This window comes from Bufo gargarizans, chromosome 2 (assembly GCF_014858855.1).
Source record: "Bufo gargarizans isolate SCDJY-AF-19 chromosome 2, ASM1485885v1, whole genome shotgun sequence".
NCBI classification, from domain to species: domain Eukaryota; kingdom Metazoa; phylum Chordata; class Amphibia; order Anura; family Bufonidae; genus Bufo; species Bufo gargarizans.
The window spans coordinates 260,836,002-260,957,897 of NC_058081.1; the positions used below are offsets into that span (position 1 = coordinate 260,836,002).

At 45.6% G+C, this 121,896-nt stretch overlaps 1 protein-coding gene across 2 annotated transcripts; it reads right to left on the minus strand.

The window, feature by feature from the left end:
* Nucleotides 1–50,644: 50,644 nt before the first annotated feature.
* On the minus strand, nt 50,645–121,515 carry TUBGCP6 (tubulin gamma complex associated protein 6). Of its 2 annotated transcripts, none has more exons than XM_044280250.1 (27): nt 121,445–121,515; nt 117,410–117,477; nt 114,777–115,599; nt 114,102–114,265; nt 112,911–113,121; nt 111,970–112,143; nt 110,779–110,900; nt 109,887–109,962; nt 109,187–109,296; nt 105,552–105,643; nt 105,327–105,466; nt 105,059–105,208; nt 99,955–100,036; nt 99,782–99,870; nt 93,347–93,462; nt 75,248–75,386; nt 75,047–75,154; nt 73,758–74,949; nt 71,804–71,859; nt 70,558–70,756; nt 63,605–63,773; nt 63,384–63,525; nt 60,677–60,871; nt 54,540–54,672; nt 51,750–51,963; nt 51,004–51,203; nt 50,645–50,802 (listed from the first exon to the last, which is right to left on the minus strand). In XM_044280250.1, exons 3-27 carry the CDS (start codon nt 115,521–115,523, stop codon nt 50,711–50,713), a joined length of 5,112 nt encoding a protein of 1,703 aa, XP_044136185.1. In that variant the 5' UTR covers nt 115,524–115,599; nt 117,410–117,477; nt 121,445–121,515; the 3' UTR covers nt 50,645–50,710. The 2 variants fall into 2 exon arrangements, with proteins under 2 accessions (XP_044136185.1, XP_044136184.1); XM_044280249.1 differs by having other exon boundaries at nt 117,406–117,477.
* Between the last annotated feature and the right edge of the window lie 381 nt (nt 121,516–121,896).

Sequence of the window (121,896 nt, forward strand, 5' to 3'; positions counted from 1 at the left end):
GGATGAGTGGAAGACAGCATTCCGCTCACGGTTTGGGCACTACGAGTACCTTGTCATGCCCTTCGGGCTCTGTAACGCCCCTGCCACATTTCAGTGCTTCATCAATGACGTCTTCCGTGACCTGTTGGATACCCATGTTGTGGTATATCTGGACGATATCCTTGTCTTCTCCAGATCACTGCCACAACACGAACGGCATGTCAAATTGGTGCTCCAGCGTCTGCGGACCCACAGTCTCTATGGCAAGCTTGAAAAAAGCACCTTCGAAGTCTCGTCCATTGAGTTCCTGGGCTACATCCTATCCCCAGGTCGAGTGGAGATGGACCCCAGGAAGATCCAGGCCGTCCAGAATTGGCCTGTCCCCCGCAATCGGCGGATGGTGCAGCAGTTCATTGGTTTTGCCAATTTTTATCGCCGATTCATTCGGAACTTTTCAGCGATCTGCGCTCCAATCACTGCTCTGACCAGGAGCAACACCCTGTTTGAATGGACCCCGAAGGTCCAACAGGCATTCCAGCACCTTAAGAGGCTGTTCACACAGGCACCTATACTGGTACAACCGGACGCCTCTTGCCCGTTTTTTCTGGAGACCGACGCCTCCGAGGGGGCTATCGGGGCTGTTCTCTCCCAGGTCCAAGGGGAGAAGCAGCTTCTCCATCCCGTTGCCTTTTATTCCCGCAAACTCACCGGGGCCGAACGCAACTATGATGTGGGTGAGAAGGAGCTGCTCGCCATCAAGGATGCCCTGGAGGAATGGAGACATTTGCTGGAAGGAGCCGAAAACCCTGTGGTGGTGTACACCGACCATCGCAACCTCGAAAATCTCCGCAGTGCCAAGCGACTGCGTCCTCGACAAGCCAGGTGGGCTCTCTTTTTCTCACGTTTTCGCCTTCAGATTACCTATCGACTGGGATCCAAGAACGGCAAGGCTGATGCCTTGTCCCGTATGTGCTCCTCCGAGGCCGATCCTGCACCTCCGGAACCGATCCTGCCAGCCGCATACTTTCTAGCCACCCAACACTCCTTGATCGAGAGGATCCGACGGGCCAGCACGCCAGCTCCAGAGGAGGCAGCCCATCTGCCAATGAAGCAGGGGATTCGTTACCACCAACAGTGGATCTATGTCCCAGTCTCCCAGCGACTGCCTGTACTACAGCATCACCATGACCACCCCACAGCAGGCCACCGAGGTAGGCGCAACACCACGGAATGCATCCTACGTCAGTTTTGGTGGCCCTCTTTGGCAGCCGACGTACGCTCCTTCATAGAGTCTTGTTCCGTGTGTGCACTCTACAAACGTCCCACCTCAAAACCCGTTGGGTTATTACAGCCTCTGCCAGTGCCAACCCTTCCATGGCGCAACATAGCCATGGATTTCATTGTGGACTTACCGCCTTCACAAGCCTGTACCACCATCATGGTGGTGGTGGACAGATGTACCAAGATGTCCCACTTCATTCCGACCTCCGGTCTCCAGACGGCCCAACAAACCTCAGAGTTGTTCCTCCAACACGTGTTCCGGTTGCATGGGCTCCCTGATTCCATCGCCTCAGACCGGGGCTCGCAATTCACCTCCCGCTTTTGGACCCAGTTTTGCCGTAGCCTTCATATCACTCGCTTCTGCCTATCACCCCCAGTCCAATGGGCAGACCGAAAGGACCAACCAAACCCTCAAACAGTTCCTTCGCTGTTGCACATCCCATCTACAAGACGACTGGGTGAGCCATCTCCCCTTCGCGGAATTTTCCTTCAACAATCAGCTTCATTCCTCCACCGGGCTCTCACCATTCTATGCCAACTATGGCTATCATCCCGCAACTCTCCCGAATCTCCCCCTTGATGTCCCGGTGCCTGAAGTGGCTCAACGGCTCTGGCTCCTACGAGAACTGAGGCGGACCCTAACGCAACAACTCCAGGCCGCTCAGCAGCGGCACAAGATACAGGCAGACCGTAGACGCACAGAATTTCCCAGGTACAAAGACGGGGACAAGGTGTGGCTTTCCACACAGCACCTCAAGCTGTCCTGTCCCTCCCGAAAACTGGGACCCCGTTACCTTGGTCCCTTCGAGATCGTGAGTATGGTCAACAACGTTGCAGCCAAGCTCCAGTTGCCTACTTCCCTGGGAATCCACCCGGTATTCCACGTGTCCTTGTTGAAACCACACCGTGCCAACCCGTTCCCGGACCGGGCACCTGCTCCACCACCTCCCATCCAGGTGAATAACGATGATGAGTATGAAGTCCAGGAGATCCTGGACTCCCGCCGCCAGCATGGGGTCCTGGAGTATCTCATCCACTGGAAGGGGTACGGTCCCGAGGAGCGTTCCTGGGAGCCCTTGGGGAATGTCCATGCGGCCGCCAAGGTGCGGGCGTTCCATCGGGCTCACCCCGAGAGGCCTTCCCAGGGTCGCGTCCGGAGGCCGCTCCTTGGTGGGGGGCTCTGTCAGGAAGCAGGGGGTGTTACCCCTACTCTGGGACCACGGGCACGGCGCAGGGCACGGGTTCCCCTTCAGCTCGGTAGAACACCTGGTGCCCGAGGTGCGGGTGCGCGGCGTGTGCGCAGTACACAGGCTGCTCGCACATTTCCGGGTGCATAGCGTTCCTGCATTATCCGGCTGTCAGGTGTGAGCCTTGCTGAGGGAGATTCCCAGTACACACCTTCCTCGCCTGCCATTGGTTCCTGGGGAGGGTGGTTCCTACCTTCCCTGGCTATAAAGACCTGGCCTGAGCTCTGGCTCATTGCTGAGTTATTCCACCTTATGGTGAACACCTAGCCTCCCTGCAGATCCTCCTATTACCTGTTGTTTCTTTGTATCCTTCCCGGCTACTGACCCCTGGACTGTCTTCTGCCTTGAACCTTCGCTGCCTGCCTCGACCCGGATTGGACATTGACTACCCCTCTTGAATTATCCCTAAACTTGTACCGCGTTCTGGGCTGTCAGCTGCTTACTGCCAGTGGGTTCCTTATCCCACTACTGGCTCCCTGGGAGGTTTGACACCAATTCACTAAATCTTCCCCCTTCCTGGTTAGGTCAGTGAGAGGTTTAGCAATAACCAAAAAATGTTTGATACATTTTCGATAATTAGAGAAGCCCAAAAAGCATTGCATTGCTTTAAGATAGGAGGGCCTCACCCATTCCTGAATAGCCTGTACCATCCCTGGATCCATCTTAAAGGACTGGAGTGTGAGAATATATCCTTAAAACCAAATTTCCTGCACACCAAAAACATTTTTCACCTTTCACGAATAGTTGATTCTTACGAAGAACCTCCAATACCTGTCTAGTGTGGTTAATGTGAGAATCCCAGTCAGGTGAATAAATCAGAATATCGTCCAAATAAACAATCATAAATTTACCAATAAATTGTCTGAAAATATCATTAACAAAATTCTGGAAAACTGCTGGAGCGTTACTTAGACCAAACGGCATGACCAAATACTCAAAATGACCCTCAGGAGTGTTAAAGGCAGTTTTCCACTCATCCCCGTCCATAATTCGAATAAGATTGTATGCTCCCCTGAGATCAAGCTTATATTGATTAAATAGGTCTGGAATCAACGGCAGACCTATACAAGGTCTCAAACCACCATCTTTTTCTCAACAAGGAAAAATCCTGCACCCATAGGTAACACCGAGGGTCTAATATGACCTTTTTGTAATCTTTCCTTCAAATAATACCTCATAGACATTCGTTCAGGACTGGACAAGTTATAAATACGACCCTTAGAGTATTTGGATCCTGGAACAAGATCGATGGTGCAATCGAATGGTCTATGAGGAGGAAAGCATTCAGCCTTGGACATAGAAAAAAACATCTGCAAAGTCACTAATGTATTAGGGAAGAGTTTTAGACTTTGCAGTGATTCCAGTCTGAATAACAGGTAAACAATACGAGTTACATTTAAGTCCCCATTTCTCTACTTCACCAGTTAATAACTGGATTATGAATCTGGAGCCAAGGCATGCCCAAAACTATCTCAACAGGTACATATCAAGAACGAACAGATCTCCGTATGGCAAACCCCCCACAGTCAAGGTTACTTCCGGAGTACAAAATTCTACAGTACCGCCCACTAAAGGAGTAGAGTCAATAGCAACAATGTGGATAGGGTTAGGAAGAGATAATATGGGTACCATGATGGAAATTGCTAAATCATGATCAATGAAATTAGAGGAGGATCCTGAATCAATAAACGCCTCCCCAGAACCCTTACAGGACACCAAAGAAACAATCACCGGCACTAATATTTTCTTTTTTGCCACCTCTGGGAGTACCTTATCCTTCAGGACATCTGGCCTTGAAGATCGTCTGGAGGGAGAAATCTTAGGGCATTGTCATACCCAGTGTTCGGATTCTCCGCAGTAAAAGCAGGCACCCCTTTGGAGTCTTTGACCCCTTCTGGTCATTCCGAGTTGCATGGGTTCTTCTGGAGGATTCTCCAACCTGGCTCTCAAGGGTAATGAGTCCGGGTTGACCACCACCTGTGGAAATGTCAGTAGTTCCCGTTGTCTTCCCCCCAATATGTCGATCCAGTCTAACAGCCAACGTCATCATCTGTTCTAAGGTGTCAGGGGAAGGATAACTGACCAACATGTCTTTTAAATTTTCACTGACACTTCAGCCCTGGATCGTTCCAGACAGAAGAAACACACCACTTCTGGAATTGGGTACAGTATTCCTCCACCGGTCTGTCCCCCTGTCTAAGAAATTTTAACTGAGATTCTGCCACAGTCGATTTATCGGTTTTGTCATACAATACACCCAAAGCTTCAAAAAACGTTTCAACAGAGCCGAGGCAAGGAGAGTCCATGCGGAGGGCGTAAGCCCATTCTAGTGGGTCCCCCTGCAGCAAAGATATAATAATGCCTACTCTTTGCTGCTCGGAGCCTGAAGAATAAGGGCGTAAACGAAAATAAAGCTTACAGCTCTCCTTAACCCCTTAAGGACCAAGCCATTTTTTGCAAATCTGACCAGTGTCACTTTATGTGGTCATAACTTTAAAACTCTTTTACTTATACAGGCCATTCTGAGATTGTTTTTTTTGTCACATAATGTACTTCCTGACACTGGTAAAATGGAGTCAAAAAAATTCATTTTTATTTATAAAAAAATACCAAATTTACCAAAAAGTTTCAATTTCTCTACTTCTATAATACATAGTAATACCTACAAAAATAGTTATTACTTTACATTCCCCATATGTCTACTTCATATTTGGATCATTTTGGGAATGATATATTTTTTGCGGATGTTACAAGGCTTAGAAGTAAATCTTGAAATTTCTCAGAAATTTTCAAAAAACAACTTTTTAAGGACCAGTATAGGTTTGAAGTCACTTTGTGAGGCTAACATGATAGAAACCACCCAAAAATTACCCCATTCTAGAAACTACACCCCTCAAGGTATTCAAACCTGATTTTAAAAATGTCATTAACCCTTAAGGTGTTCCACAAGAATTAATGGAAAATAGAGATACAATTTCAAAATTTCACTTTTTTGGCAGATTTTCCATTTTATTATTTTTTTTCCAGTTAAAAAGCAAGGGTTAACAGCCAAACAAAACTCATTATTTATGGCCCTGATTTTGTAGTTTACAGAAACACCCCATATGTGGTCGTAAACTGCTGTACTGGCACACGGCAGGGCGCAGAAGGAAAGGAATGCCATACGGTTTTTGGAAGGCAGATTTTGCTAGACTGGTTTTTTGGACACCATGTCCCATTTGAAGCCCCCCTGATGCACCCCTAGAGTAGAAACTCCATAAAAGTCACCCTATCTAAGAAACTACACCCCTCAAGGTATTCAAAACAGATTTTACAAACGTCGTTAACCCTTTAGGTGTTCCACAAGAGTTATTGGCAAATAGAGATGAAATTTCTGAATTTCAATTTTTGGGCAAATTTTCCATTTTAATTCATTTTTACGGTTTTTGGAAGGCAGATTTTGCTAGACTGTTTTTTTTTTTACACCATGTCCCATTTGAAGCCCCCCTGATGCACCCCCACAGTAGAAACTCCAAAAAAGTGACCCCATTTTAGAAACTACGGGATAAGGTGGAAGTTTTGTTGGTACTAGTTTATGGTACATATGATTTTTGGTTGCTCTATATTACACTTTTTGTGAGGCAAGGTAACAAGAAATAGCTTTTTTGGCACCTTTTTTTTGTTATTTACAACATTCATCTGACAGGTTAGATCATGTGGTATTATAGAGAAGGTTGTCACGGACGAGGCGCGATAATTTTTTTATTTATGTAAGTTTTACACAATGATTTCATTTTTGAAACAAAAAAATCATGTTTTAGTGTCTCCATAGTCTGAGAGCCATAGTTTTTTCAGTTTTTGGGCGATTATCTAAGGTAGGGATGAGATGACGGTTTGATTGGCACTATTTTGGTCTTTTTGATCGCTTGCTATTACACTTTTTTTTTTTACTTGAAACTTAATTTTTTTTGTAAAACATTAATTTTATTAACTTTTTTTTTCACTTTATTTTTTGGCCCACTATGGGACTTCAACATTACAGGGTCTGATCCTTGTTTTAATACAGCACAATACATCTGTATTGTGCTGTATTGAACTGTTAGTGTCTTACACTGTAAGACACTAACAGTTGCCTAGGAGACCCAGCCTGGGGGCTGGGCCTCTTAGGCTTCTGTAGTTAACAGGCCCCAAGCCTCGGAATGGCTTGGGGCTGCCATGACAACGATCGAGTCCCCGCCACAGCACAGCGGGGACCCGATCGATCAGGTGAGGGAGCGCAAACCTCCCATATGCCGCGTTCAGCGCTGACCACGGAATATGAGGGGTTAATCAACCGGCATCTGCGTTATCGCCGATGCTGGTGGATGCAGCAGGGATCCGGCGGTCAGTAACCGCCGGAACTCTGCTGATGACCGGGGGGGCCGCAAGCGGGGGGAGGAACGACTCCAGGTCGAGATAGCTCATCCTCGAGCGCTAAGTGCCGGCGTTTGAGAACGAGCTATCTCTTCCTGGGTCCTTAAGGTGTTAAACGCCCAAAAATATTTTGGCTCTGTTCTCCCACCTTTGTCGCCTCCCTCCAAGTCCTGATTGACAGGGCCAGGCAGCGCTCACATCTGTCTGTCAGCCCTGTGCTCTGGTGAAATCTCACGCCGTTCAGTATTCAGCGCAGGTGCGGTGAGGAAGTTGGCAGCCTGCGAGCATCTTTCCCTCACCGTGCCTGCGCCAAATGCTGAACGGTGCGAGATTTCACCAGAGCACAGGGCTGACAGACAGAAGCGAGTGCTGCCTGGCCCTGTAAATCAGCACTTGGAGGGAGGCGAAAAAGGTGGGAGACCAACGTCTCTAGGAGCAGGAAAAACGCCCCCCCCCCCCCTGCTCCCAGAGGCTAATTATCATATTATAAAAGTTAGATTTCTGGCGGAACAGGGGCATAGATAAAAGTAGGAATAGGCTAGTTAGGTTTAGCTGACATTAGCACATCGCTAATCTGGTAACAAACCCTTTAAAGGTAATAATACAATACGGGAGAAAACAACAAAGTGACAGGCAGGCACAGAGGAGTAAAAAATACAACAAGGTAAATACGAGCTGAAGTCAGTAGCCAGGAGGTCACATAAATACAGAAGGAGGACGCAAGGTCGAGGTCACAAACAAAGCCTAGGTTAGAAGCCAGGAGGTAACGTCAATACCAGGGAGGATTCAAAGTCAAGGTCAGAAAGAAAAGCCGATGTCAAAACACACAAGGTCACAATACAGAGTACGCTAGTGAAGGAAGGAAGACCAATCACGGGCAACCTGTGGCATCAGGCTGCCTGTTTAAATAGCCCTGGCTGGTGAGTCACATGACGTGGCCAGTGTCACGTGACTCACAATACACAGCCCAACACAGCCGTGCACCAATAATTATCGGGTAGCGATTTCAGTTTTCTCGCCGCAGACATGATTTCTTCTTTGATATGGTAGAAGTGGATACGGGCGAGGACGTCTCTTGGCTTGTTTTCTGGGATGGTTTTGGGTTTTGGAAGTCTGCAGTGCTCTGTCCACAGTGAGGTCGAGAGGTGAGGCTTCTGGTAGCAGGGATTGTATCACTTTTTGTAGATATTTAGAGAGTTCTCCTGGGGGCACTGTCTCAGGGATCCCCCTAAATTTGACATTGTTTCGCCTAGAGCGATCTTCTAGGTCTGCGAGTTTCGCTTTAATTGGTAAATCTGGAATGAAAACTGGATGAAGGCCTGTATTAGCATAAAAAAGACTATGAGAAGTTGAGCTATGCTCAGAGTTATTGTATGCAAACTCAGCCGTGGGGAGATAGTCTATCTGATCATCTTGCAGATAAGTTATAAAGCATCAAAGGTATTGTTCAAGAGTTTGATTAGTTCTTTCAGTTTGTCCATTAGATTTAGGATGAAAGGCAGATGACAAATTTACTCCTATCCCCAAGGCAGAGCAAAAGCTTTTCCAGAATTTAGAAGTGAATTGTAAACCTCGATCCGATACCACGTTGTCAGGGATCCCATGTAATCAAAATACTTCCCGAACCATAAGTTCAGCAGTTTGTTTTGCAGTGGGTATTCCATTAGTGGGAATAAAATGGGCCATCTTCGTAAGACAGTCTACTACAACCAGGATGGTGTTCATTCCCTTAGAAGAATGGTCAATCGATCATAAAATCCATTGAGACTGAGCCCCAAGGGCGAGAAGGAACAGGAAGTGGCTGTAACAAACCTAAAGGAGAAGAGCGTGGAGTCTTATTGTGAGCACAAATCAAGCATGAAGAAACATATCTTTTGACATCCTTCTTATAACTTGGCTATCAAAAAGAATGGGATAGAAGTTCTTGATTCTTCAGCCAGCTTAGAGACAAGGATTAGTTTTAGAACATCAAGTCAAGCTGTTTCTGGTACATATAATTGATGATCTAGTTGAATCCAGTAACCATCTTTGAAGCAGAGATTAACATTCTTTGTAGGAGGACTAAGGAAGGAATCACTCTCATATCCATTCTTAATTAAACTCAAGAGCTCCATAGAATGAGTTGCCCCTATGAAGTTCTTTTCAGATAAAATTTTGGTTAAATTCTGGCTAGATAGAGCATCTGCTTTACCGTTTTTTGATCCAGGTCGGTAGGTAATGATAAAATTAAACCGAGAAAATAATAAACTCCACCTTGCTTGTCTGGAAGATAGTCTTTTGGCACTACGGATGAATTCGAGATTTTTATGATCAGTCAGCACAGTTATAGGATTGGTAGCTCCCTCCAAGAGATGCTTCCACTCAGAAAATGCACTTTTTTTTAAAATAATTGTCTTTTTATTAAATCTTTCTTTTGAAGTGAAAAACAGCAATGAATAATGACATCTCTGTGTAAGAGTCAACATGGCAAACACATATACCTTAAGCAAGAAAAATAAGATATTGGGCCACTACACAAAAGTGGTCTCCAAAGAAATAAACATATGGAATCTTAATAAAATACAAAGATTTTCATCCGGGGTGCTCCCTGATTCCCCTCCTTAATACTACCCAGCTATTCTCTAGCTATGCCCTACAATTTCTCCCCCCCCCCCTTTTGTGTGTCGTCCTGTCTCCCCACATTTTTGTCTAGATGGTCTGGAATTATTGGCCCTTACATCATTTGCTTGAGGCCTTGTTGAGCCCTTCAGGGCCTATGTCTCCGCCGTCTTCTGTAAGCTGATTGTTTGCTTGCTTATACTAATACAGTTACTTCCGCAAGCCTTGTCTTTGATGCGGTTTTGCTGTTTACAGTTGCATGTCGTAATGTAACCTTGTGTGCGGTTTGTATACTGCAATGTGTGATGTTCTTTTATGAGTACAAATGATAATTATATCAATAAAATCTTATTGAACCATAAAATACAAAGATTTTCATGTAGGTTTACAATGTAGGGCAATAGTTAAGTAGACATGTTAATATCTATTAGATGACTAATATCAATCTATTGAACATATTGCCAACAATCATAATCGTATCAACCAAGGAAATAAGACAGGACACGGGGGTAAAGGAGAGAAAAGGATGCTCCGAAGAAGCAACGGTATGGTATTAAGTAAGTGTATCAGTATAGTTGTCCCAGCGCCTCCAAACTTTGTCAAACCGTTCAACTTGATTGATCATGAGGACCATTAGGTATTCCATTCTTCTAACATCCAAGAAAATGGTTATAAGGTCAGAGGGAGTAGGCCTGTCTTGTCATTTCCAAAAACTGGCTACAAGACTTCTAGCCGCTGTCAATATATGCAGTACAAGTAATAGGGTGTGTTTCTCCAGGGGAGTAGGAGGCATATTCAACAAATATAGAAAGTGTTCAAGGGGAACTCAATATCAATTTATTGTAAAAGGATCCCTTGTGCCTTCTTCCAAAATGGATATATCAGGGGACATTACCAGATGTGGAACAATGATCCCAGCTCCATTTCACATCTCTAACATCTATCTGATAATTTAGGATCAAAATGCTTTAACAGTTGAGGGGTATGATACCAGAACATTAGAATTTTATAAGAATTTTCTCTAAATGTGGCACAAGAAGAACTGCCCTACCCCATATTAGTTTACATTCACCTGGAGAAATATTACGCCTCATAAGCGTTTCCCATTTAGACATATATGAGTGTCTGATTGGTGTGGAAGGATCTGGAGAAAAAAGTATAATGTATATCTCAGAGATAAGTCCCTTGGTAGAGTCTGAAAGTTTACACAACTTTTCAAACGTCACCTGAGTAGTATTGAATAAACTACTAAACAAGTGTTGTATTTGTACATGTTGGTATCTGGAGGTCTCTGGTAAGTGATATGTGGATGTGAGAGTGTCAAAAGGTATAATCTTCAAAGTCCTGTAATCCACTATATCTGCAAAGCAGAATATCCTATTGGAAAACCAAGGTTTAAAAATGGAAACCTCCATACCTGCCGGAAACAGTGGGTTAAATAGGAAGGATACCATAGATGAGTTCTCAGACGCTAGAGAAAATCTCTGCCTACAAGATCTCCAAACATTATACGTGAGGGACATAGGTCCCAATAGCTTTGGTATCTGGGCAGTTGGTATCTGAGACCATATTAAAGCATTAGGATGTATCGGAGCAATCCATAATTTTTCTGATTCCATCCATCTGGAATATGCAAAGAGGTTCGACCAGGCAGGGATAGTACAACAGACCACCTTGCGATTTAAGGGCTGTAAGGGTGCTACATGAAATCCTGTGCCTCTTTCCATCCCATAAGAATCTAAGGATTGAAGATTGAAGGGCCCTCAGTTCCTTTCCTGGTATGGGGACTGGAAGGGTCTCTAGCATATATAATAGCTTGGGCATTATGGACATTTTTATTACTGGTATTCGGCCAAATAGAGAGAGGGGTAGAGGCTTCCATTTAGTCATAAGGGTTCTTAGCTGTTGAAAAAGGGGAGGAAAGTTATATGCATATAGTGATGTATAAGTTTGGGTTAAATGCACCCTGATAATTTATCATAGTCTTCTAGTAACTTAAATAAATTCGGAAGGGTGACATGGAGGTCTGTCAAAGTAAGAAGAACATCATCTGCAAAGAGAGACAGCTTGAAATCTACATGATTGACTTTTACTCCATGAATATCAGGGTGCGATCTGACAGCAGCAGATAGAGGCTCAATACATAGTACGAAAAGTAGAGGGGAGAGTGGGCACCCTGCCTAGTGCCATAAAAAATATGTATCTTACCAGATTGGGCATGGGTCATTTTGATAATAGCTGTGGGTTGAGTGTATAATACATGAAGTGCAGTAACAAAGGGACCCCCAATACCAAAGCCCTGCAAGGTGGAGAACATGAAAGGCCAGCTTAAGTGGTTGAACGCTTTTTCCGCGTCGAGGCTCAGTAATAAAGCCTGTTGACCGGTTTTATTAACAAAGTCAATTAAGTCTATAGCTCTCCTTGTGTTATTGCCTCCCTGCCGATTCAACACTGTGGCGAAACCAACCTCGCCACTGTGTTTTGGAGGGGGCTGTTTGCCAGCCTCCTGCCCCAGGATTACGGCCCTTTGAGATACTTTTGCTAACTTTTAAACCCCTGAACCTATTCAAGTGAACTTTGGATAGGTTTGTCCCCAAGTTATACTGTTTAAATTGATGTAAGTTATATGTATGGACAATGTAACCTCACAAAGTTGTAACAATTTATAATAAGTGTAACTTGTCAGCTTGGGAGGAATATGCTGGGTGTGGTTCTATTGTCCCATTGTCCCATTGTGTGTTTAAATGGTGATGTCTGTCCTGTTGTCTCCACATGTGTATTGGCGATCTCCCCTTTGTCCTGAGAGATAATTGGATTGCCCTCGGTCATCTCCGGGACAGAGAGGAGGAAACCATGATGCATTGTGGGGATGTGTTGTATCTGTTCTGTGTCGCAGTCTCCCTTCTGGTCCTCTAGGGGGCGTGAACGATTGGTTGCTGTACTTGCATTGTGTGTTGTAAGATATTGATTGGTTGGATTTCAAAACCCTGTGGGCAGTACTATGTTTGTTTTTTATGAATAAAAGAGGCTGTATCTGAAGTACAGTCAGACCACTGCTTGACCCTGAACACGGAGCCTTGTCTCGTCATTGGGGGGATTCCTTGTATGCTGTTGGAGACTGATTGCCAGGAGTGTAAGCTGACTGTATGCTTTTCCTGTTCGTCTGCTGGCAGCTATTCGCGAGGTTCCAGTTTGGAGTGCTATTTTGTATCTAGTTCGGGAGTTTGGTGTTCTGCAGTAGCTGTGCCTGTCTCTCAGAAAGGGGCCTAAACGGATTTTAACCCCTTGCCTGCTGAAACGGTCTGTTACAAACACAAATCCTACTTTGTCTTTATGGATTAATTGGGGGAGCCACAAAGAAAATCGGTTAGCAATGATTTTTGTAAAGATTTTTAAATCCGAGTTAAGGAGAGCTATGGGACGATAATTGGAACACTCCATATGATCCCTACCAGGCTTCCCCGAGGTCCTTCTCCCTTCATGCCTATGCGCTTGGTTCCTTACTATCTACATGATAGCTATAGAGATGATCTCAACTTGTGGCCCAGCTTCGGCAATGCAGCTGTGGGTGATGTATTGAAGGGCAATGTAATACCGAAGTTGCAATGTTTAGAGGAATCTTATAATATGAGTAAGTGGTCACACTTGCATTATCTACACTTCAGTACAGTATGTAAGGAATATTTGGTCAAAGCACAAAAAGATTACATTCCCTCTTGGTACGACACCATTTTACAATCCCCCAGCCCCAGACGTAAACTACTTTCCTTTTTCTATAATAAGTTACTCGAAACTAAGATGGTGGCGAAGCCTTCCTTTATCAGACAATGGGAGGCTGATCTTGAAGTAAGCTTCACTGAATCGGAGGTAGATAGGATTCTTAGCCATTCACATGGCTTTTCTCGTTGCATAACGACGCAGGAAAATGCTTTTAAACTGGTTACTAGGTGGTACCGAACCCCAGACTTGCTGAGTAAAATGTTTCCTTTGGTATCGGAGGCCTGTTGGAGGTGCCATGCATCTAGGGGCACAGTTCTGCATGTGTGGTGGTCGTGTCCTGGGATTCGCCCATTTTGGAATGATGTGGCTAATGAGATTAAGGAACTATGCCCAGCTGGCAAGGCTCTAACGCCCAGAGCTGTCCTCTTGAACTTACCAGAATTGCATTGCCCCCTCAGCAAGCACTCCTTACTCTCCCACCTAATAGCTGCAGCTAAACTGCTCATCCCTCTTAATTGGCTTTCTGAACAGGCCCCTACTGCGCAGATGTGGAGAAATAAGGTGCAGGAGATTTGCAGGTTTGAAGAGCTGTCCAGTTGGGAATCCTTGTCTCATGACAAATATTTAATTATTTGGGCATCGTGGCTTCAGAAGACACAGAGGCCATCCTTAAATCCTTAAACCCTGGTCTTTGAATCGACTTACCTGATTTCTACTGCCTGCTCAGCCCACTATCTTCTTAGTTGCTCTGTTCTGATGCCTGTACAACTCACTCATTCTACTGTTGTAGTATATTAATCTTTCATGCCCATCTCGATGTACATGGACAATACTTGTAACAGTTATTTGTCTTTATGCACTGCTTTAATCTGCCCCTTAGATACATATATACATATGTCTATTGCTCTTATGATCCAGGGGCATGTTGCCCTGTTTTCTGTTTACTATTTATCACTGTCTCTGTTACCACAATAAACAGAAATTTGAAAGAAAGAAAATATATGCAGCATTGATTAAGGAACCCCCAAAAATGACGTTGATCTCCATTAAACTTTGATGGTAATGGCAACTGAAAAAGTAGCGCTATATGCAGACGATTTGCTCATGTTTTTAGATGACTGGGAAAAATCCCTGCCAGCTGCCATGGAAATTATAGACGGTTTTGGGCACATATCGGGTCTGAGGATTAATTGGTCGAAGTCGACCCTAATGCCGCTAACTGATAGTGTGGCGGTAGACCGTATGTCAGCGGCTGGGCTGCAGATAGTGTCGGGGTTCAAGTATCTGGGTATTCAGATATCCAGGGATAATAGGGATTTTATGGATCTGAATGTAACACCGTTGTTGGGTAAGTTCAGGAAGAAAGTGCAGGCGTGGTCAAAATTGCCTTTATCTATGGTTGGTAGAACAAACTTGCTTAAAATGATTCTTATGCCCCAGCTCCTGTATGTGCTGCACAACGCCCCTGTGTGGATTCCGATGGGTGTGTTCTATACTATCAATGCTATTTTTAGAGACTTAATCTGGAAAAAAGGGTTTCCTCGGATTAAATTAAGTACCTTATGCAGGTCCAAGACCCAGGGAGGACTGAGTGTCCCTGACCCCTTAGCCTACTTTCTGGCGGCCCAAATGCAGCACATGAGGGGCTGGGGGGAGGAAGGAATGGTGAATAGGGTAGGTACGCTAGCGAAGCACTTGCTTAGCGTAAGGTGTCTTTTACCAGCACTAGAAGATGGTAGTTTTAAAGAGACTGGGAAGAAATACGGAGTATTAGACTTAATGCATAGGGTGTGGTGGAAAACAAGAAAAATGGCAGGAATTGTAGGATATACGAAGTTCACTCCAATCTGGCCGAATATCATGTATGCTGAACTCAATAAGGTTTCGAGTGTTAGGACATGGAGGAGATTTGGTTTGGACAGGCTGTGCCAATTATTCAGAGGCACATCCCTCAAGGATTTCTCCGCATTACAGCAGGAGTTCAATCTGCCCAAATCTCTCTTTTATGTGTTTTTACAAGTGAGACATGCCATACAAGTGCAGGAGCGACGGGAGAAATTGTTACCTGCCCAGAAACATCCGATTATAGACCTCACGGCCGCTGGTGGCGGCTCTGGGGGAGTGATATCGCTGCATTACCTTAGCTTAATGGAGGCCTTACATAAAAAGAATCCGTTGCCACTGTTCCAGAAATGGGAAAAAGATATACCAGGACTGAAGGAAGATCAATGGGAGAAGGTGCTCGCGGATTTCCCTGACGTGGCGGTGAGTGAGGCTCATAGAGTTTCGCAGCTACTGCTGCTTCACCGGGTGTACAGGACACCAAAACTGCTATGTAGAATTGGATATCGAATAGATGATACATGTCCAAGATGTGGGGCTTCGTCGGCTGACTTAATACATTTAATGTGGAACTGTCCGCGTTTACGGAGATATTGGAGGGAGGTGGTTGATCTTATTGAGAAGATCTATAAGATTACGATGGAATGCTCTCCTATTCGGTGTATTTTGGGATTTGTTGGAGGGGTGTCGGCATCCAGGGAGGTTAAACTGGCAATCCAGCGCATTCTGTACCAGGCTAGGAAGAGGATAGCGTTCCATTGGATTGCTCATGACCCACCGGAGCTAAGTGAGTTAATAACAACGACGCATACCCTGGTACAACTTGAGAGCTACGTTTATCAAAAGAGGGGTAATAATAAAAAGTTTCATAAAATCTGGTGTATGTGGATTGAACACTTTCATATTATTGTCTAGCATGAAGGATTGGGAATGGTAAAGGGAGTGGACATCGTAGGCATCAATTACAGAAAATGGATGGGATGTATTTTGTAAAGCAATTGGTGTGCGCTGCGGTACATGTGATTTGCTTGTGGTTTAAGTGTGTATTGGATGGCTTCCTGCTAAAGTGCTGTGGACTTTTTCTGAACATGGACTGCACCTGGACCTGGGGGTTGGGAGGGGGGAGGGGGGGGGAGTTTGGAGGGGGGGGGACAGGGGGGGTTGTGTGTGTTAATACTTTTGTTTACATGAAAAAATGAAAAAAGGAGATTGTGATCTTCAATAAAAAGATTTGATTAAAAAAAAAAAACTTTGATGGTAATGGCATGCGTGTATCCCCGGCTGAGCCACGCACATCCAAAAGTTGTCTTTGCAATTCAATTATTTCTCTTTGTTGATTTTGTACTAAGCCTTGTTAACTGTGAACATTTTTCTTGATAGGTGATACCAAATTCCTGCAGTTCAGAAACTTGTTTCCTCAAGGTTGTCATAGCGGACTCCATATTGTGCCCAGATTATTCTGTAAGAGTGATGTCACAATTGCTCACCTTGAAATGAGGAATCGTCTAGGCCTGGAAGGTAGGTAAGGAGTCCAATGGCTGAGACAATCTGGATCCCCGGAGTAGTGGAGGCAAGCAGTGTTGAATAACAGTCCGTGTTGGCAACAGGTAAACACAGCAGCGTGGTCAGGTAATAATCCAAATTCAGTACACAAGTAAACACAGCAGATTAGGATAAGGCAGAAGCATGGTCAGGTAACAATCCAAATTCGGTACACGAGTAAACACAGCAGATTAGGATAAGGCACAGGAGCTAGATAGAGGCAGGAAGCACAATAATCTGGCAAGGAGGAAGTGACAAGGTCTGGTTTATATAGGAAGTTCCAAGGTGTGACTGATTAGACTAAACGAGCAGAGATTGTCCAAGACCAGGAAACTATTCACTGGGTACAGGAGCGGAGCTGTCCTGAGTAGTTGGTGGTAGCTTAGTGAACAAGGCTACTGCCTGGGATACAGAGGTTTCCTGGTCCGATTACTGACACAAGCTCAAAGACTGCAGTTTATTGATAACCTACTATGTGGGACAGTATCAAAAGCCTTACTAAAGTCTAGATAAGCGATGTCTACTACACGTCCACCATCTATTATTTTAGTCACCCAATAAAAAAAAATCAATAAGATTAGTTTGACATGATCTCCCTGAAGTAAACCCATGCTGTTTTTCATCTTTCAGTCCTTGGGATGTTAGATGTTCCACAATCCTCTCCTTAAGTATGGTTTCCATTAATTTCCCCACTATTGATGTCAGGCTTACTGGCTTATAGTTGCCCGATTCCTCCCTACTACCTTTCTTGTGAATGGGCACAACATTTGCTAATTTCCAATCTTCTGGGACGACTCCTGTTACTAGTGATTGGTTAAATAAATCTGTTAATGGTTTTGCTAGTTCGCCGCTGAGCTCTTTTAATAGCTTTGGGTGTATCCCCTCACGCCCCTGTGAGTTATTTGTATTAATTTTAGACAGCTGACTTAGAACCTCTTCCTCTGTAAAGCAACATGCATCAAAAGATTCATTATCCTTTTCCTTCATTTTCCTTTGTAAAAACTGAACAGAAGTATTCATTGAGGCAGTCAGCTAGTTCTTTATCTTCTTCCATATACCTTCCTTCTTTTGTTTTTAATTTGGTAATTCCTTGTTTTAATCCTTTCAGGACCTTGCCATTTTTTACCTTAAGGACCAGGCTATTTTTTGCAAATCTGACGTGTCACTTTATGTGGTAATAACTTTATAACGCTTTTACTTACCCAGGCCATTCTGAGATGTTTTCTCGTCACATATTGTACTTCATGTCAGTGGTAAAATTGAATCCAATGTTTTATTTATTTATAAAGAAAATGCCAAATTTACCAAAAATGTGGAAAAATTAGCACATTTCCAAATTGAAAATTTCTCTACTTTTATAATAGTTAGTAATACCTCCAAAAATAGTTATTACTTTACATTCCCCATATGTCTACTTCATGTTTGGATCATTTTGTGAATACTATTTTATTTTTTGGGGACGTTAGAAGGCTTAGAAGTTTAAAAGCAAATCTTGAAATTTTTCTGAAAATTTCCAAAACCCACTTTTTTAAGGACCAGTTCAGGTCTGAAGTCACTTTGTGAGGCTTACATAATAGAAACGCCATACGGTTTTTGGAATGCATATTTTGCTGGACTTGTTTTTTGACACCATGTCCCATTTAAAGCCCCCCTGATGCACCGCTAGAGTGGAAACTCCAAAAAAGTGACCCAATTTTAGAAATGACACCCTCCAAGGTATACAAAACTGATTTTACAAACTTTGTAACCCTTTAGGTGTTCCACAAGAATTAATGAAAAATAGAGATGACATTTCAAAATTTCACTTTTTTGGCAGATTTTCCATTTTAATAATTTTTTTCCAGTTACAAAGCAAGGGTTAACAGCCAAAACAAACTCCATATTTATGGCTCTGATTCTGTAGTTTACAGAAACACCCCATATGTGGTCGCAAACCACTGTACGGGCACACAGCAGGGCGCAGAAGGAAAGGAACGCCATACAGTTTTTGGAAGGCAGATTTCGCTGGACTGGTTTTTTGACACCATGTCCCATTTGAAGCCTCCCTGATGCACCCCCTAGAGTAGAAACTCCAAAGAAGTGATCCCATTTTGGAAACTAGGGGATAAGGTGGCAGTTTTGTTGGTACTATATTAGGGTACATATGACTTTTGGTTGCTCTATATTACACTTTTTGTGAGGCACGGTAACAAGAAATAGCTGTTTTGGCACCGTTTTTTTATTTTTTTATTTATAACATTCATCTGACAGGTTAGATCATGTGGTACTTTTATAGAGCATGTTGTTAGAGACATGATAATACCAAATATGACTACTTTTCTGGGTTGCTTGTTTCAGTTTTACATAACAAAGCATTCCTTACATACTGTACTGAAAGCCGTAGTTTTATTTTATTTTTTGGGTGACTGTCTTTTGTAGGGGCTCATTTCTTTTCGGGATAAGATGACGGTTTGATTGGTACTATTATAGGGTGCATATGACTTTTTGATCGCTTGCTATTTTTGTGATGTAAGGTGACAAAAAATAGCTTTTTTTACACCGCTTTTTTTTACAGTATTCACCTGAGGGGTTAAGTCATGTGATATTTTTATATAGCAGGTTATTACAGACGCGGCAATACCTAATATGTCAACTTTTTATTTATTTATGTAAGTTGAAGGCTACATGCACACGACCGTGCTGTTTTTTGTGGTCCGCAAACCGCGGATCCGCAAAAAACGGAAGCCGCCCGTGTGCCCGGAACGGGCGGCCCATTGTAGACATGCCTATTCTTGTCTGCAAAACGGACAAGAATAGGACGTGCTATATATTTTTTGCGGGGCCACAGAACGGTGCAATGGATGCGGACAGCACACGGAGTGCTGTCCGCATCTTTTGCGGCCCCATTGAAGTGAATGGGTCCGCATCCGAGCCGCAAAAACGACGGCTCGGATGCGGACCCAAACAACGGCCGTGTGCATGAGGCATTACACAATGATTTTATTTTTGAAACAAAAAAATCATGTTTTAGTGTCTCCATAGTCTGAGAGCTATAGTTTTTTCAGTTTTTGGGCGATTGTCTTAGGTAGGATATGATTTTTGCTGGATAAGATGATGTTGATTGGTACTATTTTGGGGTGCGTATGACTTTTTGATCGCTTGCTATTACACTTTTTGTGGTGTAAGGTGACAAAAAAATGGCTTTTTTTACACAGTTTTTTTTATAGTATTCACTTTAGGGGTTAGGTCATATGATATTTTTATAGAGCAGGTTATTACAGATGCAGCGATACCTAATGTCTACTTTTTTAAAATTTATGTACGTTTTACACAATAATATCAATTTTGAAAAAATAAATAAATAATGTTTTGTGTCTCCATATTCTGAGAGCCATAGTTTTTTCAGTTTTTGGGCGATTGTCTTAGATAGGGTATGATTTTTGCGGGATGAGATGACGGTTTGATTGGCACTATTTTGGGGTGCATATGACTTTTTGATCGTTTGCATTTTTTATGGTGGTCACCTGAGGGGTTAGGTCATGTGGTTTTTTTACAGAGCAAGTTGTTATGGACGCGGCAATACCTAATATGTATACTTTTCTTTATTTACTTTTATTTCACACAATAACAGCATTTTTTAAACCAAAAAAAAACATGTTTTAGTGTCTCCATATTCTGAGCCATAGTTTATTTTTTATTTTTGGACGATTGTCTTAGGTAGGGGCTCATTTTTTGCGGGATAAGGTGACGGTTAGAATGGTACTATTTTGGGGGGTATTTGCCTTTTTGATTGCTTAGTGTTGCACTTTTAGTGATGTAAGGTGACCAAAAAATTGGTTGATTTTTTTTAACACAGTTTTTTTTTTTTTTTTTTTTTTTACGTTGTTTAACTGAGGGGTTAGGTCATGTGTACTTTTATTTTTTTTCCTGTTTTTTACAAAAAATGTTCCCTATATTTTGGCAAAAGAATATTTTTATTTATTTTTTACTTGAGACTTTTGATTTCACTTTTTTTTTGTCCCACTCTGGGACTTCAACTTTTGGGGGTCTGATCCCCTTTACAATGCATGACAATACTTCTGTATTGTCATGCATTGGCTGTAAGTGTATTACACAGTGTTCGCTGGTGAACACTGCGAACTGACCATCACTGTATAGCTTAGCCTGCTCTCCCTCATTCACTGGAAGCCATTTGGCACCAGGAGAAGTATAGTATGGACTCTCAGTGCATTCTTTGGTGTCCATATGGCACCAGGAGAGGTGTTGAGTGGGCTCGGCATGCATGTTGGTACCTGCATTCCTTGGCTATAATGGAGGCCATTTTGGCACCATAGATGACAGAAATTAAAGCAGGCCCAGCATGCATGTGGGACCTACACTCCCTGAATTGTATGGTAGCCGTTATGGCACATAAAGGGTAGTATTTAGTGTTAGGACCCGTCTTACAGAGATCGCCCTGACGTGCGGCAGAGGGGCTCAAATAATTTTGTATAAAATGTATTTGCCAAGCATCTCTAATATTTAAGTATAGCATTAGCAATTATTATGCATTTTTGTACTTTATTTGGTTTGCAGAGAGCTGTTGCATTGCATGTTTTGTTTTACAGTGATGTTTTCAGCCATAGCAACGTGCCCCTGTGCTTAGGAATGTGCTGACTGACCCCCTTTTTTCTTTGCAGTTTGTACTGGAGGTGTGGCTGCCTCCCTAGCTGTGCACTCCTGACCAGCTCGTATGCCCCATAGGCTGATTTTAATTAGTGTGAGTATATAGCTTAGCCTGCTCTCCCTCATTCACTGGAAGCCATTTGGCACCAGGAGAGCAGTGGCGTCTCTAGCTTTTACATTTTGGGGGGGCACACTGGGGGCCAGGACAAAAGTAGGGGGGGCAGCTATAACAACGATACATTTACACAAGTATGGTTAGAAATGCTGCGATACTTTACCCAATATCTAATGGAACCCCTGCCGATCCTGAGAATGTAGACATGCATAGGGAATGGATGGAGTGGTGGACACGCAGGTGCAGTCCGCACCATTCACTCCAGGCACAATTATATCCCATTCTCAGGATTGGTGGGGGCCCCAGTGGTCAGACCCCCATCTACTGCTTTAGCTTATAGAGCAGTGGTCTCCAAACTGTGGAGCTCCAGATATTGCAAAACTACAATTCCCAGCATGCCTAGACAGCCAACGGGAATTGTAGTTCACTGAGGGCAGAGATACAGCTGAATACAGGAAAGTGCCCGCAGCTGCTGGCCAAGTGCATAAGTACCTAAAGCTCCTAGCATTAAGTAATGCTGAGAGCATCAGATCATTATGATCTGCTGATGGCACTGTTATGAGGGTGGGGAGATCTGTAGGTGACACTTATGGGGGAAAATGGGGATCTGTGGATGGCACTGTTATAGGGGGGATCTCTGGATGACACTTATGGGGGGGATCTGTAGATGACACTGTTATGGGGGGATCTGTAGATGACACTGTTATGGGGGGGATCTGTGAATGGCACTGTTAGGGGGGGGATCTGTAGATGACACTTATGGGGGATCTATGGATGGCACGGTTATTGGGGATCTGTGGATGACACTGTTATGGAGGGGGATCTGTGGATGACACTGTTATGAAGGGGGATCTGTGGATGACACTGTAATGGAGGGGGATCTGTGGATGACACTGTAATGGAGGGGGATCTGTGGATGACACTGTTATGGGGGGGTATCTGTGGATGACAATGCTATGGGGTGTCTGTGGATGACAATTATGGGGGGGATCTGTGGATGACACTTATGGGGGAGCAATCTGTGGATGACACTGTTATGGGGGAGCAGTCTGTGGATGACACTGTTATGGGGGAGCAATCTGTGGATGACACTGTTATGGGGGAGCAATCTGTGGATGACACTGTTATGGGGGAGCAATCTGTGGATGACACTGTTATGGGGGGATCTATGGATGACACTGTAATGGGGGGGATCTGTGGATGACAATGCTATAGGGGGGTCTGTGGATGACAATTATGGGGGGATCTGTGGATTACACTTATGGGGGAGCAATCTGTTATGGGGGAGATCTGGATGACACTGTTATGGGGGGATCTGTAGATGACACTGTTATGGGGGGGATCTGTGAATGGCACTGTTAGGGGGAGGGATCTGTAGATGACACTTATGGGGGATCTATGGATGGCACGGTTATTGGGGATCTGTGGATGACACTGTTATGGAGGGGGATCTGTGGATGACACTGTTATGAAGGGGGATCTGTGGATGACACTGTAATGGAGGGGGATCTGTGGATGACACTGTAATGGAGGGGGATCTGTGGATGACACTGTAATGGAGGGGGATCTGTGGATGACACTGTTATGGGGGGGTATCTGTGGATGACAATGCTATGGGGTGTCTGTGGATGACAATTATGGGGGGGATCTGTGGATGACACTTATGGGGGAGCAATCTGTGGATGACATTGTTATGGGGGAGCAGTCTGTGGATGACACTGTCATGGGGGAGCAATCTGTGGATGACACTGTTATGGGGGAGCAATCTGTGGATGACACTGTTATGGGGGAGCAATCTGTGGATGACACTGTTATGGGGGAGATCTGTGGATGACACTGTTATGGGGGGATCTATGGATGACACTGTAATGGGGGGGATCTGTGGATGACAATGCTATGGGGGGGTCTGTGGATGACAATTATGGGGGATCTGTGGATGACACTTATGGGGGAGCAATCTGTGGATGACACTGTTATGGGGAGCAATCTGTGGATGACACTGTTATGGGGGAGCAATCTGTGGATGACACTGTTATGGGGGAGCAATCTGTGGATGACACTGTTATGGGGGAGATCTGTGGATGACACTGTTATGGGGGAGATCTGTGGATGACACTGTTATGGGGGGGATCTGTGGATGACACTGTTATGGGGGGATCTGTGGATGACACTTATGGGGGATCTACGGATGGCACGGTTATTGGGGATCTGTGGATGACACTGTTATGGAGGGGGATCTGTGGATGACACTGTTATGGAGGGGGATCTGTGGATGGCACTGTTATGGAGGGGGATCTGTGGATGGCACTCTTATGGAGGGGGATCTGTGGATGGCACTGTTATGGAGGGATCTGTGGATGACACTGTAATCGAGGGGGATCTGTGGATGACACTGTTATGGGGGGATCTGTGGATGACAATGCTATGGGGGGGGTCTGTGGATGACAATTATGGGGGGATCTGTGGATGACACTTATTGGGGGGATCTGTGGATAACACTGTTATGGGGGAGGGATCTGTTGATGACACTGTTATGGGGGAGCGATCTGTGGATGACACTTATGGGGGAGCAATCTGTGGATGACACTGTTATGGGGGAGCAATCTGTGGATGACACTGTTATGGGGGAGCAATCTGTGGCTGACACTGTTATGGGGGAGCAATCTGTGGATGACACTGTTATGGGGGAGCAATCTGTGGATGACAATGTTATGGAGGAGATCTGTGGATGACACTGTTATGGGGTGGGATCTATGGATGACACTGTTATGGGGGGATCTGTGGATGACAATGCTATGGGGGGTCTGTGGATGACAATTATGGGGGGATCTGTGGATGACACTTATTGGGGGGATCTGTGGATAACACTGTTATGGGGGAGGGATCTGTTGATGACACTGTTATGGGGGAGTGATCTGTGGATGACACTTATGGGGGAGCAATCTGTGGATGACACTGTTATGGGGGAGCAATCTGTGGATGACACTGTTATGGGGGAGCAATCTGTGGATGACATTGTTATGGGGGAGCAATCTGTGGATGACACTGTTATGGGGGAGCAATCTGTGGATGACACTGTTATGGAGGAGATCTGTGGATGACACTGTTATGGGGGGGATCTGTGGATGACACTGTTATGGGGGGGATCTGTAGATGACACTGTTATGGGGGGATCTGTGGATGACACTGTTATGGTGGGGGGAAGGATCTGTGCCACTCTGTAGATGACACTGTTATAGGGGGGGGGGGGTCCCAGGATGACACTGCTATGGGGGATCTGTGGATGACCCATACCGTATATATCATCTTATGCTATATGTGTCACCCACAGATCCACCCCATGACAGTGTCATCCTGGGATCCCCCTATAACAGTGTCATCTACAGAGTGGCACAGATCCTTCCCCCCACCATAACAGTGTCATCCACAGATTCCCCCCCCCCCCACCACCATAACAGTGTCATCCACAGAACCCCCCCCACCACCACCATAACAGTGTCATCCACAAACCCCCCCACCATAGCAGTGTCATCCACAGATCCCCCCCCACCATAACAGTGTCATCCACAGATCCCCCCACCACCATAACAGTGTCATCCACAGATTCCCCCCCCCGCCCCCACCATAACAGTGTCACCCACAGACCACAGATCCTACTCCCCGTCGCTCACATTTGACATTTGAACATTTCTAAACAGTAAACACTGTAATCCATATCCTGCAGACGGTAACTTTAACTTTTAAATCAGGAAGGAAGATTCTCTAGATAGTACCTTACTCTCTCAGCTAGCTTCGGTAGGGCCAGGCTTAGGGTACATACAGCCTACAGGCAGTGCGTGGGCTGCGCTCACAGTGACGTCACATGCCTGCGCCGCCTAGTGGGAGGAGCAGGCGTGCCGCCCGTACTGCCTGTAGTTGATTTATTACCATACCGGGAGAGAGAGGATACGGAATCGAAGTTTAGAAGAAATGTACAGTACACACCTGTGATGAGCGGTTCAGTCCGGCCCTGCCTGCAGCACACCAAAATGAATGGGGGCACATTTTAGTTGGGGGGGCACATGGGGGGGCACAGTGTGATGTAGAGGGGGGCTCACAGCAGCACGGGGACCTGATAGCAGCTCCGATACCCGTGAGGACATCGCATGTGCCGCGGTCAGCTCTGGCCGCGGCACATCAAGGGTTAAAGCGCCGGCATCGGTGATTTCACCAATGGCGGCGTATGCAGCAGGGGTCCGGCTATCAGTGACTGCCGGACCCCTGCCACGGATCGAGCGGGCGCATCTCCTGCACTCGCCCGATCAGGTGCGCTTGTCATTAAGTCACAGACATCTGCGGTCCTCTACAGGTTAATTTCCTTTTTTCATTTATGTATTTGAAGAATGTCTTATCACCTTTTTTCACTGGCTGAGCTAATTTCTCTTCTGCCTGTGCTTTAGGAGCTCTTATAATTTGCTTGGCCTCTCTCTGCCTAATCTAATAAATTTCCCTGTCATTCTTGTTTTTTTTTTTTTTTATAATTACTAAATGCTATCTTTTTGTTTTTAATGATTTTTGCCACTTCTGCCACAGTAGTCTCTTCCTTTTTTTTTGTTCTTGCTGACAAGCCTAATGCAATTATCTGTTGCCTTCAATAGTGCCACTTTTAAGTAGTCCCATTTATCCTGGACTCCATTGAAACTGTTCCAGTCTGATAGGGACTCGTATACCACTAATCAAATTTTAGAAAAGTCAGTTTTTCTAAAATCTAAAACTTGTTTTTGTGTGGTGTGACTGAGTCACTGTACTTCTAGTAAATCACACTGACTGGTGATCAAGCTTTCCCCTACAGTAATATCAGATACCAAATTCACATTTGTGAATACTAAATCTAAAATGGCCTCCTTCCGGGTTGGCTCCTCAACTACTTGCTGTAGAGATAATACCAGTAGGGAATTTAGAATATCTGTACTCCTGGCAGAACTAGCTATTTTGGTTTTCCAATTTACATCAGGAAGATTAAAGTCTCCCATAATGATTATTTTCCCTTTAAATGTCATTTTAGCTATTTCCTCAACTAGTAGATCATCTAATTCTTTGACTTGGCAAGGTGGTCTATAGATCGCACCTACACGAGTTACCTTATGATTATCAAGCTGCAACGTAACCCAAACTGACTCTAAATTGGTCTCGCTAACTTGTATTAGATTAGATTTTATGCTATCTTTCACATACAGGGCCACCCTTCCCCCTTTTTTGCCTTCTCTGTCTTTCCTATATAGAGAGAACCATGGTATTGTTATATCCCAGTCATTACTTTCATTGAACCATGTCTCAGTAACAGCCACTAAATCTATATTCTCAGATGCCATTATAGACTCAAGTTCATTGATCTTATTCCCTAAACTGCGAGCATTTGTAGACAAGACTCTGAACTTGTCATTTATTAACCTATGTGCTACTGACATCTTGTGGCATTGTTCCGGGGGGCAGTCGGACTGCTGTATTATCACTCTTTTTCCTCCCTTTTCTGGTTGAAATGCTCCTTAGCAAATACTGTTCACTAAGGACATTGGTTCCCTTGAGAGAAAGATGCAAACCATCTTTCTTGTACAGTTATTTTTCATTCCAACTAGAGCTAACATGAGACACAAAGCCAAACTCTTGGTTCAGACACCATTCACCAAGCCATACATTGAATTAGTCAATGCACATCTGCCTGTCATGCTGAAGGTGATGCACAGGCAAAACTGCAGAGAATGAAACAGTCGATGCAACATCCCATATATCATTACCAAGTGTGTGCAAAGGCTTCATTCACCTTTGAAACCTCATCGCAAGCCAGATGATTTGTCCCAAATGGGTCTTTTGTGTATGTAGAAAATGTTTCAGATCTTTGAGTTAAGCTCATACAAAATGGGAGCAAAACCAAAAGTGTTGCGTTTATATTTTTGTAATTAAAGGAGCTTTGTTGCACTCCGTATAGGTCTTGCTGTGTAAAGGGTTCCCACCCCAGCATACAATTAATTTAAAGATCACAGCAGTTGAGCTTCAGTTGAAATGCTTTTATTTGTGCATCAGATAGACATGTGGCAGTTTCGTGTGTGCATTTATATTTTTGTTCAGTGTATTTCATTTAATTTTTGTGTGTGTTGTTAAAAGATATCGACAGTATCCCCCATAACAGTGACTTCTACAGCACCCTGCCCCTTTAACAGTGAACTCCACAGTCCCCCACCCCTTAACACTGACCCCCCCCCCCCCCCCACACAGTGCCCTGCCACTTTAAAATGGGACCTCCACAGCAGCCCATCCCATTAACTTTGACTTTCACAGCAGCCCGCCCCTTTAACAATGAGTTTCACAGAACCCCACTCCCTTGACAGTGACCTCCTCAGGGGCTTCTCTATTTCTGGACCAGCAAGCCTAAAATGCCTTGCACAACCCTCCTGACATGTTTTCCGACTATGTGGCTTCATCAGGGGATGGCGGGTTGTAGCACAAGGACGTCAAATCCTCCCTCTCAAATAACCTTGTATCACACTCCTCCCTGGAGTCGCACCAATGAAAGAGCGCTAATATGACCGGCAGTACGCTGGAAACAATCTGCCGCTGGTGCATTTTGTGTCATGGATGACGCGTCTGTAACCTAGGTGACACATCCAATAATATTCCCCCAATCACAACTTTGGAAATAACGGTTATGTTTTAACACATGCATCTGTTTTGACCTTGAGTTTTTTTGTATAAAATTAGTTAGGTCAGTAAAATGCACTTGAAGGGATTGTCACAATATTATCTCCATATATACTGATAACATAGGTCACATGGCTAAGAGAAAAACCTGTGTACAATAAATGACATTAAAATCTGCAGCTTTAAAGCATGAGTATTTTATTAATAACATAAAGCATACGATGTAATATCAGTAATAATAACTCTTGCCAGGTCAGTCTTCTTCCTCTTCCATCATGGCATACAGTTCTATAGCCTTTTTCACAGGGAGTTTTTCATATTTTGTGTACATATTTCTCAGGCGACGTATGCCCAGATAGATGCCTGGACAAATTAAAATGATTAGGACTCCCAGTCCTATAAGTAACCATTTGGTCAGGGAAGATACAGCTTCTTCAATTTTTTTCCTATGGATGATCTTGATTGAATGGTCTTTTCCTCAGCGTGGTCTTTGTTTGGTGGGTGGTAAGATATATCCTCTTGTATTTCTGTAGGGGACGCAGTGCTTCTTCCCATCAGTCTTCCACGCAGTGTGTTCTTCCTTGGCTTGACTAGGACTCTAAATTGGTGTTTATTTAGAGGAACTGTGTCATAGTAGTCCAAGTAGTCATCATCATATTCAATATTCTGTTCCTTTGGTAGTGGCCTCGCTTCTAGAGGACCCTCAAGGAGCAGGCAACAAAGAAATATAAAGCAGCGAATAAACATATTTGTAATCCTCGGCTGTAATAACTTCTGTGCTTGAAGGCAGCTGAGATCGGTAGCTGGACACTTACTCGTGAAGAGGCAGCGAACAACTGAAAGGATTACAGTGTACATCACTTACCTAATGCTAGCTGCTTATGACATCACTTGATTGTGACATCACTTCATTATAATATTTCTATGACCTCACCTCATTATAATATTTCCATGATGATTATAGCGCACCTTCACTTACCTAATTCTTGCCGTGATATCACTTGTTTCTAACATTCCAATGGCCCTATGAATGTGACCTTTGAGGAACTTGGTCTGAAGGAAATATAAGCTAATTGTTAGTTTCATAGTTTGTCAGACAAATGGTCTAAGGGCGACCAATAAAGACCAGAATTTTTGAAGAAGCATTACTAATATAACCACTGCCACCAACGGAAAACTCTGAAGTTGCCCCTCCCCTCCCAAATAAAGTGTCTTGTCTGACCCCAATTTACTATTTTGGGAATTTGTACATTTTCACTGTACCTCCGTGTCCCTTCTATTTCACCAAGTGAAAGCAATAGCAGAGTTTAGTGAGTGCTGCCTGCCTCAGCACAGTGGTAGGTCACTTCTCATGACTGATGTGGTCTATTAAGATGGTGGGTGGTATGGGTGGCCATAGGCCCCCCCTAGGACAATTTTATTTAAGAGACTGACTGAGCCTTAAATTGTTATATTAATGTATATTTAATTATGTAGAATCTGGAATCCCTTTAGTACATAGCAGATGGATGTCTCTTTACATGTTGTTCAGTATCTTAGTATGATAAATATTCAGATATGGAAAAAGTTTAACCTAGTCAAAAGTCTGCTAAATCTTAAAGGGGTTCTCTGGGAATTAAGAAAATTAAACTACGTAAATATTACTTTATTATAAATATATTTCCAAATACTATTCCTTAGTTATAAATTATAATGACTTGTTTTGTCACACAGCAGCACAAGTTACTTCACAACACTGAGCTAAAGAGCTGCCTCATCCTCCTCTCTGCTCTGCTTGTCAGAGATTATGATCCTGAATACAGCTGAGAAGAACTTTATCTGTAATTACTTTATAGTAATGGAGTTCATGAGGAGACATGAAGTACAGGGAGGAACGACAAGACGGACTGTGGTAATGTGGGGCTCAGAAGCACTTCCCTGGGATTTTGGGTCTGTCTGCACTGCAAAACATAGGACATCCTATCTTTTGCTGTATCTAGTGGATCGCGGACTCATTCAAGTCAGAGGGTCCGCATCCGCAAACCGAGTGCATACGGCTGGTGCTCATGCACTGCGTATGCTATTTACGGTCCGCAGCACGGGAATGGAGCACCTACGTTTATCTGAATGGAGGGGATGAATAAGGGATGGATGATTGTTACTGAGCAGAATACCTCTTTTATTACTTGTGAAGAAGTTAAACACAATTGTTGAGCTTTGAACACAAGTGAAGATTGACTAGAAGTAGTAATAATGCAGAGTGCCACTTAGGGTGGGTTAACATCACGTTTTATGCCTCTGCTTGACATATACGCTACAAAAAAAAATACAAAAACGCAGCACACCCCGTTGCTGTATCCTGCACAGTCCACTTTTTTTTTACAATGGAACTCTATGGTGAATGGATGCCACTGTATGGCATCAGTCTGAGGCATTCGTTTAACATATACGTTTTTTGTATACATTAAGCGGATGGGAAAAACATGATGTGAACCCAGCCTTAGTTTGAACAGCATAGAATACTTGTAGATTGACACTTGAACAAGAGACATTTCGGTCCCTCTAAACTTTTATCCCAGTGTCACTGTGAAATTACATTAAAAACCAAATATTAGTATCCAAGTGGGAATAAGTAAATATTAATCCCTTCAGGACCCTGTCATTTTTCACCTTAAGGACCAGGCCATGTTTAGCAAATCTGACATTTGTCACTTTATGTGGCAATAAATAAAACACTTTTACTTATCCAGGCCATTCTGAGATTGTTTTCTCATCACATATTGTACTTCATGACAGTGGTAAAATTGAGTCAAAAAATTTCATTTTTATTTATAAAAAAAATGCAAAAATTTACCCAAAATTTGGGAAAATTAGCAAATTTCCTAAATTTCTATTTCTCTACTTTTATAATAGATAGTTATAACTCCAAAAATAGTTATTACTTTACATTCCCCATATGTCTACTTCATGTTTGGATCATTTTGAATATGACATTTTATTTTTTTGGGACATTAGAAGGCTTAGAAGTTTAAAAGCAAATCCTACAATTTTTAAGAACATTTCCAAACCCCAATTTGGCGAGGACCAGTTCAGTTATGAAGTCACTTTCTGGGGCTTACATATTAAAACCATCCATAAATCACCCCATTTTAGAAACTACACCCCTCAAGGTATTCAAAACTGATTTTACAAACTTGGTTAATCCTTTAGGTGCCCCACGAGAATTAAATGAAAATGGGAATGAAAATTCAAACTTTCGCATTTTTTTTGCAGATTTTAAATTTTAATCTATTTTTTCTACAACACATCAATGGTTAACAGCCAAACAAAACTCAAAATCTATTATCCCGAATCAGGAGTTTACAGAAACACCCCTTGCGTGCTCAAAAACTGATGTATGGGCGCACAGCATGCTTCAGAGTGGAAGGAGCACCATATGGCTTTTGGAGAGCAGATTTAGCTGGAATGGTAATTGGGAGCTATGTCGCATGTGAAGACACCCTGAGGTGGCCCTACAACCCCAAAAAGTGACACCATTCCGAAAACTACATCAGTCAAGGAATATTTCAAAGTGTGTAGTGAGCACTTTGACCCATCAGGCGTTTCACAGAATTAGGAAACGATTGGCTGTGAAAATTAAAAATTACAATTTTTTCCCCCCAAAAAAGTTGCTTTACACCAACATTTTTCACTTTCACATATTTTTGACATATGTGCTCAACAAATGATGTATGGGTGTATGGTAGGGCTCTAGAGTCAAACAGCTAAATATAGATTTTGCTGACCTGAATTGGCAGACATGTATTTTAGGTGCCATGTCGCATTAAATAAATTCCTGAGGTCCCCAGAAATTAAAAACCCTAATAAGTGACCCCATTTCGGAAAGAGTACTCCTGTACAAATATTTTAAGTGGTAGAAAGAGTACTTTTCAGCAAACAGGTGTCTCACAGAAGACAGAAATACTAGAAAAAGGATTTCAAAGCACACATTTGTAAAAATGAAAAATTACTAGTAGACCGCAATTTTTCACTTTCAAATGGGTTAAAGGAGAAAATGCACCCCAGTATATATTTCCCATTTTCTCCCCTTTTTGCAAACACCCTATATGTGCTTGTAGCCTGCTGTATTGGCGCACAGCAGGTCTCTAGAGGCAAAGTGCAAAAACAGTTTTATGCAGGTCTGAATAAATAGACATGGATTTTAGCTGCCATGTCACATTAAATAAATTTCCTGAGGTCCCCAGAAATGAAAACTCCCAAGCAGTGACCCTATTTCAGAAAGAGCACCCCCGTACGAACATTTTAAGTGGTGGAAAGGGCACTTTTCAGCAACCAGGTGTCTAACAGAAGACAGAAACACTTAGAAAGCATTTCAAAGCACATATTTGTGAAAAAAAAAAAAATTACTAGCAGACCCCAATTTTTTTTCCACAAGGGGTTAAAGGAGAAAATGCACCCCAGGTTGTTTTCCCCATTTTCTCCCCATTCAGGAAACACCCCATATGTGCTTGTAGCATGCTATATGTGCTCACAGCCGGCAAATGGCAAAATATGAATTTTGCTGACAGGCCTGAATTGGCAAACATGGATTTTAGCTGCCATGTCACGTTAAATACATTTCCTGAGGTCCCCAGAAAGGAAAAACCCCAAGAAGTGACCCCATTTAAGAAAGAGCACCCCCGTACGAACATTTTAAGTGGTGGAAAGGGTACTTTTCAGCAAACAGGTGTCTCACAGAAGGCAGAAATACTAGAGAAAGGATTTCAAAGCACACATTTGTTAAAATGAAAAATTACTAGCAGACCCCAATTTTTTATTTTCACAAGGGGTTAAAGGAGAAAATGCACCCCAGTATGTGTTCCCCATTTTCTCCCTATTCAGGAAAAAACCCATATGTGCTTGTAACTTTCTGTATGGGCGCATAGCAGTGCTCTAGAGGCAAACTACAAAAATATGGATTTTGTAGGCCTGAAAAAACAGACATAAATTTTAGGTGCCATGTCGCATTTAAAAAATTCCTGAGGTCCCCAGAAATTACAAACCCCAAGAAGTGACCCCATTTTGGAAAGTGGACCCCCGTACGAACATTTTAAGGGGTGGAAATGGCACTTTTGACCTAACAGGTGTTTCATAGAAATTAATATGTAGTGGTTGGTGAAAAGTGGATATGTAAGCTATGTGGACTAAATCAGAGGTATAGGGTTGTAAAATTACAGGGTACATTAAGAATGAAATTAATACTCCATGGATGTGTGGTAGATTCTAAAACACCCCTGCATGCACAGGACAGGTTTTTCTGGGCAGGTTTCGCAGTGGTAAATGGTGTCTTTCCCTATCCCCCTTTTGGAACACACCTTGCATCTTTTTTGGGTCTTTCCCTTCCTTGTTGTCTGGGGGACTTGACCTGGAAAATGTTGCCCTGGTACAACACGGGCACCATGACTTCCTGAAGTACTGGGACCCTCCCCGGCCTGGCTTTGAAAAATTAGGGCCTTGATAACCAACACTTGGAACTGGAGGAAAGTTCCAGTGTGGCCTGCAGATTGAAATAGCACGTACACATTGCACATTACCACCAGTACAATGTGTACGGCCAGCTTTTTGTACCACACTTTTGTTTTTCGTGTGGTACTGTATGGCTTCAGAACTTGATCTGAAAGATCAACCCCTCCCATGTGCTTTTTGTAGTCCAGGATGCAAACTGGTTTGGGGACAGTGGTAGTGGTACCTCGCACATGAGCAGGGGAGCTGGTATTTGTGTGAACGGTGGTCAGTAAAAGGACATCCCTCTTGTCCTTGTACTTAACCACCAGCATGTTCTCATGGAGGAGAGCCCTGCTTTCACCCATTCTCAGTGGTTGCCCTACCAGGGATCTAGGGAGGCCTCTCTCATCTTTGCGCACTGTGCCGCAAGCCACAGTACTTCTGGCAGTTAGGGACATGAATAGGGGTATGCTGGTATAATATTTATCCACATAGAGGTGGTAACCCTTATCCAGCCGTGGGTGAAGCAAGTCCCACACAATCTTTCCACTAACTCCTAGGATGGGGGGGCATTCTGGGGGTTTTATGCGGGAATCTTTCCCTTCATAAACGTGGAACTTGTGGGTGTACCCGGAGCTACTCTCACAAAGTTTGTAAATTTTTAGGTCATACCTTGCCGTTTGCTAGGCAGATACTTGCAGGAATCTAACCCTCCCTTTGAAAAGTAACAGGGACTCATCTACACATACATTTTTTTATCAGGGGTGTACACCTCAGCAAACTTGGTGTTAAAGTAATCAAGGACGGGCCTAACCTTGAACAGACGGTCAAATGTCGGGTCATTTTGGGGTGGGCACTGTATATTGTCGTTATAGTGTAGGAATTTCCGAATTGACTCAGAACGCTTCCGGGTCATGGTGTTACTGTAAATTGGAGTCTAGTAGAAAATGTCTGAACTCCAATATTGTCTGACGTTTGGCTTCTTTACTACGCCCATATGCAGCACGAGTCCCCCAAATGTCATTATCTCTGCTGCACTTTCTGGGGGTCCAACCTAGGGGTCTAGCATATGGCGAGGTAGGGTTCTGAGCTATAAATTGTTGGGCATACAAATTGGTTTGGGCCACCATTAAATTTACTAAATCTTCAGAGAAGAAAATTTTGAAAAAAAATCTTGTTTTGTGAAGCCCGCACTGTCTATCTGGATTCCGGAGTTGCCCACAAAATCCAGAATTTTAGGCTGATAATCGTCAGGGGGTGGGATCCATATGGGGTCACTCTGGGGGGGCTGTCTCCGCTGCTACCCCGGGGCACCTTCTAGTGGAAGATGGTGATGATGATGATGAGGGGGTAGAGGAGTAGAGGAAAGTAGCATCCTCTTCTCCCTCACTGGCCGTTTCAGTATCAGAGGCAAGATACGCGTATGCCTCTTCAGCTAAGTAAACTCCTTGGGACGGACGGGTCATTTTTATTTTATTGGGGTGTTTTGTGTGAAATGTGAAAAAAAACTTTATTTAGTATGGGGTGTGTATGTAGTGTTTTCACACGTGAAGGGGCTTCTTATAAATTTGAAATAGAGAGAAAAGAGTAGAAAAAAAAAATTGCTGGATGCACGCACAAACCTACACTAACACTACCTAACTAAAATAAATTGATTTCTATATATATGTATATGAAGATTTATATATAGATAAAACTAACTACACAAAAAAAAAAAAATTGTGTACAGTAAACTGAGCAGACCGGTCAGAAAAATTGATGTTTCTGATCAGCACTCAGCAGGTGCAAGATGCACGCATGCAGACAGATATTGTGCGTGTGCAAAAACCTACACTAACACTACATAACTAAAATTGATTTCTATATATATGTATATGGAGATTTATTTATATATATATATATATATATATATATATATAGCTATAACTAGCTATATATATATATATATACAGTACAGACCAAAAGTTTGGACACACCTTCTCATTCAAAGAGTTTTCTTTATTTTCATGACTATGAAAATTGTAGATTCACACTGAAGGCATCAAAACTATGAATTAACACATGTGGAATTATATACGTAACAAAAAAGTGTCAAACAACTGAAAATATGTCATATTCTAGGTTCTTCAAAGTAGCCACCTTTTGCTTTGATTACTGCTTTGCACACTCTTGGCATTATCTTGATGAGCTTCAAGAGGTAGCCACCTGAAATGGTTTTCACTTCACAGGTGTGCCCTGTCAGGTTTAATAAGTGGTATTTCTTGCCTTATAAATGGGGTTGGGACCATCAGTTGCGTTGTGGAGAAGTCAGGTGGATACACAGCTGATAGTCCTACTGAATAGACTGTTCGAATTTGTATTATGGCAAAAAAAAGCAGCTAAGTAAAGAAAAACGAGTGGCCATCATTACTTTAAGAAATGAAGGTCAGTCAGTCCGAAAAATTGGGAAAACTTTGAAAGTGTCCCCAAGTGCAGTCACAAAAACCATCAAGTGCTACAAAGAAACTGGCTCACATGTAGACCGCCCCAGGAAAGGAAGACCAAGAGTCACCTCTGCTGCGGAGAATACGTTCATCCGAGTCACCAGTCTCAGAAATCGCAGGTTAACAGCAGCTCAGATTAGAGACCAGGTCAAATCCACACAGAGTTCTAGCAGCAGACACATCTCTAGAATGACTGTTAAGAGGAGACTGTGTGTATCAGGCCTTCATGGTAGACTATCTGCTAGGAAACCACTGCTAAGGACGGGCAACAAGCAGAAGAGACTTGTTTGAGCTAAAGAACACAAGGAATGGACATTAGACTAGTGGAAATCCGTGCTTTGGTCTGATGAGTCCAAATTTGAGATCTTTGGTTCCAACCACCGTGTTCTTGTGCAACGCAGAAAAGGTGAACGGATGGACTCTACATGCCTGGTTCCCACCGTGAAGCATGGAGGAGGAGGTGTGATGGTGTGGGGGTGCTTTGCTGGTGACACTGTTGTTTTTTTTTTCAAAATTGAAGGCATACTGAACCAGAATGGCTACCACAGCATCTTGCAGCGGCATGCTTTTCCATCCGGTTTGCGTTTAGTTGGACCATCATTTATTTTTCAACAGGACAATGACCCCAAACACACCTCCAGGCTGTGTAAGGGCTATTTGACCATGAAGGAGAGTGATGGGGTGCTGCGCCAGATGACCTGGCCTCCACAGTCACCGGACCTGAACCCAATCGAGATGGTTTGGGGTGAGCTGGACCGCAGAGTGAAGGCAAAAGGGCCAACAAGTGCTAAGCATCTCTGGGAACTCTTTCAAGACTGTTGGAAGACCATTTCAGGTGACTACCTCTTGAAGCTCATCAAGAGAATGCCAAGAGTGTGCAAAGCAGTAATCAAAGCAAAAGGTGGCTACTTTGAAGAACCTAGAATATGACATATTTTCAGTTGTTTCACAATTTTTTTGTTATGTATATAATTCCACATGTGTTAATTCATAGTTTTGATGCCTTCAGTGTGAATCTACAATTGTCATAGTCATGAAAATAAAGAAAACTCTTTGAATGAGAAGGTGTGTCCAAACTTTTGGTCTGTACTGTATACATAGATATATATATAGATATAACTACCGTATTTTTCGCCGTATAAGACGCACTTTTTCTTCCCCCAAAATGGGGGGGAAATGCCCCTGCGTCTTATACGGCGAATGCAGTCAGTTTTACATCGCTGGCAGCGATGTAAAGCGAGTGGGGACTCGGGGAGGGACTGGGAGGAGGAGCTGGGGCCGGCAATAGCGGCGGGGCGGTGCAGTCACTGTACTAAAGGCCCGCCCCGCCGCTCCGGTGTACTAATAAAATATGTCATATTCAATTAATGGTTATTAAATATGCCCCTTTATGCCTAATAGTACCTTAAATCCTAAGCGCATCCGTACAATGCAGGCCGGGGGCGGGCGGCAGCGTAACTCCCTGATGTCACGTGCCTGCGCCGCCTACTTTATGAATGAAGCAGGCGGCGCAGGCAAGTGACGTCAGTGAGTGACGCGCCGCGCCGGCTGTCCGGCCTGCCGGCATTGTACTGAAGCGCTTAGGATTTAAGGTACTATTAGGAATAAAGAGGCATATTTAATAACTATTAATTGAATAAGACATATTATATTAGTATACTGGAGCGGCGGGGGATCTGTGGATGGCACAGTTATGGGCTGGGAGGGTCTGTGGATGACACATGTATAACAGTGCCATCCACAGATCCCCCCCCTGTAACAGTGCCAGCCACAGATCCCCCCCATAACAGTGTCTGTCATCCACAGTTCCCCCATAACAGTGTCCGTCATCCACAGTTCCCCCCATAACAGTGTCCGTCATCCACAGTTCCCCCCATAACAGTGTCCGTCATCCACAGATCCCCCCATAACAGTGTCCGTCATCCACAGATCCCCCCATAACAGTGTCAGTCATCCACAGATCCCCCCATAACAGTGTCCGTCATCTACAGATCCCCCCATAACAGTGTCCGTCATCCACAGATCCCCCCATAACAGTGTCCGTCATCCACAGATCCCCCCATAACAGTGTCCGTCATCCACAGATCCCCAGTAATAGTGCCATCCACAGACCACCTAGTTCCAAACCCACAGCACACCTTTTGGTTAAAAATATTTTTTTTCTTATTTTCCTCCCCAAAAACCTAGGTGCGTCTTATACGCCGGTGCGTCTTATACGGCGAAAAATACGGTAACTACTTGAAAAAAATAAAGCACAGTAAACTGAGCAGACCGATCAGAAAAATGGATGTTTCTGATCAGCGCTCTGCAGGTGCAGGACACACACACGCACACAGATATTATGTGCGTGCAAAAATCGACACTAACACTACCTAACTAAAATTGATTTCTATCTAACATTAAAAGTACTTTTTACATCAAAGAAATAAGACAAACTGAGTACAAAAGCGACCAGTAAAAAAAGTTACTTATTGGTGCCCAGGGCTGCAGAACGCACGCAAGCTGACACTGCAGTATATAAATTTACTGCAGATACAAAAAAAGAACACTAGCTAAAAATGTACATATATATATATATATATATATATATATATGTTAAAGAAAAATCCAACGGGAGCACCATCCAGAGAGAGGGTGCAATGTCCAGCAATGGGTTACGGCAATACCCAATATTACAAAAAGGAGAAAAAGTAGGACTGCACTCCAGAATTATAGTGAAAACAATAAAAACTTTTATTCACCCATTTTGTGGCAAACTTGCAAGTTTTTATTGTTTTCACTATAATTCAGGAGTGCAGTCCTACTTTTTCTCCTTTTTATATATATATATATATATATATATAAATAATTCTAAGTATTACTTCTTTAAAAAAAAAAAGGGGACAGATGAAAAAAAAAAAAAAAACGCGCCAAAAAAAGAGCCCAGGTGCTGAGCAGTGAAGAACGGACTGATCAGTACTTAGTGTTCACAGCTCGCACACAGAAAAAGTGGCGCAGAGCAGGGGGAAAAAAATGATAAAAGTGACAAAAAAAAATTCAACATTTATTCGCCGCAGGCAAAATCGGATGGGGGGAGGGGGAGGTGGGTGAGGAGGGAGAGGGGGGATAAGGACAAGCATTAGGGCTTTGGAAGGGGGTGGATTAGGGATCTGGAACTTATGCTGCGGAAAAAAGAAAATCACTGCAGCTGATGTTCCAGATGTTCATCTTCATCTTCTTCTATACAGGAGCAGTAAAGGCAGTGAAAGCTGTGGTAGAACCACAAATCCCAGCAGATCGAGCACAGAGAAGCACAAAACCTCTCAGCATGCAGTCACCAGTTAGAATGGCTGCATGCAGGGAGGTTCTGCTCTTTCCTGTGCAGCTATAGTGTTGCCATTGGCTGGAGCGTTGTTCCAGCCAATCGCAGCACTGACAGGGGACTCCAAACACTGGTGTCCCCTGCCTCACCTCGAAGGTGACCGGTGCTGACCAGTTCAGCACCGGCCACCTCCCCCTGACCCACCCCGACCCGCCCCGCAGCTTACATGTGCTTTTGGCACTGCGATGTGACATCTTTACCGATCAGCCAATCGCAGCGCACAGAGCTGCAGGGGGGCCGAAATATCCAATGCTGCCCTTACCTGGCATGGTTGCCGGTTGGTAAGAGCAGCCATCGTGCTCCGTTCCCCCCACGATTTTCACCCAGAACCTGGCGGACCTCGGTCCGTACATGTATGGAGCTGGACCTTAAGTCACGTCCGGTTGCACCGTACATGTACAGCGCGGGTCCTCTACGGGTTAAATAAGTAAAAATTAAATAAATCTGGAAAAAAAAAAGGTCAGTTGTAATCAATAATATAGAATGCAACCGAGGTAATGTTGTAATTGTATAAATAATAAGGTGGTAGTAAGGCTTCTTTCACACTAGTGTTAGGATTGTCCGGCGGGCTGTTTCGACAGGGGAACAGCCTGCCGGATCCGTACTAACAGTTGCTACGTGGGCTGCTGGAAACGTGCGGCAGTTTTTGTCCGACCGCCTCTCAGCATGTTTGCCGTGCTGCGGCTGCATCTCCTTCCCGTCCCCATTATAGTGATGGTAGCCAGAGCGGACTTACAGCAGCATATGCGTGCAAACGTTAGTATGGATCTGGCAGGCTGTTCCAACAATCCTGAGGCTAGTGTGAAGGAAGCCTAATAAGAGAAAGTAGCAACATAGACCACACGATGGAAGTAGAGGGCAACAAATGAGAAATCCAGTAACCAAAATAAAGCTACCAAGAGTCCTTTAGAGGGATTTATACCTGTATAGGACTAAAAAACACGCCAGAATATGTGCTGCTTTTTTTTTTGTTCAATTATGGCTTTTGTGGCTTTTTTTCCTACTGTTTTTTTAACACTGTGTAGATTGCCATTAGGGTTTTCTTCATGGCGTTTTTCCACTATAGAGAAGATGCGGCAAAACGCCTGAAAAAGCACCTAGATCTACAGCATACTGTGTTTTGTTAAAAGAAGCAAGAATGCCAAAAAATGACAACTGCTGAACAAAAACACCATGAGCAAAAAAGTATTTCGTTTTTTATGTCCAGTGCTTTATGGGAGAAAAAACACTCCAAAAACTGTTACAATAACTGAAGAATAATTACACAGAATGTAAGTGCAGGGAATTCTTTACTGTATCTGACTTGTGCACCACGTTGAGGTAGAGGGCTGGCCCGTGTTTGGACTTACCCATGTTCAGGATCAATGGAGATTAGTCAGACTGTATTGCTTATTAGCATCATTATAAAATGCATAGACTCACTCACCATATCAAGGTGGCCTCTTTTGATTGGGTCCCTACTCTAATTTGGTGAAACACTACATGGCGACCAACATAACGCAGCACCTGCAGCTTGCAAAAGATTTGCATGAATTTCCATGTGGATTTCTTTGCATTTTGCATGCAAACTGATTTTCTAACAGCAATTTTTGGTGCTGATTTCATTCGGTTTTGCTGCAGATCTCACCCTTCATTAGAAAAGGGTGAAATCAGCAGCTAAAACAGAAAAGTAATTGGCACACTGTTTTTATTTAGAAACATAGAAACATAGAATGTGTCGGCAGATAAGAACCATTTGGCCCATCTAGTCTGCCCAATATATCTAAATACTATGGATAGTCCCTGGCCCTATCTTATATGAAGGATAGCCTTATGCCTATCCCATGCATGCTTAAACTCCTCCACTGTATTTGCAGCTACCACTTCTGCAGGAAGGCTATTCCATGCATCCACTACTCTCTCAGTAAAGTAATACTTCCTGATATTACTTTTAAACCTTTGCCCCTCTAATTTAAAACTATGTCCTCTTGTAGCAGTTTTTCTTCTTTGAAATATTCTCTTCTCTTTTACCTAGTTGATTCCCTTTATGTATTTAAAAGTTTCTATCATATCCCCTCTGTCTCGTCTTTCTTCCAAACTATACATGTTAAGGTCCTTTAATCTTTCCTGGTAAGTTTTATCCTGCAATCCATGTACCATGTAGCCCTTCTCTGAACTCTCTCCAAAGTATCAATATCCTTCTGGAGATATGGTCTCCAGTACTGCGCACAATACTCCAAGTGAGGTCTCACTAGTGATCTGTACAGCGGCATGAGCACCTCCCTCTTTCTACTGCTTATACCTCTCCCTATACACCCAAGCATTCTGCTAGCATTTCCTGCTGCTCTATGACATTGTCTGCCTACCTTTAAAGGGAACCTGTCACCAGGATTTTGGGTATAGAGCTGAGGACATGGGTTGCTAGATGGCCACTAGCACATCCGCAATATCCAGTCCTCATAGCGCTGTGTGCTTTTATTGTGTATATAAACCGATTTGATACATATGCAAATTAACATAAAAGAGTCATATCTTACTTGTGTGAGCACAGAAGAGTCATATTTTCAAGCTCTGACTCATCTCAGGTTAATTTGCATATGTATCAAATCGGTTTTTATACACAATAAAAGCACACAGCGCTATGAGGACTGGATATTGCGGATGTGCTAGTGGCCATCTAGCAACCCATGTCCTCAGCTCTATACCCAAAATCCAGGTGACAGGTTCCCTTTAAGTCTTCTGAAATAATGACCCCTAAACCCCTTTCCTCAGATACTGAGGTTAGGACTGTATCACTGATTGTATATTCTGCTCTTGGGTTTTTGCGCCCCAGGTACATTATCTTGCACCTATCAACATAAAATTTTAGTTGCCAGATTTTTGACCATTCCTCTAGTTTTCCTAAATCCTTTTCCATTTGGTGTATCCCTCTAGGAACATCAACCCTGTTACAAATCTAAATTCTCACAGCAGGTCTATTTCCGCATGGAAATATTTGCAAAGTGTATCTGCTGTAAGAAGGTACAAGGAATCATCGTGGATGATAGGTACGTGTCACCGAGGTTCCTGGCCTTGGGGAGTAAGAGCCGTTTTTTATGTGTCAGCAGCAGTTGCTGTTTGACACCTTAATACTTAGTATGGCTGTATAGCTGATCTGGGATGGCTCTTACTAGGAGTAGTCAAAGTGCTGGGTGGGTGACTTCTCCACATGTTCCAGGCCAGGATTTGCCAGGCCTAAAAAACAGCCAGCACTGCCAGGTGAGGAGGATTACCTCAGTCTGACAGTGAAGCTTAGGAGGTATGTGTGCTGGGATCTGAGGCTTGTGCTGTGCTGGAGGGCTGAGACCCTTCTGTAAGGGAAACGGGGCCCCTAAAAGCCTGCTATGGACTGCTGGAGGCAGAACTGCCAACAAGGTGATTTTTGCTATGTGGACTTTCCATTATGTGTGAACTAACACCAAGACTGCAAAGTGACATTTTGTTTTTGCTTTATGTGTGAATAAACACAGAAGTTTGATTTAAGAACTGGTAATTTGCCTCTGTACTGCTTCCACACACCCTGTCTACAAGAGCGAATCCCCACACTGCTCAATGTACTATATTTTTTAATCTCATACACTGAGCTGGTACTGGCACACATAAGGGGCATTTTTTGTATTGGCACACATTATTAGGGGACATTTCTGTACTTGAACTTTTTTTTTTTTTTGTACTTGCACACTGAAGGGGCATTTTTGTATTGGCACTTATTATGAGGGGGCATTTTTTCTACTGGCACATATTATAAGTAGAGGTGAGTGAATCGAAATTAAAGAAGCTGAATTCAATCAGAATTTCGGGAAAAATTGATTCACACCGAAGCCCAATTGCCTCACGCTTAGTGGTAACGAATCACATTGTTTCCTAAAATGGCTGCTGCACATGTTAGGACATAGAGCAAAGAACTCTGGGAATGAGGGAACAACTACAATGCCATGCATGCAGCCAATCAGCAGCCAGCCAGTCCTGTGATGTCACAACCCTATAAATAGCCTCAGCCATTTTGGATTCAGCCATTTTGGATTCAGCCATTTTCCAGTGTACTTAGTGCAGGGAGAGATGTCAGCAGGCGTTAGGGACAGTGTTAGGAAATACATTTTTGTGCAGAAAAATCGATTTAGAAGTTCATGGAAAGATTATTCAAGGAGTAGGGAAAGGATAGGGAGGTATAATCCACACATAAAATGAGGACAGGGTGCAATAGGAGAGTGTACATAGGACCGATTCTATTACACCTTGCTGCACTAATTGGGTTTTCAAATTGCAGTTATGCTGCTGCTTTTAGGTTGTTTGCACTATATGATACATCTACATATATATATTTTACATTTTTGGGGGGTGTATTAATAGGAAAAAAAGAGGAAAAAAATATGTCAGAATTGCCGTTCAGCGGTGAAGTTACATTGTACTACAGCCATTTACAGGGTGTATTAATATGAAAGATACGTACGTCCTATTATCCGTTCTGTGTGAATTTTGATTGTTATATTTTTTTGAGGGGGTATATTAATAGTAAAAAGAATACGTCTTAATTGCCGTTCTTTGGTGAAGTTACATTGTACTACAGCCATTTACGGGGCGTATTAATAGTTAAGATATGTATGTCCTATTAGCCGTTCTGCGTTGATTTTACATTGTTTTACTTTTTTTGGGAGGGTGTATTAATAGGAAAAAAAAATAAGTAAACATATATATGTCATAATTTCCGTTCAGTGGTAAAGTTACATTGTACTACAGCCATTTACGGGGTGCATTAAAAGGAAATATATGTTCGTCCTATTAGCTGTTCTGCGGTGAATTGTGATTGTTATATTTTTTTTTAGGGGCTATTAGGAAAAAAAGATATGTCTTAATTGCCATTCTGCGGTGAAGTGACATTGTACTACAGCCATTTATGAGGTGTATTAAGAATATACGCATGTCCTATGAGCCGTTCTGCGGTGAAGTTACATTGTACTACAGCCATTAACGTGGTGTATTTACAGGAAATATACGTACGTCCTATTAGCCATTCTGCAGTGAATTGTGATTGTGATATTTTTTTTGGGGGGGTGTATTCATAGGAAAAAGAATGCGTCTTAATTGCCGTTCTGCGGTGAAGTTACATTCTAGCCTCCTTTTTTGGGGTGTATTATTTTATTTTTTATTTGATTCTTTTATTATACAATATGTCAGACAGACAGATAACAGGCCCTTCAACAGGAACAGTCAGTGGCCAAAATGTTTCTGTCACAGGCAGAAGTAGGGGGGGGGGGTGGCAGCAGGAGTTGCAGTGAGAGGCCTAAGCTCCCAGTGTCATCTAGTGGTCGTGTCTTGACCAGCAGCCCAGCGGTGCTTGAATGGTTCACTCGGTCTTCGACTTTGTCGCAAGTGACATCAGACACCCCCAGCCAAGAGTCGGTGGGTTCCTCTGACACGACGCTTACTTGGCATGGCCCGGGAGCAGGCACTGTGCCCCCACCTGTCCTGAACCTGCCTCTGTCCTTTTCTGTTACCTCAGCGCCAGAAGTATTATATGCCATAAGCTCGGCTCCACTTTTCAGCAAGGATGAGCTACTAGAGATCTGGAGGAGACATCCGCCGCTTCCTCCGGTAGGCGGGCAAGTAGTGATGATGAGAGTCGCGTGGGTACAAGTGTTGCGAGAGCGGTCAGTCTCCTGGCCCTGAGACCGCTGAGGGGGACATCAGTGCTGTGCAGACAGTAGCGGATGATGATGATGCTGCAGCTGATCGCACTTGGTAGCCTTGTGACGAAGGGGCTTCATCATCATCATCAGAAGAGGGTGGCAGCTTGCACGTGAGGCAGCGGCTGAGCCAGCAGGGTGGCAGCAGTGTGGAGCCAAACGTGCCCGGGGTAGACCACCAGCTTCGCAGGAGCCTTCCTTCCCGGAAAGTAGCGGTGCAGGGGTTCACGGAGGCAGCGGTAGCAGGCAGTCAGCATGTAGTGTTTTTGTTAAGCCGCCGGAGGTGAACATGACCATTTGCCGAATTTGTGGACAGAAGGTGAAGCGTGGCCAGTGTGCCAATGTTGGCACCACAGCCCTGCATCAACACATGCAGCAGTGGCCTGGGAGAACCGAGGCTCGAATGTGGTGGTCCAGCCTGCCGCAGCAACCGCTGCATCACCCAGTGGTACGCACCCAATTTCATGCAGTCAAGGCTCCACCACCACAACCGACGGTGCAGAAGCTGAACGTGCTCCTGGCCAAGTTGCTGAAGTCCCGCCCTTTCCAAGTGGTGGACTCTGCAGCTTTCAGAGAACTGATGGCTTGTGCCGAGCCAAGGTGGAGAGTACCAATCTGTAATTTCTTTGCAAAAAAGGCAGTACCAGCCCTGCACACATAGTCTGATCTGCAACTACAGGAAACGTTTGGTTGCAGTTATTGCTGCCAAAGGAGGTTCAACCAGTTATTAAATCCAAGGGTTCACATACTTTTTCCACCTACACTGTGAATGTTTACATGATGTGTCCAATAAAAACATGGTAACATTTAATTCTTTGTGTGTTATTAGTTTAAGCAGACTGTGATTGTCTATTGTTGTGACTTAGATGAAGATCAGATCACATTTTATGACCAATTTGTTCAGAAATCCATATCATTCCAAAGGGTTCACATACTTTTTCTTGCAACTGTATGTTTTGATGTTCAACCCTGTTGGGCATATAGCCTAGAAATTGCCCTGCTACTGTGTGGAGGCATTAAGGGGGAGCACCACTATGATGATGGACTAAGGAGGCATAACTACTGTGTGAGGGTAGTAAGAAGGCATAACTACTGAGTGGGTGGTTTTTTTTGGAAAGTGTGGACGGTCTTAACTAGTAGTGGGAGGAAGTGTTGCAGGGAAGTTGTTTGGGCGGAGTGGGGTTGGGGGGTTTCAAAAATTTGCTGTGGGGCCAGCCTCTTCTAGTTACGCCCCCGAGAGAACATCTGAATTATGTGCAGAAGGAGGTGGGCCAGGCTCTCTAAATGTAATCATCGTCATGCTTGGCCCGGGGCAAATGTCTGTGATCAGCCATAAGACCAATAACAGACATTTAACCCCTCAGATGCCATGGTCAAAAGTACAGGCCTGCAGGTGGCAGCACTGTATTGATATATAGTAAATTGTGTGTTCTATGATGGCTATATACCAATCACAGAATGGAATTTGCAGTCTAATGATTGCTGGTTATATTCACCTAGGGTGACTTAAAAAAAAATAAAAAAAAATAGAAAAAAAAGTGAATAAAAGAAAAATGAATAAATAAAAGTTCAAATCACCCCCTTTCCCCAAAAATTAAAATAAAAATAAATAATTGAAAAATCATAGGCATTGCCATGTTCAAAAATCCATATTATTAGAATATAACAATATTGATGACATATGGCAAATAGAAAAAAAATCTAAATGGTCAATTTGATAATTTTGTCACTTTACCTACCCAAATTTTTTTTAGCAAACGTTATCACTGAATTATACAAATCACACGCAGTCCTCAAACAGCTCTGTACACAACTCCCAAAAAGTTATAGGGGTCCAAATATGGCGATGGAAAGAAATAAAAAAAACTTACACTAATATGGTATCGGTGTAATCGTACTGATCCGAAGAATAAAAGTAACAGGTCATTTTTACAGCATAGACAACACCATAAAAACAAAAACGTGGCAGAATTGCATTTTGTTTTCTAATTCCCCATTTGGAAAAAAAAATTCCTGCTCCCACTACATCATATGCAATATTAAATGGGGCCATTAGAAAGTTACTACTTGTCGTGCAAAAAAAAAAGCCCTCATATGGCTATGTGAATGGAAAAAATAGCTATGGCTCTGAGAAGGCGGGGAGTAAAAAAACTAAAATGCACAAATGGAAAATCTGAGAGTTTTTTTTATTGTACCTATATTATTCACCACTCGTATTCTAGCAATATCATTCGTTATGTCATAATTCAGTTGCCTCTATACATTTTGAACATTTTCATTTTGGGAACCTGGTCAAGTGATCTCAAGGCTGACTGCTTGCTCAATGTGTAAACAGGAACTCTGTCTCCCTCTAGTGCAGTGCTTCTCAATTACTATAAATAGTATCATTTGTCTATAAAATTGTTATAATTAATAAGTACACCTCTGCATAACACTGTATCCTTATTAACGTATAAGAGAATAAAAAAAGAAAGAAATGTGGATCAATTTACAACAAAAATATTTTTAACCAAAAGGTGTGCTTTTGGTGGGTTTGGAACTAATGGTGGTCTGTGGGTGGCACTATTACTGGGGATCTGTGGATGACGGACACTGTTATGGGGGGATCTGTGGATGACGGACACTGTTATGGGGGGGATCTGTGGATGACGGACACTGTTATGAGGGGGATCTGTGGATGACGGACACTGTTATGAGGGGGATCTGTGGATGACGGACACTGTTATGAGGGGGATCTGTGGATGACGGACACTGTTATGGGGGGGATCTGTGGATGACGGACACTGTTATGGGGGGGATCTGTGGATGACGGACACTGTTATCGGGGGATCTGTGGATGACGGACACTGTTATGGGGGGATCTGTGGATGACGGACACTGTTATGGGGGGATCTGTGGATGACGGACACTGTTATGGGGGGATCTGTGGATGACGAACACTGTTACAGGGGGGATCTGTGGATGACGAACACTGTTACAGGGGGGATCTGTGGATGACGGACACTGTTATGGGGGGATCTGTGGATGACGGACACTGTTATGGGGGGGATCTGTGGATGACGGACACTGTTATGGGGGGATCTGTGGATGACGGACACTGTTATGGGGGGATCTGTGGATGACGGACACTGTTATGGGGGGATCTGTGGATGACAGACACTGTTACGGGGGGATCTGTGGATGACGAACACTGTTACAGGGGGGATCTGTGGATGGCACTGTTACAGGGGGGAACTGTGGATGGCACTGTTACAGGGGGGATCTGTGGGTGGCACTGTTACAGGGGGATCTGTGGATGGCACTGTTACAGGGGGATCTGTGGGTGGCACTATTATGGGGTGGGGGATCTGTGGAGACCCCCCCACCCCATAACAGTGCCATCCACAGACCCCCCCACCCCATAACAGTGGCATCCACAGCCCCCCCCCCCTTAACTGTGCCATCCACGGATCAGCCTAAACCCCGCCGCCACCCCCCCCAGTATTCAAATATAAAATGTCTTATTCAATTAAAATGTATTAGATATGCCCCTTCACTCCTAATAGTACCTTACATCCTATTCCTAGGTTCTGTACAATTGCGGCAGGCCCGGCGGGCGGGCGGCCGGCGCGTCACTCACTGACGTCACTTGCCTGCACCGCCTGCTTCATTCATAAAGTAGGCGGCGCAGGCACGTGACACCAGGGAGTTACGCTGCCGCCCGCCCGACATTACAGAACCTAGGAATAGGATGTAAGGTACTAGGAATTTAGGAGTGAGGGGGCATATCTAATACATTTTAATTGAATAAGATATTTTATATTGCTATACCGGAGCAGCGGGGCGGGGCTATAGTACACTGACTGCACCGCCCCGCCGCTATTCCCGGCCCCCAGCTCCTCCTCCCAGTCCCTCAGCGCCTGCGCCGGCCTCTGATCAGAGGAAGGGAGATAAGCGCTTCCACGATGGAAGTGCTCATCTCCCTGCCGCATATTACATTGCGCGCCCCCCTTTATGGAGCCTGGCGCCCCCCTGGGGGGCACGCCCCACTATTTGAGAAACACTGCTCTAGTGGCTGACTTCATGTGAACTACAGGATGACATCATCACTAATCAAATTCCTCCTGGCAGCTCTCAGACCCCTCCTTGTTCCTCTGTATATGTCTTTATTCTGTTGAAGATAAAATATCTCCCTTATCTAAAAGACCAGAAGTGCAGATATATAGTAGGTGGCCCCAGTAAGGCAGGGAGTGAAAAAACAACTTACGGGGCTGACAGGGTTAAAGTTGTTGAATCTATTTGTATTAAGAACCTATCTTGTTTAGTGAAAATGGAAAAAATAAAATTTGAGAGGCGGAGCAGCAAACATACATTTATTACCCATTCTGTGGATAGGAGATAAATGTCCTAAAATACTTGTAATAAAAATGTAAAAGGGTACACTATAAAACTGAAGTCTAATAATTCAATGAATGTTGACAATGGTCTGGTGAACAAAAAACTGTAACAGCGACTGTTGTGCGGTCCTGGGCGCCGTGCTCTTCGGTGATCGGTAGCCAGTGCTTCCCAGTTACCGCTGCAGTCCGGGACACTCTGTGTGAGCGATGTTGCTTCTGAGGATTCCGCTCCACAGCTTAGGCTACTTTCACATTAGCGTTCGGGGCTCCGCTTGCGAGTTCCGTTTGAAGGCTCTCACAAGCGGCCCCGAACGGCATCCGTCCAGCCCTAAAGCATTCTGAGTGGATGCGGATCCGCTCATAATGCATCAGTCTGGCACCGTTTGTCCTCCACTCAGCAGGTGGACACCCGAACGCTGCTTGCAGCGTTCGGGTGTCCGCCTGGCCGTGCAGAGGCAAACGGATCCGTCCAGACTTACAATGTAAGTCAATGGGGACGGATCCGTTTGAAGTTGACACAATATGGCTCAATTTTCAAACGGATCCGTCCCCATTGACTTTCAATGTAAAGATCCGTTTGCATTATCATGAACAAAAAAAAAAAAATGGTAATGCAAACGGATCCGTTCCGAATGGATCTAAGCGTTTGCATTATAGGTGCGGATCCGCCTATGCAGCTACCAGACGGATCCGCACCTAAGCGCAGGTGTGAAAGTAGCCTTACATTCAGTCCTGGACACAGCATGAGTTCGGCTGGTTTCATGTGTCACTGCACTGGAGTGGCACCTGGCAACTACCCTAACGGCAAAAGTCTATCCTCGCCATCAGAGGCTCTAGCGAAGACAGTTGCTTAGTCACGCCCCTCCAGGGTACAGCCAGTCAGTAGCACAGTGGGTTCACATCCGCTGATCCGTGACAAAAACACACTTTACTCTAATTTGGTATAATAATTTACAGCGAGGGGGCTGTTTTGAAACCTACATCACTGCATAGGGGAAACATGATGTCTATGGGAGTTCTTCAGGATCAGTGAGGTTGCTCCTGCTATCACCCAAATAGCCTCTTATAATAATGAATATTCATACCTCTCTAAAAGAGGGCTAACTGCATGCCAACATAAACATGAGAATAAACTAATAAGGTGGACACACTTCTACATTACGAAAGTATTGTACTGTTTTGACCTGATGTGAATGGAGATTCAGCCAAGACTCTTATCTTTAAGAAAATCATAATCTTTATTTTACATTCATATATTGCATATATTACAGGGAAGCATCTGTGAACTGTTCAGTTTTCTTTATAGTAACTATTGAAGTTAATTCTCAATAAGAAATCTTCCAGATGTGGTTGGTATCCTCGATTTACTAGCTTGGTCACCACTAAAACACAAAAGGCAGATGATGTTTTAAGTTACCACAGAAAGTAATGGTTTGCAAGCATTCAGTCGGTATCCAGTATTAACTATGAGATTCATCATTGGTTTTAGCAAAACAAAAAAACGGTACCAAAACCTAAAGAGTTAAACCCGTTGTGAACATAATATATTAAGATACAGGGAAAGAGCTAGTAATAGACATTACCTTCAAACAGAAAATCAGAGTAATACTTGAAGGTGTCATAAGACTGCTGCATCAGTCCGTAGTTGGGATGACTAGTCATCTGCTTTTCCTTGTCCCACGTCCATGACTGAGAGATTAACTGTGTCCGGAATTTAAGAATCAGATTGAAGATGCTGTGGATGACGTGCATTAGTGGAGCAGCTTTCTCAGTCAGCAGCCCCCTGCAGAACGAATAGGTTACCAGAAAAAGCCATCATTTGTAAACTGCTGAAAACACTTCGGCCATGTTCACATGTGGTTTACTCCAATATGGATTCTGCACCAAACCAGATTCAATAAAGTACAGTACTATAGAAATCAATGGGTTTCAGAAAACCTCAATAAAAGGTCTATACATTATAGATAGGTGGGGGTCTGAAAGATGGGACCCTCAGAGATCACTAGAATGGGGGACCTGGTGCCACCCAACCACAGCTAGGACTACTAATGGAGCGGCTGTGAAGCCTACACCCTGCCACTCCATTGAGAACAGCATTCTGCTATTTTCAGCAGTGCCATTGACTTTGAATGGCGTCGCAGGGTGCATGCTTGACCACCACTCCATTGAAAGTCCTCCTACCCGCAGTGGGGTGACTGGGGAGAATGGGGTTATGCATCCTAGTTATCAGTGGGACTCCCATCCAGTGTACAGGGGAAGAATACCCCCAAGTGCCTGCTGTAGGTGAATTTTGTATTCAAATATAGGTTTATAATAATTTGGTTACTACCTAAAGAGTGCCTTATTGAGGTATTCCGTGTGCGTCTTGCGAATCTCCTCCAGGTTGCTGACTGTACGGAGTTTATTTCTGAATTCACTCCAAGTCACATGCAGAATCTGGTTGGCAATGTAACTCTGAATAACCTTCACAAAGTGCTGCATTTCATGGCGGTAAAGCTGAAGCTGCCGATACTGGACTGAAGTAGAAGCTTGATTCACTAGAGCTGTGGGGAAAACAGGAAAGTATAGCTGTATTCATTTCATTTTACCCTATAAAGATAGGTTAGTTTGCCAAAACAACACAGATGTGAACAGAGCCTCGGAGGAAGGTTTACATTCTACAATTATTACTTATATTTGATGTTTTACAATAAAAGTGTCAAAGAATTAAACTGATTTTAAGCTTCAATCTACATAGAAGTTGCACAACTTTGCAAATACTTTTCTGAACTGTTTCACTGAGTTATATCTTATAGTGTTTTACAAAGGGTGATGATCGCCTGAGCATTCCTGATCATTGCCAAGACGTGCCCATAAAACGCATGTTTGTCAATGACTGTATCTTACATGTGACAATGACAAACATCTGACATCTTTTTCTGACAAGTATTCAAAGCACAGGCATAGTTCTGTGGCTGGGGTGACTCCCGGTCAGTGGCTGCCATATTGTCGCTCAACCCCAACGCACACTAGGGTCAATTTTGGAGGAAGCCAATTTGCCTACTTGTAGATTTTTGGAGTGGACATAAAACTCATCATTTGTTAGAAGCACATCCCCTCATGTAAAAAGTGATGTTCTTCAGAAAATAATGTTAACTGTATGAAATGAACAATTGCACAAACAGGCCATTCTTTGGTGAAGGAGTATGACAATTAAAGGAGTTTTCTGACTTTTTTTATAATGAGGATTTATACTCCGGATAGGTCATTGGTATCTAATCAGCAAGGGTCCAAAACATGGATCCCCACCGATCAGCTATTTGAGGAGACCGCAGTGCTCCAGTGAGCGCCGCTGCCTCCTTACCGCTTACCAAACACAGATCTGTACATTATATAGCGGCTGCTCTTAGTATGGCAGCTCAACCCTGTGCCTAGGCCACTTAACCGATGAGTATGATGTCACTGGAGCACCGTGGCCTTCTCAAACAGATGATCGTCAGGGGTTCGGACCTCCACCGATCAGATACTGATGACTTATCCAGAGCATAGTTTATCAGTATAAAAAAGTCAGAAAACCCCTTTATTGTAAACGACTTGCTACACTGTCGATCGGCACTCGTTGCAGGTAGTGTGTAAGCGGGTTAACCATGCCTGTAGTATATACTGCAGTCTGTTCTAGTATTTGTATAACATATATTGCACTGTGCTATGATTAATATGTAACTGAGGTTGTTTTCCCAGGTATCTGTCTGCTTATATATAGTACGCAGAGTGGCATATTGTGCTTGGTAGGTGGGCTTAGATGTGTTTTGATCAAAATGTATTGACCGAGTGTCTTAGTAATAGAGTGAGGGATTAGTCCATATGTTATGCCTGCATCTACAGGTGAAACTCGAAATATTAGAATATTGTGCAATTTATTTCAGTAATGCAACTTAAAAGGTGAAACTTATATATGAGATAGTCTCATTACATGCAACGTGAGATATTTCAAGCCTTTATTTGTTATAATTTGGATGATTATGGCTTACAGCTTATAAAAAAACCAAAGTCACAATTTTGAGGTACCCTTAGCTCAGGGGATATAGATAAATTAGCTGACTAGAGTGTGACACTTTGAGCCTAGAATATTGAACCTTTTTTTTTTTTTTTTTTTACTAAATTCAAATTTTAAGCTGCATTAATGCAATTCCTTTTCATTTGCCTTACTGAAATAAATGGACTTTTGCACAATATTCTAATTTTCAGAGTTTCCCCTGTATTATTATAGTGAATTATTTTTTGTGACTGTATAAATGTAGCCATGTACATCCGCAACCTTCATTATCATATCGTGCAGGATGTTTTATTTTTATTTTTTGTTTGTTTTTCCCGTGATTTGCTGCACATGCTCAGACAGCCCAGTAGCAGATGCTATAGAAAGCGCTGAAACAGAGTAGGACCGTGAGGACCTGTTCTGGAGGGGTTATGGGAGGAGAGTATGGAAAGACTGTGAAGAGACCCCTGAGAGGACAGTAGTCAAGGGCAGCCGCATCCAGAGGGAACTGGGGAGACTAAGATCGGAGTGCAGGATAATACAGCTACAGGAGAGCGACCAAGAACTGCTGAAAGGGTTAGCACTGCGTCACTATCCACTTCACTGCTGAAGTAGTTATATGGAGTCTGCCACCTATCTGGTTCCTGTGCTCATATAGGACACTGGTTGTGCCACCTTTAGTTAATATGCCATGTAAAAGGAACCTCTTAAAGGGGTTATCTGACACACATCCTTTTTCTAACCTGTGGGTAGAACCTCTGACTTCTATGGGAGAATTTTCTACATATGCTTTATGATCTGTGCAGAGGTCAGGAGGGAGTAGATAAGCCATGTCACTGTCATACTGTAATCCTGCTTGTGAGGATAATGAGATGAAAAGTGCCTATTATTAGGCCGCTTCTCTGTAAAGATCACTTTTCTGCCGTTATCTCATTATCATCACAGGCAAGATTACAATGACAGATATCATACAATTCACAACAGGTGATATCATACCTTATCTACTCCCTCCTGACCGCTGCACAAATATCCAATCGGAAAACAAAAGCAGTAAAAAATACAGGCAACATAACTAGATTTCAATGTAACGAAGCGGAACTTTACCAGTCTGTTTTAAATGAAACCAGACATCTCTCAGGGTCCAGACCATGTGTTTCAGTTGTAGGAGGAAAGAGAATATCTTGTTGTACCTGTTTATGCAGGTATCCGTTATGACTATGTTTAGTGGCCAATCGACCTGCAGAAGAACAGAAACTGAATTTAATAACTTTATCCCCCTCTCAATCTTACACTTGACTAGTCATCACCTCTGGGATCAGCCATTTCTCATATAAGTCATGTCGAGGTACTAGCAGAAATGTAAAACATTATGGTAACAGGTCAACCGCCTTCCAGATGATATACCGAATGGCTATGACTGGCCCCACATTAACAAGTCATTTCATAGAAGTTTATAAAATAGCAAAAATTGGATTTTTTGTACTCACCGTAAAATCCTTTTCTCGTAGTAGGCATTGGGGGACACAGCACCATGGGTATATGTCCAACTACCACTAGGAGGCACTAGACACAAAAAGTGTTGGCTCCTCCCAGGTGGGCTATACCCTCTCCACAGGCACGAGGCTATTCAGTTTGTACCAAAAGCAGTAGGAGAGAGAAGAAAAGCAAGGAACCAACAACTCCCGTACCGGGAAAGATCAAGAGACCAGCCCGGAGAAGCGGAAGTAAAAACATAGGGTGGGATCTGTGTCCCCCAATGCCTACTACGAGAAAAGGATTTTACGGTGAGTACAAAAAATCCAATTTTCTCGTGCATGGCATTGGGGGACACAGCACCATGGGACGTCCCAAAGCAGTCCCTGAGGGTGGGAAAAGAAGAGACGTGCCACCGGCTGGGCATACAGGTGCAGGAGAATGTGACCATGTGACCCAACAGGAAAAAACACGGAATGGGCAAGAGGTCTCATAACAAGGAAGAAACCTCAGAAGAAGCAGGGAAGACTGCCAGCACCCCAGGACAAATGTCTGGAAGAAAATCCCAAATGCAAGAAGGTGGCAAAAGGGAACACCAAGCGCAGCCAAGGGCTGGAGAAAAAAATTAGGACAGCACTGCGTGTTGGATCGACCCAACGCCCTACATTGTCTCAGACCCATAAACCTGTGGCCATCCCCTGAAAGGCCAGGGGAGAAAAGAAACAGGGAAGCACTGGAAACCAAACGAGTGAGGGAAGCCATAGCAAGGCTCACATGTGAAGGGAGAGGGACTCCCCTCACCGCAAGGCCAGGTGAAGAAGCCAAGTGCCCCATGTAAAGGCGAAAACCCAAGGCTGCTAGAGGAAACTGCCAACCCTTGGAGAAGGAGGGGGTTGTAGGTAAAAGCCAGGAACAAAGAACGATCGCTCCTGCGTCCCCAAAAACAGGAAACGAGGCACAAGCCTCCGAAAACAAGATAGCACTGTAAAGCGCAAGACCAGAGGAAACTCTGGGCATGTGAAGTATCATGGAAAAAAGGAACCAGAGACAGGCCCAGGCAACCTTGGCAGGAACACACTGGACTGACAGACATGGGAGTAGAAGAAGAGCACTCCAAACAGCCTAAGGAGGAAGGGGTCTACAACAGGAGGAGGTCCCTCCCGAAGGAGACCATACGGTGGAATTGCAAACCGTAGCACCAAACCACTCAATACCAGGTACTTTACGTGGGAGGATGGAAAAAAAAAAAGACAAATCCCAAGAGGACCTCAAATGAACAGGGACAGGGACTCCAGAAAGGAGTACCCAGATGGGGTCACAAGGAACCAGGAGCTGAACCACCGGAAGACAACGCAAGCCAGCATATCCAGGAAAGGCGAAAAGAAACCGCCATAGGGGAAGGGACATTGGCCATGGACAACTAGCCGCACCAAAAACATTGACCAGCAAACCGTAAACATTGTCCCAGAGAGGGCAAGTACAGCAGCTCGGAGGTACCACAAAACGACAGACATCGATATGCATAAGGAATGCAGAAGTCGCCATGAAAAAACCGGGGTAGCCTACATAGAAATGTAGAAACCAGCTGCGACCGGCATACAGAAAACTTCCAGGGGGGAGAAAGTACCAGACAGGTGCAGACGACAGCAAGGTCCAAGAGGACTGCCCCTTCGCCATGTAGCACAACTAAGCAGAAAATACAAGGGAATACCGAAAACACCTGGACCCAGAAGGAACTACGGGGCCCTGTCCGATACCAGAGCAATCAGCTGAAAATTCAGACAGGTGTGTGTGGCGCTCAGAGGTCCTGTCCTTGACCCGTCAGGGAGGACGTCCAGCAATGATAAAAGCCGTGGACCCAGAAGGATACCGTGAGGCGGACATCCAGCGATGACCGAAAACCACTGCCGCGGCCGATGCTCACCAGCTACATGTCCAAACAAGGTAGAAGATCCAGTGGAGATCCTTGTACTACACCAGGAATGGCCCGCTCAGCAATAGGAAACAATGTGAGTACTCCCCTATAACATGGGGTAACGCGGAGCACAGCATACCGTAGGACCTTAAAGAGAAAGCAAGAGCAACTCTAGCACAAAGGCCAACAACCACCTGGCCATGGAGTAGGAGGTTGAATGAGGACCACCCGCCGGACCAGACAGATCAGTCATATACTGGAGCTACCAGAAGCAGCACTAGACCGATAAGGTGGGGGATGGGCTGACCCACCCCTGCCAGATATGGTAACCATGCACATGCTGAACAAGGGTGACCTGGTGCTGACAGTGCCTTGAGCGGCACAAGGAGACCAATGAGGACGACAGTAACGAAGTGGCAGACGTACGGAAGAACCAAACGGATGGAACCAACATCTGCAGCACAGATTAGAACCCGTGGGCAGAAAACACCTAGTAAGAAAGAAACTGTCTGGGCCACAGATCGCACCACAGGGCCCAGCACTTGGGGTACTACAAACACACGCCGAAAATAAAGGTAAAGTGGCTGCATGTTGCCGACCAAGGAGAGTGGAAACATAGCCACAGCATCTGGGGATGCGACAGCATTCGAAGGGTACAGGTACACAACCTGTAAAGTAGAAATATGGCTGTGAAGAGGAACTTCATTTAAGATCGAAGCAATGTGGCCGCATGGTGCACCCCAGACCCAGAGAGGTGCAACAGCAACTGCGTTAACAATGGAACCCATAGGGCCGCACGGTACCACAAAGAACAAGACAGGTGCACACTACAATCAGGTAGGTGCAATGGCAACAGAAACAGGGCCGCATAGTACACCATAGAAGCCAGACAGGTGTAACGGCTGCAGCATCAAAGACGGTTCAGGAACTCTACCTATGAAGGAAGTAAGATGGCTGTTTGGTGCACACTATGATGAGGTAGGTGCAATGGCCACGGCAACTGGAGGAGGCCTCAAAATCTCGTCCTGTAAGGGAGAGAAAATGCCACATGGTACACCATAAAGCCGGACAGGAGGAACGGCTACCACATCCGGAGATGGTGCAGGTACTCTACCTGTTAAGGGATCAAGGTGGCAGGGAACAGACAGGTGTAACTGAACCGGACAGGGGCAACTCTATGGCAATAGAAAGTGGCCTCTATATCTCGCCCGTAGGGAGAAATGTTGCCGCCTGGAAGACAATAGAGCCCGCCAGGGGTATCGACCACAGCACCGGAGATGGCGTAGGTACTCTACCTATGAAGGGAGCAAAATGGCTGGGAATAGACAGGTGCAATTTCAACGGCAATTAAAGGCGGCCTGTAAATCTCGCCAGAAAGGGAGAAATAGTGCCGCACGGAACACCATAGCGCCAGCCAGGGGAATTGGCTACAGCATCAGGAGATGGCGTAGATACTCTACCTATGACGGGAGCAAAGTGGCTGGGAACAGACAGGTGCAATTGCAACGGCAATCGAAGCGGCCTGTACATCTCGCCCGGAAGGGAGAAATAGTGCTGTATGGAACACCCCAGAGCCAGCCAGGAGTAATGGCTTCAGCATCTGGAGTAGGTGTAGGTACACTACCTATGAAAAGGGGCAAGGCAGCTGTACAATTGCTCTTAACTCCCCAACCTACAGGAGGCGATAGCCGAGCTAACCGCTTGCCCAGAACAGGAACCCCCTGTAATGAGGTAGAGTGGCGAACACCACCACCAGGATGGGGACCCTGTGGAAACACTCTCAAATATGTAGAGGATAGCCCCTGGTATAGGGGAACCAGGAAGGCTTGTCAGGGACAGCCTATGGCAGTGGTGCAGGCATCCCCCTGTTAAGGAGAAGGCGTACGTATCAGAGACACCGCGTAGGTGACTCAGTATGCTAAACACGGGGACGGCTGCCTTACCTGTGCGGTTGAATACCTGTGTGGTCAGGGGAGCACCATCCGAAAATCCACTAGAGGGGATACCAACCCTGGGTAGGAAAGGTTCCTCCGTCCACATTCGTCTTGACCTCCCAGAGGGCTTCTGTATGGAGGAAGACCGCCTGATGCTCTGTTCCGAGGGAATCGGCGCAGAGGTGTCCCCAGAGGCAACGGATGGGGTGACAGGAAGGATTCGTCACCAGCCTCAGGCCTGTCCTGGGGGGGATCCGAGGATGCCGAGGAGGGGTGGTACCCCGTTGAGACCACCCGAGGGAGTACCGTGAGCTACCCCTAGCCGAACCCGGGTGCAGGTACCCCTAACTGAGCGTGCCCCATCTGCAGGGAGGACCCTGGGAGGGCAGAGGTGGCCGCAATTTGGATTGGTAGCGGCCAGCGACACCGCCAGGGAGAGGCGGTCAAGGTTCCCATGGCATTGACACGGAGGGAGCCCATTCATGGGGGACCGACACAAAGGGATTGTTCGGGGAAAGGATCTGGGAAGAGGTACTGCACCCAGCAGGGACAGGCTGACCGCACGGCAGCCATTGTTAGACCCAGAGAGGTGCAGACAGCGGACGCACGTGAAAACACGTGGCGACCGAGGAGAGGCTGGGAGAGGAGATGCTCAAAAAGCAGCCAGCAGAGGCTGTCTATCCTGACCCGGACGCCCTGTTCCCCCAAAGAGGCGCTGCAGCAGCTTGTCCCCCCAAAAGAGGTGGTCAGTAGGGCTGCAGGGGACATAAAGCAATTGAGGGGAGGGAAGGGGTTAACCACCCCCTTCAGCAGAAAAAACACGTTAGCCCAGGAAAGGGTGAAGAGATAGCCCCTCCCAAGGGCCGGGCGGGGCTCAGAAAAGCCCGGGAAGCAAGGAGGAGGGGCCGGGAAGATTGCGGCCTAGCAGGCCCAAAAGCCGGGGCCTCGATTTATTAAGGCGGCCGGGAATGGAGCGAGGGGGGCGGGGCGAACCGCGGCCGACAGAGGGCCCACCGAATCATAAAAATAGGTGAGGAGGGTAGGGGGGGAGAAGCGACACCTAGGGACAGGTGGATCAGGGCAAACGGAGCACCTGGGAGCCGGGAACGGGCCACAGAAGATGAGGCCTAGTCCCGGCAGAAGCCGGGGACTAAAGTAGCGGAGAAGCCAGGGAGAAGACTGTGTGGCCAGGGAGGAGAGAAAAGACCAACCAAGGGGGAAGAGAAGGGAGGGGAAACAAGAATATAACCCCCCCCAGAAAAAAGGGGGGGTTGGCTAGGGGGAAGATGGAGGCTCCCCAGGACCCCCAGCTAAGGTGGATCCCATCCCCCTGGCCACAGGAGGGAACCTAACCCTGGGGCAGGGACACAGGGGAGTATACTCACCATCAGATATACTCACCATCCGATGTCTTCGGGCGCAGCAGGGTCACCCCTTCGGCAGACTCAACACGGAAACCGTGGGAATGCCGGCAAGCCACTGCGGATGCAGTCCGTGGGGACTGGGTGACCGGCGACTGGTACCGAAGTACGCGCCCGCAGGGGGGCAACTAAAGTGGAACACGATGGAGCCCCAGCCTGCAGCAGGTATAACGGTGGAGAACACCGAGACCTGCGGAAGAGAGAAAAAAGAAAAGAATAAAAATAAAAAACAGCAGAACCTGCAAAAAAGCAGGACAGGTCTGCCTCCTACGGACACTAGACTAAAACTGAATAGCCTCGTGCCTGTGGAGAGGGTATAGCCCACCTGGGAGGAGCCAACACTTTTTGTGTCTAGTGCCTCCTAGTGGTAGTTGGACATATACCCATGGTGCTGTGTCCCCCAATGCCATGCACGAGAAATAATGAATTTAAATTCTGAAATCATTTAGGGGTTCATGCTTTTCGTTTCAACGTAGTGCAAAATGTAGAATCATTTACCTTATATCTTAATTCCAAGCAACTGAATGTATCAGGAGCTGTAGACGCGAAGACTTCTGGGATGTACTTAAGTGCGAAAGAGAGATTGGAGGCGAGATGAGAGTCGCCGTGTAGACTGTACTGCAGAGCCTTGCTCAATATGGAATTCAGGACCAAGGGAGTGAACAGCTCACCGAGTGTCTGGCCCGACACAAGCTGGGAAATAAACGGACACAGACAGAAGGGTGTCAATAAAACTCGCACTTTTTAGAGTACGTGCATGTCGTGCTTTTGGTTTGGTCACATATTATTATTTTTCAAACCTTCCATTCACAACACTATAACGTTAACAGAAAACAGTCAAAGGGCTGCATATTTAAAAACCGCAGCATACCATACCCCAGACCGAAGATCAGACAGAATGTGTCCGATGCCCAGCTCAGAGCCTACGACCTTGTTTAAAACTTGTATAACACTGAAGGGGTTATCCCATGATTGATGTACAAAATAAAAATCAGACATATAGTACTCGATAATCTCTTTCTCCAAAAGCTTATATATATTACACGTAGTTACCTATGTAATGATACCTGGGACCCTGAGTTAATAAAGGTCCAACCTCCCCACGAAAGCCTTAAAGGGGTTGTTTCACTTCAGTAAGTGGCATTTATCGTGTAGAGAAAGTTAATACAAGGCACTTACTAATGTATTGTGATGGTCCATATTGCTTCCTTTGCTGGCTGGATTCATTTTTCCATCACATTATACACTGCTCGTTTCCATGGTTACAGACCACCCTGCAATCCATCAGTTGTGGTCATGGTTACACAATATAGGAAAAAGCACCAGTCTATGTGAGCTCCCATGGTCCCGGCCACCAGAGAGGCTGGAGCTTTTTCCTATTGTGTGCAAGCACGACCACCACTGATGGATTGCAGGGTGGTTGTAACCATGGAAACTAGCAGTGTATAATGTGATAGAAAAATGAATCAAGACAACAAAGGAGGCAATAATGGCTTATATTAACCTCCTCTACATGATAAATGCAACTTACTGAAGTGACAACCCCTTTAATGCAACAGATAACTGATTAATAACTTACAATGAGAAAGGTAAATGTATTGTATGTAATCAACCTTGACGACAAAATATCCACGATTGTAATCATCTACACTGTTACCATGGGACACCGTACGTTGTATTATTATTTCTGGTTAAAAATAATAAAATAAAAACTTTTTGTCTCACATAGCTAGAACCAGAGCTCTCCCCATTCATTGCTCTAAATAGTCTGCTAGATTTATTGCAAGCTCAGGGAGCAGCAGCTCTTGCCCCTTCACAGCTCAGAGGGTGTGTCCTTTCTCCCGCAGCTCTTCCCGTCACATCTCAGGGGGTGTGTCCTTTCTTCTGAAGCTCTCTCCATGTCACAGCTCAGAGTGTGTGTCCATTCTTCTGCAACTCTCTTCCTGTCACAGCTCAAAGGGTGTGTCCTTTCTTCTACAACTCTCTTCCTGTCACAGCTCAGGGGGTTGTCCTTTCTTCTACAGCTCTCTTCCTGCCAAAGCTCAGAGGGTGAGTCCTTACTACTGCAGATGTGTCAATGTCACAGCTCAGAGGGTGTGTCCTTACTTCTGCAGATGTTCCCCTGTCACAGCTCAGAGGGTGTGTCCTTACTTCTGCAGATGTGTTCCTGTCACAGCTCAGAGGGTGTGTCCTTACTTCTGCAGATGTTCCACTGTCACAGCTCAGAGGGTGTGTCCTTACTTCTGCAGATGTGTCCCTGTCACAGCTCAGAGGGTGTGTCCTTACTTCTGCAGATGTGACCCTGTCACAGCTCAGAGGGTGTGTCCTTTCCTCTGCAGCTCTCTCCTTGTAACTGTGACAGCTTCTGATAGAAAATATGGCTGGTGGCATTTAAAAGGATGCAAGTCAGCATATGTAACCATGCTAATCCAGCTCAGTAGGTGGACCAGCACAAAACATGTTATTATTAGTAAATTCTATTATTTATAATAGCTCGTTCTGTCTAGGGGGCAATCAGTGGAGGAATTAAAATGGCCGCTATCAGGTTCCTTTACATGGAATCCGTCCTAATGAAACAGCAGGACAGCCTGTGTCAGGATGCAGAGCACTGCGCAGTAGCCCTATGTAAGCTCAGTTCTCTGCCTGTATCGGCCCTGTAAAGAAATATATTACCTACCCTCATGTGTGTCTGTCCAGAGCTCACCTCATACTCACAAGCTGGAATGAAGACCAGGAACACTGCAGCTTGGGAGTACAAGGTGACCTGAGAGATTATCTCAGGTGTGATCTGTGCTTTACAGAGCTGATGCAGGTAGAGACAGGAGTTTACATAGGGCTCCTGCTCTGCGTCCTGCTGTGTCATTAGGACGGATTTCATGTGAAGAAATCGGACAGCGACCATGTTTTTTCCAATGATTGCCCTTAGGCAAAATGAGCCATTATAATTAATTAAAGGCATTTAGGAGATTATTTATGATAACGTGGATGACAGTGTTCTGTCAGTGGTTTTTACTGACCACAGGAAAGCCCTTTATCAGTCTAGCAATGCGTGTGGAATACGGAGGGCAAAACAATGCATGGATCAAAAACTGACCCTTCATGGAAGAAACACTGACCGTTTCTGCACAAATGTCAAACGGACACAGACCGCGAAAAAGGCCTAACAGTCATACTAACTAAACAGTAGCAATATACGGTATTTTACCTTCTCAAAGAGCAAATCACTAAGTGACTGGGCAAACTCTCCATCTTCCATTAGCAAAAAATGTCTTATTGCTTCAAAATGTTTTTCCATATTCAGTTCCACAAAATAGTAATCCACCACAGCTTTGTTAACTAGAGAAACGCTGGAAAATAAAAGCAGATTTCAAAAGCAGCGATTTTATAAAACAAGGGACCTAGTAGATGGGAGTTCTAGGAACGCACCTGGATACAATTGGAGCAGTGACAGAATATTTCATCAGCACCGGTAGAGACAGAAGCTCGATGAGCTGGACAGCTGTTTCGTCAGTAGCCGAATCTACGTCCGGGTCCACGGAAAAAGAGAACTCTCGTGGCAGAAAGTGACTAAGCAAGCGGAGAACCGGAGGCTTTGCTGTACGCCATGAACCAACAGGAGAGAAAGCCAAAATATTACCGACTTTTCTTTAACAATTAAAACAAAGGAAAATATCAAGAGATAATTAAAGGGACTATGTCAGGAAATTCCCTGTTGCCAGATATCTCCTTTACTTCCATTGTAATACATTTGGAGTGCTAGGTCAGCCGAATGTAATGATACCTTTCACTTACCCTTGGTTCACACCTGAGCGTTTCTGAGACGTGCGTTTTACGCGCGTCTTTTGCAATAGTAAACGCGCGTTTGTGTGATTGACTGCAGTGTTGTCCAATGAGCAAATATCCCTGTCTATATAAAGTTTGGCCAATCATAGGCCTTTTCCAGCATGTTGCTAAATCCAGTGTCAAAAACGCGCAAAAATTGGATTTTTTGTACTCACCGTAAAATCCTTTTCTCGTAGTAGGCATTGGGGGACACAGCACCATGGGTATATGTCCAACTACCACTAGGAGGCACTAGACACAAAAAGTGTTGGCTCCTCCCAGGTGGGCTATACCCTCTCCACAGGCACGAGGCTATTCAGTTTGTACCAAAAGCAGTAGGAGAGAGAAGAAAAGCAAGGAACCAACAACTCCCGTACCGGGAAAGATCAAGAGACCAGCCCGGAGAAGCGGAAGTAAAAACATAGGGTGGGATCTGTGTCCCCCAATGCCTACTACGAGAAAAGGATTTTACGGTGAGTACAAAAAATCCAATTTTCTCGTGCATGGCATTGGGGGACACAGCACCATGGGACGTCCCAAAGCAGTCCCTGAGGGTGGGAAAAGAAGAGACGTGCCACCGGCTGGGCATACAGGTGCAGGAGAATGTGACCATGTGACCCAACAGGAAAAAACACGGAATGGGCAAGAGGTCTCATAACAAGGAAGAAACCTCAGAAGAAGCAGGGAAGACTGCCAGCACCCCAGGACAAATGTCTGGAAGAAAATCCCAAATGCAAGAAGGTGGCAAAAGGGAACACCAAGCGCAGCCAAGGGCTGGAGAAAAAAATTAGGACAGCACTGCGTGTTGGATCGACCCAACGCCCTACATTGTCTCAGACCCATAAACCTGTGGCCATCCCCTGAAAGGCCAGGGGAGAAAAGAAACAGGGAAGCACTGGAAACCAAACGAGTGAGGGAAGCCATAGCAAGGCTCACATGTGAAGGGAGAGGGACTCCCCTCACCGCAAGGCCAGGTGAAGAAGCCAAGCGCCCCATGTAAAGGCGAAAACCCAAGGCTGCTAGAGGAAACTGCCAACCCTTGGAGAAGGAGGGGGTTGTAGGTAAAAGCCAGGAACAAAGAACGATCGCTCCTGCGTCCCCAAAAACAGGAAACGAGGCACAAGCCTCCGAAAACAAGATAGCACTGTAAAGCGCAAGACCAGAGGAAACTCTGGGCATGTGAAGTATCATGGAAAAAAGGAACCAGAGACAGGCCCAGGCAACCTTGGCAGGAACACACTGGACTGACAGACATGGGAGTAGAAGAAGAGCACTCCAAACAGCCTAAGGAGGAAGGGGTCTACAACAGGAGGAGGTCCCTCCCGAAGGAGACCATACGGTGGAATTGCAAACCGTAGCACCAAACCACTCAATACCAGGTACTTTACGTGGGAGGATGGAAAAAAAAGACAAATCCCAAGAGGACCTCAAATGAACAGGGACAGGGACTCCAGAAAGGAGTACCCAGATGGGGTCACAAGGAACCAGGAGCTGAACCACCGGAAGACAACGCAAGCCAGCATATCCAGGAAAGGCGAAAAGAAACCGCCATAGGGGAAGGGACATTGGCCATGGACAACTAGCCGCACCAAAAACATTGACCAGCAAACCGTAAACATTGTCCCAGAGAGGGCAAGTACAGCAGCTCGGAGGTACCACAAAACGACAGACATCGATATGCATAAGGAATGCAGAAGTCGCCATGAAAAAACCGGGGTAGCCTACATAGAAATGTAGAAACCAGCTGCGACCGGCATACAGAAAACTTCCAGGGGGGAGAAAGTACCAGACAGGTGCAGACGACAGCAAGGTCCAAGAGGACTGCCCCTTCGCCATGTAGCACAACTAAGCAGAAAATACAAGGGAATACCGAAAACACCTGGACCCAGAAGGAACTACGGGGCCCTGTCCGATACCAGAGCAATCAGCTGAAAATTCAGACAGGTGTGTGTGGCGCTCAGAGGTCCTGTCCTTGACCCGTCAGGGAGGACGTCCAGCAATGATAAAAGCCGTGGACCCAGAAGGATACCGTGAGGCGGACATCCAGCGATGACCGAAAACCACTGCCGCGGCCGATGCTCACCAGCTACATGTCCAAACAAGGTAGAAGATCCAGTGGAGATCCTTGTACTACACCAGGAATGGCCCGCTCAGCAATAGGAAACAATGTGAGTACTCCCCTATAACATGGGGTAACGCGGAGCACAGCATACCGTAGGACCTTAAAGAGAAAGCAAGAGCAACTCTAGCACAAAGGCCAACAACCACCTGGCCATGGAGTAGGAGGTTGAATGAGGACCACCCGCCGGACCAGACAGATCAGTCATATACTGGAGCTACCAGAAGCAGCACTAGACCGATAAGGTGGGGGATGGGCTGACCCACCCCTGCCAGATATGGTAACCATGCACATGCTGAACAAGGGTGACCTGGTGCTGACAGTGCCTTGAGCGGCACAAGGAGACCAATGAGGACGACAGTAACGGAGTGGCAGACGTACGGAAGAACCAAACGGATGGAACCAACATCTGCAGCACAGATTAGAACCCGTGGGCAGAAAACACCTAGTAAGAAAGAAACTGTCTGGGCCACAGATCGCACCACAGGGCCCAGCACTTGGGGTACTACAAACACACGCCTAAAATAAAGGTAAAGTGGCTGCATGTTGCCGACCAAGGAGAGTGGAAACATAGCCACAGCATCTGGGGATGCGACAGCATTCGAAGGGTACAGGTACACAACCTGTAAAGTAGAAATATGGCTGTGAAGAGGAACTTCATTTAAGATCGAAGCAATGTGGCCGCATGGTGCACCCCAGACCCAGAGAGGTGCAACAGCAACTGCGTTAACAATGGAACCCATAGGGCCGCACGGTACCACAAAGAACAAGACAGGTGCACACTACAATCAGGTAGGTGCAATGGCAACAGAAACAGGGCCGCATAGTACACCATAGAAGCCAGACAGGTGTAACGGCTGCAGCATCAAAGACGGTTCAGGAACTCTACCTATGAAGGAAGTAAGATGGCTGTTTGGTGCACACTATGATGAGGTAGGTGCAATGGCCACGGCAACTGGAGGAGGCCTCAAAATCTCGTCCTGTAAGGGAGAGAAAATGCCACATGGTACACCATAAAGCCGGACAGGAGGAACGGCTACCACATCCGGAGATGGTGCAGGTACTCTACCTGTTAAGGGATCAAGGTGGCAGGGAACAGACAGGTGTAACTGAACCGGACAGGGGCAACTCTATGGCAATAGAAAGTGGCCTCTATATCTCGCCCGTAGGGAGAAATGTTGCCGCCTGGAAGACAATAGAGCCCGCCAGGGGTATCGACCACAGCACCGGAGATGGCGTAGGTACTCTACCTATGAAGGGAGCAAAATGGCTGGGAATAGACAGGTGCAATTTCAACGGCAATTAAAGGCGGCCTGTAAATCTCGCCAGAAAGGGAGAAATAGTGCCGCACGGAACACCATAGCGCCAGCCAGGGGAATTGGCTACAGCATCAGGAGATGGCGTAGATACTCTACCTATGACGGGAGCAAAGTGGCTGGGAACAGACAGGTGCAATTGCAACGGCAATCGAAGCGGCCTGTACATCTCGCCCGGAAGGGAGAAATAGTGCTGTATGGAACACCCCAGAGCCAGCCAGGAGTAATGGCTTCAGCATCTGGAGTAGGTGTAGGTACACTACCTATGAAAAGGGGCAAGGCAGCTGTACAATTGCTCTTAACTCCCCAACCTACAGGAGGCGATAGCCGAGCTAACCGCTTGCCCAGAACAGGAACCCCCTGTAATGAGGTAGAGTGGCGAACACCACCACCAGGATGGGGACCCTGTGGAAACACTCTCAAATATGTAGAGGATAGCCCCTGGTATAGGGGAACCAGGAAGGCTTGTCAGGGACAGCCTATGGCAGTGGTGCAGGCATCCCCCTGTTAAGGAGAAGGCGTACGTATCAGAGACACCGCGTAGGTGACTCAGTATGCTAAACACGGGGACGGCTGCCTTACCTGTGCGGTTGAATACCTGTGTGGTCAGGGGAGCACCATCCGAAAATCCACTAGAGGGGATACCAACCCTGGGTAGGAAAGGTTCCTCCGTCCACATTCGTCTTGACCTCCCAGAGGGCTTCTGTATGGAGGAAGACCGCCTGATGCTCTGTTCCGAGGGAATCGGCGCAGAGGTGTCCCCAGAGGCAACGGATGGGGTGACAGGAAGGATTCGTCACCAGCCTCAGGCCTGTCCTGGGGGGGATCCGAGGATGCCGAGGAGGGGTGGTACCCCGTTGAGACCACCCGAGGGAGTACCGTGAGCTACCCCTAGCCGAACCCGGGTGCAGGTACCCCTAACTGAGCGTGCCCCATCTGCAGGGAGGACCCTGGGAGGGCAGAGGTGGCCGCAATTTGGATTGGTAGCGGCCAGCGACACCGCCAGGGAGAGGCGGTCAAGGTTCCCATGGCATTGACACGGAGGGAGCCCATTCATGGGGGACCGACACAAAGGGATTGTTCGGGGAAAGGATCTGGGAAGAGGTACTGCACCCAGCAGGGACAGGCTGACCGCACGGCAGCCATTGTTAGACCCAGAGAGGTGCAGACAGCGGACGCACGTGAAAACACGTGGCGACCGAGGAGAGGCTGGGAGAGGAGATGCTCAAAAAGCAGCCAGCAGAGGCTGTCTATCCTGACCCGGACGCCCTGTTCCCCCAAAGAGGCGCTGCAGCAGCTTGTCCCCCCAAAAGAGGTGGTCAGTAGGGCTGCAGGGGACATAAAGCAATTGAGGGGAGGGAAGGGGTTAACCACCCCCTTCAGCAGAAAAAACACGTTAGCCCAGGAAAGGGTGAAGAGATAGCCCCTCCCAAGGGCCGGGCGGGGCTCAGAAAAGCCCGGGAAGCAAGGAGGAGGGGCCGGGAAGATTGCGGCCTAGCAGGCCCAAAAGCCGGGGCCTCGATTTATTAAGGCGGCCGGGAATGGAGCGAGGGGGGCGGGGCGAACCGCGGCCGACAGAGGGCCCACCGAATCATAAAAATAGGTGAGGAGGGTAGGGGGGGAGAAGCGACACCTAGGGACAGATGGATCAGGGCAAACGGAGCACCTGGGAGCCGGGAACGGGCCACAGAAGATGAGGCCTAGTCCCGGCAGAAGCCGGGGACTAAAGTAGCGGAGAAGCCAGGGAGAAGACTGTGTGGCCAGGGAGGAGAGAAAAGACCAACCAAGGGGGAAGAGAAGGGAGGGGAAACAAGAATATAACCCCCCCCAGAAAAAAGGGGGGGTTGGCTAGGGGGAAGATGGAGGCTCCCCAGGACCCCCAGCTAAGGTGGATCCCATCCCCCTGGCCACAGGAGGGAACCTAACCCTGGGGCAGGGACACAGGGGAGTATACTCACCATCAGATATACTCACCATCCGATGTCTTCGGGCGCAGCAGGGTCACCCCTTCGGCAGACTCAACACGGAAACCGTGGGAATGCCGGCAAGCCACTGCGGATGCAGTCCGTGGGGACTGGGTGACCGGCGATGGTACCGAAGTACGCGCCCGCAGGGGGGCAACTAAAGTGGAACACGATGGAGCCCCAGCCTGCAGCAGGTATAACGGTGGAGAACACCGAGACCTGCGGAAGAGAGAAAAAAGAAAAGAATAAAAATAAAAAACAGCAGAACCTGCAAAAAAGCAGGACAGGTCTGCCTCCTACGGACACTAGACTAAAACTGAATAGCCTCGTGCCTGTGGAGAGGGTATAGCCCACCTGGGAGGAGCCAACACTTTTTGTGTCTAGTGCCTCCTAGTGGTAGTTGGACATATACCCATGGTGCTGTGTCCCCCAATGCCATGCACGAGAAATACAAGCGTTGCGCGTTCCCATTGAAGTCTATGGGCCAAAATGCGCGACAAACGGCCCAAAAAAAGCTCAAGAACTTGTTTATGAGTCAGGCGTTTTTCAGCGCGTTCGAACGCGCTGTAAAACGCGAAAATGTGAACCAGTCCCATAGGGAAGCATTGGTTTGCATCGGTTATGTGTTTTACAGCGTGTTCGAACGCGCTGTAAAACGCGCAAGTGTGAACTTAGGTTAAGGGATCTGGAGAAAGTGCACATTTAGTCCATATGCAGATGAGCAGTTAAGAGCACCAAGGGCGGGCCAAGGCCAGTGTGTGCAACCTTGCTCCTCCTGCTTCTTCTGCCAGCCCCGCCCTCTGCTTGAAGGTGAGATGTCTGCAGGAACCTGGCCCTGTCCATGAAGGAGGAGATGGACGGGCAGAGGAAAAAGAAGGCGCACTGGATCGCTAAGTGAAAGGGATCGTTACATTCAGCTGAGCTAGCCCTACAACTGGTGACAGGTTCCCTTTAAGATATAGGAAAGACAAGAAGAGAAAAGGGAAGGGGGAAGAGGAGTAACAGGTAGATAATGACTTGGACAGTTCAAATTTATGAAAAGTTTGGATTTTTGAAAGATAAGTATTAACTTTTTCTTAGGTAATGCATGCCAAGAAAGCGGAACATAATGCTAAATGACAGAATGAAGATGAATTGTATTTTTCTGCAGCAGCTTACACATCACGTCATAGGTGTCTTGATATTTTTCTAGGCAATAGCGGTCTGCCAGCGTCTGTAGATAAACCTGCTGTTTCTGCCAGGCGTCGTCATTAGCTCTGTCCTCGCCTGCAGGCTGATCATCACATGGGCCCTCCGTGTTCTGCGTCTTATCGTCTGATCCTCCTTGTGTGCACTGTAAGGTGTCACTCTGTTCAAACTGAAAAACACACTAATTGCTTATCTGCTGCAAGTCTGTGTACTGCATCAAACCAGGGCCATAGGATGCAGGTTATGCAATGTGGTTAAGAACTACACACACCTGATATCATATCTTAGATTTTATTTTATTTTTAGAAACGGTAACCTTCCCTATACTCAATGAGTGGCATATTTACCTGTTGACTTCAATTGGGAAAACTCATGATTGAAACCAACTGATCATGAACCTCCCGCACTCCAGTCGCTGTGAAATTACAACTCCCAGCATGCAAACATACTCGGCTGTTCTTCTAACTGCCACAGAAGTGAATGAAGCATTCTGGGAGTTGTAGTTTCTGAACAGCTGGAGTGCCAGAGGCTGCTAATCCCTGTCCTAAACTTTTGGCCAAGATTCATTAACCTAACTTTGGCAGACATTCATATTGAACTGGCAGGCTGCTATAAATTTGACTACTAATATACTCATCACCTTTTTGTGGGACACAGAAGCTAGGAGTTTTCTGTGATTAGTTTTTTTTTACTGATCATCAGTTTCTGATCAGTGGGGTCCGACATCAGCTGTTTGAGAAGGCACCAGCGCCACAGCCTTCTCTCTGCTCACCAAGCACAGAGCCATATACATTGTACAGTGGCTGTGCTTGGTAGCACAGCCCAATCCCATTCCCTTCTATAGGACTGAGCTGTGCCTAGGCCATGTGACCATTCAAAGTGAAGTTAGAGAAGGTCGCGGTGCTATGGTGACCATCAGTGCCTTCTCAAACAGCTGATCGTCGGGAGTCCCAGGTGTCAGACCTCCTCTGGTCAGATACTGATGACCCATCCAAAGGATAGGTCATCATTTAATTTATCCTGGAAAACCTCTTTAAGGACTTTGAGAAGAAAGTGACAGCTAAGAAAATGAACTGCAAATCTAATTTACCAGATGACCATTGTAGATGCAGTAAAAGAGAAAAAAGAAATTACAGAAGCACTTCTTCATACCAACGTAAAAAAGGAATACATATATAACCTATATAATCATGTTCCTAAGAGGACAGCGTCTTACCTGCACATCTACTGGGGCTTCTGGAGAAGCTGTCTTGCTGTCTTCAGGTATGTTTTCTGGTAGTAGAACAAAAACTAATATATTACTATAAAATAGTGACAACAATGGTACCTACATTGCTGTGTCGAGGTGGCTAGTCTGCAATCCTGACCAACTAAATATCTCTTCTCCGTACTCCAGCCTTTGGCATGTTCCAATCTCTCCGGACTATGAGCGTGGGAAGACTTAAAGCTTAACAGTTTTAGGCAATTTTTGTATCTGGCAAGTCATTTATTTATTTTTTCTTGTGAACATAGTTGGCTTTCTGTCTGCCCATACACAGGACATGGAGAAACATGTGATCCTGCTTCCTAAAGGCCCCTTTCATCGGGGGAAAGCACTGTTGATGCCGACACCAAAATCATTGTTTCTGGGCAGCAGATTGCCTTATGTAAACAGGGATTTAGTGTATGAATCTGTATGGGAATGACCTGCGCCTAGGCCACGTGACCAATGAACGTGGCGCCACTTATCAGGCTCCTCTCCATCTCCTGAACTGTTAACACACTCTAAATTCACTGCTAAAATCCTTCTGGAAACAGCTTTTCATCTGTGCTGAGAGGTCAGGTTACAGTCACCCAAAGAAGTCTTTGGAAAGGGGATCAAAAGCCTTAGGATACTGTCACACTAGCGTTTTTACTGGATCCGGCAGAGTTCAGCAAAAACGCTTCCGTTACTGATAATACAACCATCGGCATCCGTTATGAACGGATGCGGTTGTATTATCTTTAACATAGCCAAGATGGATCCGTCATGAACTCCATTGAAAGTCAATGGGGGACGGAGCCGTTTTCTATTGTGTCATGTATGAGAATGGAACGCAATGCATTTTGGAGCGTTCTGTTCAGTTACGCTTTGTCCCCATTGACAATGAATGGGGACAAAACGGAAGAGTTTTTCTCCGGTATTGAGACCCTATAACGGATCTCAATACCTGAAAATATTAACGCTAGTGTGAATGTAGCCTAAGGGCTGTATTACCCCAACAGATTATCTGACACATTTTCTGACCAATCATTGGTCAGATGGCCAATTAAACACACAGATCTTTTGTTATACACACCAACTATTGGTCTGATTGGACAGATATTGGTCAGATAATCTGTTGGTGTAATACAGACCTTACTGCTATGACATTTCCCATATACTACAAACACAGAGGAGATCCCGCTAATCCTGAATTCAGCACTGCGGTGAGATAGAAAACATACTAGAGCCAGCGGCATCTCTCGCCTCTCTCTTCACATAGACTTCTATGGGCAACTGTGACCTGATTTCTTAAGGCCTCTTTACACTGCTCAATGAAGCGTTCTTTCCCTGACAATCACAATTTACATGCAGCGATCCCCTCCACAGTATGTTAAGACAGCACGATCTGCTGCCAGCAAACTATGACTTAGGTGTCCGCACCAACGATCCTATTACTCGAAGAACAAGCGTTTCGTTCTCTCATCGGGTAATTGGCAGCACCTTTACACTGGCAGATTTTTGCTTATAAGCATTTATGCGAATGCTTGTTAGCGATACTCTGCCCATACATTGGGCGCTATAAAGAGGCATTAAGTGAAGCTAAAAAAGCAGTCTACTCTCTGGAGATGGATTTGATCTGTGAATTCAGAGTGAGTGAGCAGTTCGAGAGGCGAGAATGAGTTAAGCGGGTAGCGTCTGTGTGCGTTCCGCAATTTGCGGAACATCACGGACATCCTTTAATATAACTGCCTATTCTTGTCCACAAAGCGCGGACAAGAATAGGACAGGTTATATTTTTTTTTTGCGGACCACAGAACGGAGCAAAGGATGCTGACAGAAGTGAATCGGTCCGCATCCGAGACGCCAAAACTGCGGCTCGGATGCGGACCAAAACAACGGCCGTGTGCATGAGGCCTAAAAACCAGGTAAAGGATGTAGGACGTACCTTCTTTAATGCTTTCTTCTTTTTCTTTCACACTTGGTGGTGACAATACGTTTACAGTTTCAGAAGAACCTGTTTGTTCGGAAGAAAGATCTTCTGTTTCTGAGGTTTCAGTAGTAATGGTGGAAGCCAATCGTTCACCATACAATATGTTTTGAACTGTAGAATCAGATGAATGACCAAGTCCTGATTTCGGCTGTGCAGGCTCATTAGTGTTCACTGCTGGAGACCATTCTCCAATTTTAATGCTTGACTGAGAGGCATGGCCAAAGAGATTCCAGTGTGGTTTTGACTGCTCCGTATCAGACACAAGCTCTCCAAGCTGTATATGAGACTGTGAAGCATGTCCATGTATATTCCACCTAGGTCTTGCGGATAAAACATTAGACACATTCTCTCCAATCTTGATATTGGCATCAGAGGCATGTCCATGGACGCTCGACCGCGGTCTCGAAAGTGTCACATCAGATATATTTTCACCAATCTTGATATTAGCCTGAGATACATGTCCATGGACATTTTGCTTTAGATTTGCAGTCTCTATATCAGAAGCATACTCTCCTACCTTTATATGACCTTCGGAGATATGGCCATGCACATTCCATCGAGGTCGGGCAGGCTTCACTTCGGACATGTACTCACCAATGTTTATGTGGGAATCAGAAGAATGGCCATGCTCACTAGGTTGAAGCTTGGGCACAGCAGTATCAGGAACATATTCTCCAACCTTAATATTGGAATCTGACATATGCCCATGTATATTCCAACGTGGCCTTCTAGCTTCTTCATTAGAGACATATTCCCCAATCTGAATGTGTCCCTGAGAGACCTGTGTGAATGCCACTGGCTTCAAAACTGTGTTGAAGTCATACTCACTTACACAGAGAGTAGAGTCTTTGCTCTCTGAGGATTTTGGAAGATCAGAACCTATATCTTGTAAAGCATCATCAATAGGAGACTGATGTTCAGCTAGCTGTGTATCCTGTCTCTCTGTAGGGGGTACAGGCAGAAAATCGGCAAATTCCAAAGCAGGTGTAGCCAAATTAATGCTTTCTACTGCATCTCCTGGTGAATTTATAGAGTCACTTTCCTTTTCTCTAGGTGAAGTTACAGTGTTTTGCATAGTCATTAGACTCCCATCTCTCACTTCTCCATGATCCAGATCACCTGAAGACTCATTTTCCAAAGGAGGTGCCTACAGAAAATATGTATCATTAAACAGCATACCATCATATTTCATATATAGCATGCATGAAATGACAAAATATATAATACCACATCACAAAACAAACCATATCTATTTCATCATCCAATGGAAAATGTGATGCAGGCCCGGGATCAGAGGTTTCTGAGTGTAATTGTTGTCTAGATGAACCCACTGGATTCTGTTCAAGTAATTCCTATAGAACAGGACACAATCACCATCAGGGTATTGTAAGGACAGATTACTCTGCAATATACGAACCTAAAATGACAGCAGGAATCGGAAATACCTGTAAGTGTTTTTCTTCATCCAAGAAAAATTTCAAGCGAGCAGTCTCTAATTTATGACGCTGAAGCTTCCACAGAGCTCTCTGTTCTTTCTGAGTGGCCTCCTCAGATAACTGGCTGTAATGCTGGATGAGTTCTTGTCTGTTATGTAAAGAATGGCATTCATTATTTTCTCTACATGTATATATACACACACCAAAAAATCTAAGGCAGCAGCTAAGGGTACTTTCACACTTGTGTTGTTGGATTCCAGCAGGTAGTTCCATCGCCGGAACTACCTGCCGGATCTGGAAATCCATATGCAAACGGATAGCATTTGTAGACGGGTCCGGATGCGGATCCATCTCACAAATGCATTGCAATACCGGATCTGTCTCTCTGGTGTCATGCGGATCCGGTATTTCTTTTTTTCACATTTTTAAAGGTCTGCGCATGGGCAGACCGGGAAATCGGATTTGTTTTTCCAGAACACTTGGTGTTGGATCCGGCATTAATGCATTTCAATGGAAAATAATACCCGATTCGTCATTCTGGCAAGTGTTCTGGAATTTTGGATGGAGAAAATACTGCAGCAAAATACCGTAAGAGTGACTGAACTGAAGACATCCTGATGCATACTGAACGGATTGCTCTCCATTCAGAATGAATTAGGAGAGGGATGCTCAACCTGCGGCCCTCCAGCTGTTGTAAAACTACAACTCCCACCATGTCCTTCTGTAGGCTGATAGCTGTAGGCTGTCCGGGAATGATGGGAGTTGTAGTTTTGCAACAGCTGGAGGGCTGCAGGTTGAGCATGCCTGCATTAAGATAAAACTGATCAGTTCTTTTCCGGTATTGAGCCCCTAGGACGGAACTCCGTGCCGGAAAAGAATAACGCTAGTGTGAAAGTACCCTTAGTGCCTAAACTGCATTTTTGGAAATCGAGTTATTAAAATTAAGCCATTAGAAAACCCCACTAACAACAGACTTGTAAAGTATTATTGTGTACTCAGAATCCTGATTTCTTTTCTTCTTTCTTTCTCATCTCCTGGGAAAACTGCACATTTAAAAAAAATTTATTCTGCAATACAGTTAAAGGCTATAGACACCTTTGGGCCAATTTCACAATTGCATTTTACTCATTTTGGACGAAAAATTATTTTTTCAATTGGTATTTATTAAAAATGTTCAGCCGTTTTTGAGATACAAGGGTTAAAAATCTGTCTTTTTGCAGAGTTTCCCTTCTCAGTCCTGTCAGCTCATGGGAAGCCTTATCTCTGATCACTTGACATCACTCATTTAAGCTATATTCTTATCAGTTTGATAACGAGATTTTTGTGAACTCACCTGTAAAATCTCTTTCTCGCGTAGTTCATTGGGGGACACAGACCGTGGGTATAGCTGCTTGCTGCCACTAGGAGGCGACACTAGGCTAAGAAGTGATAACTCCTCCCCTGCAGGCTATACCCCCTCCAGCCTGGAGAGAGCATATCAGTTTGTGCCCAAGCAATAGGAGTAGGAGAAAAAAATCAATAAGGAAAATACAGTAAACAACCAGTAAGTGACAACATCAGTCGGATGAACCAGAACTGAGGACCATACTGGCCCACCAACCGCCAATATGTGCGGCAAACAGAACACTGGGTGGGAGCTGTGTCCCCCAATGAACTACGCGAGAAAGAGATTTTACAGGTGAGTTCACAAAAATCTAGTTTTCTCGCTAGTATCATTGGGGGACACAGACCGTGGGACGTCCTAAAGCAGTCCATGGGGAGGGAAACAAATCACACGCCCCTGGGGAAAAAACGCCCTCAAGGATGCGTCATCCGCTGCAGTCTGCAAGATCTTGCTGCCTGGAGCAGCAACAGTTGATGTCTAGAAAAGCCCCCCGAAAACTCGGCGAACTTGCCGGAAGACCAAGACGCTGCCCTCTAGAAGCGATGTCTGGAGTAGATGAACCCTAGAAATGACGACCGCTGGTCGGCCAGGCCATCACTCCGCTACGAAGCAACCGACCGCCAGACATCCCAGGAAAAAAAGCATCCCGTTGGAAGACGCCAGCTATGACAAGGACCTCCAAGAAAAACAGGCAGAAAACCCATACAGCGGAACGCGCCAGATATGGACCAGCAAATCTCCGAGGCCAAAATGGATGGCAGATGGAGAGTCCGCCCTCAAGATACGAGGGAGAAAGAAGAGAAAACCATGTCCGAGATGACCCGGAAAGCGGCGACCTTCCGCCAGAAGAAAATTCTGGCAGAGCACTGCCTGATGCAAATGCCAAAGGACAAATGGACGTACAATAAGAAGAAGTCCCAGAGGGGGGGCTTGTTTGTTCCTGAAACGCCTCCAGCGATCTACCGATCGTCGGGGCGAAGCCGGTTGTTGACCACAACTGTGGAAGCGGAACCAAAATCCAGGTTCGCAGGATCCTCCTCTGGTTAAAGGGAACCGGTAATGGAAAAACCCCATAATTGACATATATGGACTTCCGGGCAGGGACCAAGATAAGAGAATACTCTCCATGGAAAAAAATAAATAAAAAAATAGGTCCCGGATTCCATTAGCTATACAACCCATTGCCACCGGTCGAGGAGACCGAAGGGAAAGGTGGTCGGCAATCCAGCTAGAGGAAGGACAGGAAAGAAAAATAGGGGTGTTCCGTTCAAGGAACGAAATCCCTACCAGAGGTGACAAGGTGTGACGGTCACCCGCTCAGCCTGGCTTGGGGGGACCGTAGTCCGCCCCCGGAAGGAGCAGAGAAAGGAATGACCACCATCGCTTGATGTGACACAGAAGTAATCCTAACTGAAGGCAGGAATCACTGTAGTGGTAGACGAGTGCCACAGGGACTAATTAAACATATCTGAAGGAAGGTATCCCCGTAGTGGTAGACGAGTGCCACAGGGACTAAGCTATCCAGTCGAGCGCGCCCAAGTAAGGTGCTGACAGCCATGGCATTGACGCCAGTGCCAAACCCAAGTTGACGACACAAGAACAATAGTTGTCAGAGCAACGGACAGTTAACAGTAACGAAGACCATGAAGAGGTCAGGGCGAAGCCCATTGCCATCAGGGACTGGCACTGTACAGATCTCTTGGTAATGAAATACACCCCTGAGGAGGAGCCCATACAAAGGAAGCCTGCCAGAGTAACGCAAAGGCCACACTCCAGCTGAGGAGGAGGCTACCCCGTACAGGATACCAATCCCAAAGTCAGAAGAAACCGCCGTCTGACGAAGGAACCGTGCAATAGGAATTTCAGTAGGAACCCTAGCATGTAGTGGAGATGTAAATACCCCTTGTACAGTTAATAGCTACAGCCTGCCCCTCCCAGCGTAAAACTGAGGAAGAGGCCTAAGGACACCCAGAAGTAGCATGGAACCAAGGTATCTCAGTCAACCAGAGCCATCATGAGGCACTCCATCTAAAAAGGGGGCAAAACCAGAGCAACCGCCGAAGCAGTGTCAGGGTAGAACCCCTATCTGAGGGGGCTGACCCACTGCCATGTGTTCGATCTCCGGCCCTTGTGAAAACTACCCTTGCTGTTTTGTCCGAAGTGGGATCTGAACCCACGCCTCCATTTGGAGACCCGAACACCCCACACACGGAAGATATTAACTCTGGAGTCCGGCACATTAGACCACTCGGCCATCCTGACTTAGAGAACACGCTGTAGTAGTCCATGCAGAACGCCAGCAAAACACCCTCACCTAATGAGGAATAGTGGTGGCCCAGAATACAGAGTCAGTGCAACCTTGGCCTCGCTGGGTCGTAATCCCAACATTTGTACAATGGCGTGCACCCGCACGCTGTAGAGGACCAATTTCTGACCGACCTGAACGGTGGAGGCCCATAGGGATGGGAATCTAGGGCACCTGAAGAGTTGCTGAGCGACTCCCCTAAGAGAACAAAGAACGACCTATCTGCGCCAACAACCAGCACCAGAAGAGACGGAAGGATACAGTATGGGAGCAGTCCCAGTATCCATATACAGACGTGGACAAAATTGTTGGTACCCTTTGGTCAATGAAAGAAAAAGTCACAATGGTCACAGAAATAACTTTAATCTGACAAAAGTAATAATAAATTAAAATTCTATAAATGTTAACCAATGAAAGTCAGACATTGTTTTTCAACCATGCTTCAACAGAATTATGTAAAAAAATAAACTCATGAAACAGGCATGGACAAAAATGATGGTACCCCTAACTTAATATTTTGTTGCGCAACCTTTTGAGGCAATCACTGCAATCAAACGCTTCCTGTAACTGTCAATGAGACATCTGCACCTCTCAGCAGGTATTTTGGCCCACTCCTCATGAGCAAACTGCTCCAGTTGTGTCCGGTTTGAAGGGTGCCTTTTCCAGACTGCATGTTTCAGCTCCTTCCAAAGATGCTCAATAGGATTGAGGTCAGGGCTCATAGAAGGCCACTTTAGAATAGTCCAATTTTTTCCTCTTAGCCATTCTTGGGTGTTTTTAGCGGTGTGTTTTGGGTCATTGTCCTGTTGCAAGACCCATGACCTGCGACTGAGACCAAGCTTTCTGACACTGGCTAGTACATTTCTCTCTAGAATTCCTTGATAGTCTTGAGATTTCATTGTACCCTGCACAGATTCAAGACACCCTGTGCCAGACGCAGCAAAGCAGCCCCAGAACATAACAGAGCCTCCTCCATGTTTCACAGTAGGGACAGTGTTCTTTTCTTGATATGCTTCATTTTTTCGTCTGTGAACATACAGCTGATGTGCCTTGGCAAAAACTTCGATTTTTGTCTCATCTGTCCACAGGACATTCTCCCAGAAGCTTTGTGGCTTGTCAACATGTAGTTTGGCATATTCCAGTCTTGCTTTTTTATGATTCGTTTTCAACAATGGTGTCCTCCTTGGTCGTCTCCCATGTAGTCCACTTTGGCTCAAACAACGACGGATGGTGCGATCTGACACTGATGTTCCTTGAGCATGAAGTTCACCTTGAATCTCTTTAGAAGTCTTTCTAGGCTCTTTTGTTACCATTCGGATTATCCGTCTCTTAGATTTGTCATCAATTTTCCTCCTGCGGCCACGTCCAGGGAGGTTGGCTACAGTCCCATGGATCTTAAACTTATGAATAATATGTGCAACTGTACTCACAGGAACATCTAGTTGCTTGGAGATGGTCTTATAGCCTTTACCTTTAACATGCTTGTCTATAATTTTCTTTCTGATCTCTTGAGACAGCTCTTTCCTTTGCTTCCTCTGGTCCATGTCGAGTGTGGTACACACCATATCACCAAACAACACAGTGATTACCTGGAGCCATATATATAGGCCCAATGGCTGATTACAAGGTTGTAGACACCTGTGATGCTAATTAGTGGACACACCTTGAATTAACATGTCCCTTTGGTCACATTATGTTCTGTGTTTTCTAGGGGTACCATCATTTTTGTCCATGCCTGTTTCATGAGTTTATTTTTTTACATAATTCTGTTGAAGCATGGTTGAAAAACAATGTCTGACTTTCATTGGTTAACATTTATAGAATTTTAATTTATTATTACTTTTGTCAGATTAAAGTTATTTCTGTGACCATTGTGACTTTTTCTTTCATTGACCAAAGGGTACCAACAATTTTGTCCACGTCTGTACCTCTAGACGAAGAGTACCAGGCACCAATGGCAACGACTGTTGCCGCGGCCCACCCGTGAAGGAATCCAAGGCATCTAGTGCGCAGGCTTAGTTGAATTAACGCATGCACAGATGCTCAGTGATTTCCTGTTAGATGTAGAAGGGGGTAATGCCACGACTGTTGAATAGTATTCAGTGGTAGCGCGATCCTCCGTCAAGGAAGGGAGGTAGGGAGATGATCAGAACCGCATCCAACGGTAGTGTAATAACCCCCTCCATGGAGGGGGTAACACGTACTGTAAGCACTACACTCAATGGAAGTGCCACCACTCCACCTATGAAGGGGAGAAAAATATATAGGGAGTACTGTATCCTGAGTTAGCGCAAGTACCTAATCTATGGCAGGGGGTAACGCACCCAGTAGGAAATGACCCCAATGGCAGAGAATTACACCCCTATGGAAGAGGATAATGCATATGAATAGTCCCGTACCCGGTGGGTAGAGAATTCCTCCACCTAAGCAAGGTGGTAATACTTACAGCAAACATTGCCACCCGCGATAAAGCCATAACGCCTCCTATGAGAGAGGCTAATGCGTAACGCCAGTACTGTACCCAGTGGAACAGCAATCCGATAACAACCGAAAGGGGAGACGCGAATGGCTGGCACTGACCCGTGCAAGTGCCGTCAGTCCACCTGTGGAAGAAGGGAATACGAAGGGTAAGGACTGTATCCAGTAGCAATGCAAATGCCGCCTAAGGAAGGGGCAATGCAGACAATCAGTACTGCCGGTAGCATGGATGCAGTCTAGAAGATTCATATCAGAGTCCGCAGAACTGTTCCCTGTTCGCTCAGAACCAACCCCTGTCAGAAGGGAGGGTTCTGAATATCCCCCTAAAGAGGAAGGGTGGAGGTGCGGAGGAGACCGAGGAGGAAATGTCCTGCTCGTGCGCAGCTCTACCCCTGATCATCCAGCCACGGCAGTTGTAGGCTGTGACGGCAGTGATATAACCATCAAAACACCCAGGAGGTGGAATCAGCATCCCTATCTGACCGCTCACAGGATTGTGTGGGCGGCACTCAACCAACCCACCCACAATCCAGGAGGGTGGATTGGGAACTGCCCGAGGTCCTCCATTGGATTGCGCATGTGGGTTAACAACCAAATGACCCAAGAGGGGTGGATTGGGAATCCAGCAGCTGTGCTCCCCTGGCTTTGTGCAGGTGGAGCATCATCAACCAAACGGCCCCATAGGGTGGATTGGGAATCCTGCAAATGTGCTCCCCCGGATCCGTGCAGGTGGAGCATTATCAACCAAACAGCCCCGTAGGGCGGATTGGGAATCCTTCAGATGTGCTCCCCCGGATCCGTGCAGGTGGAGTATTATCAACCAAACTGCCTCAGCGGGCGGATTGGGAATCCTCAGATGTGCTCCCCTGGATTTGTACAGGTGGAGTATTATCAACCAAACGGCCCAGCGGGCGGATTGGGAATCCTTCAGATGTGCTCCCCTGTAGTTGTGTAGGTGGAGTATTATCAACCAAACGGCCCAGCGGGCGGATTGGGAATCCTGCAGATGTGCTCCCCTGTATTTGTGCAGGTGGAGTCTTATCAATCAAACGGCCCAGCGGGCGGATTGGGAATCCTTCAGATGTGCTCCCCTGTATTTGTGCAGGTGGAGCATTATAAACCAAAACGGCCTCAGCGGGCAGATTGGGAATCCTTCAGGTGTGCTCCCCTGTAGTTGTGCAGGTGGAGTATCATCAACCAACGGCCCAGCGGGCGGATTGGGAATCCTTCAGATGTGCTCCCCTGTATTTGTGCAGGTGGAGCATTATAAACCAAACGGCCCTTATGGCGGATTGGGAAGATGTGTTCCCCTGGGTTTCACATGTGGTGGCCTATACACCAGACGACCCAGAAGGGTGGTCTGAGAATTCTTCCTGTGTGCATTCTCAACCAAACAGCCCCAGAGGGCGGATTAGGAAACTGTGAGCAATCCTCCCCTGTCCATAGGACATGGGCCCAGCCCCATACCCTACCACCAGGGTGGACATGCCGGCAGGCAGGGGTTAGGGTTAACTTCCTAATCTAAGGTAATTGGCCTGCAGAAGGGGACACCGAATAATGCAGAGCCAGCTGCAAACAAACGACTTGCCACAAAGGGTTAACCCAGCTCAGAGGACCGGGAGCGGAGCTCAGCGGGCACCTGGGGGAGGAGCGACAGCTAGTCGGGGAGAATCCGCGCCTAAAGGACGAACCCGCCCCCTCCATAACTGGAATGAAAGTTGCGGCCTAGTAGGCCGCAAGGCCGGGACATAAAGTTTGGCGCACAGCCGACCGGGCGGTACTGCCGGCCGGTTACCACAGCGGGCCTGAAGAGCAGCGCCGATGTCTGCCCACTGATCTGGAGGGGGTGAGTCCCCTCTCGCTGCGGGAACCCATCCCGTGCCGCTAAAAGCTGCACGGGCTGAGTCCCGGTAGGCCCGAAGAGGAGCCGGGGCCTAAATTTTTAGCGCCGGCCGAACGAATAGCCGGCCGGGAAGTGGAGTGACCGGAGCGGCGCACTGCAAGCGCCCTGGCCGAACACCGGCCGCGGGAGCTCACCCCGCAGGCCGTACAACTGGACCAGTGCCGGCTGCTGGACGGAATCTGAGGAGAACCCAGGCCCCCCGTCTGGACAGATAATGTGGGGCCCTCACCAGGAATGGCTCACCTGAGGAAAAAAGGTCCTCCATCTTATGCTGAGGTGACCGGGGGGAAGGGGAAGGGCCGAGGTACTTACCCAATGCGGACTACTCACCCCATCTTCATCCCCTTCTCTTCACCCTTTCTCAGAGTACCAGCAGGGCCACCTCTTCAGCCGCTGGCACACGAAGTGGCAGGAGACTGGGATGGCGGAGGGTCTCGCCGGATTCAGGTGACCCCTTGGCTGGCGGGAAGCAGGGGAGCTGGGCTGCCCTGGTCCACTTTCGTTTCTTGGGGAGGGCGAGCGGTGAGGGATTCCGACACCGGCCTTGCTCCCGGGGTAGACAGAGTGGCTAGGCGACTCTGTTTCCCCAAACCTAAAAAAGGAAAAAGATAAAATAATAAAAGTAAGCCGCCCTGCAAAAGCAGGGAGGTCTGCCTCCTACGACACTAAGCTAAAAACTGATATGCTCTCTCCAGGCTGGAGGGGGTATAGCCTGCAGGGGAGGAGTTATCACTTCTTAGCCTAGTGTCGCCTCCTAGTGGCAGCAAGCAGCTATACCCACGGTCTGTGTCCCCCAATGATACTAGCGAGAAAAGTGTTTAGCTGTAATAAGTGTTTAAAAAATGCAGATTTTTTTTTTAGCCCTTTTATCTTAAAAACAGCTGAACATTTTTAATAAAGACCAATTTAAAAAATGATTTTCAGCCTGAAATGAGTAAAATGAAATGGCCTTTGAATCACATTGAATATGCACATATAAAGCAGATCAGACTAATGAGGAAAAAGGAGATTTTTGTATAACTTACCAGTTAAATCTCTTTCTCGCTCTTCCTTGGGGGACACAGACCTTGGGTATAGCTCAGCTCCCTAGGAGGCGTGACACTAAGTAAAACTGTTAAGCCCCTCCTCCATCAGCTATACCCTCAGCCTGGAGATAGAGGCTACCAGTTGCGTGTCCAAGTAGTGAAAGGATAACAACCAATAACGGAAACAACCAGCCAGCAACCCAACGGGGCGCCAGACCATAACCCTGTAACCAAACACAGAAGGGTGGGTGCTGTGTCCCCCAAGGAAGAGCGAGAAAGAGATTTAACTGGTAAGTTATACAAAAATCTCCTTTTCTCGCCCATTTTCCTTGGGGGACACAGACCTTGGGACGTTCAAGAGCAGTCCAAGAAGGGAGGGACCACAAACCCAAGGCGGAACACCACCAGAGCATCAGGAAACCGCTGCCTGCAAAACCAGGCGGCCCAAAGCAGCATCCGCTGATGCATGCGTATGCACCCTATAGAACTTTGTGAAAGTGTGCAGAGAGGACCAAGTGGCTGCTTTGCACAACTGTTCAGCCGAGGCCCGATGCCTCTGCGCCCAGGAAGCTCCGACTGCTCTGGTGGAATGAGCAGTGACGCCGAAAGGCGGAGGTCTGCCCTTGGCTCGATAAGCCTCAGACACCGCCAGTTTAATGAAACGGGCAATAGCCACCTTGGAGACCGCCAACCCTTTGCGCGAACCCTCCGGAACCACAAACAGGGAGTCCGTGCGCCGAAAGGACCCGGTGACCTCCAAGTAAATCCTCAACGCCCTGACCACATCCAGACGGTGCAGTTCCCGTTCTCTGGGGTGGGAAGGAGAGGGACAGAGCGACGGAAGGACGATGTCCTCATTGATGTGAAAGGCGGAGACCACCTTTGGAAGGAAAGTCGGGACAGGCCGAAGCACAACCTTATCCTGGTGGAAGATCAGGAAAGGTTCGGAGCAAGAAAGAGCCGCTAACTCCGACACCCGTCGGAGAGACGTGACGGCCACAAGAAAAGATGACCTTGCAGGACAGAAGGCGAAGGGAGACCTCCCGTAAAGGCTCGAAGGGGGCTGATTGGAGCGACGAGAGCACCACATTCAGGTCCCAGGAAGGAACTGGAGGGCGGCACGGCGGAACAGAGTGAGCCACCCCTTGTAAAAAGGTCTTAATTGGCCCTAGAGGGGCCAGGGGACGCTGGAGAAGAATAGACAGCGCCGAAATCTGACCCTTCAGAGAACTGAGGCACAGCCCCAGGTCCAGACCCGACTGGAGGAAGGACAGGATTGTGGGAAGAGAAAACCGGAGAGGTGGGATGCTCCGGGACTCACAGAACCCCAGATAGGACCTCCAAACCCGATAGTAGATCCTAGAGGATACGGGCTTACGAGCCCGGATCATGGTGCGGACTACGTCCGCGGAGAAACCCCGTCGCGTTAAGACGGCGGTCTCAATAGCCACGCCGTCAAACGTAGCGAGCCTAAATGCTCGTGGAAGATCGGTCCCTGAGAGAGAAGGTCTTCCCTGGAGGGCAGTGGCCACGGTGCGTCTGCCAACAGCAACATTAGGTCGGCGTACCAAGACCGGCGGGGCCAATCCGGGGCGATTAGAATCGCGGGGACGCCCTCTGCCGCGATCCTCCGAAGAACCCGTGGCAGGAGGGGAAAAGGAGGAAAGACGTACAGAAGGGAGAATTCGCGCCACGGAAGGACGAGCGCGTCGGCGCCGTATGCCTTCGGGTCCCGTGCCCTGGCCAGGTATAGGGGGACCTTGTGGTTGAATTTGGAGGCCATGAGGTCCACGTCGGGGCGACCCCAGCGAAGACAAAGGGCTTCGAACACCTCTGGGTGCAGGGACCATTCTCCCGGGTCGATGGTGGACCGGCTGAGGAAATCCGCCGCCCAGTTGTCCACCCCCGGGATGTAAATCGCAGATAAGGCCGGCACGTGCGTCTCCGCCCAGAGGAGAATGAGGGTCACCTCTTGCATCGCTGCAGCGCTGCGAGTGCCTCCCTGATGGTTTATGTATGCCACAGCCGTGGCATTGTCCGATTGGATCCGAACAGGGTGGCCCCTCAGCAGATGGGTCCAGTGTCTGAGGGACAGAAGAATCGCCCTCAGTTCCAGAATATTGATTGGAAGTCTGGACTCCGATAGAGACCAAACGCCCTGGACGGACCGGGGAGGGAAAACCCCCCCCCACCCCCGTAAGCTGGCATCTGTGGTAATCACCAGCCAGTTCAGTGGAAGGAAGGACTTCCCCCTTAGAGGGATATGCAACCACCAGCCGAGGGAAGCCCGAGCCAGGGGAGGCAGAAGAAAGGTCCTGTCCAGACTCCTCGGTGATTTGTCCCAGGCCGACAGAATTGCCCTCAGAAAGGTGCGGGATCGGAATTGTTCGAACGGCACCGCTTCGAAACAGGCAACCATCTTTCCCAACAACCGCATGCTGGATCTGAGGGAAGGGCGGTGATGACGGAGGAGACTGCGAACCGACCCGCGAAGGGCCAGACGCTTGTCTGACGGAAGGCGGACCTCCGCCAACTCTGTATCCAGGAGCATCCCCAGGAAGATCAGCCGTCTGGAGGGGGTAAGGGAAGATTTGGGGTGGTTGATAATCCAACCGAACCGCGTCAGGGTCTCCAGAGTGAGTTCCACACTGCGGGATGTCTGAGAGAAGGAGGGTGCCTTGACCAGGATGTCGTCCAAGTATGGGAGAAGAAAAACACTTCTTGAACGTAGAAGGGCCAAGACAGGGGCCAGGACCTTGGTGAACACTCGAGGAGCCGTCGCCAGACCAAAGGGAAGGGCGACGAATTGGAAGTGATCGTCCCCCACCGCGAAGCGCAGGAAGCGGTGATGACATGGAGCAACCGGAACGTGGAGGTATGCATCCTGAATGTCGATTGAGGCCATGAAATCCCCTCTTTCCAGGGAGGCCACTGCGGACCTGAGAGACTCCATCCGGAATCTCTGCAGTCGGAGAAAACGGTTCAGGCGTTTTAGGTCCAAGATCGGACGCACTGAGCCTTCCTTCTTGGGAACCACAAAGAGGTTCGAGTAGAACCCCCTGAACCTTTCCGTCGGAGGCACGTGGGCGACGACACCCTTGTCCATTAGAGAGTGAATGGCCGCGAAGAAGGCGGCCACTCGTAAGGGATCTCGCGGAGGACGGGATCGGAAGAAACGGTCTGGCGGAATGGACGCAAATTCGATTTTGTATCCGCAAGATACAATCTCGAGCGCCCATGCGTCTGAGATGTGGGCCCGCCATACGTTCCTGAATAGGAGAAGGCGGCCCCCCACCCGGGTGGGTGGGGGCGCACCTTCAGGCAGAGGGCTGCTGGCCTGTGGGAGCCCGTGCAGGCTGGGACTTGCGCCAGGTAGGTTGCGTCCGAAAAAACGGCTTCTTGCGTCTATCCTGGGCTGGGCCAGAGGAAGAAGAACTGGCCGCGGGTCTAGACCCGGTGGGCTTGCGAAAGGACCGAAAACGGGACGAACCAGCGCGACCACGGGGGGCGCCCATTGGCCTGGACTGGGGGAGGTGAGTACTCTTCCCACCCGTGGCCTCTGATATAAGTTCGTCCAGACGGGTTCCGAACAGGCGGGAACCCGTGAATGGTAGGCCGGCCAAAGAGCGTTTGGAAGCGGCGTCCGCCGCCCAAACCTTCAGCCAGAGTTCCCTCCTGACAGAAACTGCCAGGGCAGAGGAACGGGCAATGAGGGCACCCGCATCAAGGGAGGCCTCACAGACGAATTTTCCGGCCTGAACAATTAGTTGGGCTAAGGAACGGAGGTCCTGAACAGGGACGTCCGACCCTAACTCCCGTTCCAGTTGCAAACCCCATTCAGAGACCGCTTTGCCAACCCAGGCGGAGGCAAAGACCGGTCTAAGGGCCGAACCAGAGGCAGTAAATATGGCCTTGGAGAGGGATTCCGTACGACGGTCCTCAACAGACTGGAGGGAAGATCCGTCCTGTACAGGAATAGTAGTGCTTTTGGACAGGCGAGCCACGGGAGGATCAACCTTAGGCGGGGATGTCCACGTGGTCACAGAATCCGCTGGAAAGGGATAACAAATGTCCAGCTTTTTGGGTGTAATAAAGCGGACGTTAGGCCGAGTCCAAGCCTTGGATACCACAGAAGAAAAATCAGCGAGTATGGGAAAAACCTTGGAGGCCTGTTTGGGGCGGAGAAAGGACACGCCGGCCTGTTCAGAGCTGGGGGGGTCATCGTGTAGCTGAAAGGTATCACGGATGCTAGTGACAAGATGCCCCACCGCGGACGCCAATTTGGACGGAAGCTCTGAGTCCATGTCCACGTCCGAATCCGCCAGTTCTCCCTCAGAAAGCGTATCCCTTTGAGAGGATAGACTTGACTGAGCTCGCACGCATGGCGGAGAGAGCGAAGCATCTGGAGAAGATGTGCGCTCAACCCTTGAACGTTTCTGAGTATGCCGGGCCCTGGAAGATTCGCTGCGAGGCAGGGAACCAGTGGGGGCGGCAGAAACGGTAGTCCCAGCGGGTGCGACAGGGATTGTGGCAGCCTGCGGGAGAGGCGGTCTATCCACGAGACGGCCCACTACGTGTGTAAGGCTTTCCACCGCCTGAGACAGAGACCTAGCCCAGTCAGGGGGTTCAGAGGCACCGGGGGGCGCAGCGGGAAGCGGGCCCTGCACCGGGGCCTGACATGCAAGGCAATGCGGCTCAGATTGCCCACGCGGAAAAAGTTCCTTACAGGCGGTACAGGCATGGTACCAGGGTTTGGGGGCACCTGTGGGATCTGACATGCTGAAGTGTGGTTGTACTCTAATATAGAGACCACAAAGGGTTATAGCAGCTATGACCAGGAGGGTTAGGAGAGGGTTAACTGTCCTACCAGTGCCTCAGAAGAACGTCAGGAGATGGCCCAGATCAGCAGCAGCAGAGAAGCAGTGAACAGCAGTGAGCAGCAGAGAGCAGCAGAGAGCGCCCACAGAAGCCGAGAGATGTACACAGGAGGTTAGAGTCCCCCACCGTGTCCCAGCTTCCTGTCAGGAGTGAGGAAGCGCGGGAACCCTCAGCAGAAAGCACGGGGAACAAGCTCCGCCCCCTCCAGCGCTTGAAATGTCTCCTGTGAAGGAGAACGTAGCTCCGCCCCCAAAATGACGCGCGCGTAAGCCCCGCCCCCTACCGGGACCGCTAAGCCCCGCCCCCCGTTCTCGGCGGGAAGGGGGAGAGAGAGAAGAGAAAAATGGAGTCAGCCCTGAATGAGGGGGAGGGGGGGGGAGAAAGATAGCAGCGTGGGGGGGAACGGCGTGGGGGTGCTGAGGATGCTGCTGTGCTGCATTGTCCTGCAGATGAGCGCTCAGAATGAGCGACCACGGGTGCCCCCCTTACCCAGAGGGGTAGATGCTGCAGATAGGGACGGGGTATGGGCTGGAATAGCCATCTCACCGTCCGACGTCTTCACCCTCAGTCCTTTCCAGCAGGGTCGCCCCTTCAGCCACTGGCACCGCAGTGGCAGGAAGCTGGAAGAGGGGCTTGGCGTGCGGGCGACCCCCTAGCTGGCGGGATGTAGGGGAGTCATTGCTGCCCAGATCCTCCTATTGCTTCTGTGGGGGAGGCAGCAGTGCAGATAAGTTGGCACTGGCGCAGCTCAACCCCGGGAGAGCAGAGAGGTCTAATGCGTCTCTGGTATCCCTAGGAAAAAATAAAATAACAAAATTAGAAGAAAAAGTAAAAATAACAAGGAGAAAACAGCCCTGCAGTAGCAGGGAGTGTCTTGCCTCCTTGGACACTAAGCTAAAACTGGTAGCCTCTATCTCCAGGCTGAGGGTATAGCTGATGGAGGAGGGGCTTAACAGTTTTACTTAGTGTCACGCCTCCTAGGGAGCTGAGCTATACCCAAGGTCTGTGTCCCCCAAGGAAAATGGGCGAGAAACTATAACCTGGTATGTATTGGTTTAAACCCCTGCTCCCCGGTTTATGAGACTCAGCAGAATTGTATATATGATAATACAGGTAAGACTTCCAATCATATAAGGAGACTGTCCACTAGACACATAAGCTGAGAGCGGGCAGGGAATTAAACTCCACGCAATTATGTATAATTCGTGTATCAATATTTAACATACCAGTGCCATCTATGTTTCCAAGGTTCCTTGTACATTAATGCTACAGACAGACAATAACAATGACTGCTATATGTTAATGGCATGTCCAGGAGGAGATGCCAAATTGACACCCCTTTCTCTGGTATCACTTTTCTGCAGCTATTGGCTGAAACATTCTGTTTTATTCTACATTTTGGCTGCTATGTGGGCACAAATAATTAAAGGGGTTGTCCAAACTATGTGCCGTTTACTGTGAAGCCAGTGATGGGCTGGTGTCTGGGGTATATGGGCATGTCACCAACGCATTCAACCATCCAAGAAGATAATGTCATTGCTGCAGCAGCATGGAGGAGCAGAGCACCTTTGGAAGTGGCAGTGGATGAAATGGTTACCCTATTTTTCAGTCAACACAAAATTAGAAAAAAAGATTTAAAGGTAACAACTTTGGGGTCTAGCATAGAGGGGGTTAATAGTTTGGTCAGTTAACCTTCATGTGTCATCTACTGACCACTGTAAAAAACAGCTATGGCTCATGTGGTCATCCGATTAAATGTACCTCTCCAAGTAACTGTGCCTCTTGTACTTGCTCTGCAGTGCTTGTTCTGCTAGATTTTCTTGGGTTTTAAACACTCCGTGATCATGGTATTATACAAGCACACACAGTCTGTAGTACACATATTATACGCACAGCTTTGCAATATGCATATTATATATACACATACACACACACACAGCTCTGCAGTACGCACATAGCTTTGAGATATGCACATATATACACACACTGCAGTGCAGTACGCAAATTATACACAGCTTTGCAGGTCAGATATTATACATACACACAAATAGACAACTGACAAACACAGCACTGCTACACAGATAACATATACACACACACACACCTCACAAACAAAGCTCTACTACACAGCTGACATATACAAACACCTCTGCCACATACTGGACACAAATGACAAACACTGCCTTGCTACACAGCCGACACACATATAGTATGGATAACAGTGGGGCACTCTCTATAGCAATGAGAACAGTGGATGATAGTACATATAAAATATATTAATATATCTAAAATAAATCGTTCACAGTTGATTAAATGATAGCAGCATTGGTAATAATATTAGGCATATTTAAAACAGCAATATAAATAAATAGGAATAAGGATAAAAAATGGTAATCCGTCAATAGGTACCTGGCATCAAAAATTGTATGTATAATGTGCTCTGGGTATACGCAGTTAGTTTCAGTTATTATTTGTATCAATTGGACTCCAATCTGAGGTGCAAGTTAATGCTGGCTATATGCAGAGCGGCGCCCCGCTCCTTAACGCCTACCCTCGTCTCGGTGCGCCTTCTGTGTGTATCGGTGCTCCGGTCCCGAGGGCTGTTTCTCATCGAGAGGATCCCACTCCAACACCGGAAGTCCACGTAGGTTCGCTGAAAGTAAAGATTTCCCTCATACAGCAGAGACCTACCTCGGATGGCGTTATCGGATCAATAGAATAATAAATCCTGATCCTCCTAAATCGATCGAAAATATGTGTCTGTAATCCAATCGTGGGGGTCCGTACTAAACGCGTTTCGGGGTTTAAGAAATTGACCCCTTCATCAGTGGTTTCAATTTCTTAAACACCGAAACGCTGAAGATCGAAGTGTCTACAATAATAAGCGATCGCCTTTCGAAATTTACAGCGGGTCTCCGCTGTCTCAGGTTGAGGAGCGGGGCGCCGCTCTGCATATAGCCAGCATTAACTTGCACCTCAGATTGGAGTCCAATTGATACAAATAATAACTGAAACTAACTGCGTATACCCAGAGCACATTATACATAAAATTTTTGATGCCAGGTACCTATTGACGGACTACCATTTTTTATCCTTATTCCTATTTATTTATTTATATTGCTGTTTTAAATATGCCTAATATTTTTACCAATGCTGCTATCATTTATATCAACTGTGAACGATTTATTTAATCAACTGTGAACAATTTATTTTAGATATATTAATATATTTTATATGTACTATCATCCACTGTTCTCATTGCTATAGAGAGTGCCCCACTGTTATCCATACTACATTATTTCCTCTTTCAGTGGGTGCACCTCACGTTGTTCCCAAGTCACTCTTGTGCGGCATATCCCCTTTTATTTATATACATACATACATACATATACACACACACTGCTGCATACACAACTCTCACACACAAATACACTATTAACTGTAATAAAAACTCATTTACAAGCACTGTACTGTCTTCCCACTCATGACATCTTCAAAAGGTCCTTCAGCTGCAGTTTAACCGTTGCTTTTTTTTCCCCTTTACTCCAGTGTGAAGACCTTCAAGATGGAGAGGGCTGTGTTTTCTTCTCCTGTCTGAACTGTTGGGTAGGGGAGAGAGAAGAGTGCAGACACACGCCTCTCTCAATGATCCAGTAAAAGGCTGTATGAGCGCTCTGCCGGATCATTAAAGAAGCAATGTGGAGGTCTGGCATTGCTGGTCGACCCTGACTGTGAACTATAAGACGCAGGCACTTTTTAGAAAGTTTTTCTGGCTAAAAAAAGTGTGTCTTATAGTCCAAAAAATACAGTAAGTATATTTTTGGGGGCTCATGCACACGGACGTAGCCGTGTTTGTGGCCCGCAAATTGCAGGTCCACAAAACACAGATAGCGGCCGTGTGCGTTCCGCATTTTGCAGATGGGTGCCATCTGTTAGAACTGCCTATTCTGGTCTAAAGAACAGACAAGAATAGGTCATATTGTATCTTTTTTTGCGTGCTGTCTGCATCTTTTGTGGCCCCATTGAAATGAATAGGTCTGCATTCGATCACTCCTTTAACATTATTATGTGCTGCTATATGACAGAATCGGTATAGAAGAGATTAATGAACATCAGTGATTCAGTAAAGGTTTACCTTGCTTTCAGTTTCAATTCCTCCTCCAATGCCTTAAACCTTTTTTCACGATCACGAAGCTCCCGAGCATAGCTGAATTCATTATCAGCTTCCTCCTGCTTGGCTGCAAGTCGTCTCTATTTCCAAAATTGAAAAGTTACAATTAGTCTTTAAAGGGGTTTCGAATACTCATTTTAATACTGATGACCTATCCTTAGGATAGAGAAGTAAAAGGCGACGGCAGCATCTCCGGTATCTTCTTTATTGATACAATGACAAAGGCTACGATGTAGCCGAAACGTTGCATTTGTCGCTGTGTGTGCACATTCATTGAGGTACTATCAATAAAGAAGATACTGGAGATGCTGCGTTCGCCTTTTACTTATTTATCTTTCTGCTGAGGATCTGCGGTTGTGGCGGGGCTGGTGCATTCTGGTGCGGTCGCTGAGACCTTTGTGTGCTGCTCCTACATATCTTTTTGACTATCCTTAGGATAGGTCATCAATATCAGATCGGCAGTGGTCCAACACCTGGCACCCTTGATGGTTGAAGAGAAGCCACGCTCCGTGCGAGAACAGCCTTCCCTTGTTTATGTGCTCGCCGTCAAGTTTAATAACAAGCCGGCCCATTCACTTCTATAGGCTTGTTCCTATATACTTGAATAGGAATGAGCTGTCTATTCAGGGTGACGGGTGATACTGATGACCTATCCTGAGGATCATTATTAAAATCCCGGAAAACCCCTTTAAAAAAAAGCAATTGAATATTTTCAAATAAGTTTTTTTTTTTTTAAACAGCCGTGTCCTTTTAGCCATCACTGGAGGTCACCGTAGTCAGTTCACAAAACCACGATCATTCATGCTAAAGGTGGGAGACCCCTTTAAAGGGCATCTGTCAGATTTGTACCTATGAACCTGGCTGACCTGTTTTTGCATATGTGTCAAATCGTTTTTTTGACACAATAAAAGCACACAGAGTTATGGGGATGTGCTAGCGGCCATCTAGCAACCCATGTCCTCAGCTCTATACACAAAATCCCGGTGACAGGTTCCTTTTAAGTTAGCAATGTTTGGGGATATATGTAAACGGATGGCAGGCATACGTTAAAAATTTCTCTTCATCGTCTAACACACATATTCTGTGCATCAGTAGCTCCCTGATGTAACTAGTGAAAATAGAGAATTATTGTGTATGCATATGCTATACATGTGCGTGTATATGCTATGAATGTGTATATAGTATCTATGTAATTATGTGTGTGTGGTGTATATGCTATGTTTGTGTGTATAGTATCTAAGTATATATGCTATATATGTGTGTGTTTTATATGCTGTGTATGTGTATATAGTATCTATGTATATATGCTATATATGTGTGTGTGTGTGGTGTATATGCTATGTTTGTGTGTATAGTATCTAAGTATATATGCTGTATATGTGTGTGTTGTATATGCTGTGTATGTGTGTGTGTGTGTGTGTATGTATAGTATCTATGTATATATGCGTGTGTGGTGTATATGCTGTGTATGTGTGTATAGAGATCTATGCATATATATGCTTTCCTCATCGTCCTACGGCAGCACAGAATGGGATATTCTGTCCCTAGTCTCCATACTAGGACCAGCTCACCTAGAATACTAAACAAGAATTAGCATATTCAATTAGCAATTTCAATTTCAATTCCTTTATAAAATCTCCTCCTCCCTGACAACATGCGTGTATTATTTTGTCCTCATTGCAGATGTGTGTGCATCTGCCCAACCCACGCTAATCTCTTTCTTTTTTCATTTCAGGTAAACCTTCCGGATTTTTATTACATACTAGAGGAGTTCTCTAGTTTTTTCTGCCAGAGCAATATCATCTTGCTCTACTACATTTCAAACTGTGGATCATCAACAAGTCAGTCCTGATTCGTTCAGACAATCTGGAACAGTATGGTATCTGAACAAGCAGGGGATGCAAGAGAATTCTTCAGTGGGCAGAAAGATGGCTTTGTGACTTAAGATCTCTGAATACCATATCCGATCGTCTCAGTCGGATGAGACTGATTCCAGCAGAGTGGGAATTGAACCACAAGTACTTCAGTCTAATTGTGCAGAGATGGGGGTCTTACAGAGATGGATTTGATGGCCACAAGGAGCAATCGCAAGATCGAGAAGTTCTGTTCCATAGATCCCCGCGACCATTCATTTGAGGTAAATGCTTTGTTGAAATCCTGGAAACATCAGTTCCTGTACATCTTTCCCCCGGTGGCAATGATCCTTCGAGTGTTACGGAAATACCCGATAGACAGACCCTCCTTAATCATCCTAACTCCGTTTTGGCCTCGAAGGGCCTGGTTCCAGTTGCTATGAAAGTTGTCAAACGGAGATCACTAGAGACTGCTCCTTTCCGAAGATCTCGTCCTGCAGAAGGGCATGTGCCATCCTCAGCTGAACAGATTACACCTGACAGCATGGATTTTGAGAGGCGAAGATTAACAGGTCAAGGATTGGAATCTGAAGTAATCAATATGTTGCTTCAGGCAAGAAAACAAATCGTTTATTCACGTCTGTGGAAAAAGTTTACCTGTTGGATGGCAGAGACATCCCGGACAATTATTGATGTGCCAACTGTCCTCGTGTTTCTGCAACAAGGGTTCCAAAAATGTCTGAAAACGAATACCTTAAAAGTGCATGTGTCTGCAATCAATGCAACGACGGATGATAAATTTTTCAATCGCCCCTTGATAACAAGTTTTTTTTAAAGCCATCAAGAGAATAAAACCTCAAATTAAGCAGCCTTTACCTGCTTGGGACTTAGGGTTAGTCTTGAAGAGTTTGGTTCATTCTCCTTTTGAGCCTCTAGAGGAGATGGACTTCAAGTGGTTATCTCGGAAATTTCTCTTCTTAGTGACAATCACGTCAGTAAGGAGTCTAGGAGAAGTACAAGCGTTATCCTCAAGATATCCTTATTTGAGAGTTTTGCCTGATGGTATCGTCCTGCATACAATAACTAGATTTTTGTACTTACTGTAAAATCTGTTTCTCTTCCGTTTATTGGTGGACACAGGCTTGACCATGGGTATAGATAGCTGTTGCCACTAGGAGGCGGACACTTAGCACAAAAGTGTGGTCTCCTCCCTTCAGCTATACCCTTCCTACACGGACTAAGCTAAATCAGTTAGTGCAAAAGTAGGAGCAAGACTAAAACAGGAAACCCAAATTATGTGCAAACCCAGAACCATGCAGGCCAGAAAGGAACAGTAAAAAAGAGAACAGGTGGGAGCTGTGTCCCCCCCAATGAATGGAAGAGAAACAGATTTTACGGTAAGTACAAAAATCTAGTTTCCTCATCCGTATCATTGGGGGACACAGGCTTGACCATGGGACCTTACAGAGCAGTCCCAAGGGTGGGCATAAAGCCCCATGATGCACTGCCCAAGAGGCCCCCACTGCCCGAGCAGAATGAGAATGAGTTTTAGACGCAGCCATCCCTCGTCTCGGCCCCTCTGGAATAATGAACTGGGAATCCGGCCGCCGGAAAGATGACGTCTGGGACAGATAGATGCAAACGGCTCGCACAAAATCCAGAGTGTGGAGCGACTGCTCAAGAGGATGAGACGGGTCAGGACAAAATGAAGGGAGAATGATCTCTTCATTGAGATAGAATGTCGACACAACCTTCGGAAGGAAGGACTGGACAGGGTGAAGGACTACTTTGTCCTGATGGAGGATTAGGAAAGGCGAGCGACAGGACAGAGCCGCGAGTTCCGACACCCTACGGATGGAAGTGATTTCCCCAAAAAAGGCCACCTTGTAGGACAGGAAGCGAAGCGACACCTGCTGCAAAGACTCAAACGGTGAAGTCTGGAGAGCACTGAGCACTAGATTAAGATCCCAAGGATTCAACAGAGGACAGAAAGGGGGCGCAGCGTGCGCACGTCCCTGCAGAAAGATCCGAACCTCAGAAAGAGAAGCAAACGTGCCCTTTGAGGGAGCTGAGAGCCAGAAATACTCACGTGTCTGGCGTCTTCTGCCCCCCTGGATCTAGCTGGACCACCCCATTCGGCGTGCGGCCCCTTGGGGAGGGCCACTACACCAGAAACAGAGGGGACTTGTAGTCGGTGGCCGTGGTGACCCAAAGGCTTGCGGGATGCAGAGGATTTAGGAACCTCTGGTCCTCCTCAACTTCTGGAGACCAGAAAGGAGCAGTGGGCTTGGGGACCCCCTGGTCTCCCGTCTCCTGGGTGGGAGTGCAGGCAGCTAGGACTGCCTGTGAACCCTCTAGAAAAAAAAATAAAAAAAATAATCAAAATCAAAGCAGGCATGTCTGCCTCCTACAGATACTAAGCTAAAACTGATTTAGCTTAGTCCCTGTAGGAAGGGTATAGCTGAAGGGAGGATCTCACACTTTTTTGCTTAGTGTCCACCTCCTAGTGGCAACAGCTATACCCAAGGTCAAGCCTGTGTCCCCCAATGATACGGATGCGAAACCTACGTTTCGCTGTAGGGTTTCCTCCTTGCAGAATGTGAATAAGGAGTCATTTCTACGGACCTTTTTTCCTAACCCTCAGGACGAACAACAAAAGGAGTTAGGACTTTAGAAAATCAGAAAACGTAGTCATTATTTTAGCTGGCCCTAGAAGAGCCCCAAAAGCGAATAAAGGAACCCTGGCCAAGTGAGTAAAAGGACACTATTACTGATGCCTATTCAGCTGATGGATTATCACCTCCTTTTCCGGTATGGGCCCATTCCACATGTGCAGCCTCCACCTCCTGGGCGGAAAGGGCTCTAGTGTCTTTGCAGAAAATTTAAACAGCAGTTTCATGGTCAACACCTTCTACCTTCTTAAACCATTATAGGTCAGACATCGAGGCTTCAAGGGAGACGGCTTTTGGCACAGGAGTCCTTAGTGCTGTTTTGCAATTGTTAATGTTATCCTTATTTAATTTGAGCTATTTAAATCCCATTCTGTGCTGCTGTAGGACGATAAGGAAAGCATAGATTTGTTCTTTCCTGTAATTTTGCTTTCCTTGAGTCCGTAGGCAGCATAACTATATCCCGCCTAATAAATGTGTGTTTTGCAGCAATTCATCTCTATTTATTACACGTGTGTTTTCAGGGAGGAGGAGATTTTATAAAGGTGAATTAATTATGCTAATTTAATATGCTAATTCTTGTTTAGTATTCTAGGTGGGCTGGTCCTAGTATGGAGACTGGGGACAGAATATCCCATTCTGTGCTGCCTACGGACTCGAGAAAATAAAATTATAGGCAAGAACACATGTAAGATATATATATATATATGTGTGATGTATATGCTGTGTATAGAGATCTATGTATATATGCTATATATGTGTGTGTGTGGTGTATATGCTGTGTATGTGTGTATAGAGATCTATGTATATATGCTATATATGTGTGTATGGTGTATATGCTGTGTATAGATATCTATGTATATATGCAATTTATGTGTGTGTGTACTTGTTACAAATGTAAGCCTGTCCCTGACTCTCTTTCTGAATGTTACACCTATTCCTGGTGTGTCTGTATGGCAGGATCCCTGGATTCAGCTCCTAGTTGTAAACCAAGGATTTGAGCAGCAGACATTGCCTGAGGAGGTGACTAACCACTGGACACCAGGTACTTGACTCATTCCCTTAACCCTTTCACAATCACGAAAGATAGCATTACACACAGTGGAAGTTTTTTGGTGAGGACAAGCCCTCAAAATTTGCAGCAAAATCTGAATGAGTTTTGGCAAGTTTCCACAGATTTTACCATTTTCTTTGCAAGGTAAAAAAAAAAAAAAAAAATCTGAGGACAGATGTTAAAGGAGTTGTCTTATCTAAAACTTTGCTGGCATAGCGCTAGGATATGCAATCAAAGTCAGATAGGTCTAGGTCCCAAAATGGGCCCCCTAAATAAGGGAGAGCACACACACTGCATAAGTGTGGCCACCCTCCATTCACTTCTATGGAAGTTCCAAAGAAATCTGATCTCTGACTGCTATTTCTGGCAGTCCCGTAGAGGTGATTAGAGAGGTGGCCATGCATGAGTGGTGCGCTTTCCAATCACAGTTACGGGATTTCCTAAAACAGTTGAGTGGCTGGTAATAGGCATTGGCACAGGTATGAAGGGACTGGGGTTAGGCGAGTTATTATATATATTGTTTTAATCGAGCATAGGTTACTACCATTGGATTAGCAACTACTAGTCCAAAAAGTCCCTTTAAGCAAAATTCTTCAACATATAGGACATTTTTCTGCAGATTTTCTGACATGGACATTGTAAGTCTTTAACATTTGAGGGGGAGGATGGGGGCAGCCATTTGACTTTTCACCTTAAGCAACAGAATAGCTAGGTGCACCCCTGTCTTTCCATGCCACAGAGTATTTTATCCATTTATCATGTCTGAATTGTGGCATGTTATATGACCTGTTCTTGCAGAAGTACTACAGTATTATAACTTTACCTCTTGGTCTTTCTCATATTGTTCTTTCAGCTTCAGAAACAGTTCCCTCTTTCTTGCATCTGAAGACATTCTCTGTGTCACCAGTCGATCTGAACAAGAGCAAAATACAAAAAAAAATAGCAAACAACTAGACTTAAAAAAAAAAAAACTTGGCCTAGAAGAAAGAATCAAACCTTTAAAACTCTCTAGGAGTTTTTCTGATGTTTCACGAGCCTGAATGATCAAGTCCTGTTTTGCAATTTCAGCTTGTAACATCTAAAATACAGCATAAAAAGTTATTAGGAAGATGCTGTCATCAACACATCGAATTACAGCACATCAGAAATGATAATGTAGAAATACAGCCAAACTATAATGCTATTGTCTTTCAAGTTAAAACTAAAGTCTCAATATTTTTTTCATGGAAACATTCATTTTGTAAAGATCTACAAAATGCTAGGCTCGCTACTCTTCCTATATGATAATTTTGTAGTAGTAGGGGTGTATTCCCGCCAGTCTGCATTACATCGACATTTGTTGCATATTTTCCATGCTGGAAATCCACAGCAAATCCACCTAGTGAGAACATACTTTTCATTCGGCAGCAGAGCTGAATGGATAATCCTACTAATCACTTTCATACCAGTAGTCTAGAAATGCTGTTAATAACTGTTTTAAAGGGGTTGTTCCACGAAGAGGAAATAAGTGTCTGATCGGCGGGGTCCGACCACATTTGGGCTCTTGCTGATCACAAGAACAGGGTTCTGTTCTCCCTCAATTGAATTGAGCAATAGTCACGCATGCACACTGCCGCTCCAGTCAGCATTATACGGCTACCAAAGATAGCCGAGCATTTGTACTCGCCTCTATCCAGCACTCCCATAGAGTTTGATAAAGTAATGGACATGAATGAGTGTCTGCACTCTATTCAAAAGGGGAGCAAGGGCCTGCGTTCTCATGATTTGCGGGGGCCCCCATGGTGAGACCTCCACCAAACACTTATCACATATCCTGTCTTTATGGAAAAAACCCTTTAGATTATTTTGCTGTGTTTCTAGCATGTCTAAATACCATGTGTGCTCTTTTGTTCTGTTGATAATCTGTGCTGGTGGGGTAGGCTCTGGGCAGAAACTGTCTCTTTTTCCATTTCTATTAGCTGGTCTACACTGAGCACTAGGTCACTATGTGGTGTCCTAGTGTCACGCTCTCTCCCATGACAGAGGTGAGAAGATCTGAGACACTGGCGGCATGTGAGGTTATCTGACAGTCTCTCTGTTCTCACTTTGCAGTGTTGTTGTTTAGTGATGACCACACCTCTTGTCAGGTGCAGCTTGTGGTCATTACTAAGGCTCTATTTAGTCCTGACTCACACTGCTTGGTGTTGGTTGAACTGGTGTGTTGTTCCTTTGGATCGCCTGCTCCTCCATTCTTCTTTAAGATAAGTGCATTTTGTTTTGCATTTTGTTGTTCGTTTGTGTGCTTTGTTTTCTAGGCCTCAGGGAAACGCTGGTTCCTTCATCTGGGAGGGAACCAGTAGTCTCATTCCCTTCCACAGTTCCTAGGGATTTCCAGGGTCTCCAGGGCTAAGGTTCCAATGTATGAATATTTCCACCTTCAGGGTCTACTCATACTGGCAGGAGTCAGGGAGAGGTCTAGGGATTCCTAGGAGTTCACCATCCCTCTTCCTTAGCTTTGAGGCCTAGACTGGTTTATTTCCTTCTGTGTGTACTCTGGTGTAATCACCTCCCCATTACGTGTGCCCAAAAACCGCCAGTTTTGTTTGTGCCAGTACAGCGATGGATACTGTTTCTCCACTGGTCGATCATATGCAGGGACTGTCTTTGGAGGTGGCTGACCTTCGCATGGCAATCTCGCAGTTTCAGAGACCACAGGCGGCGTGTTCCGGCAGCGGGAACCAGGTCTGCCCTGAACCAAAGGTCGCTCTCCCGGATAGGTTTACCTGAGGAAGAGACAGCTTTATTCGGTTCAGGGAGTTGTGCAAACTATATTTTAAACTACGTCCCAGCTTTTCTGCGGACGAGTCAAAGAGTGGGGATTATTATTTAGTTACTGAAATGGGACGCTCAGTCTTGGGCTTTTTCTTTGCCGACCGGATCACAATCCCTCCGGTCGGTAGATGCATTTTTCAGAGCTCTGGGACCTATCTACAATGACCTAGATCGGGTCTTACTGGCCTAGACTGTTGCGTGGCTTTCGGCAGGGAGAGCGTTCTGCTGAGTCTTATTGCTCTGAATTCAGGAGATGGGCAACTGATACTGAGTGGAATGACGCAGCCCTCCGTAGTCAATTCTGTCAAGGGTTATCAGAGAACCTGAAGGACGCGTTGGCATTTCATGAATATCCAGAGTGGATATTGGAGGTGGCCATGTCTCTGGCTGTATGTATTGATAGATAGACGCCTGAAGGAGAGATCTAAGGTTCCTCTCGGGACGCACTATCATAGGGGTAGCAGCCTCTTCCGACACTTTGTGTAGGGAGGCACTTGAGCTCATGTCTGATGATGAGCCAATGCAGTTGGGGGAGGTCACTCCTGGACCTGGTGATAAAAACTTTAGGGTTAAGAAAAGACTCTGCTTTTTCTGTGGTAAAGGTTAACGTATTCTGTTAACGTATGTCCTTATGTCAAATGTCAAGGTGAAAAAGAAAAAAAAAGACTAATGTGTTTAGTCCTCTTCTCACTCTTGGTAGTGTGGGTGGGGAACCTGAGAATGTACTTTTGTCATTTACCGGTAGCACCCGATTTCTCCTGCCTGCCAAGATGACGCTAGACTCCCAAACTGTGGGAATTGAAGTATTTATTGACAGTGGGGCAGTGGTTAACCTAGTGGATGGCCAGTTTGTCCGTATGCATGGTTTGACAACAAGCGCATTAGACAAATATTTCGGTGTTTCCGATTTATTCCGCTCCACTCTCACAAAAGTGTTTGTCACAAATGATGCAGGACATTCGCCTAAAGGTGGGAGATTTTCATCAAGAATCCATTTCCTGTTTTGTGCTGGAGGGTCTGCCTGCTCCTCTGGTACTAGGCTTACCGTGGTTAACCATACATAACCCTACAATCGATTGGCAAGCGAGACAGATTCTTGATTGGAGTGATTTTTGCATAGACAACTGTCTTAGCACGTCGCTTTCTGTTGTAACCACTAAAATAGTACCTTCTTTTATTTTTGATTTTTCTGATGCATTTTCTGAAAGTGGAGACCAAAAGTTACTTCCACATCGGGAATATGATTGGCCCGTCAACCTTATTCCTGGAGCTAGGTTGCCCAAGTCTCGGTTGTATAATCTTTCTGAACCCGAAAGAGTAGCCACGCAAGAGTATATCACGGAGAGCTTGGCTAAAGGTCATATTAGACCATCCAAATCCCAAGTGGCTGCAGGGTTCTTCTTTGTTAAGAAAAAGGACGGAACTCTTAGGCCATGTTTGGACTTCCATGAGATTAATCACATTACTGTCCGTGATCCCCATCCCCTTCCTTTGATCCCAGATTTGTTCAATCAAATCATCGGTGCCAAGGTGTTCTCTCTTACTGAGGCTCTATTTAGTCCTGACTCACACTGCTGACCATGCGGTTGATATTTCCTGCTTGATGTAGGTTGAGCTGGTGTGTTGTTCCTTTGGATCTCCTGCTCCTCCATTCTTCTTTCAGATAAGTGCATTTCGTTTTGCATTTTGTTGTTGGTTTGTGCGTTTTGTTTTCTAGGCCTCGGGGAGACACTGGTTCCTTCATCTGGGAAGGAACCAATATAGTCTCATTCCCTGCCACCGTTCCTAGGGATTTCCAGGGTCTCCAGGGCTAAAGTTCCGGTGTATGAGTATTTCCACCTTCCGGATCTACTCATACTGGCAGGAGTCAGGGAGAGGCCTACGGATTCCTAAGAGGTCACATCCCTCTTCCTTAGCTTTGAGGCCTAGACTCTGGTCTATTTCCTTCTGTGTGCATTCTGGTGTAATCCCCTCCCCATTACGTGTGACACCTAGGTGTTGGAAGAGTAAATAAATATGTCTGACTGATTGATGTTACTATACACTTTGAACACTAGGTGGTGCCATACTATAAAAATACAGTGAATGTCATCATTCTTCATTGGATCTATTTTTAACAGCATGTAAATGCAAATATACTTAATTTTCTATTATGTATACAATGAATACATTTAATGGTGTGGTAGTACAGAAACTATTGTTAACCCTATGCCATTATTAAATATGCATGGTTCATTTTTACTAAGGGCTACTCATTGTAGACTACTATCATAAATTTGAGGAATTATAAAAAGTATGTGTAACATTGTGTTAACAGTTTCAAACTGGCAAAAAAAATGATAAACTGCATGCAAAACAAACTATTTTCAGGAGAGCGAGGTAGTAGTAGGTCTAATAAATAAAAAATCCATGGCATTCACCACTCAATAAAATCCAATTTATTATATCCTTTCCATAGAGAGCAGAGGAATAACCCAGTCGAGCAGGATAACACAGTACACATAGAACCAATTTTTGCCCCAACTGCAGGAATCTATGTTCATTAACTAGTTATATCATAGGTAGGACTACACACATAAGACTATGGTATAACTAATAAATAAATACATATAAATTACTACCAGACCGTTTTATAAATCAATATCAATTTATTACATGATTGCAAAAACATATATAAGATACATAATTAAAAAGGAGTATGAGTGCATGGAAAAGGCGACATCATCTGGAGGAAGGACACAGCGGATACAGAGTTCATATATATATATGCACAAATGCAAAAATTCACAATAAAGTGCAATTATATCACATAACAATCAAATGGACAAAGAACAATTACCCATGCTGTGCTCCCTCCAGGATGGCGCCAGCCCCGATGCGCGTTTCGGCGAACCTTCGTCGTGTTTGCAATCATGTAATAAATTGATATTGATTTATAAGCGGTCTGGTAGTAATTTATAGGCATTTAACCCAGTACACAGCCAACAGCTGTTATGTGTCCTCCGATGCGTTCTCAAGGCCTTGAGGAAGTGTTGGAGGACGCAAAAACGGCATCTGGCTCGACTATTCCTCTGCACTGTAGGGAAAGGATATAATAAATAATATATTGGATTTTATCGAGTGGTGAGCGCCGTGGATTTTTCCTATTTACTGGACTTGTTGATGTATGATCTTTCACCAATAAGCACCCACTATTTATATCCATGTGCCCAAGTTGCCTCCTTAACACCAAGACGACTATCTATCTTTAAGTAGTAATATGCATTGGATTTTAGCATTTTGGCATTACCTTCTCCTCTTTGCTGATGCTGCTTTGCCTTGCAATTCTATCCATTCTGGCTATATAGAGGGCACAGTCTTTTCTTATTTCCTTTAATTCTTCTAAGGAGAATGTAACAGATATTCGAGGTACAGGGATATCAGACCAGCAAATGTAATGCTGGAGGAAAAAAAGAATAAACATGTAAGCTCACCTACATATATGCAGCGTGTTCACAAATACAATTTAGCCACATCAAACATAAAGACCAACTAGAACTATAGGCATTGGTACCAACCTTTGGGCAGCAGAGTTTTAATAAATTTATAGTCTTCCCACACGTATAGATTTCATTGGCTAGATGCTTCAAAAAGACTGGCACACAATCTTCCACATCTTTTGAGATCAAAACATATCCGTGAGTCCAGTAATGTTTATCTAAAAGAAAAAGGAAAAAGTAAATGGGGGTGAAACAGAAAACTGAATTTTAAAAGGCCAATTCCACAGGATTCTAAAACTGTACCTCTAAACCCAAGGAAGTCTTCATTCACCTGGATCATGAATTCTTTACAAGTATCTCTTAAAACACCAGTGTAGACCCAATCATAGATAAATCTGGAAAAAGAAAATTAACAAATATACGTTTTATCAAACCTGATATATATACACACACACACACACACACACACACACACAGTGGGGATTCGCTCTGGTAGTTAGAATAAGCGGGCGCAGTACAGAGGCAAAATACAAGTTCTTGATTCAAACTTCAGTGTTTATTCACACATGGTGACAAAAACAAAACGTCACTTTTGCAGCTTGTTACATCACACTAGGGTTGTTGCGGGTATTGAAATCTCGATACCCAATCAATACTTTTGTCCCGGTATCTTTTATTTTTTATTTTTTCGATACTGGCTGCGCTGCTGCCCAGTCTAGTAACTCCGAACATGAGCACACTGCTGTCGGCGCACTCATGTTCTCTCAGCAGCACAGGGGAGAAGGAATCAGTCTCTCCCTCCCCCTGTACCGCTGCCACCAATGAACGGAGAGAGGGGCGGGCGCACTCAGCCACCAATGATAGGACTTTTCCTGGGCCTGGACTTAATTAAGCATTAGGCTACACAGAGCGGCACCCAGAGATGTCCCTGAACTTACTATTATTCCTGGGCGCCGCTCTGTTCGCCCGCTGTGCCCCATTACTGTCTCCTGCTCCATGTGCTAATTACTATCAGAGCAATGGGGAGGAGAAATCAGTTTCTCTAGTGGGCGTTTCTTCTCCCTGGCTGTAGCACTGTCCAATCGCAGGGAGAAGGAACGCCCACTAGAGAAGCTGATGTAAGTGCAGGGACATCTCTGGGTGCTGCTTTGTGTAGCCTAATACTTAACTAAGTCCGGACCCATATAAGGTAGTCTTTAACACATAATACAGGAGGCAGGTGTCGGCAGCAGAATCGCATAGCCGGCACCCTGCCCCTGACAGGGAGCTGCGATCAGCGGCACCTGAGGGGTTAACTGCCGCTGATCTGCTGCCAGTACCCGCCTCCTGTATTAAAGGTTAATTATCATTGGTGGCGCCCCCCAGTATTAGAATAATTGGTGGCGCAGTGCGTCCTCCCCACCCCACTAAAATCATTGGTGGCACAGTGCGCTCAACCCCCCCAGTATTAAAATCATTGGTGGCAGTGGCCACCGGGTCCCCTCCTCTTCATTGGTGGCAGTGGCGACAGAGTCCCCTCACCTCCTCTCATTGGTGGCAGTGGCAGTTCCGATCGGAGCCCCAGCAGTGTAATCCTTGGGCTCCAATCAGTTACCACGGCAGCCAGGACGCTACTGAAGCCCTGGTTGCCATAGTCAGCTCCCTGCTGCCCTGTGCACAAAGACCAGGGCAGCAGGGTGAGTGTGAAGTCCTATTCACCCTGATAGAGCTCTATTAGGGTGAATAGGACAAGGGATGAAAAGATCCCAGGTTCTGGCCCATAAGGGGGGAAATAGTTATTAAATAAAAAGTGTAAAAAAACACACGAAAATATTAAGTATAAATCACCCCCTTTCCCAATTTCACATATACAATATATAAATAAATAAACATATCGCCACGTCAAAAAAGTCCAAACTATTAAAATAAAATAAAAATATATGCGGTGAACGCCGGAACAGAAAAAAAGAAATAAAACTGCGTGATCCGCCATTAAAAAAAAGAAAGAAAATGCGGAATGCACGTGGCTTTTTTTGTTTATTTTTTTCGCGTGGTATCGAATAGTATCGAGTATCGCAATACTTTTTTATGGTATCGAAATCGAATCAATAATTTGGTATCGCAACAACGGCACACCCAATGGCAAGTTAATATAACAAAAAGTCAACTTAGTGGCAGTTCTGCATCAGAAAGTCCAAATACAGGCTTTAGGCGGCCTGTTTCCCTGACGCACAGGTCTCAGCTCTCCAGCCCAGCACAGACCTCAGATTCCAGCACACAGACCTGGCTTCTGAGCCCAGCTGCCTATTTAAGGACAGTTAGGTGCTGCCAAAACCCGGATCGGCACTTAAAATCCAGTCCGGTATTTGACCTCACCTGGCTGTAAATCAGCCCAGCAGCTGCAAGGAAAGTACCTGTTTTCCCAGACCAAACCTCTCATTGTATCACTAAATATATATATATATATATATATATATATACATACACACACACACATACACACACAGTCCTGATTAAAAGTTTAAGACCGCATGAAGAATGGCAAAAAATCTTATTTTACATTGTTGGATCTTAACAAGGTTCCAAGTAGAGCTTCAACATGCAACAAGAAGAAATGAGAGTGAGACAAAACATTTTTTGAGCATTCAATTAATTGATTAAACTGAAACAGGCAGTTTTTTAGCTGATCCAAATTTTAGGACCACATGCCTTTAAAAGGCCAAATCTGTGCAAAGATGTGGACTCATTGTCATTTTCTGTCAGGTAGTCACACGTTTTGATGGCAAAGGCAAAAAAACTCTCCCTTTTTGAACGTGGTCGGGTTGTTGAACTGCATAAGCAGGGTCTCTCACAGCGCGTCATCGCTGCTGAGGTGGGATGCAGTAAGACAGTCATTTGAAATTTCTTAAACGATCCTGAGGGTTATGGAACAAAAAAGTCAAGTGGAAGACCCCAAAAAATTTCATCAGCACTGAGCCGGAGGATCCAATTGGCTGTCCGTCAAGACACTGGACGATGCTCGACCCAAACTAAGGCCCTTACTGGTGCTGACTGCAGCCCCATAACCATCAGACAGCATCTGAGACTGAAGGGCTTCAAAAACAAAAAATGTCTTCAAAGACCTCGTCTCCTTGAACGCCACAGAACTGCTCGTTTGGACTTTGCAAGAGAGCACCAAACATGGGACATTCAAAGGTGGAAGAAAGTTTTATTCTCTGATGAGAATTTTTTTTAACCTTGATGGTCCTGATGGTTTCCAACGTTACTGGCATGACAAGCAGATCCCACCTGAGATGTTTTCTACGCTCCACAGTGGAGGGGGCGCCATAATGGTCTGGGGTGCTTCTTCCTTCAGTGGAACAATGGAGCTTCAGGAAGTGCAGGGGCGTCAAACGGCCGCTGGCTATGTCCAGATGTTGCAGAAAACATTCCTCAAGACTGAGGGCCCTCGTCTGTGTGGTAACGCCTGGGTTTTTCAACAGGACAACGCTACAGTACACAATGCCCGCAGGACAAGGGAGTTCTTCCAGGAGAATAACATCACTCTTTTGGCCCATCCTGCGTGTTCCCCTGATCTAAATCCAATTGAGAACCTTTGGGGATGGATGGGAAGGGAAGTTTACAAAAATGGACAACAGTTCCAGACAGTAGATGGCCTCTGTGCGGCCTTCTTCACCACTTGGAGTAATGTTCCCACTCACCTCATGGAAACGCTTGCATCAAGCATGGCGAAACAAATTTTTGAAGTGATAAACAATAACAGCGGAGCTACTCATTACTGAGTTCATGTTTGGAAGTTGGATTTTCTGGGGGGGGGGGGGGGGGGTTGGGAGGTGTGGTCCTAAACTTTTGATCAGCTGAAAAACAGCCTGTTTCAGCCGTTCGAAGACACCTAAAACATATCTGTTATATGGCAGAACCACGCACAAGGAGCTCTGTACGTTTGGAAAGCTACTCACCTTGTGTATGGTTCACAACTGGATTTTAAGAGCGATAACAAGATGGGGTAATTTTCATTGCTGTTGTTTTCAAGGGCTTCTTTGTAAAGGTATGATAGCAATTTAACACCCTGATGAGAAACAAGAAGAACATAATGTAAAAACAAAGTAACACAAAGAAATCACAAGCTGTCTTGGGGATATGCTTGGTGATGTCCCCTGCACCTCCCAAGCCTCCCCTTGATCACTGCTGGGATTCTTTCTCTCAACTGTACCCTGTGGATATTAGGACAGCACACACCTCTATGGGCACGCTCTTTTGTCCTGTATACATATACTGCTCCACGTCACACATATCCATGCACTACTTCCAGCAGTGCAGCCTATGTGAGGGAGAAAAGCTTTGGAACGATCAAACTCCATCTTCACTGATGAGAACATGGATCCAATGTCCCCTGCAGAAGACGTATGGCTAAATGGAAAGTGTCTATGTGTAGGGTATTCCCTGTTCAAGTCCTAAGACAACAAATGATGGCCATTTCCCTGCATACCCCTGTAAAACTGGCCCAAAGGAATTATATAATAGCACACAGTAATAAGCAATACAGGCTACCTGTGTCAAACAAGTGGTACTGAAGAATATTTTTGGAAATAAACTTCAAAATGCAGGTAAATAAAAGTACAAATGAACAAGATGACAGCACTTAGCCAGGTGACTCACTGTAGGAAAGGAAGGGTGGCTTGTCCTAGTGGATCCTGGACCAACTGTCCCAATGCAGCAAAGTTCAGCTAAATACCTGCAAGGATATAAAATAGGCATAATTGATTGATCAGATAACATGCATGAAAGCTGCAGGGACCACCAAAAATTCATTCTACTGATCCTGATCTAGTAATGGAAAAATAAAATAACCAGAAACACCGGATCTGTCATATGATGGACACCACTGGCCCCCGTTAGTTTTTCGGTAAGACAGTGCAGCATACGGCTGTATTTATTTTTACTGCATTGTCCTAACCCAGGGATGCTCAACCTGCGGCCCTCCAGCTGTTGTAAAACTACAACCCCCAACATGCCCTGCTGTAGGCTGTCTGGGCATGCTGGGAGTTGTAGTTTTGCAACAGCTGGATGGCCGCAGGTTGGGCATCCCTGTCCTAACCGAACCTCCACTGCTAATGTGAACCAAGCCTTAGACGACTGATAAGTGTGGGCCCAAGCTGCATTCCAGCTCTATGGAAGACAGGATGTTCCCTCTATGGCTACATGTTCCCATAGTATAGAGAAGCATAACCTTACTGCCAACCTGAAGGCTCCAGTACAGCGTACTGTCGTTTTCTTTTAGCCTTGCAGTTTGCACAGGATGTCATCTAGGTGTCTATGCCAGTCCTCATCAGTCCCTGCTTCCTTTCATCTCCATACTACCCTATGTATGTCTTTTTCATATGCCGTTAACCTACTGTTTTTTATACCAAATGTTTCTGTACTATTTTCTTATATATGAGATAGAAAAAGATGATAGTCCCCTAAATCTCTGCGCTGTAAGAACTTTTTTTGGGGGTTAGAAAAATTTGCTTGATCCTGCTTTACATGTCATAAACCCATTAGTAGTCACCTTAGTTGACGTCCTAGTTTCCGGAAAAGAAAGCTGATTGTAAGAAGAGAGAGAGTACTTGGAGTTGATAAAACACATGCCCGGTAGTACTGCAGGTATTTTCGCAGGCCACTTTTAAACGCCTGCAAATAGATATATATATATATATACATAAAATGTACCGTAATTCTATGTATTTATTCAAATACACAGCAGAACTCTTCACTTCAATATAAACGGCTATGGACACCTTTGGAGTCTTTTTTAATTGAATTGGCTGTATTATGGATTTAAAAATATATCTGCATTTTATTATTATTATTTTTTTATAAAAATGTTGCTGCTCTTGTTTTGCAGCTCACTCTACCATCTCTAACGTATTGATTAAACACGATGGCGTTTATGCATTATGGGGGTCATTTATGACCAGATATACTTCACTTTTGTGGTGTATATCTGGCGCACATTCTGTTGCATGTCATGTTGCGGCAGAATCTGTGACGTCTTCCCCACTCACGCCAGGTCTAAAAAATGTTGGCTTGGCATGGTCAGAGGAGGGCGGCAGGCCCGTCTAATTCATCATTTTCTACGCCTAGTTTAGGCCTAGAAAATGATCTAAATGTAAGAGAGCACGGAAACGGTCTTACATTTAGAATCAGCGCAACGCCTCTACATAACTTGGGCAATCTACCGCCTGCTATAGGGCTTATTAAGAACGGCGTCTAAAACGCCAGTCTTAATAAATGTGCCCCTATGTGCTTCGTTGTCATATCCGTATTCCCTATGTGAAAAAAATGCTTCATTTATGTTCTGCAGCCTTCACGCATTCTCATACATTACAAGCTGCTCAGTTCCATTCAGTGCCAAATTTATCAAACGTGCGCTCTGACAGCTCTCTCTGCTGTTCTGAACATTCATTTTAAGTTTATTTTATTTGGTTCTATTTGCATCCAGGACAGCTCATCGAGCTTCAGAGAGCTGTGACAGCTTGTCTGACAGATTTCCCACTGAAAGGGACTGCGCAGCCTGCAATGTTTGAGAATACATGCAGGCGACAACAGAGAAAAAGTGCACATTTTTTCACAAAAATTGCAAAAAAGCTTTTAGTTTTTTATCACGTAATACAATAAATGCCAATACAATAATTAATTCACTGCAAAGGAGATCATAGTTTTTAAACTTTAGCTTCATAAAGCTTGTGGTCAGAATTACCTGAAATACAAGGCCTTTATTTTGTGATGAATCAAGAAGTGTCTGCAGAGAGAAATTGCTCAGTCTGGTGTAGTAGGTGCCATAGTCTGCCACTTGTGCCAACAGGTTTCCTATGTTTTCAGGGGACGTCCCAGAGACATAGATGCCCTGCTTAACCAGGAAGGTCTGACTGGACTGCAAATATAGATTACATAGTGTGATGATTGATGCCTTTAGACTATATTACACAATTGCTCTGTGGAAAGTTTAATTGATCTTGGTAAGGCTGGTTTCACACGGGCGTTGCGGATTGGTGCCGGATGCGTTCAGCTTGCATTCAGTGAAACTCGCACTATTTTGCAAGCAAGTTCAGTCAGTTTTGTCTGCGATTGCGTTCAGTTGTTTAGTTTTTTTCCGTGCGGGTGCAATGTGTTTTCATGTGTTTTCCACGCGCGTGATAAAAAAACTGAAGGTTTACAAACAACATCTCTTAGCAACCATCAGTGAAAAACGCATCACACCCGGACTTGCAATGTGTTTTTCACGCAGCCCCATTCACTTCTATGGGGCCAGGGCTGCGTGAAAAACTCAGAATATAGAACATGCTGCGATTTTCACGCAACGCAGAACTGATGCGTGAAAAACAACGCTCATGTACACAGACCTATAGAAATGCATGGGTCAGGATTCAGTGCGGGTGCTATGCGTTCACGTCACGCATTGCACCCGCGCAGAAAACTCGCTCGTGTGAAAGGGACCTAAGGCTTTAACTGTACCTTACAAATGGCAGCATAATAAGGGTGAGTTCAGACACAGCCTTATAATCATGGCTGTTTCTACGGTACATAAATGGGGTCTAGAAAGTCCCATTCACTTAGAACTGCACGGTAGTTTGTTGTGCAGAATCCTTATCAAATACCCGCAACTTTACTGTTCGTAAACTGACGGAAACACTGATTTACCTGGTTGAAAGAGAATGTCGCAGACACAACTCCAATGAGAACATTGAGCACATCCTTTACCAGCTCCGATTCTTTAAGCATCACATGTGCTGGGGACTGCATCACCGTATTAGTGAGGATTTGTAGATTTCCTTCATAAATTTTATACATCTTGTCGAAAGCTTCTCTGCCTGCCTCAGTGAGGTAGGGATCTTCTCTTTTGCCTGGAGGACTACAGCAGAAGTGGTGTGTCAGTGCATAAATCCATCGGAATACTGCATACAGTTTATTACAGCATATGAAGGCAAGGATGAGCTAAACCAAAGAAGCTCGGAAGAAATAGTTTACTTAAAGAGGTTCTCCTATCTGTAGGATAGCTCATCAATATCAGATTGGTGGAGGTCTGACACCATCCACCCCCGCCCATCGATAAGTGCTGGAACTACACAGCTCTGACCATTGTGCAGTGCACGCTGCTGGTTACTGCAGGGCTGCGCCCATGAAAAAACCTCCCAACACAGCTTTTCCAATTCAATTATACTAAAAAGAAGTCAATAAGCATAAATTACACAGAATTATAGGATCAGACTGACTGATAATGTGCAAGTCGTCTCAAATCCAAATCCATTTGCAGACCACAGAGGTAGTGAGCCTTCAAGGCCTTTGGGTAGCAAAACTTAATTTGGTATACATAAAGAAACTATTGAATTTTAAAGAGGACCTTTCACCTCTCCCGACCGGCCTGTTTTATTAGCTTCATGCATTCCCCATGTAATAACAATTCTGGAACATCTATTCTTATGGCTATATGTTATGCCATTCCTTTCTTATTTCTATTAGAAGTTATGAATGAATTGCTAGCAGTCTGCAGTAAGGGTACAGAGGGGAGGTAACCAGTTGGGGGGCAGGGGGTCCCTGCACAGACTGACTATCCAATCAGTGCTGCCATTTTCAGACTGTTCAGGTACACCCCCCCCCAACTGGTTACCATCCCCTCTGTACCCTTACTGCAGACTGCTAGGAATTCATTCATAACTTCTAGTAGAAATAATGAAGGAATGGCACAACATAGCGCCATAAGAATAGATGTTCCAGAATTGTTATTACATGGGAATGCATGAAGCTATTAAAACAGGCCTGTCAGGAGTTGTGAAAGGTTATTTTTAAATTATTTTTTCAGATATTTAAAAGTAAAAAATATGTACAACTTACAATCCTATTCTTTCCCAACAGCGCCGTTTACTTGGACCATATGTGAGGATGGCCTCCCACAGATCAACGTCCGGTGTCGCACTTGGCTCCGACTGAGAATCAGGAGTCATATTTGATGCAGATTGGAACCCTTCATCTTCAGACTGATCAATACTCTGTGGGACCTGGAAGCAAGAACACGGTCACATCTCAGGGGTGGACAGATGATTGTCTTTTGGGAACCCTAATGCCTAGAGACTGGAACCTCAGTCATAGACGAATATGGTACTGGAGTTTTGTTTTTAAGTAATCCTCACTCATTATCTACCCAGAGAACCAAAACTAGTTGTAACCTCAAAGCAATTCTACTTTTTCCTGTGTGCTCTGACCTAGTAATGAATATAATGCCCTGTAACCTATTCAAATGGAAGTTCACAGAGCAAACTACCTCCACTCCATGGACAACTGGAATTCTCAATACAGTCGTGCGCATGAAGCCCGAGGCTTCAGAATTGATAATGGCATCCAGGTTTGTGCATCATACTTAGTATTTCAGGGACAAACTGTTTAGCTGTACAAAGTGGGGGTGTTGGGAAAGTCCGATATCAAGCCATATCATATTTTATTCTTTGTCTGGATGTTGGACAAAATGTATCTATTTGTTATGCATCATGAGACACACAGAAAAATACGTACTTTTATGTCTAATCCAGAGAGGTCAGCACTGTCAGGTACTGGAGGAAAATCCAATTTAATATCCATATCATTTGTTCGGGTGTGAACAAGGGCTCCGAAGAGGGATACACGCGTTTCCTTCTCAAACTTGTCACTGGTGTAAAAGTTCTGGGAAAAGTCACCTATGGCTGGAAGACCAGTACCCGGTGCAGCCTCCATGATCTGAAGAGTACTGTTGATTGTGTTGCTTATGTCAAACTCTTGGTAAGCCAAAAATGCCCCAATGTCAGCTTCAAATACGCTGACATCGTAATAGTCATAGCCTTGATACTGTGGGTTTCGGTCCACATACTTGTTGTTCTGAAAAAGGTCTCGTTTTGGTGGAAGAACTTGAGGTGGACCTGTGCCTGCAAGATCCACTAGAAGCTCTAGTACAGCACAGAGATTTGTGAACTGTTCACCACTAAACTTTTCCACATATTCCATCAACTCCTCCAGACGATCTGCCTCTGAACTCATGCCAGCAATACGCAAATTAAAGGACAGCATTATCATTTTATTTTTCACTGGCAACTTGGGTGTTTTTGACTGCAGCTTACGAGTCTCTTCTTGGTACAAATGGATAAAGAGGGTGTCGTAGGCCAATCTCTTGAGATGGTTTTTGGTTCTCTTCTTGCTTTGGCTTCTAACACCAAGACCAGCTTTCCATGGGAATCCCGTCAAGTGCGATTCGCACAGGTCACCAAAGAGCTGAGTGATGCTATTCATCTTGAAGGCTGCACGGTTATCTCTCAGGAACAGACTTTACCAACTTCATGTTGATGAACCGCATGGATAGTTACGTCTGAAAACACAATGTACAATTATGTATATATTAGCACAAGAAAAATATATATGTGCGATAATATAACCCCCACTGTAAATACAAGGAGTTCCATGAGCCTTAACCCACAAGGCTGCAGGACAAGCCCATTTTAATATCCTTTAAAATCAGAGTCTTTATTCATGCCAAGTTAAAAAAAATGCATACACATGGGACTCGATGCGTTTCAAGCCCCTCCGGGCTTTATTCATGACTAAGAGCCCAGAAGGCCTCGACATGTGTACAGGTGTACGCATTTTTTGCTTAGTATAGATTATGGACAGGATTTATCAAAACCGGTGTAAAGGAAAACTGGTGGCTTAGTTGCCCATAGCCACCAGTCAGATTCCACCTTTCATTTTTCAGAGCTCCTCCACGCCAGTTTTCTTTTGCACCAGTTTTGATAAGTCTCTCCCAAAGACTCTGGTTTGAAGGGATTTCCTATGTGCTGGAATCCAAGCTTCTTCTATTGTGATGATGTTCCAGCATCTTTCCGAAACACGCCATATATCCGCCCACTGAAGGTAATTCGAGCAATTAAAGCTGATCAATTTGGATTTGTCTAAATTCTAATAAGTTACATAATATATAGAAAATTTATAATTTTTGATAGTCAACACTGAGCTGCTGCAGAACCTTTCCAAACAGTAATGTGGTGCTACACAGCTGGCGGTGACTGGCTGAATGGTCATTGACTGTGCGTCAATAGGGACCTGGAAGCAGTGGGGCTGGTGGCTAGGTTAGTATGACTTTTTTACCACTCTAAGCCGCCAGGCAATCCTTTCTAAGGCTATACTCCCAATCTTAGGTGTTAGCGGAATAAAGCTGACCTTGAAGCAAGATGCAGACCTCCTACCAATACTGGGTAATGCAGCATGGTGTTACCCTAAAATATATATTGGGGGATACCCACAATTTACCATTCCCTCATATAATGCTATTATTTAAAACACTCTCACTGCAAGTGTCCAGAATACAATCTGTGGGAGCAGAGCCATTCTCTGAGAACGCCTTGCAGATCTGCAAGGAAAGAATTAAAGGGGTTGTCTCATCCCAGACATTGATGACATATTTCTAGGATATGTCCTACCTACTGGATCCGCAACTCTATCACGAATGGGCCCCCTGAAGAGAAGGAGAGCACACCACGCAAGACAGCCACCCTCCATTCACTTATATGGGAGTTTTATAAATTGCTGAGCGCTGGCTTGGCTATTTCTGGCAGTCCCATGCATGGTGTGCGCTCTGTTTACTGTTATGGGACTGCAGAGAATAGCCAAGTGCACTCGCTTAGCTATTTTTGGAACTACCATAGCAGAGAATGGAGAGGCACCTGAGCATTTGCTGTGTGCTCTGCTTCATTTCAGATCCAAGAGGTGGGACCTATCTGACTTTGATGGCCTGTCCTACAAGTATGCCATCCAAGTCTGAGATAGGCCAACCGCTCTAAAACACTGTGGGGGTCATTTACTATCATATATACACCAGTTTTCTGGTTATTTGCACCACAAGCTGCGCCTTTTCCCTGCTCTAACCAAGTCTAAAAAGTAGGGGAAAGGCCTGTCTCATTTACCATTTTCTATGCCTGTTTTAGGCATAATAAATGGTCTAAATTTAAGCCAGCAAGGAAGCAGTCTTACATTTAGACCAGCGGTGGATGCGCTGAAGTTATATAGAGACCGGCGCCTCTACATAACTTCTGCGGATCCACCGCCAGTGCAAGGGGTTATTTAGACCGTCTAAAACGCTGGTCTAAATAAATGATTTCTTTTAAAACTGAAAACATACCTACGTTTTGTAGATGACGTGTTCATAGTCTGGGAGGGCACGGAAAAAGAGTGCAGTGAGTTCGTTGATTACCTAAATAAAAACGACATGGGCATGACTTTTACCCTTAATTTTGGGGGCAACAGGTTAGAATTCCTGGATGTGGCTGTCGTGGTGGAAGGCGACGAGTTGGTCACGGAGGGTCTTCGGAAGCCCACGGCGACCAACTCCTTGCTCCACCACGACAGCTTCCATCCACGGAGCGTCAAAAAAGCCGTACCATACGGACAGTTTATCAGACTAAGACGCATCAACAGCAAAGATAGTGGCTACCATAGACAGGCGAATGAGCTAAAACAGCGCTTAGTAAAGAGGGGTTACCCCGAAGAAACACTAAGCAGGGATATGGTAAAAGTGGAGAGAAATTTCTCACAGGATAGCCTCTTGAGCAACAGCAATCAGAAATTGGATAGAAGTGCTGACCAGATTGGGGGCACCAGATTTGCGTTCTCCTTCAAATACAGCCCTATGGCTGATCGCATCCGATCAGTCATATTTAAGAACTGGGATGTTTTGAGGAGGGACGTAACTCTAAATGAGCTGACAGGTCAGAGACCCCTCATTTCTTTTAGAAGGAGTCACACCGTTAAGGACAAACTTGTTAGGAGCAGACTTCAAATGGACAACAGTAAGAATTGGCTCAAACGCAACCTTCCAAAAGGCAACTATAGGTGTGGAAACCAATAATTCCCAGAAAAAGAGTATTGAATTTGCTGGTATTAAACACACAGTCAATACCTTTATTAACTGTCGGAGTACTTATTTAGTATACTTATTATTGTGCACATGTGGACGTTTCTACATTGGAAAAACTATTAGATGCCTTTTTGAATGTGTGAGGGAACATTTTAATTCCATCAAGACAGGGAAAGGTTGTCCTAGGTTCATAGAACACATGAGAGTTGCACATGATGGCGACACAGGTTGCATTTCCTTCTCTGGCCTGGAAACCGTGTCCACCCCTCTGCAGGGGGGAGATAGACACCGTCTCCTCCTGCAGAGAGAGGCCAGGTGGATATTGCGTACACAAGCCTTAGGAGAACTTGGACTTAACGACAGAAATGATCTTAGCCCCTTTTTGTAATGTCATACCACACTAAAAGTCGGTGTTCGATTTGTATGTATATCTTGGTTATTGCATGGATTTTGGTTTTATATGTGTCTTACGTTAAATCACCTCCTTTATGCAGACGCAATCCGATTTGTCAGTTCCTATGATGACGGCTTGCGGCAGCATTTAAAGGGAGTGATGTGGAGACACGCATTGACGCACAGCCAGAAGAAGCGCATGTAGCGCGAAACGGCCGCCGCTGATCAATGCGTGCCTTTGAACGTCCACCCCCTGCCTGATGTAATTTGGAACTAATAAAGCTGCTGAAGTTTTTGAATACACACGGGTGAGTGCCGCTGTTTTCACTTTGCTCTTCACCACGTTCATATTTGAATCTTACCTGCGCAGCTGAGCACCACCGACCGTGTGTGTCCTCTCCAGCCGTTAACAGCATACGACTCATGTGTGTTCGGCCGGAATAGTGGTGCCGCCCCCTACCTCACTTGTTACTAAATAAATGACTGCATCTGTATGCTGCCCAGATGCCGGTGAAGGTTTTATGGCTATAATGCTGTGACAACTCTGGCATCCCTGTGATTTCCATGGCTGTGAGCCAGGAATGATTTGTAATTAAGGGGGTATTCCAATAGCGCAGGGATGTCAAACTCGTGGCCCTCCAGCTGTTGCAAAACTACAACTCCCATCATGCCTGGGCATACTACAGCTATCAGGGAATGATGGGAGTTGTAGTTTTGCAACAGCTGGAGGGCCATGAGTTTGACATCCATGCAATAGCAGATTGTCAGGGGTCTGACACACTGCACCCTCGATGCTCAAATGTTTAGGTGTAAAAAACTTGGAGATGGCGGCGCACCTAGGAGACCCCTATGGATCGGTGCACTCCTCAAAGATCACCCAGGTCTAAGAGGTATGTAAATATAGTGTATGGAGGGGCACTCAAATATCGGGGGGCCCACAATTATTTATTTTGCATAGGTGTTATCTCACCCCTACTAGGCTATATAAAATGGGGAGAAGATCACACACCGGATGCCATAGATGTGCTCAGTTGGGCGCGGATTTTTGTTTTGTTTTAAAATTGTTTTTATTGTTTTCCAACATGAAATATAGCAACCACATAAAGGTCATCACTATCTCAAGACCCTGAAAGTATACACATACCCTGAGCATACATCATAAACGTATAATCGTATAGTTGCACATACCAAATAATAACATGCACATTGTTTTCAAAATGACATCCTCTAAGAAAAACGTCACTGTTCATCATAATCTATCAGGTACTTGCGTATCCACTATAAATTTAAGGGCACGGATTTTTGGCACCTGGTGTGGGACTGTAGCTACATCCAATCATTTTGGAGGGGGGTAGTGGAGCTTATTTCTTCCCTGATCCCAGATACTTTGGAAGCTTGCCCAAAGATATGCGTCTTGGGGATAATAGAAGAGGATTCAAGACCACGCTACACACTCACCTTTATTAGGGAGGCCCTTTTTTTAGCCAGGAAAGCTATTGCTCTTAGGTGGATGGCGGACAGGCCCCCTACAGTCAGTCAATGGAAGACCCTTGTCAACAACATAATTCCCTTTGAGAAGATTATGTATTCCCGTAGAGGATGCCCTCAGAAGCACCAAAAGATATGGGGACCCTGGTGCGATTCTCCTCTGACTGCCACGACAGTTCATCTGCACTCTATAACCTAACTTTATTTTATTTATTTTTTTCATTATGGTCATTAACCTGCTACAGTAATGCGGATCAAGGTTCACAGTAGAATGCCACTTGTGGTCGTGTCATCCAAACAATCTCTCTTGTAAAGTGGATGTGTCCAAATCACTTATGGTGCGACCATGTATTAGCAAAGGTATATGGTATAGACGTTATACATTACCACCTGGTGATTCGTCAGTGGTCAAGTGCCTGGCTGGCACTAGAATGCTATACGTTACCGCCAGGTAGGAGGGTGATTGTCGGGTGTCTCCTCTCTCTCTCTACCGTCTGAACTCCCTATGGCGTCCCGTGTGTTCTCGCAATCCTGGGTTCCCACGTGACTTGATGGTATACTGAGGAAGGGGAGGTACCCCAAAATGACGGTATGTTGTTTTCTACTCTGACCAAACTATACGCGTTTCGGGATACCTCCCCTTCCTCAGTATACCATCAAGTCACGTGGGACGCCAGGATTGCGAGACCACACGGGACGCTGTAGTGAGTCCAGATGGTAGAGAGAGAGAGGAGACACCCGACAATCACCCTCCTACCTGGCGGTAACGTATAGCATTCTAGTGCCAGCCAGGCACTTGACCACTGACGAATCACCAGGTGGTAATGTATAACGTCTATACCATATACCTTTGCTAATACATGGTCGCACCATAAGTGATTTGGACACATCCACTTTACAAGAGAGATTGTTTGGATGACACGACCACAAGTGGCATTTTTTCATCTTTTCAACTGCTCCACTGCTGGGCACAAGGTGCTGAAGCTACACTGCTCCCCCATTGTGTAGCGGACAGTGCTGGTAACTGCACCCTTGCTCCTAATGCAATGCACCCACTACACAGTGTGGTCCTGAGCTGCTGATCACTGGGTGGTGCGGAGGGTCAGATCCCTGCTGATCCCCTATTCATTTCTGCAGGCTGGAGACACAATGAATGCAGAATAACAATATGCTGTGCTGGGATGAGGAGACGGTCTAAGGAATGATGGCGATCATCACGTTACATGGTAATATTCCGGTGACCTGTACACTGCACTTCATTGCTCTGCAGCAGACAGATCGTACACGTTACTGTGGCACATAACAGAAATCTCTATGCAGTAATCTTGAGGCGGGCACACGGATAAAAGGATGGCATCCAATCTCATAGACAGAAATACATTTTCTCGCAAAACCCCCAAATGACGTCACAGCCGCCTCTCACCCGCGCACGGATCCGGCATCCCCGCTTCTGATTGAGCCGCCGCGCTCCATTCCTTTCTACTTCCGGTATCTGTCACAGAACTGCAGGGTACTTCCGGGAGCGGCTGCTGGTTGCTTGGTTACAGAAGCAACGCCAGTTCTCGGCCAATAGCTTTTTGTTTATCGTTCGGAGCAGTCCGCTCACTGTTCTACCGGGCAGGAACAATGCTGGCACACAACGTTCCGGCTGCTAGCTCTACCGTCTTCCAGCCTAATCATAATAGTGTCTAAATCCCATTCGCCTTAAGAGATGTGCCCCGAAAAATATTTAGCAGTTTTAACTCCAGCACCTGCATCTCAATTCTTTTGTAATTGCATGTAATTAAAAATGTTGCACTCAGGCGTAGTCTTCTTGCATAGATCGTTTATTGCCACATATTGGTTAAAGGGGGTTATCCAAGGCTGGGGAGGCTC

Bases quoted from the DNA above. Each gene is read 5' to 3' on its own strand.
- TUBGCP6 (XM_044280250.1), bottom strand. From the start codon at position 115,523: ATGAATAGCATCACTCAGCTCTTTGGTGACCTGTGCGAATCGCACTTG. The intron at 105,209-105,326 runs GTTGGTACCAAT...TTTTTCCTCCAG, and splicing joins TAAAACTCTGCTGCCCAAAG to CATTACATTTGCTGGTCTGA. The intron at 51,204-51,749 runs GTAGTAACCAAA...TTCGTTCTGCAG, and splicing joins CTCAATAAGGCACTCTTTAG to GGGGCTGCTGACTGAGAAAG.